The sequence below is a fragment of the Mobula hypostoma genome, chromosome 16, assembly GCF_963921235.1.
Source record: "Mobula hypostoma chromosome 16, sMobHyp1.1, whole genome shotgun sequence".
NCBI classification, from domain to species: domain Eukaryota; kingdom Metazoa; phylum Chordata; class Chondrichthyes; order Myliobatiformes; family Myliobatidae; genus Mobula; species Mobula hypostoma.
The window spans coordinates 14652560-14796738 of NC_086112.1; the positions used below are offsets into that span (position 1 = coordinate 14652560).

General features: G+C 40.4%; 1 protein-coding gene and 1 long non-coding RNA gene across 3 annotated transcripts; one reads left to right on the forward strand and one right to left on the reverse strand.

The window, feature by feature from the left end:
• The first annotated feature begins 3227 nt into the window (after positions 1 to 3227).
• On the forward strand, positions 3228 to 33718 carry LOC134357248 (uncharacterized). Of its 2 annotated transcripts, none has more exons than XR_010020580.1 (3): positions 3228 to 3317; positions 18445 to 18620; positions 33600 to 33718. It is a non-coding gene; the product is annotated as an uncharacterized LOC134357248 (long non-coding RNA). The 2 variants fall into 2 exon arrangements; XR_010020581.1 differs by lacking the exon at positions 33600 to 33718 and adding an exon at positions 25236 to 26743.
• Positions 18627 to 107393, reverse strand: ell2 (elongation factor for RNA polymerase II 2). The gene is made up of 12 exons (XM_063068574.1): positions 107073 to 107393; positions 85310 to 85357; positions 68645 to 68766; positions 68361 to 68524; positions 54912 to 55168; positions 37037 to 37161; positions 34698 to 34791; positions 33474 to 34032; positions 29331 to 29397; positions 26754 to 26925; positions 24454 to 24498; positions 18627 to 23012 (listed from the first exon to the last, which is right to left on the reverse strand). The coding sequence occupies exons 1-12, from the start codon at positions 107205 to 107207 to the stop codon at positions 22893 to 22895; spliced, it is 1908 nt and encodes a 635-aa protein (XP_062924644.1). The 5' UTR covers positions 107208 to 107393; the 3' UTR covers positions 18627 to 22892.
• Positions 107394 to 144179: the final 36786 nt, after the last annotated feature.

Genomic DNA, 144179 nt, shown 5'->3' on the forward strand with positions numbered 1-144179 from the left:
TAAACACAAAATAATCTGCAGATGCTGTTGTCAAAGGAACACTCACAATGCGCTGGAGGAATTCAGCAGGTCAGTCAGCATCAGTTGAAAAGATTAGTCGACGTTTCGGGCCGAAATCCTTTGTCAGGACATTAAAGAAATTCCTCTTCATCTCCATTCTAAATGGACGTCCCTCTATTGTGAAGTTGTGCCTTCTTGACCTAGACTCTACAACTACAGGAAAAATCCTCTCCACATTCACTCTATCTAGGTCTTTTAATATTCAATATGTTTTTAGATTATTAGAACACTCAGTTCTCTTTTACTGTCATTTAGAAATTCATACATGCATTAAGAAATGATACAATGTTTCTCTGGCGTGATATCACAGAAAACAAGACAGACCAAAGACTAACACTGACAGAACCACATAATTATAACATATAGTTACAGCAGTGCAAAGCAATACCATAATTTGATAAAGAACAGTCCATGGGCACAGTAAAAAAAGTCTCAAAGTCCCGAGTCGATCGACCCCCGAGTCCCTGATAGCAGCGGCAAAAGGGAGAAACTCCCTGCCATAAACCTCCAAGCACCGTCAACTTGCCGATACTTTGGAAGCAGCCAACCACAGCCGACCCTGAGTCCATCCGTCCGAAAACTCCGAGCTTCCGACCAGCCTCTCCGATACAGCCTCCCGAGCGCCATCCTCTGCCGAGCGCCTTCGACCTCTCTCCGGCCGCTGAAACACGCAAAGCCGAGGATTTCGAGGCCTTCAGCTCCAGAGATTCCAGTTACTGCTCAGTAGCAGCGGTAGCAAAGCAGACATTTCGGAAGTTTTCCAGATGTTCTGCTGTGCACTCGCGTCTGTCTCCATCAAATCAGGATTGTGCACAGTGCCCTACTTGACAGATAACAGATATTCATCACTGGAGAGGCCGCGCACGCTGTTGTCAATGAGATCCCCCCCCCCCATTCTTCAAAATTCCAGCAATTACAGGCTGAGGGCCTTCACACTCCAAATATAATACATCTCCTCCTTGCTGACAATCAACACTGAACAATCATCTCTCAAGGATGCATTCTTAGCCCACCCCTACCCCACACTAAGGACATTTTCAAAAGGCAATGCCTCAAAAAGGCATTATCCATCATTAAGGGTCTCCATCAGCCAGGACATGCTGTCTTCTCATTGCTACCATCAGGAAGGAGGTACAGGAGTCTGAAGACTCTGTGCCTGGATCTATGGTGAATATGCTGATTGGATTCGGAACTGTCTTGCAATAGAAGACAGAAGATGGTGGTTGAAGGGACTTACTCAAGCTGGAAGTCTGTTGCTAGCTGTAGTCAATGAAAAGGAGCCTTACGTATGCATCTTTATTCTCCAGGTGTTCTAAGGAGGAATGTAGGGCCAGAGAGATGGCATCTGCCGTTGACCTGTTGCTCCGGTAGGCGAATTGCAAAGTGTCGAGGTTGACCAGTAGGCTGTGGTTGATGTGTGCCATAACCAATCTCTCAAAGCACTTCACAGCAATTGATGTCAGAGCCACAGGTTGATAGTCATTCAGGCATGCCACCTTGCTCTTTTTCGGCACTGGGATTATTGTTGCCTTCTTAAAACATGAGGGGATCTGTCTCACTTTCAAAATACAAGGTTAAGTTTATCATCAGATAGGTAGTTTTCAGGTATTGCCAAACACAAATCTTCTTACGAATCTACTTTACAGGTTTAACTTAGTTTCCCTATCAGGGTTCACTATCAGGATCTCAAAAGGAGAGCCCCTGTCTGCTCCCCTCATGAACGTGGGTTTCCTCCCACATTCCAAATGCATACGGTTAGGGTTAGTGAGTTGTGGGCATGCTATGTTGGGACAGGGAAGCGTGACGACACTTTCAGGCTGCCAAGCACAATCCCTGCTGGTTTAATTTGACTGGATGTAAAATGATACATTTCACTGTATGTTTCAATGTACATGTGGCAAATAAAGCTAATCTCGAAACTCAGTGCTCTTCCCATGTCAGGAATATGTTGATTGTACCAGAGGTGGAGATATAAATGTGCATATTTTGACGCTGGATTCAGAATCAGAATCGGATTTAATATCATTGGCACTACATAAAAAACTATAACATGCCATGAGCACCACAATAGCGTAGTACTTAGCATGTGCTATTACATATGAGGACTGGCTCATGGACTTCTGGTTTCCTCCTCCTGAAGTCAATAATCAGATCGTTGGACTTACTGACATTGAGTAAGAAGTTGTTGTTGTGGCATTGCTCAGCCAGATTTTCAATCCCTCTCCTATACGCTGATTCATCACCACCTTTGACTCGGCAAACTTAAATACGACATTGGAGCTGTGCCATAAGTATAAAGTGAGTAGAGCAGGGGGCTAAGCACACAGCCTTTGGTGTACCTGTGCTGATGGAGACGATGGAGGAGATGTTGTTGCCAATCCGAACTGACTGGGGTCTGCAAGTGAGGAAATCCAGGATCCAGTTGCACAAGGAGGTATTGAGGCCAAAGTCTTGGAGCTGATTGATCAGTTTTGAGAAGGTGATAGTATTGATCGCCGGGCTGAGGTCAATGAAGAGCATGTGCGAAACGGACAATGATCGAATTGAAACTATTGGCTCAGAAGCAGGGTAAACAGCTGGGGTATAAGCAAAGGCAGCTGGCTGCCAAATGCAATTCCTTACTGCAGCGTTCCTTCCGTCATCAGCAAAACGGGAATTAGTACTGCCTTGTACACTTTGAGCCTCTCGCTGCACCTTCGGTAATATCTGCTGTTTCCACTGATTTCTTTCCAAAAACTTCCGCTTACTTTATGGTATTGTACGGCAATTATTATAGTCCAGCATAACCTGTTAAAAATTGATGTGGTATCAAAAAAGAATGCAGATGCAGTAATGCACTTGTTAAAACAATGCTTATCTTTTAAAAACATTTTGAAAACCTGAGTAACACTCACAATATGCTGCAGGAACTCAGCAGGTCTGGCCACATCTATGGAGGCGATAAAGAGTTGATGTTTCAGGCTGAAAATGAATGAACAAGCAAATAGCTGGATAGATAAATAGCCAGTGCGATAGATAGATAGACAGTATCATGGTCCGGATCAGGGTCCCTTTAAATTTACTTTGTTTATGTTACGATCCGGACCATGGACTCCCTGTTTCCCTTTGGTTCCCTGTTTTCCCATGTCCCTCGGGCTTGGTGATTGGAGGCAATTGGAGGCTGAACCGGAAGTTTATAGTCTCCGGCTTTCTGCCGTTCGGCGCAGGAGCATTTGCAAAGTCACCAAAGGTACTACGAGCCAATGTCATCTGGCCGGGTAAGCCTAGTCTCCCCCCGAAGCGAGTGCCGGTAATTCGCCTTTCCTCACCGGAGCAATTCTGTCAAGTTACCTTGCCAAAGCGAGCCTGCAAAGTTTCCTCGCCAAGGCGAGTCTGTCAGTTAACCCACCAGAGGGAATCAAGAGCCGTTGTCTACTGTTCCCAGGCCGAGTCTAGAGCTCACCACTACCTGGAGGCTCCAAGTACCAAGTCCTGGCTCCAGGCAGCTCCAAGTACCACGTCAAGTCCTGGCCCTGGCGGTGCGTGATTCCGAGTCCTAGCCCAGACTCTTAGTCCCAGCCTAGTCCAAGGCCTGATTCCTTGTCCAATAAGCTTTTCCTGCTTCTGCTTTGCTCTCCTTGTATCAGTCTGGGTAACACAGCAATGAGGGCAGTTCGGAAAATGAACACATGAAAAGTTAAGCTGTAAAACGCAGGTGTGAGCTACCCGCTCAAATTGTGGAAATGGTGGTGAGGCAAGGGTTAATGTAATATCCAGGCAAGAATAGACAGCAGATACTGTGCAGACAGCCCAGGCAAGAAAGGTCTTTGAAGAACGGAGCTTCCCGCTGCACAGCAGGGGACCGGAGACGTGATGAGCAATCCAAGGCATATACACCAACTAAGGGACAATTGCTTTACTAACTTCAGAGTATCATTGGCTGTGAGCTTGAAGTTTCTGTTGAATCTTAACACCTGTATTCTTGCAAGTGAGCAATTCCGACATAGTTAGTAATATATCCTTACCTGCCAGCCAGTTCCGTATGCAACCCTCTCACCAAAGCTCATTAGCCAACTCTGCTAACAGCAATGTGTCTCAGCGGTGAGAAGGCCACCTTTCATAAGCAATATACGTCTAGGGTCGGTATGATTTGGGGTTCAACCCAACGGGAAAGTTGGGATGTTCCAATTAAATGTGTAAATACTGCTCCATGTAAACATATCGTTCGCCAGAAAATTAACAGATCATACACCAGCATAAAGTCATAAAGGAAATATATCAACCAGATTTTCAAACATTTACAGAAAAATAAAAGGGCCCAGTACAGTTAAACCAGTCCAATGTGTGCATAGACATTGGAGCTCATTTCTGTAGTAGCAGAGTGTATTGTTTTAGTCAATCACTGAACCCACATTCTGTGTGAAGGCACCAGCCAAAGTTCGAACTTCCATCGAAGACCATCTCAAATGGACTGGCTCTCTCAGGAGTATGGGCGTTTCCTCCTTGGAGCCACTCATCTGCAGACATCCTACCCTGCAAAAACTCATTTCTGGGAGGTAGCGCCATCAATTTGTGGGAGACTCTGGGAGAGGTGGGATGTCTGCAATAGAGTAGCTCCTTAGCAGCTGGCCAGTTAGTTTAAATAACGTTAGCTATGCTAATGAACGAATGACACCTGTTAAACTCACCTCAACATGTCTTTTACAGTCTTAATCCACCATGGGCAATAGAAAAGTCACTGTTGCAAACAGTGCAGCGAGCAACACTGTCATTATTTTGACCCCTATTATGCAAGGGTACACTTTAGTGTAGTCTGGGGTGACGTACGTTTTATATTTTCTTTTTTTGGAACATGCTGCCATGGCGCGGGCGCGCTCTCTCTCTCTCTCTCTCGTGGTCGCTCTTGCTCTGCCTCTCTTGCTCACTCTCTCTCTCTCACTTTCTCTCAAAAAAATTGATTTCCGGGACATTGTATATAATTTGCGGGCATCAGGGAGCCACTATTAATATGCGGGAGACTCCCGGAACTTCCGGGAGAGGTGGGATGTCTGCATCTGCACAAAGCTCCTCTTACAACGGGGTCTCCCCTTAAAACGGCATTCTGTGGCATCTTCCCTTGTGTCTGCTCAGCAGCTCCTGCCGAAAGAACCCAAACAGATTACTGTCCTTCAGAAATCTGATCCTGCCCAGCTCTCCCAAATCTTCCACTGGGCAGAGAGTTACAATCGGCTGACACAACATTCCTAAGTTGGACAACATGGTTCTTTATCTTTAACTGAAGCCAAAACACTCTTCCTGGCAGAGCACACAGGAGCTTTTACAGAAAACTGCTAAAATAAAATTCCTCACAGCGTAGTAGTAGAAATCTTAACCAGGGCAATACCTGTATAAAAATGGCATTTCTCTATTCAGAATTTAGAACGGTGTGGGTGACAGGGGCCATGTTGTTCTGCTTGTCAGAATTTAGAACGGTGTTGGTGACAGGGGCCACGCTGTTCTGCTTGTCAGAATTTAGAACGGTGTTGGTGACAGGGGCCATGTTGTTCTGCTTGTCAGAATTTAGAACGGTGTTGGTGACAGGGGCCACGCTGTTCTGCTTGTCAGAATTTAGAACGGTGTTGGTGACAGGGGCCACGTTGTTGTGCTTGTCAGAATTTAGAACGGTGTTGGTGACAGGGGCCATGTTGTTCTGCTTGTCAGAATTTAGAACGGTGTTGGTGACAGGGGCCACGCTGTTCTGCTTGTCAGAATTTAGAACGGTGTTGGTGACAGGGGCCACGTTGTTCTGCTTGTCAGAATTTAGAACGGTGTTGGTGACAGGGGCCACGTTGTTCTGCTTGTCAGAATTTAGAACGGTGTTGGTGACAGGGGCCACGCTGTTCTGCCTGTGCACAAGGAAATAAATTGCGGTTGATGAACAAGTGAGTGTCAAGGTCCAGTTAATCAACAACGACAAAATGTGAAACCGAAGGAAAATACTGGACATGCACAGCAGATCAGACAGTGTGGAGTCGAGAGAAAAACTCAGTAACTATTACAAATGGATCACCTTACAGCAGAACTGACTAGTTCTGTAATAAACAGAGAACTAGACGGGGTATTATGAAAAAGCTAAAGATAATGAAGGGCATCAAGAGAAAACAAAGGTCTCATCAGACAACCTGTGCGTGATGTGCTTGGCGGCACAGTAGTGTAGTGGTTAGCATAACGCTCTTTAGTACTTACTGTAAGACTGGGTTCAATCCCTGCAGCTGTCTGTACGTTCTCCTCGTGACCACATGGTTTCCTCCCACATTCCAAAGCTGCATCATTAGAGTTAGTGAGTTATGGGTAAGCTATGTTGGCACCGGAAGCATGGTGACACTTGTAGGCTGTCCAACAAAACCAACACCATCCTTGCTAATTAGATTTGACACAAGTGGTGCACTTCACTGTATGTTTCGATGCACATGCGATCAATAAACTGATCTTAATGTTTTAGAAATGATTGTACTGGATGGATACTTTATACTTCATTGTCACCAAACAATTGATACTAGAACGTACAATCATCACAGCGATGTTTGATTCTGTGCTTCCCGCTCCCCGGATGACAAATCGATAGTAAATATTAAAAATTTAAATTATAAATCATTAATAGAAAATAGAAAAATGGAAAGTGAGGTAGTGCAAAAAAAAACCGAGAGGCAGGTCCGGATATTTGGAGGGTACAGATCAGATCCGGGTCAGGATCTGTTCAGCAATCTTATCACAGTTGGAAAGAAGCTGTTCCCAAATCTGGCCGTACGAGTCTTCAAGCTCCTGAACCTTCTCCCAGAGGGAAGAGGGACGAAAAGTGTGTCGGCTGGGTGGGTCGTATCCTTGATTATGTTGTCAGCACTGCTCTGACAGCGTGCGGTGTAAATGACACAGATAAGAAAGTATGTAATAAAATTAGCATCACAATTAATTTAATTATTATATAACATTTTTAAAAAAATAGGGGAAGCATGGTGCATAGTGTAACACTAGAGTGTCAACGACCTGGGTTCAATTCCTTCCACTCACTGTAAGGAGTTTGTACGTTCTCCTTGTGACCGTGTGGATTTCCTCTGTCTACTCCAGTGCCCCCCACATTTCAAAGGTACAGAGATGAATAGGTTAGTTGGTCACATGGGTGTAACTGGGCGACTCAGGCTGGTTGGGCAGGAGGGACTGTTCCTGTGCTGTATTCTAAATAATAACATCAAATACATAAGAAATTGGGGTGAGTCAAGGGTAGATAGTGGTTCAGTGATTCCAAATTTAATGGATGTTGTGGGAATAGAATTCATTACAAATGACCCACTGATGGAAATTGGACAGAAAAGAAACCAGGTGAACACGAGTCTATTTTGCTTGCTCATGGAGGGATTGCTAAGATCAAGGATCTTATACAGTAGATAACAGTGCCAATTTAAAATGTTTGAACTGGCACTGTCAGGTCAACAGTTTGTAAAGTTGATGAACAGCCATTTCAGTTCTGTGGTAGGACCAGAGTAGGATACTTCAACAGGATATTGTGGTAAAGGGTGGGCGTGCAGCTGGAAATTCTCACTGTGTTCCTTTACTTTGAAGAGAATTGGAAAGGTTGAAAATGAGACTGGAATTTACAAGTTTTTTGAAGACAGTGCTGCAAACAGGTGGACTTGGACAAACCCAGGGCTTGGGGAGTCCAGGGAAAATTTTTGCTCATTGGGTTAGGATATGGACTAGGGCAGTGGTTCTCAGTGTGAGCCATGTAGCACCTGGGGGGAGGCCATATCGGATCTCGTCGGCACCACAAGTAAAAAACAAGAAACTGAAGGGCCACAGGAGTTTCTGCATGGGCCACAATAAGTTCTAGTGAAAAATCACTAAAATATATAAATAAAAATAAATGCATACACAGATAGGTAGTTTAATTGGAACGCTGAATGAAATGAATGGGAAAATATGCTGGATGAGGCAGCAAACAGCTTAGCGTGTGTGTGTGTGTGTGTGTGTGTGTGTGTGTGTGTATGTGTGTCGGGGGGCTAGGGAGTGCGGCTATTTGCCTTCCACTGACCCCCTGCCTGATATAATACTTATAAAACGTGACATGAAAGCTGTAGTTGCTGCAGCGGGGTCGTCTGCCAAAAATGGCTAAACTGCAGAGTAATACCTGTTGGAATGATTAGTACATTTGACCAAAAACAAACTTTAGCAACAAATAGAGAGTATGGAGGGTGGCGGTGGGGCTACACAGGTAAATGAAAATCTCAAGTGGACCATGAGCCGGAAGAGGTTGAGAACCACTGCACTAGGGCATCCAAACAGCTACCTCCTTGATCCTACAGTTGGTGACCTCCTGGAGTCCTCAGAATGGTTATCACAGATGGTGGTGAGATGGAACAAAGGCATGAAAAAGCAGCAATAAAGGCCAGGGCGCTGAGGTCACTGTCTCCGAAAATGCTCCTCTACTGAGTGATCTGACCTGACTTGGTTCATTGCCGAGCACCAGGTCCAGTATGGCCTCTCCTCTAGTCAGCCTGACTACATATTGTGTCAGGAGTCCTCCCTGGACACACATAACACATTCTGTCCCTTCTGTACGAAGGAGGTGCCAGTAAATATAAGGGAAGTTGAAGTCCCCTGTTGTGTATGGTGTGATGATCTTCATTAGTTGGGAGATTGAGCTCAAGAGCCATGAGGTAATGTTGTATCTCTATAAAACCCTGGTTAGACCACACCTGGAATACTGTGTTCAGTTCTGGTTGCTTCATTATAGGAAGGATGTGGAAGCTTTGAGAAGCTGCAGAAGAGATGTACCAGGACGCCGCTTGGATGAGAGAGCGTGCCTTATGAGGATAGGTTGAGTGAGCTGGGGCTTTTCTCTTTGAAGTGAAGGAGGATGAGAGGTGATTTGATTGAGCTGCAGAAGATGAGAAGAGGCACTGGTCGAGTGGATAGCCAGAGACTTTCTACCTATGTAGATTTGGCAGTGTGTGTACCGAAAACTGAGGAGTGTTACAGAAGGCAGGTGGGGTTCACTGAGACAGACATTATGTGGAGAAGCTGCGATTGCTTATCTGATCGAGTTCACAGGGGTAGCTGAGGAAGAAGTGAGAAGGAAGCAGGGTTAGCAGGTAAACTCCATGGAAGTATATAGGCCAGCGATATCGGCAAGTAAACAGATGTCAATGTTGGGGTTTGTTAATGGTAAGAATGGTGATGGTATTTTGAAGCAACACACACAAAATGCTGGAGGAACTCAGCAGGCCTCGTAGCATCTATGGAAAAGAGTAAACAGTTGATGTTTTGGGCTGAGACTCTTCTTCAGGATTCTGGGTCCAGGTCTCGGCCCGAAATGTCAACTGTTTACTCTTTTCTATAGATGCTGCTTGGCCTACTGAGTTCCTCCAGCGTTTTGGGTGTGTTTCTTTGGATATTCAGCATCTGCAGATTTTCTCATGTTTATGGTATTCTGAAAGGCTCTTCACAGTATCCAAGTCCAGCTGAAAGCTATAAACGGGAGCAAAGCACTTGCGATTGTCCTAATGCTTGGAGTATTGTGAGCAGTTTTGGACTCCATATCAAAGGAAGGATGTGCTGGCATTGGAGAGGATCCAGACAAGGTTTAACAAGAATGATCTGAGGAATGAAAGGGTTAATGTATGAGGAGCGTTTGATAGCTCTGGGCCTTTACTCACTGCAGTTTAGAAGAAGGAGGGATAATCTCATTGAAACCTGCTGAATATTGAAAGGCCTAGAATGAGCGAACATGGAGAGGATGTTTCTAATAGTACGAGTGTCTAGGACTGGAGGGCACACCCTTAGAATACAAGCATATCTCTTTAGAACAGAGATGAGGAGGAATTTATTAAGGCAGAGAGTGGTGAATCTACGGAATTCATGTCCACGGACAAATGTGGAAACTAAGTTATCGGGTATACTCAAAGTGGAGGTTGATAGGTTCTTGATTTGTAAGGTCATCAAAGGTGATGAGGAAAAGGCAGAGAATGGGGCTGAGATGGAAAATAAATGGAAACACCAATGCCCTTGAATGGAAAATCCTACAAAAAGCAGGGAATACGGACCAATCCATCAAGGATAAAGCACTCACCATCACTGAGCACATCTACACGGAGCACATCAACATCCATCGTCGGGGACCCCCACCACCCAAGCCATGCTCTCTTCTCACTGCTGCCATGAAGAAGAAAATACAGGAGCCTCAGGACTCCCACCACCAGGTTCAGGATCAGTTCAACCATCAGGCTCATGAACCAGTGGGGATAACTTCACTTGACCCATCACTGATCTGTTCCTCACAGCCTATGGACTCACTTTCAGGAAATCTTCATCTCATGTTTTCAATATTTACTGACACTTTGTTTATTATTGTTATTTTTTCTGTATTTGCACAATTTGTTGTCTTTCGCACACTGGTCGTTTGTCCTTCCTGTTGCGTGCGGTCTTTCGTTGATTTGGTTGTTTCTTGGATTTACTGAGTATGCCCACAAGGAAATGAATCTCAGACTTGTATCTGGTGACATGTTATGTCCTTTGATGATAAATTTACTTTGAAGTTTGACACCAGCTATGATCAAAAGGTGGAGCAGACTTGATGGACAAAATGTCTTAAATCTGCTCCTATATTTTATCATTAATTTTTTTTAAAAATCAGGCTGTGCTTATTTTCAAAGTGAGATACATTGTATGCTTTTGAATAGATGTAAGTTCTTCAAACAAGTTGAGAAGGCTTTTAATTGTTGGGAGAAATCTTGAATGCCAAATCAGTGACTGCTGATAAATAGAGTGCCAGCAGATGGCACTATGTACCCATTAAATATTGTTCCATGTTGCACAATTGTCTAAAGTTAAACTAGTTATTTAAAATTTCATTCAAACGTGTTGACAGTGAAGTGTTCTAAAGTAGTATCAGAACCAAGATTTTTATTTAGTCGCAGAATTGAAGGCTTCCATGAGTTCTTAGGAAAAAAGCTCAGACTTATGTAATTAATATAAAACAATAAAAAAGGCTGGAATTTTCAGCTTGCCTGAAAATAGAGGGAGAAACAGGGAAAACATTTCAGGTCAATATTCTACATCAAACCCGAAAAGTGTGATGCAGAGAGGAGGAAAGTGAAGAGAGAAGAATCTCTGACAGGGTGCAGACTGAAGTAGCAAGGTAACTATGACATTACATTATGACAGAGACGGAAAAGCAAAACAACAGATTGAAATTGTAATATCCGGCAACACCTGTGAAGAAATCAAAAAGGCAAAGTGGAAAAAGTTGGATTTATTATTGAGTCGTGAGGTCTCCAACATACCTGCAATTTGGGAAGGAGAAGCTAGATGTATCAGTATTACGGTGGAGTAAAGGAAATTATAGAGGCATGAGAGGGAAGCTAGCCAAAATTGATTGGAAGGGAACACTAGCAGGGATAACAGCAGAGCAGCAACAGCTGGAATTTCTGGGAGCAACTTGGAAGGCGCAGGATACATACATCCCAAAGACGAGTATTCTAAAGGCAGGGTGATGCAACCGTGGCTGACAAGGGAAGGCAAAGCCAACATGTAAGCCAAAGAGAGGGCATATAATAGAGCAAAAATTAGTGGGAAGTTGGAGGATTGGGAAGTTTTTAAAATACAATAGAAGACACCTAAAACCATCATAAAGAAGGAAAAGATAAACTAGCCAATATTATTAAAGGGGATACGAAAAGTTTCTTTGGATATATAAAGTGTAAAAGGGAGGGGAGAGTAGATATCAGACCACTGGAAAATGATGGTGGAGACGTAGTACTGGGGGACAAGGAACTAAATAAGTATTTTACATCAGTCTTCACAGATGCTGGAAGTTTGAGAGTGACAGGGCGGAAGTGAGTGAAGTTGCCATTACTAGGGAGCAGGTGCTTGAGAAACTGAAGGCCTGAGGGTAGGTAAGTAAACTGGAACAGATGAAGGGATTGTGGAGGCATTAGTAATTATCTTTCAAGAATAAATTGATTCTGGCATGGTTCCAGGGGACTGGGAAATTGCAAGTGTCACTCTCCTTTTCAAGAAGGGAGAGAGGCAGAAGAAAGGAAATTCAAGCAACACACATAAAAATTGCTGGTGAACGCAGCAGGCCAGGCAGCATCTATAGGAAGAGGCACAGTCGACGTTTCGGGCCAAGACCCTTCGTCAGGACTAACTGAAAGAAGAGTTAGTAAGAGATTTGAAAGTGGGAGGGGGAGGGGAAGATCTGAAATGATAGGAGAAGACAGGAGGGGGAGGGACGGAGCCAAGAGGTGGACAGGTGATTGGCAAAAGGGATATGAGATCATGGGACGAGAGGCCTAGGGAGAAAGAAAAGGGGGAGGGGGGAAAACAACCCAGAGGATGGGCAAGGGGTATAGTGAGAGGGACAGAGTCCACAGCCTCCTCTACTGTAAAGATGAAGCCACGCTCAGGTTGGAGGAACAACACTTTATATTCCGTCTGGGTAGCTTCCAACCTGATGGCATGAACATTGACTTCTCTAACTTCCGCTAATGCCCCACCTCCCCCTCGTACCCCACCTGTTATTTATTTATATACACACATTCTTTTTCTCCCTTTGTCCCTCTCACTATACCCCTTGCCCATCCTCTGGGCTTCCCCCCTCCCCCTTTTCTTTCTCTCCGGGTCTCCCATCCCATGATCTTCTCATATCTCTTTTGCCAATCAACTGTCCAGCTCTTAGCTCCATCCCTCCCCCTCCTGTCTTCTCCTGTCATTTTGGATCTCCCATTCCCCCTCCCACTTTCAAATCTCTTACTAACTCTTCTTTCAGTTAGTCCTGATGAAGGGTCTCGGTCCGAAACTTCGACTGTACCTCTTCCTAGAGATGCTGCCTGGCCTGCTGCGTTCACCAGCAACTTTTATGTGTGTTGCTTGAAATTCCAGCATCTGCAGATTTCCTCGTGTTTGTGAAAGGAAATTATAGACCAGCTAGTCTGACCTCAGTGGTTGGAAGATGTTGGAGTTGATTGTTAAGACTGTGGTTTCAGGGTACTTGGAGGCAGATGATAAAACAGGCCATAGTCAGCATGGTTTCCTTAAAGAAAAGTCTTGCCTGACAAATCTGTTGGAATTCTTTGAAGAAATAACAAGCATGTCAGACAAAGGAGTATCTGTTGATGTTGTGTATTTTGATTTTCAGAAGGCCTTTGACAAGGTGCCACACATGAGACTGCTTAACAAGTTGAGCCCATGGTATTACAGGAAAGATACTAGCATAGATAGAGCATTGGCTATTTGGCAGGAGGCAATGAATGGGAATAAAGGGAGCCTTTTCTGGTTGGCTGCCGGTGACTAGTGATGTTCCACGAGGGTCTGTGTTGGGACCAATTCTTTTTATATTAAATGTCAATAATTTGAATGACCGATATGAAGATATATCGGGCAGGCAGGGTTGAGGAAACAGAGAGGCTGCAAAAGGATAGGCAAAATAGCAGATGGAATATAGTGTCAGGAAGTGTATGGTCATGCACTTTGGTAGAAGAAAGGGTTGATTATTTTCTGAATGGAGAGAACATATGAAAAATTGAGGTGCAAAGGGACTTGGGAGTCCTTGTGCAGGATTCCCTAAAAGTTTAATTTACAAGTTGAGCTGGATGCGAAGATGACAAATGCAATGTTAGCCTTCAGTTTGAGAGACCTAGACTATAAAAGTAAGGATGTAATGTTGAGGCTGTATAAAACTTTGGTGAAGCCTCAAATGTTGACCCACATTCCAGAAAGATTAATGAGCTTTATTTGTCATATGTACGTTGAAACATCTAAACACTGGGAAATGCATTGTTTGCGCCAACACCAAATGAGTCTGAGGATGTGCTGGCACCAACTTACTAACCCGTAGGTCTTTTGAAATGTGGGAGAAAATCAGAGTACCTGGAGGAAACCCACGCGGTCATGAGGAAAACATACAAAACTCCATACAGACAGCAGTGGAATTTGAAACCTGATCACTGGCACTGTAAAGCTAGCCATTGTGCGACTACGTTGTCCCAGAATCAGTTGGTGAATCTTCTTTACGCTCCATCTGTGGCAAGTCACCCTTTATTGAACAAGGAGACTAAATTTGGAAACAATATTGCTGGCACGGTCTCTCCAAGAGCATGTGTAACTGTAGTACGACATCTTTACTCTGTGTAGAAAAACACTTTTCAATGAAGACCAAGATACTATTTGTCCTTTTAACCACTTTCAGAGCTGCCATGTTTGCTTTCAATGACTGAAGTACAAGGACGGCAACTAATTTACACACAGCACTGATCATAATCATTAGTTCTGTTTTACTGATTTCATGCAAGGCATCAAGACCAAAGAGAAACCTCTTTTGCTACCTTAAAATAATGTCATATGATCTTTCTGCTTACCAAAGATGTTTAGAGGCTTATATTTAACAGAATCAGACAAAGGGACACCTTTAGCAACTTGTTCAGAAAGCAATCAAGTTAATTCCACCACCAGCGCTTTATTCCCTTATTTTGCTTTAATTGTTTTACACTTTGGAGAAGAAACCACCACCTCCAACAATCCCATAAAGCTGTACTGGAGTATCAGCTCAAAATTTGTGTTCATTGCTCTGGAACGGGATATGAACTGACCTCCTCTGAAACATACTAGCATGTGACTGGAGACTGCATCTTCGTATCGTGCCACTGAATGCATGGGCGCCTCAGTATCATAGATTATTGTGGTTAGCACGATGCTTGGAATGTTCCGGAGTACAATTCCAATGCCATTCTGTAAAGAGACTCTGCACATCCTCCCCGTGGAATGTGTGGGTTTTCCCCGGGTGCTCCGGTTTCCTCCTACAGTGCAAAGACGTACTGGGGAGGTAAATTACACAGTAACAAGATTAGGTTAGGGTTCATTGGGATGGATTACTGGGGCAGTGCAGCTCAAAGAGCTGGAGGGGCCTTCTCTGCACTGTATCGCTAAATAAATATCAGCTGCAAAATAAATACATCATCAGCACATTTAAACACCATTTATATTGTTTGTTTGCAACATTTGCCTATCAAATTAATTAAGAACAGAAAACAAAATGCAGAATACTGAATATGCTGGAAATTTGGTAAAGTGCTGGCAAAAGCTTACCAGGAATCAGTGCATTCTGATGAAAAAAATCTATTCTGAAATGCCAAGTGTTTTTCCATAATGCTGATTTGCCTGCTATGTCCTCAATTTTATGTTTTTTTAGTTATTATTATAAAGAATGGGTTATAATTTGGAACTCTTGTTGTAGAAATTCTTCCAGTTTAAACATGATCCAAAGTCTTATGTCACTTCAAGTATTTGCACAATCTAGTTGTCCTAATGGAGAGGAAATTGAAAGTGAAAGTAAAATTTGCTACTAAGGTCTTCTCCATGCAGAAGAGACATCCACAAGGAATATAACTTTTAAAATTCGGTGAGCAGTAGTTTTCACCTATGTAAAGATCCACAAATCAAGGTAGAATTTCTTCCAAATATCAACTTTTTGCTCACAGCTCCTCTTAAAATCTTTCACCCACACTTTACATCATTTCACTTGCCCTTTTCATGACTAAGTGTTAAATTTTGTTAGTGAATGGTTTGAAATGTCCCTGAATGTTGTATTACATTAAGTGCAATTCGTTTTGGAGATGGATCCAAGTTCTACTTGTACACCAAATCAAACAAATTAACTACTTTTCTTCTTAACATACAGGATGGACAATATTGTAAAATAGAAATTCTGACCTGGATTTCACCATTTGGCCTTAAGCCTCTAGATCTCTTTGGGCAACACATAAGCTAAGGAGGAGAACTCCAAGAGATGAGTTTGCAACAACTGCCCTTGATATCAATGCAATGACTAAATTGTGTCGTAAAACTGATGTCAGGCATTGTGGGGATAGCCTCATATTTCACAAAAATATTATTTGAGGTTGTTAATCAATTATTCCAACCCCGGGATACTGGTGCTTCCAAGGACAATTTCCTTAGCCCAAACACCTTAAAATGCTTCATCTATAACTTCACTTTCACCAATAAATGAGATGGTGACTGAATGGAATCCATTAATAAGCAGTTATGCTTCTAAACCAGCATGGATTAACTTCACTCGCCTCAACTCTGAACAGATTCCACAACCAAAACACTCCGGCGTGTGGTGAAAACTGCCCAGCGGATTATCGGCACCCAATTGCCCACCATTGAGAACATCTACCATAAACGCTGCCTGGGCAGGGTGAAAAACACTATCGGGGATGCATCTCACCCTAACCATGGATTTTTTACTCTCCTCCCATTCGGTAGGTGCTACAGGAGCCTCCGCTCCCGCACCAGCAGGCACAGGAAGAGCTTCTTCCCTGAGGCTGTGACACTGCTGAACCTCTCATCACAGCGCTAAGCAGTATTGCATCCCTATTGTACTGTCTCAGTACTTTTATATTTGTGCGCTGTAGCACTTTTTTTATTTGCAATTATTTTGTAAATAACACTATTCTTTGCAGTTCTGGTTAGATGCTAAATGCATTTCATTGGCTTTGTATCTGTACTTGGCGCAATGTCAACAAGGTTGAATCTAATCTAATCTATGGACTCACATTCAAGGTCTCTACAACTCATATTCTACATTTATTTATTTACTTTTTCTGTACTTTCATGATTTGTCTACTTTTGCACATTGGTTGCGCCAGCCTGTGTGTAGTTCTTCATTGATTCTATTGCGTTTCATTGTTCTACTGTGAATGCCTGGAACAAAATGAATCGCAGGGTAGCATATAGTGATATATACATACTTTGATAATAAGTTCTTATAGTACTTTGAATTCCTCTTTAAGTAAAAGGATTCTTTTGTCTCTATCAAGATCTAGACATACCCAGAGCGGCTGATAAATACCAGGCATCATCCATTGTCAAGGGTTAACAAAGAACACCTTCCAATGAGTACCCATTTACTCAACACCATTGTCAAGTTTCATATTATCAAGATTTGGGAGGGGTGGGGGTAGGTACTGCTCACTAAAAACTTTAAATTATCTGCACAAGTTCTGTAGCTATTGATGGCTGTCAGAGAAAGGTTATCCAGCAGCTTAATCTTTTCTAGCAGCCACAAGAAACACTGGCTATGTGATGGAGCAATCTCCATTTTTGCTTGACTGTGACTCTAAAAAACATTCAAAAAGTCCTTGTGATTGCTATTCCCTCCATCTGTGGTGCACTGCATTGTTTAAAGGGAAACAATACTGAGTACAAAGGGAAATCTTGCCTGACAAATTTGCTATAACTCTTTGAGGAAGTAACAAGCAGGGTGGACAAAGGAGAGCCAGTAGATGTCATTTACTTAGATTTTCAGAAGGCATTTGATAAGGTGCCTTACATGAGGCTGCTTAACAAGATAAAATCCTATGGTGTTACAGGAAATATACTGGCCTGGATACTGGCTGATAGGCAGGATGCAGTGAATGGGTATAAAGGGGGCCTTTTCTGGTTGGCTGACAATGATTAGTGTTGTTTCTCAGAGGTCAGCATTGGGATTGCTAGTTTCATATTGTCAATGATTTAATAGTGGAATTGATAGCTTTGAGGCAAAGTTTGCAGAAGGTATGGAGATCGGTGGAGGGGTAAGGAGTGCGATTGCAGCAGGAATTGGACAAATTGGAAGACTGGGCAAGAAAGTGGCAGATGGAATACAGTGTAGGGAAATATATGATAATGTGTTTTGGTAAAAGAAACTATTATCCCAATGGGGAGAAAATTCAAACATCAGAGGTGCAAAGGGATTTAAGAGTCCATGTGCAAGACTCCCAGAAGGTTAATTCACAGGTTGAGTCTATGGGAAAGACAGCAAATGCAATCTCGGCATTTATTTCAAGGGGAATATAAAAACAAGGAGATAATGCTGAAGCTTTACAAGAAATTAGTCTAGTCGCACTTGAAGCATTGTCAACAGTTTTGGGCCCCTTATCTCACAAAGGATGTGTCGTCATTGGAAACAGTCCAGAGTGGTTCATGGGGATGATTCAAGGAATTAATGGGTTAACAGATGAGCTGCATTTGGCAGCTTTGGGCCTTTTGAAAGGACTAGATAGGGTGGATGTGGAGAGGTTGTTTCCTCTGGTGGGGGATCCAGAACTAGAGGGCACAGCCTCAAAACTGAGGGGGTGACCTTTTAGCTCGGAAATATGGAGGAATTTTCTTAGCCAAAGAGTGGTGAATCTGCATAACGCTCTGCCACAGACTGCTGTGAAAGCCAAATCCGTGGGGATATTCAAAGCTGATTCCTGACTGGTCAGGGCATCAAGGGATATAGTGAAAGGGCAGGTGTAGGAAGCCATGATGAAATGGAAGAGTGGATTCAATGGGCTGAATGGCCTAATTCTGCTATGTCTTATGGTCTTTTTGTTTATTCATTTATAGCACACAAGGAAGATCAGCACCTGAAATGGAACACCAGTCCAACACTATTTTGACTGTTCTTTCATTGACATTAGATCTACATTCTGGAAGTCCTAATCCAAACACATTGTGGAATATCCATCAGATGGGTCAGCAAGTTACCATGGTTTTTCACTCCCTACCTAACGAACAATGAGGTATGTCCACAGTCTACAGAAAATGCATACGTTCTTTTGCTTGGTTCATAGCACCATTAAAAAGTCTTCCAAGCAGTGAAATTGCTGCTCAAAAATCAAGAATTTTTTTCAAAAAAACTCACGTTTCAAAAAGACTACATAACTGCAGAAAATGTACCAATTTTAATTAAACACCAGACTTCTCACATATGCAAAGTTGACATTTTAATGTAGGTTTTAAATAAACTGCTTACATTACATGTGGAATGGAGGCATTGTGGCTCAAATATATATATTTTTTTTAAAATCAGTATAAACACTCCTGTGGCATTTCCAGTTTCAATGGTCCAAACTAAAGATTTACTGTGCAATTCCAAAATCAAAGACATTCACAACTGCTAAGAGGCTACCGAGAGTCTAATACATCATTAGGCATTCTGTCTATTCATTAAGTGTAGCACGGGTTTCCAAAACAATTTGAACAGTGGGCTTCAACAGCATCCATCAGGGATATGAAGGGAGCCTCAAATTAACAATGAGGACTTAGAAGCATTGAAGCAAAACCTGTATGGACCTAGCACACATTAATAGCAGGATTTGAAGAAAGTTGTACAATAAATAGAAACAATACAAGGTAGGGTGGGGTTGGGGGAAGGAATCTGGGTGAGGAGGAGAGGTGGGGTAGCTATCAATTTCACAAAATATTGTTTTACAAATCCAATAAAAATATTCAACATTGATGATAAATGAGAATGACAACTCAAAATTAAATAATGTGCCATGTTTATACCAAGGTCTTGGTATTTGCATAATACCCATATACAATATGCAGGTAAATAGCATTTGTTCTACTTTACTGAAACTGATAACAATCAAAACAGAAGTTAACATACTTAGATGTTGCATACATTACCACAGTATTGATGAACACAAATTGTCACCCACTACTTTGACTTTAAATTAGCTTTGGGTTATTTTTACATGACTTTGGAACAGTGGTTTTCATTTTCCATTGAAGAATTTTGATTGCAATGCATGAATATATCACTGCATGGTGCATTTTTTTTTAAAAAATACAGTGTCAGCCAATTTCTGAAGTCAGGCCTCTGATAGCTGCAATGTAACACCCCCAATACTGTATAAGCCAAAACCTGCAACAATGTATGTTTCCACAAGGCCTTGAGCACATTATTTTTTATAGCACAATTGACATATTTCCAATAATTTCAGGAATACATTTAAGTGTGACATTTTCATGCTTTAAAGTACCAATTACCAAGTACACAAAACTGAATAAATTAAGACTAACGCTGCCCCTACGCAGTATCAATATGGCAGGTGCTACACAACCCATTTTAAATTGGTGTAGGCAGCTTTGGTGTAAACACTGGTTTGCAAATTTAATTAGCATCAGAACTTGCTACAACTTTAGAATTGTTTCCAAAATATAAATTGCTGGTAGACATGCATGCAGAGCTTTTAAAGCAAATGATCTGTTTTTTTTGCTGAAGTCAAACTTTAGTGTAGCTATTAAGGATTAAGTGCTGAAGTAGTCAGTGGGTTGGGTTTAGCTTTAGACCAAATTTGAATCCTCTAAAATGAAGTCAAAATTTAGAATGAAAACTTAATGAAACAATGAATTTAGTGACTAAACCATCATATTATTAGGATGTATATTTAGTGTTCTAGGGCATGCTACTTAATTTTACTAAAAGTTTTAATTTTTGGGCACTCTAATATGAATGGAACTGATGAACAAAAATGATTACAGACCAAACCTGCAACACTGACCTGTATCGCAGGCAAGACTTTAGACCTGCAAATTCTACAAGGCCACATTTGGATTACTCTATTATTGATAAAAGAGGTGTAAGAGATAAAGTAAACAGCCAACTCGACGGTGTTGTATTTAACATGTTAGGCACCTTCAGACATTATTTTTTTCAACCAAAATGGCTACTAGTGTGATTTGGCACTTATCCCCAATGACATTATAAATACTCATTAATCTGCCAATTATATTTTAGTTTTTATTTTGGACCAGTAGTCAATACTAGAAATAACTAATATTTCAGAGTTTGCACCAGAGTAACTTCACAGATATTAAAGAACTTTAACACTAATAATTACTAACAATCAAAAATTAACATTCAAACACTTGCTTATTGCACAATGGGATGGTTGAAGTAGACACATATGCAACAGTGACTACAAGGGAAATTCCAAATCTCACTGCAGACATTAAAATAAAGATTTTTTTTGTCTTTACAATGATCTTAACTCTAGATCAGTTGGGTTCCAGGCTTCCAGAAAAGCTGGAAGTTTTGATGATGTATTAAGTTAATACTTTGTTGGATCTGTGGTTGTACATATCCGAAGCAAGCAAGCAAGCAACATCACTGAATGAATGCTTAAGACTGCACGAGGCATACGAAGCAACACACCATAAATTTCAGTTTGGTATAACTATTACATTGCTGGTGTCAAATGCTATCCCAAAATCATTGATAACAACTTATCAAATATAGATAGATCCAAAGTGATGATTTGAATAAACCAAAATCAACCCATTCAGGATATGTTTATTTAAGGACACCCAAAAACTTTTGGCAGATAAGGGATCCATAAATTATCAATGCAGATGCATCTAACATAATAGTTCTGGCTATTTAACAATTTTTTTCCCCACGGATTAGAGAACTTGTAAAATGGGAATAACTATTAAAATATCAATACAAAATGATTGTGAAGTTCAGTGTGAATCACTTCAGTGATGAGAACTGCAAATATTCCTACAATAATGCATTGCATTTGAACTTGCTTTTGTTGACACCCAAATTTAGATAAGACACTTAGATATTATAGCTGCAGCATGGCTGAAGATAAGAGAAATTGGAGTGAACTGGGGAGACAATTTATTAAAGATTCAACTAAGCAATTTGGCAAGCTTTCCAATATTCATTTGTAAACAATGCTTCCTCTTTCAATTGGCAGCACTTTGATAAGACAAAAACTACAAATTATGAAGTCTTAATATTTTTTCCAAAACCTCACATCTTCCAACCAAATAACTTAAATGTTCCCACATGATAAATTAACTACATAACTGAAATACAATGCACTGATTTAAGTACAGATTTTACAAATTCAAAGAACTTCTTTGCACTGTTTGATGGTCACAGTGCTATTAAATACATTTCTTTTTAATTATATTCCTGGCACACAGGAGAACACATCTTAAATAAACTAGTACATGCAGGTGACTGGTGCTTTGTACAGTATATATTCTTTTTCTCTCCAAAAATACTTTATAGTCGTATACAAATAAGTCTCCTACTTGAAGATTTGTTTAATTTTCCCAAAACTATAGACCTCTTTCAAATTTTGCTTTGTAGCAATATTTCCATGTTAATAAAGCTGCTAAATCACTTGAAATGGAAAGGCTTCAAATTCTGAGGAGGAAGTGGTACACTTATAGGAAAAACCTACAATAACACATCAGATGTTTTGTCCTGAGCATTTTGGTTACTGAGAGTAGATATTTTCTCTTCCCTCTCAAGATGTAAATTCTCACAAACACATCCAAACAAATACACCCAGAGAGACAGAGAGACAGAGAGACAGCCACAGTTAGTTCCCCAAATGCATGGGAAAATGGGAAGCTATACGTGGCTAATGGTCATTATACCATGTGTAGATAAGCAGACATCTTAAGGCAAGGGGCACAGGGGCTGACAATGTTTTCATTTTAGCATATAGATTGAAACTGTGGCACAGTGTAAAGAATCAGGCAGTTTGTAGTGCTTATCAGTTATTTTCATTCTTTAAACCTTAAACATTTCACTGAATACTTTTGAGAATGTGCAAATTGCCTTGGGAAGCTTCAACCACTTAAGGCAAACATTTAAAATCAGCAGAATACATAGAAACTTCTGCATACCTGCATTTATTCAAATGTTACAGAGTTTGTTAGTGCTATCAATTGTTAATGTATAAATCAGAGGATAAAGGACATTCCAGGTACTTTGTCTAATGTGATGTATTTGGATAAACAAAAAAATGCGCACAAGTAAAAAGGATAGAAGTTCTAAAGCAAACAGCGTCTGATAAGGAGGGTGCGGTGTAGTTTGGGCAGTTCAGGAAGTAACAAACTCAAAATAATGAAACCACTGAAAACATTCAGATATTCTGGACACCATTCCTAGAATAACATTTGCCAAAAATTCAAAATAAATTAGCTTATTACACATCTCCTTCTGATCACGAACCAATATTGCAAATGTCCAGCGAATTCTAATGCCATGATTGTTGTTGCTGTTGCTGGTCATAATCTGCTATTAGTCTCTTAATGTGAGCCAATTTATTATGCAGATATTCACATCTATGTTTCTCCTCATGGTAGTTGGGACTATTCTAAAGACAAAAGAAATAGCATTTAAATTTTAGATGAAGTACTTAATTTAATCCATGTCACCAATTCAAAATAAATATTACCCACATCTAGTATTGTTTTTACAGTATATGGCTGTGCACACATTATGTTTCATTTATACACCCAGTGGCCACTATTAGATACACCTGTGTATTAATGCAATTATCTAATTAACCAGTCACAATGAATAAAAGGATGCAGATGTGATCAAGGAGTTCAGTTGTTCAGACCAAGCATCAGAATGGGGAAATAACAAGAGAAAAGCTGCTGATGCTGGAAATCCGAGCAACACACACAAAATGCTGGTGGAACTCAGCAGGCCAGGCAGCATCTACGGAAAAAAGCAGAGTCGATGTTTTGGCCTGAAACTCTTTGGCGGGACTGGAGGAAAAAAAAAGCAGAATGGGAAAGAAATATGACCTAAGAGACTCTGACTGTGGAGTGATTGCCGGTGCCAGATGAGTTGGTTTTAATAACTCAAACTGCCGATCTGGGATTTTCAACAACAGTTTACACAGGATGGTATGAAAAACAAAAAACATCCAGCGAATGGCAGTTCTGTGGGCATAAGACCATAAATGCCTTTTTAAACGAAATATCAGGAGAATGGAGAAATTCAAGCTGCCAGGAAAGTGACAATAACTTAAATAACTATGTGGTACAATAGTGGTGTGCAGAAGACCACCTCTGAACCTTGAAGTGCATGGACTATTGCAGATCCCACTCCTGTACCTAATAAATAGTGTAAATGCAGAAGGAGAACACAGGCAGGATACGTCAAATCCTGAGGTCTGGCACAATAGTTTCTATAGACATAAATTCCTGTTAAGGAGCTAGATATTCTAACGTATGACTATGTTAATGATTACTGTTGGCCATTTCCCACAGGCTCTGTTATGTTGCCATTTCCTCAGAGATGCTTAGAACAGTAGGAGAAAATGATATGTTGGTATGCAAGTTAAATGCCAAGCATCGGGGGAAAATTGGCTACAGCAAAACACTTTATTGGAGTGAGTGATTAGGATCTGATGTGCATTGCTGGAGGGGTAGTTAAGGCATATTCAACTAAAGGGATATTGAACAGGTAGTTAAAAGACAAAGGTTTCCAGGAAATAGGGGAATGGGACTTGGATTGCTCTTGCACAGAGCCAGTATGAATCACTGGGGGTCAAAGAACTGCTGTAACTCAGAACTTCCAATATACTGGGGGGAAAAAAAATGCTGCGCTGCCTTTGGTCTTCACACCATAAATTAGGGAGAGAGAAAAGCTATTAAATACAAATTGAACCATGAAATGGTTGAGGAAAAAATGCCTAGTATTAAATACAAAAAAAGAATGTGGCACTGGGCTCTGATACCAACAAAATGCAAGCTAATAACGTAGTGGGAAGCTAGAACATTATTTCAAAACTAATCACCAACCTTTGTAATTTTCCAGTATTCTTGCAAGACTTCTTCATCAATAATCTGCAAACAAGTGAAGATTTACTAGAGTCAAAACATTGCCAGAGTTAAGGCCACTACACAGTGTTTTACATTTTAATGCCTCATTGTTTAATAATAATAGCAAATACAAAAGAAACAAGCATTGCCAGGTTTTGCATTTTCTAAGGCACTCTGATTTGCAAGCATGTAAAGTACCAGAATGATCTGCGTAAGAAACACTTAATTGAGTGGATCCTAAAGATCTGCCCTGAAATTTATTAACCTGCATGCATGTAAAGTTTACAAGTTGACATTTACTTAATATTTCAGAAGGGAATTTATGATCTCATCTTGCAAGTGAAACATACCTGGTACTTCCTTAGTGAAGTCACAAAATTTGTCATTTTTACAGATGTTAAGAACTTTCATTAAAAGTGGATAGTTGGTTTCCAGTGCAAAGTTGTATTTCAAGGCCAAAGCTTATTTAAATAATTTGATGGAATTTGAGGTAATGGATAGAGTTGCTGAGGGCAATGAGGTTGATGTGAAAACCTTTGATAAGATGCTACATCACAGGCTTATCAGGGAAGTTGAAGCACATTCATACAGTATGGATACCAAATTGGCTAAGTGACAAAGTGTTTGGTGAATGGTGGCTTTTATGACTGAGGGAGGGAAACAGTGGTGTTCCCAGGGATTGGAGTCAGGGTCATTGCTTTTTTTTTGAAAATTTATCTTAAAGATGCTAGATATGAAGTCATAATTTCTAAATCTTGCAGATGACAAAATGTGGCAGTGAAGATCACAGAAGTTCTAAGCAGGATGGTACGACCAGCTAATCAATGGAGCTTAGAAAAATAGAGAGCTCTCGGTAACCCTAGGTAATTTCTGAAGTACAAAGTACACGCTTGGCACAGCATTGTGGGCTGAAAGGGCTGTATTGTGCTGTAGGTTTTCTATATTTCTAATGGCAGAGAAAGATCAATGTGGAGAAATGAGATCGACGGTAGAATGACGACACACAATATAGAATACAGGACACTGTTCTAAAAGGGGTCCAGCAACAGGAGTAAGGATGCACAAGTTATTTAAAACTAGCAGGGCTGTTAATAAGGCAAAAGATGGGCTGAATAACCTTCCACTACTCTGATTCTAATTAAATCTGGCACCTGTACTATTCCCTCAGATACATCTCATGGTCCTGTGTGATTCAATTGAGTTTGAGGCCTGCGAGGTTCACTATATGAATAGCTTTTGATCCACTTAAATGTCAATGATAGATGAAATTAAAACTGTCAAAATGAGTTAAAAATATATCAATTGAATTATTAAAAATTAACATTAAGATCACAAAAATTTACAGTTTTATAGTTAAAGTCAGCAAGTGCATTCTAATGAGGAGAGCCATGCCTATACAGCAGCCAACCCTGCTATAAATGAGAGGGGTTAGATGCAGGCTAGGACATTGCTCTCTGCTTCTGGATTCATTTCAAAGTCCAGTGATGGAGCAAGCCCTCTGGAAGAGCCAGTATTTGACCGCAAGCCCATTCACGACTTTTGCATTGTAATATGCAGATGTCCAAACTAAGTATGAGCTCACACTGGACCTTTCGTTAAAGAGCAGCACGATAAGACCAGTGTGAGAGAGGTTTTAATGCTTTGAAATATAGGAAGACTGGTCTGAAAAATAGTAACCGAATCTCAAGATGAAGAGAAACTACTTCCAGCATGTTGGATTTTCTACCAGGTGAGGCCAGACAGATTCATTGAATTGGATTTTTTTTTTGTTTGAGGACTAACAAGGTGAAAAGTTGGAGAGAGAAAGCTGGATCAGCAAATTGAATTTGAAAGATTTGCTATGATTAGTGAATTATTTATTGATTAGTGAAGTAGGCTAACAGGGCCAAATGGATTTCTCTTGCTCCTATTTTTCTAATTTTCTGATGACTCTTTGGTTAGGTTAATCAGTGTGAGACAGCTGAAAGAGCGAAAATTAAAAAGATCCAGAAAGATGTGTCGAAGATTAAAATCATACTCAACCAGTTTAGGGTTTCACACCTATGAATATACCATTTTCCCCATAATAAATGCTTTATTCACCACCATCTCATCTTATGTTGTCACGTGAATAAGTAAAATATTGAACTCCATACAAATGGAATACCCAAGGTTAATTCTGTTAAGCTACACTCACAGGAATCAGCCTGTACTTGAAGGATACACATGAAGCAAAATTATTAGCATTGTGAAGTGGACTTTGTTATATTGGAAAAACTGGGAACTGCTTTTGCCAATACCTTATACTCTTCAGTGTTAGGAGACAGACGCTTCCGTTCTGCATCCAATTGCAAAAAACGCTTGGTTACCCCCTCTAACCTGGCGTGCAAACTTCGGTATTCACCATACTCTGCATTAAAGTCATCTTTGTAGTTTTGTCTCTGTTCCTGGGACATAATGGCTGCATATTTGCTGTTGAACAAATAAAAAGATTATGAATTACACATTAAATGCATCCCTGCTTGCTGTCTCAGTTATAACACAAAAGTTTGCTCTTTAGTAACTATGATAGGTGACTTGACAGAAATAAGTCAAGGTGAAAAAAATCATTTTGCACACCAGGTGGCTCCACTATTCTTCTGAAGAACACTCAAGTTGAGATGACAGCACCATCAAAATTCACAAAGAACATGAATAGTCTTGTTCATACTCGTATTTTACTCAGACAAATTGATTATCTAAATGGGTCAATTTGTTGTCAGATTATTTCAATACCAGTAACAAAACTAAAGCATGGATTATGGAATAAAACTATGGACTGAAGAGGAAATTAAAAATGGACTCCACTTTTTTTTAATATAAAGATGTTACCAGAAGCAGGATATTTTTGTTCCAAGTTACTATATAGGTATCAAGGAGCAAATAACTTTAAAAGAATTACATAACCCATTGAAAAGTAGGATTGTAATTAACCTACTAATTTATGCCAAATTCTGCTCATATCTTGGCATATACGTTTGTATTTGGAGGAGTTTATTCCACCATTACTTAACTAAAACCTACTTTAGTTAGATTATAAAGAACTTGTTAACAAATACAATTAGATTTTCCAGCTTTGTATTGTAGCAAACTTACATTATTTCTTTTTTTCTATCCTTTCCTTACCATCTCTGCAACTAGTTTTCCAGCTGAAGGACCTTTGACTTGAATTAAATATTTTTCCTTCCACAGATAAAATTTGAGTTGCTAAATTTATTTCAGCATTTTGATTTTTTATTTATTTCAGATTTTAAGCATTTGCAGTTTTTCTTTGGTTTTATATAGCAGAGAACACTGGAGACACTCAGCAGATCAGGAAGCACCTGCAGTCAAATCTGTAGCAGACCGCGTTAAACAAAAATAGGATGTTTCAAGTCTTGAACCCAAGGGCATAATCTCAGAATAAGGTAGCACCAATTTAAGTACGGAGGATGTTTCTTTTTCCTCTCTGAAAGGGTTGAGACACTCAGAAAGCGCGAAGACTCAGCCTTGACTACATTCAAAGCAGAGATAGGTTTATAACTTGCAATAGAATGGGTAGGAGAGTGGATAATCCATAACATTATCGAGAGGTACAGTAGACTGTAGAGGACAAATGATATACTGAAACATCCATTTCTTCTGGCCTAGATTCACGAGGCTATTTTAAGTGAAGATTCTTTATACAGTACTGTGCACAAGTTTTATTTATATATATATATATATATATACACACACATACACACACACACACACACATTATATATATATACACACACACATATAGCTGGGGTGCCTAAAACTTTTGCACAGTACTGTACTTGTTGGTGTGGAATTGAGAGTGCGTTTGTAAATCTGGTGGGAGCAAAGGATATTAGGAATGGTGAGGGTGGTGGAGGAGAGCCAGGGGAAAGGGACGCAGACAGACACAGCACCAGGACACCAGGTAAGGTCATTTGATTCCGAACAATTAGTGTATTGATCATTACAGAATGTCTCTCTGGTGCTTCCTGCTCCCTCCCTTCCCCTTTTCCCAACCATGATCCCCATCTCCCTACCTCCTTCCCAATCTCAGTCCACAATAGAGACCCACCTCAGAATCATATCTCATGATTTGTTTTTGTGGCAGAACAGTGTAATACATAAAATTACTAGCGTACTGTGCAAAGGTCTTAGGCATAAAGACTTTATATAGCTAGGTAGGGTGCCTAAGAACTTTTGCCCAGTACTGAGTCCAAAGTTCCAAAAATCACCCCTTCAAAATAACTTTTAATTTCATTTATGTTTGAGGTAGCATACTATACCTGCATTATGGTTTCTACAATGACTAGTCTTCAAAAGTACTGAACTGGTCGCGAAATGTTTATATGTTGGGATTGTGAAAGTTACTTTCTTTCTATGCGAATAAATGAGAACAAAGCTTGTTCAGCTAGTCAGTCACATTACAGTTTTTCTGTATCTTTGGAAAGTGGTCAATGAATGAACCATTTCTGCTAAATCTGCATGGGATCACTTCCTTAATCTCCACTGCCCGTTTCATTTTCATGGCAATCACAGATTTTTCACATATGCATTGTTTCTCTAATTTTCACAGCTTCAAATAGAAAATTTTTTGACTGCCTCTGTACATTAAATATGTGAGTCTTTCCTATACTTCACAATAATCAGCATTTTACAAAATGACAAATAAGGCAAAACAAAAAGATGTGGGAAATGGTTTAATGAATGTCAAATAAAATAATAGATATGATTTTAAGAGTAAAGGTTAAATATCAAACAAATCAAGTAATAAATGGCAGTTTACTAGTTTACATAAGGGAAGGGTGCAAAATACAAGTATAGAATGTATAATTACTCACACTAAATAGTCAGGTGTTTTGGTTGGTAACGTAGAATTACTGGAACCAGTGCACTTCATATTCAATCCTGCAAAAAAGGACAGACCCTTGTGTATATCTGTCAAAATACAGCAGAAAGTACAGGGGAAAAAAAAGCAGTAAACCTTTGACCTTTGTCACACTGCAGCTATAGTTTGTGGGAATACTTCTAATACTCCCCCCCCCATGGAAATAATGCACTAGCTTGAAACTCTACAGATTATAAACAGCAGCAGCCATATGGTCAGTTCTGTCACCACCAATAACAGCTCTCAAGCCCGTAACGCCATTAACTGAATTACCTACACAATGGAGGTCAAAGCATTAAGATCTCCACCCATAGCCAGTCTCCCACTGTTTCTAAATCCTGCAGACAAGAGACCATTCAGAGATTAATTTATTAAAAGCAGCAGATGGGACTATAATGAAGAAAGCAATTTTATGACCTTTCCCACCCTATGCATTTTAGCAATCTAAGATAACACATACTAGAACTAGCTTGAAATACATGGGTCTCATGCAGACTCCAAATTTTCTTCTTGTCTCTGCAAAATTCTAATATTAGTTCCAACAACGAGGCAAAGTCTCTTCTTCATCAAAGCCAACTTCAAAAATCACCCAATTCATTAGGCATAATTTTCAGCATTCAAAACACATTATAAAACTTTAAACAGTAAACTACCTATAAAACTGACATTTTGATTACTGACTAATCAATGATTTAGTATTACATCAACTGTACAAGTTCTAACCTTAGAATCATAGAGCACAGTACGGCACAGAAACAAACCCTTTGGCCTATCTAGTTCATGCCAAACTATTATTTTGCCTAGTCCCATCATCCTGCACCCGGACTAATTATTAGTTCAAATAATAATAATACTAAAGCTTGGAGCTTGTAACATCCACACACTTACACAAAATATCATTGAACATCTTGCTTATAGAACGCGAGTAGAAGTATTACAGAAATATGCTGCAGTTATCCTGGATGCAGATAGCTTGCACAGTGGATTTACAAGTTAAAACAAATCACTTTTCATAAATTTCTTTGATTCAGAGAGACTGGTTTCCCCTTTGTTGAGATCACTGTCCAATGACAATTCTGCTATGAATGAGAAAATTCCAGAAAGCTATGCAGGAAGGACAATGAAACAGTGTAGGTAGGTCAATGGAACAAGGGTCATTCTGTCAGTCAGGTAAAGGTGCTGTATCTGAATACACAAAGCATTCACAACAAAATAAATACATTCATAGTGTAAATGTAAAAGAATACAACACAATTAATGCATGGCTGCGAGTTGAATATTCAAACCTATTGGATTCTCAAGAAAAGGGCATAAAAGATAGGAACAGAATTAGGTCATTTGGCCCATTGAGACTGCTCCGAAATTCAATCATGGCTGATTTATTATCCCTTTCAAACCTCCACAGCCGTCTGTTGCAATGAACACTATGAATTCACCAGTCTCTGGCTAAATAAATTCCTCATCTCTGTTCTGAAAGGTTATCTTTCCATTCTGAGGCTGTGCCCTCTAGTCCTAGCTTGTCCCACTATAGGAAACATCCTCACCACACCTTCTACCCAAGCCTTTCAATAGTCACTAGATTTCAATGATAACACCCCATATTCTTCTAGACGCCTGTGAATACAGACCCAGAGCAATCAAGTGCTCCTCATACATTAACCCCTTCATTTCCAGGATCGTTCTCATGAATCTTCTCTGGACTCTCTCCAAAGAAAGCGAGACATTGTTGGAAAGGATGAAGTCAGAGCAAGTCAGGAAAAAAATTGCCTAAAAATAAAGCTTGTAGAATTGGTCAGGGTGGAGCTATGCAGTACCAGTAGGCAGAAACATTAATTAGAACTCATCTACAGCAGGTAATAAGGGAGAGGACCATCCTGGAATGGATATTGCATAATGAGAAGGGTCAATTGTTTGGAGTTCTTGCCAGAAAAATGACCTTGATACTTATAACAAATGTCAACAATGCCATTTCAACAAATAAAAGTGGAATCCTTAGTTGTCATGTGATTTCCAATTGAAAAGCAATTGACTCAGTTAAGTTTTCAAATTACATTTTCCAACTGAAAAAGGTTAATGTCTAAAAAGTTTACCCTTGACAAACTTTGTTTTTGCCAATGTTACAAGCAACACACCCTCGTGCATTCTGGAAAAACTTCAAGGACATTTAACATATCCATTTGTATCCCTTCAAAAAGCCATTGTGAAATACTTTTGATTGCTATATTTATACATTCCACTGACACATTCCTTTTCTCCTCATCCTCAACATCAAAAATGCATTACGGTTGATTTTTGGTTTTTCATTCTCAAACCTTAAGTTTTTTCCCCCCCTCAATTGTAACTAGTGGCCAAATACCAAAATATTTGAGGACACAAGGGGCAGCAGATGCTGGAATCTGGAGCACAAACATTCTACTGGAGGAACTCAGCAGGTCAATCAGCATTTGTGGGAGGAAAGGAATTTTTGATGTTTCTGATCAAATGCAACAGGACTGACCAAGTATGCAGAGGGAAGATGGCCAGATGTCTGAAAGTAGATGGTGAAAAGGCCAGATAAGATGACAGGGAGGGATGAACAGACCAGTGAGTCAAGGAGGGAGTGGTTTCTGCAGAAGGTGGAAAAGGGTAGGGAGAAGATGTGGATGGTGGTCTGATAGTGTTGCAGCTAGCAGAAATGACAAAGAAAGATATGCTGGGTGCAGAGGCTCGTAGGGTGAAAGCTATGGAACTCCCTTTTCAACGGAGTGAGGTGAGAGCAAAAATAAGAGGGGAAAAAAACATTTAACAAGTTCATAAAACTTTTTGGTGAGTACACAGCTGGAATATTATCTGCCACTCTGGTGATTACACTAGAGATGCTGCAAAGGATACAGACTAAGGTGTTGCCTTGAATGAGGATAGACTGGCAATGCACACCTAATGAAAAGTCTCGGCCCAAAACAGTGATTTTTATTCCTCTTCATCGTGCTGCCTGACTTGCTGAGTTCCTTCAGGTGTGTGTGTGTGTGTGTGTGTGTGTGTGTTGGTGGGTTAATTGGTCGTTGTAAATTGTCGCATGATTAGGCTCAGATTAATTCGGGGGATGGTTGGCAAGTGTGGCTCAAAGGGTCAGAAGGGCCTATTCTGTGCTGTCTCTCAAATAAATAAATCTTTTTTAAAGTATCTACTGTAAAACTTTGACACAGAAAGAGACTATTTGGTCCAATAAGTCCATGCTAACTTCCCAGGTGCTAACTTAGTCATTCCATTCCTCCTCTTATTTCTCCATTCCCTTGCAACTTACTGTGTCTCACACGTTCTTAACAGTTCTAGCTGGTTTCCTTTTGCCATTAACCTACACTGAGTAGCAACACACCAGAGCTAAATAGCGTATCAGCATATCTCTGGGATGCCGGAGGAAATCACATCACTCTTGGGAACTCAAGATCACAATATGCAAACTTCACACAAATATTATCCAAGGTGAAGATTGAATCCAGGCCCCTAAGAGGGAGCAGTACTACCAACTGCACTCTCACACCACCAGTAAGACTCTGGTATAATGGGGAAACTAATTTCACAAGGCTGAATTACGTAGATTACAAATGTTCACATTAATACCATCAATTTTAGTTACATTTTCATTATATGGCTTAGCATGCTTTATGTACAATAGTGAGACACAGTCAAATCATCTTTTTGCTAATAAATCAGGGGCCCCCCCGTCGGTTTTATTCCATGGAGCCTTCCCATTAACGGAGAGGTCCATAGACACAAGGAACCCCTATAATAAATCATGTTCATAAGGAAAGCTTGATTCAAATAATTTCTGAGGCACTTGAAAGCATTCAACATTCCTTCAACCTGCAATGATGTTTATAACCAGATCAGGATCACCATGCTCTGTAGAGACAACATAAAAGGGAGAAGACTTAAAAATTACCAAGACTTAGTTACCTGTGAGTATCTTTGGTCTTGCTCTGTATAGCATAATATGCCTCCAAGAACTCATATCTTCTTGTTGTTCAAGATGTAACATCCCACATATATATTGCAGCCATTTACTCTAAGCTTGAGTTTCCCTATTATGTCTCCCTAATATCTGCTGTGTACATACCTGAATCAGAATTGGTATCTTTGATAGGTTTGTGTTCCTCAGTTTTGCTTCTGTATTCTCTGCCATCATCCTCATTTTTCACCTGATTCTTTTCCTTTTCTCTTTCCTTGTCTTTGTGTTTTTTAGCCTTCTTTTTTGATTTTCCACTAGAAGAACAGTCTTTCATGATGAGTTCTGAGCACTCCATTTGGTGTGGCGGACTTTCAACTGTAGTCCTAGAGGTATGCTTTCCTTGCTGGTCCTCATAACCCTCGCCAGCTAGACCAATAGTATCAACTGGCAAGTCTTGAGTTCCCCTTCCTTCTGGTGTGCACGGGGAATTGGAGTTAGAATTCACAGTATGAGCAACAGGAACTGGAAGCGGCACAGGTGGTGGTGCAGGGGGAGAAGATGGTGGAGGTGGAGGATGAAGATGAACAACTGGGGCTGTAATGTTGTTTTTCTCACCGGACGGATTTAAGTCACCATTAAGGGTTGGCTGCACACGATTGGTCAAGTGAGATATTCTAGGCTTCTTGCTTGCGAGTGGATCAATGAAATCTGAAGGTAGTGATCGCTTCTGCAAAAACATTGATGAAATCATTAAGCATGGTTGATTTTTCAAAACCAAATAGCATATGCCATGGATGAGTATAGAGAGCTACTACAATGCTTCCTGACATTTGGGATTTTGATCAGAATCAAACACAATGTTAAGTTTAAAAACTATTCTTTACAAACTGTCATCGAAGTACATTGCTGAAGGAGTGGTTGCCATTTGGCAGAGCAACTATAATTATGACAAAGATCAAGGAGAACAATTTCCATATTTACATTTAATTGAGAAAAAATATGCTCATTGGATAATATACAGCAGCAGGACAAATGAACAGTCAAGAGATGGTAGCAACAGGTATACGTATTCACCAAATAAAATCTGTTAAGTTTGTAGATTCATCACATGGTTTCTTCCTGCTTTTGGAGCAAATGAGAAAACTTGAAAAGCAAAATCATCTGCCAGTGTCAAAAAACCTACTTAAGTGAACATGTATATGCTGAGCATATTTAGAGAGAAAGAAACAGAAGTTTTAGACTGATCACGTTTCAACCTGAAACTTTAACTGATTCCCTCTCCTCCTGGTTACTGCTGACTTGCTTAATAATATAATTTGACAGATGAGGTCAATCGACTTTATAAGTCAAGCCATAGCAAACTTGGCAATTGATTTGTTTTTTTTTACCAACCTCTGATGGGGATGCAGATTCTCTACCTTTAGGGGAACTTGATGGTACAGGATCTGATGAATGGCTGTTGGAATTTTGCATCTGGGATAATTTCCTGTTTTAAACATTGAGAACAAAAAACATTATAAGCAAGGGAAAATGCGCAGATGCTAGAAATCCAAAGCAACACACACACACACAAAATGCTGGAGAAACTCAGCAGGTTAGATAGGATTGATGAAAAAGAGTCGATAGTTGACGTTTTGGGTCCGAAACATTGACAATACTCCTTTCCATAGATGCTGTCTGGCCTGCTGAGTTCCTCCAGCATTTTGTAAGTATTACTAAATTGACTTTGACTTTTGTAAAGTAAAATAGAAATTGTAGGAAATGCTCCTTACTATGAAGTTGAAGCTAAAAGACTGTTAGGGATCATTCTGGAATCAAACCATTATGAACAGCATAAATATAGATCAACTAAAATGAGAACCACAACCAGTCTTCAGGAAATAGAACCTATACACAGTTTAACTTCCAACTGATAACTTGGGGCTGGTGAAACCAGTTATTGGGTGTGAAACAGACTGTCCCATTGAAACTACATACAGAAAGACAATAGATGAATATTCCGCTATTAATGGCTCCGTCTGTCTAAGTAGACAATGGATGCACCCGTTCCAGGGTGCAGATGTGGGCGATGAATATGGAGATCCTGGGCTGCCCAGACATCAAGGTCCCCCTCTCAGCCTCGCGGATGTGGTCCAAAGGAATGCGAAGCAGTACATTTGGCATCAGCTTGGCTGCAGGAGCTGCCGGGAGGTGACATGATACGTCATCCAACTGCCTTAGGGTCTCCACTCCGGATTTGTGTAGGGTTTACTCCTTAGCCTTCTCTTCTCCCGAAGATACCCACAAGGCAGTGGGATCCGTAACCCTCGATAGGGGCCCATATTGGGTACTGTCAGCCAGAGTCAGCTGAGCCCGGGACTCATGTAAGGCAGGGTCGTCACGCCCTGTAGTAGTGACATATGGAGTCACTACCCACAAAAAATATGGAGCGCTTCACGAATTTGCGTGTTCCACTATTAGCACATTATTAAAGGTGTACCCCTGCCACTTAAGGCACAATTCAGGACAGATCTGCTTCCTCCCTTAACATTCTGATTGGTTCTATATTCATGACACCATCCCTCAATATTAACAAAAGGGGAATATTTAGGAAGTCTGGAGTTAGAACACAAAGGCTTTTGGAAAGGACACGGTATTGAATATTCAAAGTGATTTTACTTAGGATGTGCTACAATTGTAAATTTGTAAATGTATTATTTACTTAAAGAAATAGTGCAGAATTGGCCCTCCTGACCCTTTCGAACCGAGGTGTCCTGCAAACCCAAACAATCCTGATCTAACCCTACCCTAACCATGGGACAATTTACACTGACCAACTAACTACTCTGTAGGTCTTTGGACTGTGGGAGGAAATCCAAGCACCTAGAGAAAACCCACATATTCCACAAGGATGAAGTAGAGAGGATACTGGGATTGAACTCCCATGCCTCGGGCTGTAATGGCACTGTGCTAACCGCTATTCTACTGTGGCACCCCTTACAGCCGTTTACGTGATGATATCCAAAATGTTAAATTAGATCATAGCAATTGAAGCTAATTAATCATTTGTTATCTCTGCTCTGAAGTATAAAACATGGTGTCAGGAAAGTTGAGATTCTCTTGCAGTCCCTCTCCTGACGGCTTGCTGTGTGAACAACATCTTATATTTCCCAGTTACAGCTTCTGTGCACCCCAGTTTTAGTCAGTCACAATAGCACCAAGATTAAAAGCCTGGACTGCAATTCCAAGCAAATACATAGATCAATTATTCCAGTTTAAGATGGAGTACTATAATTGGACTCAGATTTATCTGAGAAACAGCAAATACTAGCAATTTTAAAAAACTAGTACCATCACAAATGATAATACACAGCCATAGTACCAAGCAGTCTTATGTTTGGTTGCTGCTCCAAATGATCCCCTATTGCTTCACTATGTAGGATCATGAAATTAAGACCTCTCGGTAAAAGGGCTTTGATCTAGTGTCTGCACCATGTCAATTCTTGCAAACAGAGACAAGAGAGATTCTACAGATGCTGGAAATCTTGACAGACATGCACAAAATGTTGGAGGAACTCAGCAAATTAGGCAGAGATTATTTTGCTCTATAGACACTGCATGACTTGAATTCCTCCAGTGTTTTGTTTGCATCGCTTAAGACTTTTACCTTCCTTTACAGACTTTTCAGATCTCTGCTTGATTTTTTTAAGTAATGAAGGCAAAGGAATTTTTCTAACCCACACTTAATTTACCTGGAAACCACTTTGTCAAATAACTGCCGATCCTCTTCTGAGTAACCCGGCCAGTCCCGCTGGACCTCCTTATACACAAAATCCTTCACAGTATAGGAGTTGTCTTTTGGGTTTATATTAGCCACCTATGTAGAAAGAAAACCTTTTTAAAGCCAAGAGAACAATGATACAGGACTTTCAAACCAAAAGCAGATGACAAGACTATTGCACAAAATATTAAAAACTACAAACAAAACATGCAGTATTGTTTTAAAAAAGTGATAAAAACAGGTACCTCTACAAAATACATTAGCTCAATTCAGAAAACTTCCAAACTAGTACAAAAATTAAACAGCAGTTTGAGGAAGGAAAAATTAAAATTCATTAGACCTTCAATTAAATAAGCAACCTTACAATTAGGAATTTCTGAAAGTAAGGGATAAAAGCACTTTAGCAGAGGCAAGAGGTGCAAGGATGAGTGGTTTAGGTTTATATTAATTATTAAACTAAAAATATTTCTGAAATATGTCCCTTAAAAATACAAAAAAGGATCAAACAGGCAGAGGAGTATTTAGTGGGGATATTCACCCTTCAAGCCTGGTCCATCATTTAATGGATATGGTTGATATTAAAATTCATTCCTGTTCCTTTTCTTGGCCAAATCAGTCAACATCTTTAATCTCTGAAACTATACCAGATTTCTTCAAGATATTTAATGAGGCATCAAGTGCCTTCTGTGTTAGAAAGTTCTACTGGTTTACAATTAACGCTGATACAATTGTATTTCTATGCTATATTGACTGTCCTGTTGTATAATACCATTTATTACAAATTACTATAAATTGAACATTGCACATTTAGATGAAGACGTAAAGATTTTTACTCATGTATGCGAAGGATGTAAGAAATAAAGTCAATTCAATTCTTTAGGCTTAGTCCAATTTTATTCTAGTAGATTCAAATGTTCCATGTAATTCTGCATCCTATGGAATGGCTATGGTTAAGTTTAACATGACAAGAATACAAGTACAAAAAGTCTGTTAAAATAATACCAATGCAAGATGTTACAGATGCTGGGAATCTACGAGACAATTTGTGGGGCTACAAAAGTTACGTGGAAATAAAACTGCTCTCTGACAATTTTTTTTTCCTCCCCAGGAAATGTACATGCTCAAATGCACACCAAGCTCATGAACCTCAAGAGCAAGGGGACATGATGTGGTGTACGCACTCAGCCAGATGTAAAACAGGATTCAGGAAACAGTGGAAAGAATACAAGTGAACATTTCAAGAAACCTTAGTCTCTGGTTTCCATTGCACTTATTTTTGAGCACTCATACAATCTCAAAAATCAAATCTTCAGTTTCATTCAGCTGATAGTGCACCTGCTGTTAAAGGTTATGGGTTTAAGTACTAACCAAGATTACAGCATTTTATCTTTGTGCAACATTTTGGTGAAAAGGGTATCTCATGCCTAAATCAAGCAGATTTAATGAAGGTGTTTGACAAATGTTCTCTATTCCACGCAAGTTTTTTTCCCCCCATCTATGATATTCGTTACTTTGCGAACCAGAACTCTATTCGTGTAACTTCACATTTCAAATGTATATACAAGGTGTGCAACTTCTTAAAATTCTAGAATCAAGTTTATTGTCGTTTAACTATATACAGGTATACCATCAAACTGGATATCTCTGCAAACCAGGTGTAAAGCACAGTAGTATACACAACACATACTGTATAACACAATTTGTGAAAGTAAGGATGAAACCTACAGATGGATTACACAAAAATAAACAGTGCATAAATTAAATATTGTAAAGTGCAGAAGAGATTAACCAATGACACTTCGAATGCGATGTGGCAGGGAAGTCATGGTTTCTTCCCTCAGGCCATTTCCCATTCTAACTTTCTTGACTTCATGCATTGGAGACTCCTGTCTGATGGTAGAAAGTCAAAGAGGATGCTGGATAGATGGGTAGGATCCTCAAGAATAATAAGAGCCCTGCGTATGCAGTGCTCCTGATAAATGTCTCTGATTGGTCTTCTCCACATTTAGACTTGGGTTGTTCTTCTCACACCAGTCCACTAGCTGCTTCACTTCCTCTCTGTACTCCAACTCATCATTGCTGTTGATGAGGCCAACCACTGTTGTGTCATCCGCAAACTATGACATGGTTTGAACTCAATCCCGCGACACAGTCATGTGTCAGCGATGTGAACAGCAGTGGGCTGAGCGCACAGCCTTGGCCAGCACCAGCGCTCAGCGTAATGAGACTAGAGGCCCGCTGCACACATGGACTGACTGTGGCCTTTCTGCTAAGTAGTCCAGAAATTATTGGGTTGCAGAGGGAGGTGTTAAAGCCCACCAAGGACAGTTTCCCACTAGTTTCTGGGGTAAGATGGTGTTAAACTCTGAACTGAAGTCTACAAACAGCAGCCCGGCATTTGAGGCCCAAAGTCATAATGGCGTTTGAGGGAAACAATCAACCCCAAGGAATTTAAGTTAACTCTCTAAAGAGCAATTCAGGCAGCTCCACAATTCTGCTCAATTTGTACTTTCGAAATTGATAGCGTCTCCACTTCCACAATCCTCGCAGGTGGCTTGTTCTACATCATTACTATTTACCGCAGGGAAAAAAATCCCTTGCACAGCAAATGTTGCCCAAAACCTGAAATACTGGCCTCAAACTGGTATGACATTATTTGTTGACATCATTATGTTGTGCACCTCTACCAAATCTTTCTCCACATTATCCTAGCTCTTCCTAAATTTGCCTTGCTTTAATTAAAATCTCAGCATTTCCAGCCTAACACTATAACTGAAATTACTTATCCCTGAAATGACTCTGGTAAATTTCCTTTGCATTCCAGAGACTTCCACATTCTATTAATTGTGCGGAACCAGAAATAATACTCAGGACTTGAAATAAGATTTACTGAAAATAAAATCAAACTGCTACTGTTCAGCTACATGTTCAGATGCAACAAATAGTATCTAGCAATTATAGAACACTACAGCACAGAAACAGCCCCTTCAGCCCATCTAGACAATGCCTGTTATTCTGCCTAGTCCCATCTACCTGCACCAGGACCATAGCCCTCTGTATCCCTCACATCCATGTACTTACCCAAACTTCTAAATGTTTCAATCCACCAATTCCGCTGGTAGCTCATTTCACACTCACCATCCTCCAAGTGAAGATGTCTCCTCCTCAGGTTTCTCCTTAAATATTTCACCTTTCATCCATAAACTCTAGTTCTAGTCTCACCCAACCTTATGGAACAACAAAGTGCTGGAGTAACTCTGCAAGCCAGGCAGCATCTATGGAAAAAAGTAAACAGTCGAAGTTTCAGTCTTGATAAATGTCAACTGTTTACTCTTTTCCATAGATGCTGCCTGACCTGCCGAGTTTCTCCAGCATTTTGTGCATTGCTTTTACATTTCTGGTGTTCGTAGATTTTCTCCTCTTGGTGGAAAAAGCCTGCTTGCATTTGCCCCACCTCTACCCCTCAATTCTGTATACCTCAATCAAATCTCCATCACATATTGTATACAGCAGGGAATAAAGTCCTAACCTATTTAACCTTTCCCCGTAATTCAGATCCTTAATTTCTAGAAACACACTTATAAATTTTCTGTTCTGTTTCAATCTTATTGATATCTTTCTTGAAGGTAGATGACCAAAAAAGAACACAATGCTTCAAATTTGGCCTCTATTTTTTGGCAAGGCCAATGAATTATTTTAACCCATTCAATAAGTGCATGGAAATTTGTGAAGTCTATTAACAAGTGATTGGATAACTTATTGTTCATACGTCTCACCCCTCACTAGCTTTGAAACTACAAATTATTAGGGAAAGGAAAAGCGTCCTTTGCTGCCATTTTTAAAATATAAAAGAAATGAAATGAAATCTAACATGCAAGAGTTTAGTCCTTTATTGGAACAGTATTTTTCAAGTACGCTACATTTTAACCCAAGTTATGGAAAGCTAATTCCAAGGAACAATCAAAGGACAGCAAACAGCTACAAAAACAGGTAACTTTCTTGTAAACTCATTTACTTGGAAAATTGTTTCAATATTGCTTTATTATTGTCTCTGACAATGACAGCCAATTAAAAACCAAAGCATCTTAACAAGATTCAAACTTTCCATGTCTGTGCCATTTATCCAACAGTTGTACAATTCATGTCATATACATACAGTAGCCTAATGCATTCTTATTGTGAAGACGACAAGCTGCAAAATCACATTCATTATATATTCCATATATACATTCATTTTAATACGGAGCATTACAAACAACTGAGTTTGTTCAGCAAATAAAAGTCAAGTTTTCTGATCTACTTCATCACTTTGAGCTAGTAAAAATTTCAAGGAAATGGCTCCCAAAAGAGAAAGACTCAACACAAGGAAACAATTGAACTGATTCTCTCCAGTTAGTGGAAAGTATTCCAGTCAAGTGGCACACTGAGGCATGAGCTCTATAATTATCTTCATATTCAGGACATCTTGCATTACAAGCAGCACTCATGACAACCCAAAATTGCAACTTCATGGGCCCTTGCTCTACTACTTGGTGAAGAAACAGCAAAATGCAAGTAGCAAGGAGTTCCATCAGCATTCTTATCCTCAATTATGACCCTTGCAAACAAGTAAAACAGATGCTTTGGCATTTTTTTTGAATGGATAAAGGACAATCAGCCACAAGCATATTAGTCTTTATTCAATGTGACACAGTGCATCTGTTAAAAAAAATCTAGTGACCTATCCTCACAATTAAAGGATACAACTTGGGGATTAGACGTCACGGTACCATAGCGGTTAGCACAAACTATTAAAGCTCAGGTGGCTGGAGTTCAATTCCAGCATCCTCTGTAAGGAGCCCCTGTATGTCCTCCCCATGGGAGGAGTGATTTTTCTCCGGGTGTTCCGGTTTCCTCTCATAGTCCTAAGGTATACCAGGTAGGTTGATTGGTCATTATAAATTGTCCTGATTAGAGTTAAATCAGGATTGTTGGTGGTTGCTGAGCAGCACGGCTCGAGGGGCCAGAAGAGCCTATTCAGTGCTGTATTTCTAAATTTAAAAAAATTTAAACATGTTAGCACTCCTCATTATAATCTTGAGTTAATGGAGACCAAACAACTGACTTGCAAGTGTGAAGAGAGGCACTGGCCACATTAAAGGGCTTCACAAACATACGATTGCCTCCTTAGTAGATATTGGGCCCTACTCTTTTCCTGGTCATCTTCTTGCTGTTACTAAACACATGAGCAGAGGGACCTAGGAATACAAGAGCACTATGCTCTAAACTGTAGACAAGATAGATAAGTCACACTGTACTTCATCAGGCAGAGCATTGAGTATGTAAGTAGGGATGCTATACTGTAATTGAACAAAACTTTTGAGGCCACATTTAGAATATTGTGTTCGGTTTTGGTCAGCCTACTATGGGGATTATATCATCACCTCTTGGGATGATGACGCCCTGCCACTCACGCCGATCCCCCGGATGACTCTGAAATGAACTGTTTACACAGACTGTTTGCTCCTGTGGGTTTTCGTATATCTGTTTGGGGGGGGGGGGCCCTAATGGATTCCCCCACCACTCCCCTCACCACTACATAACATCTCTTCCAGCGATCTCCGATGGGGTGGGTGCTTCAGGAACTGGTATTTCCCTCCTTACAATTTGACCTCCACCTGAGTCCCGACCCTCAGGGTTATCCCTCAGCCAGTGAGCAGACCCAGGGAATGTTGGTGCAGGCTCCGAAACGAGCGCAGTTCCAACCTTTCAGTCGGCCACAGCGACTGCCAGCGAGACTGGTACCTGGCGCTCTAGTGACCACTGCCGATGGTGCCGCTAAGCTGCGGGCTCCCTGGACGTTGAATGGGACCCACTGGATATGCGGCCACCGCGCCTACCCGTGGATCCCCACGAGTTGGTACAGTTGTTGCTTTCCAGCATATGTGGTGCCCTTCATCCACCCCCTGTTCCGGGAGTCTCCCCCATATTATTAGTAGCTCCCTGATGTCTGCAAATTATATGTCATATCACGGAAATCAAATTTTCTGAGAGCGAGCGAAAGCAAGAGAGTGCGCGACAGCGACCACGAGAGAGTGAGAGAGAAAGCAAGCGAGAGCACGACAGCGACCACGAGAGAGTGCAAGCGCGCCATGGCAGAGTGTTCCAAAAAAAAAATATAAAACATGGGACTTCCGGTAGCGCTCATGGAGTGAAGTCGCGTTCTTGACTCGCTCCATTACCTCTGAGTTTTTTCTCTCTATGGTCAGCTATACTTTAATTAACTATTAAGGCATCAATTTTTACAATACTTTGAATTAAACTGAATTCTCTGACATTTGGATGATACTGAGATCGGCTATGTCTAAGAACGGGAAAGACGGCAAGGATGGTAAACCTCCGGTTAAACCGAAAGCTACGGATCTCCCTCCGACTGAATCACCGGTGACTTTGGAAGCTATATCGGAGTTAATTCAGAGGGAAATTTCAACCTCTGTTAGGGAGATGATTCGTACAGAAATTATGGGCTCTGTTAAAGACCTGATTCATATGGAAATCTCAACTAAGTTCCAGAAAATTGCCGATTTAATTGATAAGATGCAAACATGTATTGCGGAACATCAGTCGGCTATATCTGGTCTTCAAAAATCCGCGCAACAAAGTGAGCTTAAGATGGGGAAAGTCGAAGAAACAATTAATGTAATGAAGAAGAAACTTGACTTTTTGACTTTTAAAAACTCTGACTTGGAATCTAGAATGCGACGGCAGAATTTACGAATGATTGGCGTCAGGGAAGCCGTGGAAGCTAACAACCCTATGAAATATTTCTCCCAACTTTTAAAAGATGCATTCCCTACTGTATTTCCTGACCAACCACCGCTACTGGATCGTGTTCACAGAATTCCATCATACTCGTCTAGGTCAGATAGACCTAGGCATGTTATCTTACGTTTTCATTACTTTCAAGACAAGGAGAGACTGTTTCGATTCGCTCGATCTAAAGGTTTCATTGATTTTTCGGATCTTAAGTTCCGATTCGTGGAAGATTTCAGTAAACCAATCTGGGACCAACGGGTCCGTTACAGATCCGTGATGTCGGAATTCTATAAGATGGATTTAAGACCAGCGCTGCTGTACCCTGCACGTCTAAGGATTCGCATGTTAGATGGAGCTCTTCGTTTTTTTGATTCTCCATCGGATGCCCAGAGTTATCTGGATCAACTTTCATCTTCAACATCTTAATTGCCTTTTTTTAATTTTCTCCGTTGATCGGAGGCTGTGAATTGGTTGGTTTTAACTTTTCTGTGCCCTATTTGGGCAGAAAAGTTTACTTTCGATTTCTTAATATGGCTGCTAAACTTTCTTTTTAACTGCGTCATTTCTTTCTTTTCCCAGGGGATTCTGGGTGGTTACTTCCCTTTTGTCATCTTACGTATTTCCTGTGCGGCCTTAAATTTTGTAGTTTTTTAAAATTTTATTCTGTTTTGCTTTTTATAATCATTTTATGTTAATAATCCTATTTTTTTTGTTGCTGTGTCTATTCATGAGTTTGAGGTTTATTGTGGTTTTTTTTTAATATATACTTTCGGCTTTTGTTCTGTTCTGTGTGTATTTTAATTGAGCTAACTTTTTTTTTTACTTATTTTTTTTACTGTTTTACAATTAGCTGATCCTTTTCATATTTATACCTTTTTTTTAGGGAGCGTATACCGGAAGTCATGGGGGTAGTTTTAGCGCTTGCTTCTTTCTGGCGGGTCTGCTTTAGATTTCGCCTTGGGGTCCTGGGGTGGGGGGCGGTGGGAGGGGCTTCACGTTTTAGTTTGTTTCTCTTTGGGCTATATACATTATTGAAGTATTGGTTACGTCCTTTTCCCCGGTATCTTTTGTATGTTCTGTTTCCTCTCCGGGTCTGTGGGTCGCGCCTATTGTCGATCCTCCTTGTTATGGGTTGACTTTAGGATTTATGGAGTCTATTATTAATTTTGTCTCCTGGAATACTAATGGTCTTAATCATCCTATTAAAAGGAAAAAAGTTTTTAAAGTGTTCCGGAGACTTAAAGCACAAATTTTATTTTTACAAGAGACCCATGTACGGAGGGGGGACAGACTACGTTTTTTCAAATTTTGGAAGGGACAACAATTTCATTCGAACTCCAATGCTAAGATTCGAGGCGTCTCTATTTTTATAGACTCCTCAGTTACTTTTATACAACAGGATATTATCTCTGATCCGAATGGTAGATTTTTATTGGTTAGTGGTTTATTATTTAATAAAAAAGTAGTTTTGGTTAATGTTTATGCTCCTAATATGGATTGTCCGGAATTTTATAAATCATTGTTTGATCAGTTTCCGAATTTGAACGAGTTTTCATTGATTTGGGGCGGAGATCTTAATACCTGTTTATCTCCAGCTTTGGACCGTTCGGCTCCTTTACGGACTTTACCTAATAAATCTGCAAATTTGATTAATTTTTTCCTTTCTGATTCTGGGTCGACGGACATTTGGCGTTTTCTGCATCCTCAGGAAAAAGATTTTTCCTTCTTTTCACATGTTCATCATTCCTATTCAAGAATTGATTATTTTTTCATTGATTCTCGTCTCATTCCTTCAGTGATTAAATGTGATTATGATTCTATAACCATTTCGGATCATGCTCCACTTAAGCTTTCTATTAAAATTATGGCCAATATACCAAACAATAGACAATGGCGTTTTAATTCGCTGTTGCTTCAGGACTCGGACTTTGTTAATTTTATGAATGAACAGATTGAGCTTTTTTTTACAATTAACCATACAGAAGATATTTCGGTTAACACTCTTTGGGACACTTTTAAAGCCTATATTCGGGGTCAGATTATTTCGTATTCCGTTGCTTTGAGGAAGAAACAGAAGCAGGAGGAGATGGTAATTGTGGACAAGATTAAAGAAATTGATAAGAAATATGTTATGGCTCCTTCTGAGGAGCTATACAAACAAAGAACTGAACTTCAAATGGAACACAGTTTACTACTCTCGTCCTCGATTGTAAACCAATTAAAGAAAACAAGAAGTGATTTTTATGTTCACAGTGATAAAATTGGCAAGCTGCTGGCTAATCAATTGAAATCTAATTATGTTAAATCTCAAATCAATCAGATTTATAACCAAAATGATCGATTGATATTGGATCATGTGGGGATTAATCAAACCTTTTGTGATTTTTATTCTTCTTTATACCAATCAGAGTCTCCTCGAGATTCTAAATATATGAATGATTTTTTAGATAAGTTAGACTTCCCTCTGATTTCACAGGATATGTCTTCTTTATTAGATACTTCCATTACAATGGATGAGATTAAGAATGTTATTTTTTCTATGAATCTGGGGAAAGCTCCTGGCCCTGATGGGTTTACCGTTGAATTTTATAAATGTTTTGCTTCTTTATTGATTCCTTGGCTCTATAAGGTTTTTGAGGCTTCTTTGAAACTTGGTAAACTTCCGGAATCTTTTAATAGAGCATCAATTTCTTTAATACTAAAGAAGGATAAAGACCCTGCTCAATGTGCATCTTATAGACCAATATCTTTATTAAATGTTGATTCTAAAGTTTTTTCTAAGTTATTAGCAAATAGACTAGAAAAAGTACTTCCTTCTAGTATTTCGGAAGACCAAACGGGTTTTATTAAAGGTCGTTACTCTTTTTATAATATTCGTACATTGTTAAATATCGTTTATACTCCCTCACAAAATGTTCCTGAGTGTGTTATTTCTTTAGATGCCGAGAAAGCTTTTGATAGAGTAGAATGGCCTTATTTATTTAAGGTGCTTGAAATGTTTAATTTTAGCTTGAAATTTATATCCTGGATTAAACTGTTATATTACTCCCCTGTAGCCTCGGTTCGTACTAACTCCTTAAACTCACCTTTTTTTCCTCTCTTTCGTGGTACTCGACAAGGCTGTCCTCTTAGTCCCCTATTATTTGATATTGCATTAGAACCTCTTGCAATTGCTATTCGAGAATCTTTAAATATTACTGGGATAACTCGGGGATTAAAGTCCCATAAATTATCACTCTATGCTGATGATTTACTTTTATATATTTCTAATCCTGAGAGATCCATTCCTGCTGTTTTAGAGTTATTAGCACAATTTGGTCTTTTCTCAGGTTATAAATTAAATCTTAGTAAGAGTGAACTTTTTCCGATTAATAAACATCTTCCCTTATATTATAAATTTCCATTTAAATTGATTAATAATTACTTTTCATATCTTGGGATTAAAATTACTTGTAAACATAAAGATTTATTTAAGACTAACTTTTTACCATTAATAGACCATATTACTCAACTTTCATCTAAATGGTTTCCCTTATATTTAACTTTGATTGGTCGTATTAATGCAGTTAAGATGTTTTTTTTGCCAAAATTTTTATATGTGTTTCAGGCATTACCAATTTTCGTTCCTAAATCTTTTTTTGATAAAGTTGACTCTAAAATTTCTTCATTTATTTGGCAGAACAAGAATCCGAGACTGGGTAAAATACATTTACAGAAAGCTAAGAGAGATGGAGGTTTAGCATTACCTAACTTTAGATTTTATTATTGGGCTATTAATATTCGACATATGAAATTTTGGTTACTTGACCGGGACATACTATTTATTCCTAAATGGGTAGCATTGGAATTACAATCTGTTCAGGGTTATACACTTGGTTCTATTTTAGGTTCCTCTCTTCCTTTTGATTCGAAACGTCTTAAGCAGGTCTCTAACCCGATAGTTAAATATGCTTTGCGCATTTGGTTTCAATTCAGAAAATTTTTTGATCTTAATCAATTCGGGTTAGCGATTCCTATTTTAGGTAACATATTTTTTCCTCCCTCTTTTACGGATCGCGCTTTTCAAACTTGGAAGACTAAGGGTATTTTACGGTTTTTGGATTTATTTTTAGATGGTTCCCTTATGTCTTTTGAACAATTATCTAATAAATATAACTTATCAAGAATACATTTTTTTAGATATTTACAAGTTAGAAATTTCCTAAGTACTATACTTACTTCCTTTCCAATGCTTCCTCCTATATATATTTTAGATTCGATAATTAACCTTAATCCATGTCAGAAAGGTGCATCGGCTATGATTTATAATATTATTATGAAACTTAGGAAAGCTCCATTTGATAAGATTAGGGTAGATTGGGAACAGGAATTGGGGCTTACCATTTCTGTGGATGATTGGGGGCAGATTTTACAATTAGTTAATACTTCCTCTATTTGTGCTAAACATTCCCTAATTCAATTTAAAGTGGTTCATAGAGCACATATGTCCAAAGATAAGTTAGCGCGTTTTTACTCGCATATTAATCCTTTCTGTGATAGATGTTCGGGGCAGATAGCCTCTTTAACTCATATGTTTTGGTCTTGCCCTACTTTGGAAACTTTTTGGAGAGATATTTTCAATATTATTTCTAAGGTATTAAATATAGATATCTCTCCTCACCCTATTACTGCTATCTTTGGACTACCTAAAATTTCTAGTAATCTTTCCCCTTCAGCCCGTAGAATGATTGCATTTCTTACTTTAATGGCGAAAAGATGTATTTTACAACATTGGAAAGAGCTTAATGCTCCAACTACCTTTTTTTGGTTTTCTCAGACGATTTTATGTTTGAATCTGGAGAAAATTAGAAGTAACCTTTATGATTCTTCATTTAAATTTGAACAGATTTGGGGACCTTTTATTCGATATTTTCATTTAATGTAATATTTACCCTTCTTGTTTTTTCTTCACTGTTTTAATGGAGGTCGGGATTGAGGACGTGATTTTAAGTTTAACTCTGTTTGTTTTCAAGTTAGCCCATTGCTTTGCTTTGCTTTTAGTTAGTTGCACGGTGGGTTTTTTTTTGGGGTTTTTTTTTTTTTTCTTTTTTTTTTCCATTGATATATATAAAATCTAGTATACTATTATGTTATCTTGGTTTCTTATGCTTAAATTACATTGTTTGTAGTATTTTCTTTTTGGTATTGTTATCTTTTGGAATTTTATTATACTTTAACATTGTATTAATGTTTATATGGCTTACCTTTTTTGTATACTTACTCAATAAAAAGATTTAAAAAGAAAGAAAGAAAACATACGTCACCCCAGACTACCCTAAAGTGTACCCTTGCATAATAGGGGTCAAAATAATGACAGTGTTGCTTGATGCGCTGTTTACAACAGTGACTTTTCTATTGCCCATGGTGGGTTAAGTCTGTAAAGACGTGTTGAGGTGAGTTTAACAGGTGTCATTCATTCATTAGCATAGCTAACGTTATTTAAACTAGCTGGCTAGCTGCTAAGGAGCTACTCTATTGTAGACATCCCACCTCTCCCGGAAGTTCCGGGAGTCTCCTGCAAATTGATGATGCTACCTCCCAGAAATGAGCTTTTGCAGGGTGGGATGTCTGGGATTATATCATCAAGCTAGAAAGGATGCAGGGGAGATTTACAAGGATGTTGCTAAGACTCAAGGGTCTGAGTTATGGAAGGGTTGTGCAGGTTGGGACTTGTTTCATTGGAGTGTAGGAGGTTACAAATAAATGTGCATTTGAAAAAGGATTTAGTGCGTTTTGGCTAGGGTTAATAGGTGGGTTGCTGGCAGTGCTGCTTGTTAGGCCGGAAAGGCCTGTTTCATGCTGTATCTTTAAATAAATAAATAACTCTGGCCTTAATAAATGTGCACTTATTTGGAACTTTGTCAAAAGCCTCGAAATGAGAATTATCACAAAAAATATACATAAACGATACCCAAAATATCCTGGAAAAAAACACACCACTGAATGAGGCCAGAGTTTTAAAAATCATTCTGAATCAATTACAACTTGGCCACAATGGTGTGGCAGTTAACACAACAGTATTACAGCGCAGGACGTCAGAGTTCTGAGTTCAATTTTAGCGCCATCCGTGAAGAGTTTGCACTTCCTCCTCAAAAATGAGTGGGTGTCCTCCAGGTGTTCTGGTTTCCTCCCACAGTCCAAAGACTGTTAGTAGGTAAATTGGTCATGATAAATTGTCCTGTGATTTGGTTTGGGTTCATAGGTGGATTGCTGGCAGCGTGGCATGTTAGGCTTTCTATCTCTAAATAAATAAACAACTCTGGCCTTAATATGTGGGTGTGGTAATTCCCCTCAAAAACGCCAAAATAGTGTTTTCAAAATAAAATTTGTTATTTCAGCTAACTGTTGCTTCTTTTTATTCCAATCATTTCGTGTGTAAAATGTTTAAAACTAATATTTTTAAACTTTCCAGTGCACCATGGGAGCTTGTCAATATCACCACAGATTCCTGAGATATGATACAATAACCATAATAAAAAAACATGCAAAATCTATGCTAATAAAACAGATCAATTTTTTGTGGGCCAGCTTCCCAGAGTTCTGTGACACATGCCCATGCTTTGGCACTCAAAATCCACACCAGGGTTTAAAGAGACAATGGACAGCAAGCATAGAAGAATGTGCAGACTGGTTTCTGCTGTTGCAAGTGAGGCAGTCTTTCAAACCAAAGTAACAATTATTCATTTGTCTAACCCCAATTTCGAATTAGTCAGGACTGAGGGGGACATTTTGAAGTCCTGCTACATGCCAAGTGTTTCTATCCAGCAAAATAAAAATTTTATTGATGTAGGTTATTGAAAAAAGAACATTCTCACAATATGATACAGGTGTTCCCTGCTTTTTGAACGTTCGCTTTACGAAACCTCACTGTTACTAAAGACCTACATTAGTTCTCTGTTTTCGCTAACAGAAGGTGTTTTCACTGTTACGAAAAAAAAGCAGCACGCGAAAAAAGGCAGCGCGCCAGAATAAGGAAGTACGCGAAAAAAGGCAGCGCGTGCCCTGAGCAGCTGCCCTCCCCTGGATTCGGAACGGCATTCTCGCTGGCATTGCTTAAACACGTGCCCGCGAGCAGCCATTAGCAAGATGAGTTCTGAGGTATCGGAAAAGCCTAAAAGAGCTCGTAAGGGTGTTACACTTAGCGTAAAACTAGACATAATTAAGCATTTCGATCATGGTGAACGAAGGAGATGAAGTGAGTTTGGCTTGTGGAAGTTGACGAAGATGATGTTGAAGAGGTTTTGGCATCCCTTGCCCAAGAACTGATAGATGAAGAGCTGATGCAATTGGAAGAGGAAAGGATAACAATCGAAACCGAATGAGTAATGATAAAGTACGACTTTAATTTTGAAAGGGTACATCGGTTTAGGGCATATTTGCAAGATGGTTTGAGTCCTTACGAAGAACTGTATGATCTAAAAATGCACGAGACTAAGCAGTCAAGCAAGCCTTCCACATCAGCCACAGCAGACGACGAACCTCGACCTTCGACATCGAGGCAGGCAGAAATAGAAGATGACCTGCCTGCCCTAATGGAAACAGACGACGATGAGATGACACCCCAGTGTCCCACCACCCCAACCCCCAGGCCGCATACAGATACCGATTCGCAGAGAATGCAGCGGTAGCCAGGAGGCACCCAGCACATCTTTAAGAAAAAAGCAGAAATAAACATGCTAATTAATTAGGTGCCACCCAGCACATAAATGTCGGCCCAGATCAGAGGCAACACAATCGGCAATTGCCTCTGATCTGGGCCGAAAATTACATGCCGGGAGGCACCTAATTAATTAGCATGTTTATTTCAGCTTTTTTCTTAACGATGTACTGTGTGCCTCCCGGCTACCGCTGTACCCCTGCATGCTTCGCGGATCGGTATCGGCTCGTTGCCTGGAGGGTGGGGGCTACTGCACCACCCAAACTCTGACGACTCAGCCTAACATGTCAGTGTGCTCGATGTCTTCATGAGTCCCGTAAGTGATACTACACTGTACATACATTATTTCTACTTTATATTGGCTGTGTATTTTTACGTGTTATTTGGTACGATTTGGCAGCTTCTTAGCTTAAAGGTTACTGGAGAGCGCTTGCGCCATGTTTTTGCTGACGGCGCTTGCGTGAGATTTTTGCTATGGAGAACAGTTCAGGCAATGATTGTGGAAAAGTATTTCTACTTTATATAGGCTGTGTATTTAGCATATCATTCCTGCTTTTACTATACATTACTGTTATTTTAGGTTAGGTTTGATGTGTTATTTGGCATGATTTGGTAGGTTATTTTTGGGTCTGCGAACGCTCACAAAATTTTCCCATATAAATAAATGGTAATTGCTTCTTCGCTTTACGACATTCCGGCTTACAAACCGTTTCATAGGAACGCTCTACCTTCAGATGGTGGGGGAAACCTGTAGCTTAAATTGACAGGCCTGTGGGCACATTCCTGCACAAAGAAACCTACATTGGTAAACCCTCACTACTTAAAACACAAAACCCTCACAACTTGCCAGAATTTGTCAATAAAATAAAGGCCACAGTTGAGGACAATTGTAATTGGTCAAATTACAATTTTGCTTCCAATTCTGCAAAGCTAAATTAATGTTTTACCATATTAAAGATCAATATACAAATATGTACAACGTTGAAGCAGACATTTCAGTGCAAGGTGCATTGAAGCTCCTAACTTGGGCCATTTTAGTCAAATTTGAATTTTAAGAAGGGTCAATAGCTGCCAGTAATAAACAATTGTAATACGACCATATGAAAGTATAGATGCAATATTGAAGTAAATACTTAGGCTATAAATAAACCACATAAATACTTGACCATAAATTGACCCATGGCAGTAGTAGCAGCACATGGGACAGTTGTTAAGTCAGAAAAGACTGCACTTTCCAAATCCTCTCTCCTCCGACACTTCCAAACATAGCAAAAACCAGGCCCATTGGCAATGTAGGTTAATATAATATATAGTTACACGATGACAGCCATGACTCTGCAAATATTGTGTACGATTTATACATCTCTAGTATAGAAGGTATAACTTGTGTTACTTAAGCAAATTATGACAGATCTTTTTAGCTGCACTCAACTTAGAAATATCAGAGAAAACTATGCAGTGAATTCAGAGATTTTTGTAACTTAGTAGAAACAATTGTAATAAAGAAAAATCCCAGTAACAAGTCCTTTACAAACATTCTAAATTATCTTTGATTGCATGATAGAGGAGCATCATGCTGAACAAGTGCATGATTTAAATTTTACACAATGCAGCAAAACAGAATATAGCAAACATCCCATCAGCTGTCAAGGTTGTAAATTTCAAATGTCCATGAATAATTGTGTCAACTGAGGCAAAGAGCTCAAAGACAATTATATCATGGGCTGACATTTAGTGGCTATTTTGAATGTTCAAAATAATTTTAGTTTCCATTCAGATAGCTAATCTAGACAATTCAACACAGCTATCACACTATCATTGAGTAAATATTGGAAGGAATAAATCTGTTTATGTGGGCAAGAATGTCTAGTCCATTATCCTTCAGCTTCACTTAGTAAAAATAGAATTGTATCTATTTTGTTCCTATTAAGAAGTAGATTTCTACAAGGTAAAACTGAAAGGTTAAGCAAACAGAACCCTGACCATTTGTTGATTTCTAAAAGTCTCCACATATTAATTAAGCTAATCTTCCTTTTTAATGACAGCTACACTTCAGCCAAATTTCATTCCTCCTAGCCCTTTCAGGTCATCCACTTTCATGAAAACAGCATCTGGTAGTGTATTTTTGATTTTGAACAGAAAGCAATCAGAGCACAGTGGAAATATTTACAATTTAGAATCTATGACTAAGATCAAGATTTTAAGTGCAGAAAAGAAAATGTAATCAAGAGTAATATTTGAGCCTTGAATTAGTCTACAGCATTTAAAATGATTAAGACAGTTTTTTAAAAATCTAACTACCTAGTGGGAAAGAGCTGCACCAAAAGGAGTATTTTTTTTTTTAAGATAGCCCATGCAGAAATAAATTCAGGAAACAATTCTGCTATACCTACACCTAGTGGAAATCTGTAACACTGTCTGAAGTAGTTATAACTGCTGGAACTCGGTCAAGTGGTATTTTCACAGAGATCAACTTTAAAAAAAAAAGTTCAGAAGAGTTTTGTAGAATATAGACCTAAAGCAAGTAATTGAGTTTCATACAACTATCAGATATTATGTGACAGAATAACCAAGTAAGCTAAAAGGTTAGCTGGCCTTAACTTGAAAATAATGTTGCAAATTTCAAATGGACTGATTGAAAAGACAGAATTTATATTGACGATTGTTTGCACTGATTCAGGAAACCACAGTGCCGAGGTTCCCAAGCTCTTGTATGCCATGGACCCTCACCATTAACTGAGGCGGCCGTGTACCCCAGCTTGGGAACTCCTGCTCTCGTGTTTATTATTTGAAATACTCAAAAATTTTGCAATTATACTAAATTCTGACATAGCAAAACATGAGTTCATAGTATATACATAAAAGCAAATGACTTCAGGTTATGACTTTTCTGGTTACTGCTGAAAACCACAGTGTATAGTTATGAGAGCATAATCTGCCTTACTCAGTATTAATTACGTAAAAAGGTTTGCAACATCCAGAAAGCTGCAATGAAAAGGGGTTAAAGTCTTCATTCCTTTCCTCCTAAATACTGAACTTTTCAGGTTGATTTGAATGATTGTCTTTGTTAGACATTATTCAAATCAGCAAAAGGATCAAAATTTGAAAGTGCAGAAGTTAGATAGAAAAATGCATATTGTTTGCGAGGCTACTGTTGTAACTAAACCCACTTTGCTAGCTCGAAAATTCACATGCAGGTTTCAAACTTCTGCAACATACATAGTATTAGATAACATTTTTAAAAAGCTGGCAAAATTAAAGACAGTAAGTTAGTTAAATTAAGAGTTCAATTATTCCTACCATCAACAACTAGCTTGAAGAGTGATGTATGAAAACTGCATCTGCCACTACTGACCTGTTGTAGAATTGGTCCAAGGGAATTCTTGTCTTTCTGACTAACACCATCTTTCTGTAATCGAGCCAGAAGCTCTGGTTTCTTGAAAGGTTTTAGTACCAATAAGTGGATCGCCCTATCCCTATATGATCGCTGGCAAACACTGTTTGTATTGCACTTCCTTATTGTACTTGCAGGATTAATAGGGGTTGATCGTTTCCGTTCAGGTACAGCATCTGGGATGCCTGGTGCTGGTTTACGAATCTGCACTCGCTTACCTAGAAATAGTACAAAAACAACTTCTAAATTAAAAGAAAACCAAATCGCAAGAAACTCAAATTGTATAATTGTTAAATTAAAATTTTTTCCATTTCAAAGTGAGTGTGTAGGTAAAATAATAATCCTTTCCCAAAGCTATTTCAGCAATACTTTTGATGACCAGTTTATTTTACAAAGTGAGCAAACCTGGAAACTTTCATGCAAATAATGAACTATGAATTCACTTTGGTACATCAGAAACAAATGAATTTTCTCATTTGCCATCTTCCAAGGTATAGAAATTAGTAAGGAATTGAAAATAGAGTTTATTGAAAAATAATTATTATTGTAATGGCTTAGCCTACTAAATTGTTAAACAAAGCTTTAAAATACAAAATGCACATTAGTATCCATTAAGTACTATCATACACATTAAATGCAAAATTCCTGGTGAACATCATGATATCAATGAACTAAGATCATGAATTGATTTCAGTGTTAGCACTATACATCTGATTGACATCAATGGAAAAAAATGGATAGGTCAAAAGTCCAATGGTATAATCTGGACTAGGACTGTTCTGGAAATAAAAGGTGCAAATTTTCATTAACATAAGAGAAACTTTTCCAGAGCTTATTTGAGGCAGGACAAATCAGACAAGTATTAAAAAGGGGTATGGCCTGGTTGTGATTAAAAATTGAACAAAAAAGTTGACAAATGTTATGGGCGCTGTACAGAATGGCCTAATAACTTTGTAGGATGTCCTACAGTACCAAAAGAATGTGAACCTCCGTAGGAGTAAGCCACCAAGAGTACAATATTAATGTGCTCCTTTCCTTTTCAATGTAGCAAAAAGAATCTACAAGGCATGCCAAAAATGCCAAACCAAACAAAATTTGTCAGCTAGCCAAAGATGAAACAAAGGAAAATATACAAAATTATGTAGGAGTGGAAAGATAGAGTGAAATTTTCCAAATGAGCCTCAACACATGGCTATGAATTGTTAGCGGGAAAGGAGGATCAGGGTTAACAAGGATGGTGAATTTATTGGGGAGAATAGTGGAATAGGTCTTGAAGGAATTTAAAAGAGTAACTTGGGTATAAGCCGAATGACGGAGAGTATTTGGTATCAATTGAAATTTATTAAGGGTTGAGATTGTGCATCAGGTAGCAAGTATTACAGAAATTAACTCCAGAGGTAATAGCAGCATAAAATAGATGGCTTTACAAAGTTGAGAGCACGGATAAAGAATTTTGGTAATAAATTCAGTTGAGAATACAGACATTGAGTTCAAACCCTAGCTGAGGTTCACCTGAGGAACATGCTTACATGATAAAATCCTCAACACTGAAAACCTGAGGAACTCTCCTAAACTAATACCAATTTTCTTATCAAGTGTGAAAGAATAGTTCTTCCTTTGCAAAAATGACTTGTCACTTGGTAAATGTTTTCCACTGAACTGCCCAATGCTGCAGATATTCCCTGAACAATTTGGATAGTTACACTACTTCCCATTAAGGATGACCCTGCATAATGCAGATGCCCTTGAGAAATAGTTGAGAAAAGAAAAAGAACAACACAATTGTAGTGGCACGCACAAGGACATGGAAGTCTTTTAAAATTCTGAGATAATGACAAGTGTAGATACCAAATGTCATTGTAATATAATTAGCTCTTCTCAAATTCCTCCAATTTAATCTTGCATCACAATGGCATCTCAAAAAAATAGAGTACAATTTGTGTTCCAATGCAACAAGTTTTTAAAATTCCAGTTCAGGTAGAGAAAGTGGCACCACCAATAAAGTCAATCGACTAGAAAATGTGGAGGTTACCATAGTACAGGGAAAAACTGAAGTCTCCACATATTGAATCTGATGAGAGCCCAGAGATTTGAAACCTTACATTTCGCTATTCACACATGCTGCCTAGCTTGAATATTTTCGGCATTTTCTTTTAATAGAATTTAAGACAGAGTAAACATACCATAAAAATGTAAGAATGGAGAAATGCCCAGTACTAACAGAAGAAAGAATTTTTGTTTTTCTAGAACAAAAACACTCAAGTCGAATAACAGATTAACTTCACCAAAGCATAGATCATTTGAGACAGATTTCCACATTCTAACTATATTCTGCATATTCCATACAGGACATGGCTATACTAAGCAAGATCAAGTTATAGTCTGAGCAAATAATTTAACTTAATTTAGGAATACAGGAATACTGCAATTATTCAGCTATAATCCTTACAAAAAAAACTGAAAGAACACCGTTAACAGCAAAACAGCAAGTGTTTGATATATCTGTACAAGGAATGGTCATTATATACAAATAGTTAAATTTCTTCTAATTTTTCCTCACCTACTCACCATTTTCCTTTAGATCCTCACTCCCACAAGAAACAGGCATTTAATTGCCTCATACCACAGGGCTAAATATTGATTACAGCCCATATGAAAATCAATAACTCATTATTTTAGTGCTAGTTGGCAGACAGATCAAGATCAAAAACAATGTTTTAACAATCTTATTCAAGTGAAGCTCTTTAAGAATCTTTTCAGCTGAAGCAGCCTTCCCACTTGGAGAATTTCTGGTGTTCGAAGTAAAATACCCAGCTTTCTGAATATTCCAAACATGCCATAACTATACTAAGCAAGGTCAAGTATGCATCATGTGATCAAAATGCAATTGAATAAAACGAACTTTAAACTCTGCAGATGACGTTCTAAAGAGAATAACCTGCGAGATTTTACAGCTTCAATAAAAATAAGGGCTAGTTTGCTGCTTTCAGTATTTCTGACTATTTTTCCAAAATTATAGTAACACTGAGAACCCTTCAGGAGTTCAGTAGCGTATTATTTTTCCCCAAATCATCGAGATAAATGTGATAGAACAAAAAATTCAAGATGAATACAAAGATAAAAATCAAAACTCAAGAAAAGTAAATGTTGGTTCAATCACACCAGTAAATATTCTAAAAGAATATAGAAATCCGTTCCTGACTTGGTACAAGTTAAATAGCTGAAGATTGAGGTAGTAAGAATTTAATCACACAAAAAAAGAAAATTTAAAAGGTTAGTAAAAATATCAACCATAATTTTATTTCATTAAAATTTACTGTGCTATCAATTCATGAATAAATTGGACACAATCACTTAAATCTAATTTAACACAGTACTAAAGTGAGATTTAAAAAAAATCATTGTGAATGGCATATTCCTGCCAGAGTACAATTCAAATTGCAAGGATGCATCATAGAGCGCTCAACCTAACTTGACAAATTCTCATCACTGCTACCTGCAGAGAACATGACAACTATTATTCAAAACATATTGAAAACCAAGGAGAGGTGAAAAATGAAAATACTACACCTTTAAATTCTGCAAGATTTAGATAATTGAAAGCTCTGCAGTTAATGATTTATGGCAGGTCTCAGCTTTTGTTAGAAAATTAAGGGAGGGTAGATGAGGGGAAATTGAACCCGTCCTGGATATGATGCCAGTAGATATTAGGCATAATAACCTATCCTCAGCTCGCAACTTTGGTTTGGGAAAATACCAGATTGGAGTAATTACCCTACCATTGAGACTTGCTTGAACTTTCCTCCATATTTGCCTGCATCTGATGCATTATCATATATCCAGAGCATTTCCAGAATTGTCAAGTTCACCACAAGACCAAAAAAATGAGATCAGAAAGAGGTTATCACACATTCAAGTTTGCTGCACCATATAGCATGATCATAGCTGACTATGCTGCCCTTAAATACTGTGTAATTTCGACACACCCCTCCATGACTCAAATATTTATCCACCTCCACTTTAAATACTTCTAATGATGCAGCTTCCACCGCATGTTGGGACAGAGGACTCCATACATTCACCACCCTCTGAACCACCAGAGAGCGAACAGCTATTAAATACAGACTCGACCAAACCAGACCAGATTGAGTCGGCATCCATCAACCTGAACTCCTGGTTCTTCTCCCCAGGCAATTTCTCCTCCTATAGAAACTTGTAAGCCTAGCAGCAAATACATTTGACGATGAACAGTGCCACCACTGAAACATAGATGCAGAGAAGGGCAGAATGGCAGAAACAGGGGGCGCAGCATAAGCTGCTAACATAACACTATTATAGTGTTAGTGACCTGGGTTCAAATCCTACCACTATCTGTAAGGAGTCTATACTGTACACTCTCCCTATGACTGCATGCGTTTCTTCAGGCACTCTGGTTTTCTCTCAAATTCCAAAGATGTACAGGTCACATGGGTGTAATTGGGTGGTGCAAGCTCATGGCCCAGAAGGACCTGTTACCCATGATGTTTCTCTGAATATATACAGGTTTGAATGCAAGCTCAAAGAAATTTCAACATGAAAATTTTAAATAAGGATAAGGATATGAGAAAGGGTAAAACCTATGGCTTCTTGAAGCTGTTTGGCTGAAGGCAATGTCGGTTTGAAGTCAACAGCAAAGTGCTTCATTTAACCACAGATTACAGGACAACTATACAATCAAAAATTAGTTGCTAGAAAGTGCAAACAGGAAAACTTAATCATGTGATAACCTTGCTCCTTCAAATTTTCCAGGATGAAATATTCTAAAACATTTTGAAAAGTAGAAAAATTTGTGCCTTTTACTACAGATTTCAGCCATTTCTAAATGGACATCCTTCAATCCTGAAGTAATTCCCTCTTGTCCTGGACCCCCCTACCATGGGAAATAACTTTGCCATATCTAATCTGTTCGGGTCTTTTAACATTTGGAATGTTTCTATGAGATCCCCCCTCATTATCCTGAACTCCAGGGATTACAGCCCAAGAGCTGCCAGACGTTCCTCATTTGGTAACCCTTTCATTCCTGGAATCATTCTCGTGAATCTTCTCTGAACCCTCACCAATGTCAGTATATCCTTTCTAAAATAAGGAGCCCAAAACTGCACACAATACTCCAAGTGTGGTCTCACGAGTGCCTTATAGAGCCTCAACATCACATCCCTGCTCTTATATTCTATACCTCTAGAAATGAATGGCAACATTGCATTCACCTTCTTCACCACCTACTCCACCTGAATGTTAACCTTTAGGGTATCCTGCAAAAGGACTCCAGAGTCCCTTTGCATCTCTGCGTTTTGAATTCTCTCTCCATCTAAATAATAGTCTGCCTGTTTACTTCTTCCACCAAAGTGCATGACCATACACTTTCCAACATTGTATTTCATATGCCACTTCTTTGCCCATTACCTGCTCCTCCACCTATCTTTATATCATCAGCAAATTTAGCCACAAATCCATTAATCCCATAGTCCAAATCATTGACATACATCATAAAAAGCAGTAGTCCTAACATTGACCCCTGTGGAACTCCACTGATAACCGGCAGCCAGCCAGAATAGGGTCCCTTTATTCCCACTCTCTGCTTTCTGCCGACCAGCCAATGCTTTACCCATGCTAGTAACTACCCTGTAATTCCATGGGCTCTGATTTTGCTAAACAGCCTCCTGTGCGGCACCTCGTCAAAGCCCTTCTGAAAATCCAAGTACATTACATCTACTGCATCTCCTTTTTCTACCCTGCTTGTAATTTCCTCAAAGAATTGCAGTAGGTTTGTCAGGCAGGATTTTCATTTCAGGAAATCATGCTGGCTTTGGCCTATCTTGTCATGCGCCTCCAGGTACTCCATAATCTTATCCCTAACTATCGATTCCAACAACTTTCCAACCACTGATATCAGGCTAACACGTCTATAGTTTCCTTTCTGCTGCCTCCCACCCTTCTTAAATAGTGGAGTAACATTTGCAAATTTTCAAGTCATCCGGTACAATGCCAGAATCTATTGATTTTTGAAAGATCATCGTTAATGCCTCCGCAATCGCTCCAACTACTTCCTCAGAACCCAAGGGTGCATTCCATCAGATCCAGGAGATTTATCCACCCTCAGACCATTAAGCTTCCTAAGCACCTTCTCAGTCATAATTTTCACTGCACATACTTCACTTCCCTGACACTCTTGAATGTCTGGTATACTACAGGTGTCTTCCACTGTGAAGACTGATGCAAAATACACATTCAGTTCCTCTGCCATCTCTGATTACAATATCTCCAGTGTCATTTTCTATTGGTCCTATATCTACCCTCAACTCTCTTTTACTCTTTATATACTTAAAAAAAGCTTACAGAAATATAAAAGATGCCGTCAGCAATTTCGCCCGATGTTTGATTCTACATGCAGTTTGGGATTGGAGGAGATTGTGTCAAATGGCCCACCTTTACAGTTAGAATTCAGTACCATTTAGTTTAAATGAGAGTATTGTAGCATAAGCTTCAGGTAAATACATTCTTCAATGACCAGTTTTGAAGAAAATAATTTAAAATAATTTTAACATCTCAAGAAATGACTCGCTGTTTTAAAAAGGTGCTCGTGCATGAGTTTTCAAAACAAGTAGTATCAAGTTCTCGCTTTTGCTTGCCAAGTCCTTCAAAGCTTGAATGACTTTGAATGTGTACTTTCAAAGGAATTGACAGAACTGGCTAAGCCTGTAGGTGAGACTGTCTAGCTGTCAACATTTTGATTTACAACAGCTCATTTGAAATGGCTTGCTCTGACTGCCTCATATGATCCTCTTGTTGCAGAATTCCCCTTAGCAGTTTCCACCATTATCCCCAAGTGTACTGTCTCAGGAAAATTCACATTCTTGAAATCAAGATTGGGAGACACTCTTGCCCCTGACTAAAATCTGTCCCAGTCTTAAGTACTCTAAACAAATCAAATGCTATGGTATACTTGTGATCAAGCACGCAATTCCTTACTCACCATCAGATTCTCTGTTATCTACATAACTTATCACAAACTTTTTGCTCAGAGAGACCAAAGCAAGTCTCAAGCAGAAAACAGATAAAGCATCCTTGCAAACTGGTCTCTTAAAAAAACACCTTGCACCTGAGTTTTATATGTTACTTGCACTCAAGTACATAAAACTTCAAGATACCTTTAGTAACAAAAGCTACAACACTGTACTATAAAAGGAAACAGGGGGAAAGGAAACATTTGCCACATATAACCAAAAACTTGGTTAAACAGGTAGGTTTTAAGAAAATTTACATAAGATACTGTGTAGCATAAGATTACAGACTACAGTTTGTTATACAACTGATCAGATAAATTCCAAGAAATTGCATAACACTGCCTCTAAATATAGTGCTGGCCTGTCATCATATAGCAAGTCTAGGATCATAAAGAGTCAGAGCTATGGAGCACTACAGCATAGAAACAGGCTCTTTGGTCCATCTAGTCCATGATGAAAGAGCTGTCCCCCCTTTGTGGAAGCTGCTGAAATAAACATTGCTGTTAGACGTTGGGACATCGTGCTTTCCACCTGATCACAGATTTCTCATTTATTGAGAGCAAAACCCAGACAGAAATAAACTAGGTATAACATTGTAAACATATATGGACTATTGGAAGTACGAATGAAAACCCCTACATGGCACGTTGCCAAGATAAAATGAGCACAGGGGGCAAGCAGATCTAGTTGCTACAGATCACGATGGTCCTTACAAAATAAATAAAAGACTTCTCTAGGGAATGCCAAGAGCTAACAGAAGAACAGATCCTGAAGGATTTGAATCCCCGTATTTCTAATCTGTTAGCATGCTGGGAAAAAAATATTTGAAAATGGTTCCACTTAGACGGGGGCAGGAAGGAGCTGTGCTATTGGGATGGGGCCCATCCTAACAACTGGATGTTGAGATATTTGCATTCATGGAAATGTTTCATGCTGAGGACACAGTGAATTAAAACCAAAGTGCAATGAAATTTCTTCTTGCAGAGAATGGTGAATCTTGAATTCTCTGCACTGGAGCATTGCAGTGGATAAATCACTGGAGTCTTTTAAAATGGTGATTAAAAAATTGAAATATTGGGGAATTGAGGGTTATGGGTAGCTGAGATCCATTGCACTGTCATCTGTGAAGATGGCACCATCAAACCAACGGTGATATCCTCCAGACAGATCACAAAACTACTTTCACTACTAAGCTGCATGTGATTGGAACCTGTGATTTACATTCTGATGGTGCGTTTATGGGCTGATCGAGTGATCTGCACTTTGCAGTTTTTGAGAGAACTTGGTGAGGTTTGGGGCGGAGTGAACTGCCTGGAGGCCAAGAAGCCTGGAGATAGCACAGGAGGCAATGATCGACTCCATTTCTCACTGATTAAAGTGTCGAGCAAGATTGAAATCCACAAGTACAAGAGCAGAATGCGAGTGGGTGTTCAGTGCTGTCTCTTCCTGCATTGGATTGGTGTCTTTCTCTTTCTCCCCCTCTCTCGTGCTCACTGCTCCCAGAGAAAGGTGCCAGAGTCTTGGGCAAAGTTTGATTAGTGCGGTTTGAGAGGACTCTGCAGTTCATGTGTGTTTCAAGTTAATTTTTTTTGCTATTTTGAGCGATTTTGATTGGGGCGGAATGGTCTACAACAAAAGAGACAGCGTTAAATTGAACTGAACTAAGCAGAACATTCCTAGACAGTTTCAACGACTCTGGTTTGATGTTTTCTTCCCCCGTTTTTTTGCCCTTTGCATGATTTGTTTTGTTTTTTTGCATGTTGGATGTTTGATTTTTTTTGAACAGGTTCCAAGGCCGTCTGTAGGAAGACAAATCTCAGGATTGTATATTGCTTATATACTTTAATTATAAATGTACTTTGAATCTTTGACCTCACTGAGGCCTCTTAATAACCACAGCAATTCAAAGGATCACAAACTCAAAGGATCTTTGTGCTCAAACCCACTTAGTGCTTTAAGGAACTTCAGTTTTAACCTGCAAGATATAAAACATTACCAGCTGTTGCCCAGGAAAAGAGTTTCCCCTCATATTTCTACCTCCCGTCCATTTCATGTCAATAACCTGCATTTCCATCCTTTAATCTGCTGATGGAAACACTATCACAGTCCTTCATCTTTACATTTCTATCAAATTTCCTCATTTCCTCCTCTGTTCCAAGGATAAACCCAGATTCTTGTAGCTTATACCCCTCCTCCCCAGAGGAATTCAAATAGGTCCTACTCTCGAAGCTTCACTTCCTTCCCATAGTATAACAATCAGAGGTGGATGCAAAACTCCTGTTTCACTTCAGATGCCTAAAAGATTCTACACAACCACTCTGCACTTACTTACAAAATCCAGGATCCCATGTGCTTTCTTACCACATTCAACATGCATTGGCACATTCAAGGATTCATACACATTTACACACAGAACTAGATCCCTCATTAGGAAAGCGGCAGTCAACTATGCATTTTAACATAAAAATTAAGCATCGCCACACTAAGTATGTTCTTCTAGTTTACCAACTCCACTACTGATCAAACCACAGCAAATGCAATAATTGCACACCCACCTCCAAATCACTCACTATACTTTATATTTTATTGCCACCAAACAATTGGTACTAGAATGTACAATCACAGCGATATTTGATTCTGCGGTTCCCACTCCCTGGATTACAAATATTAAATATTAAAATATTAAAAATAGTTAAAATTAGTAAATATTTTATATACGTTATACCTCTAATGTGACGCAGCATAACCCAAGGTAGAGATTCTAAATTGGAGAAAGGATTGAAGGATAGCTAATGTTGTTCCATTGTTTAAGAAAGGCTCTACAAATAAGCCAGAAAATTATAGGCATCAGTAGTGGAAAAATTTTGGAAGATATTTGAAGGGACTAAGTATTTGGATAGACATGGACTGACTAGAGATAGTCAGCATGGGTTTGTGTGAGCTTAGTCAAGAAGGCTCAGTCACTGGGCATTTAAGAGGAAGTAAATTGGATTAGACATTGGCAGTGGTAGTAAAGGGCTGCCTCTCTGACTGGAGGCCTGTAGCTAGTTGTGTACCACAGGGATCGGTTCTGTGTCTGCTACTGTTTGTCATTTATATCAATGATCTAGATATTGTGGTAAACTGGATCAGCAAATTTGCAGATGACACCAAAATTGGGGTAGTGGACAGAGACGAAGACTTAAAAGCTTGCAATGGGATCTGAACCAGCTGAAAAATGGGCTAAAAATAGCAGACAGAACTTATTGCACATAAGTGTGAGATGTTGCATGTTGGGAGGACCTACTGAGGAATGCAGTAGAACAGAGGTACCTGGGAATACAGATCTATAATTCCTTGAACATGATGTCACAGGTAGATAGGGCGTAAAGAAAGCTTTTGGCACACTGACCTTCAGAATATTGTGTACAAGAGTTGGGATGTTATGTTGAAATTGTACAAGATGTTGGGGAGGCCTAATGTGGAGTATTGTATGCAGTTCTGGTCACCGTCCTACAGGAAAGATAAAGAAGATTGAAAGAGTGCAAAGAAAATTTACAAGGAGGTTGCTGTAACTTGGATGACCTGAGTTATAGGGAAAGGTTGAATGGGTTAGAACTTCATTTCCTAGGACATAGAATATGGAGGGGAGATTTGATAAAGGTATACAAAATTATGAGGGGTAGAGATCAGGCAAGTGCAAGCAAGCTTTTTCCACGAAGGTTGGGCGAGACAAAGGTCATGGGCTAAGAGTGAAAGGTAGAGTGTTTAAGGAGAACATTATAAGGGTGGTGAGAGTGAGGAACAAGCTGCCAATGCAATTGGTGATGCAGGTTTGATTTCAACATCAAGAAAAATTTGCATAGGTAATTCAAATTGAGCAGTATGAGGGCTATGGTCTGGGTGCAAGTCAAGGGGACTAGCCAGATTAATGGTTTGGCATGGACAAGATAGACTGAAGGGTCTGTTCTGTGCCATTCTATGGCTCTAATAGCAATTCTACTCAGAACAAAGGATGCATGAAGATAGGTAGTATTGTGGAAGCAGGGAGTCTGCAAAAGGACTGAGATTAGGAGAGTGGGCAAGAAGTGGCAGATGGAATACAGTGTAGGGAAGTGCATGGTCATGCACTTCGGTAGAAGGTGTAAAACAAACTATTTTCTAATCAGGGAGAAAATACAGAAATCAGAGGTGGGAAGGGACTTAAGAGTCCTCGTGCAGAGTACCCTAAAAAGGGAACTTACAGGTTTAAGTCAGTGATAAAGGAGGCAAATGCAAAATTAGCATTCATTTTGGGAGGATGAGAATATAGAAGTGAGATTATAATTCTGAGTATTTTTAAAGGTACCGGCGAGGCCTCACCTGGAGCACTGTGAGCAGTTCTGGGCCCCTTGTGCAAGAAAGGATGTTCTGGCATTGGAGAGGGTCCAGAGGAGATTCACGAGAATCTCAGGAATGACAGGGTTAATGTAAGAATAGTGTTTGTTAGCTCTGAGCTTACACTCACTGGAGCTTAGAAGAATGAGGGGAAACCCATTAAAAACTATCAAATACAGAAAGGCATAGATAGAAGTAAAGAGGATGTTTCCTATACATAAAGAGAAAATCTGCCAACGTTGGAAATTCAGAGCAACACAAACAAAATGCCGGATGAACTGAGCAGTCCACCAGCATCTATGGAAAAGAGTAAATAGTCGATGTTTCTGGCCAAAACCCTTCAGAAGGTCCTGATGAAAGGCTTCAGCCCAAAGTGTTGACTGTTTAGTCTTTTCCATAGATGCTGCCTGGCCTGCTGAGCTCCTCCAGCATTTTGTGTGTGTTGCTCAGGATGTTTCTGATAGTGCAGGTGGGGTGGGGGGCAGTGAATCTGTGGAATTCATTGCCAGAGCACTGGAGACTAAGTCATGGAGGATATTTAAAAAAGGTCATAGGATCTAATTGGTAAGGGTATCAAAGGTTACAGGGAGAAGGCAGAAGAATCTGTTTGAGAGATAAAAAAAATCAACCATGATGGAATGGCAGAACGGACTTGGTAGGCTGAATGGCCTAATACTGCTGCTGCTGCTGTTACGTTTCATGTCTCTCATGTAATATGACTCACTCTTTTCTTAGACTACCTCCATTATTTCATGCTATCCTCTGTTTATGGGTGTCAATTCTGGCAAGAAGCTTTTCATTTGGGACTGATAGCTCTGCAGATCCATACAGACGACAATCTAACACACAAGAATAGCAAGGAGTAACAGGGGCACTTTAAGAACTGACATCAGTCATAACCTGACTGGTACATTGGGAACACTGAGAATCTATAATTAAAATTCAGGTAGGAGTCAACCACCATGGATTTATGATGGACAGGCTTGACAAGCTTGAAACAAAAAACTTAATGTTTTGGGGGAACCAAAAGCTGTGGATAGAGGAATATCCAGGAGAGCTGAAGAACTAAATGACATGGATTTGAAGCCAAAATTATGGAAGTGGTTAAGAACTTCGTTGAGTGACAGTAATAACTATCAAGTACTTGAGTTGGTAGGATGGAATTAGCGGCATCCAGCAAAGCAACTGCAACTATTCACCTGTAAATGACAGAACTGGAAGTTACATATCTAAATCTCCCAATGGCACAATGCTGGAGATCACTGCCATTTAATTCCGTGTTCCTCTCAAAGTTGTTCATAGATAATGAAATGGCAAAATAGATTATAATGTTGACAAATGAGGAATCATCTATTTTAAACAAGGCCATTATAATACACTTATTGATGAAAAGCGTGAGGCAATGGTAGCTAAGGAGGCTTGGAGATGAACAAACAAATACTACAATGGCACAGACAGATGGAGAAGGATGTTAAAGATTCTAATTGAATGCTGCCCTTTCATTCAAATGTTAAAATACAATAAACGATAGAAATTATGCACAGCCGTATAAAGAACCCAATTAAACCATATATGTCAATACTGAGGAACTAAACAGAAAATGCTAGAAACATTCAGCAGTTGAGCCAGCACTTGTGGAAATAAGTAGAGTTACAGATGTTGCTGACCATTTTCTGTTCCCATTTCAAATTTCAAACAAGTTTTTTTTTAATTATTGTCATATACTGTGGAGCCCCTTTTAAGAGAAATTTGATGGGCTTGGGAATGTGTAATGCAGTCTTCCCAGAATGTTAGCTACATTTGATCTTAAATGAAGAGATTACATATAAAGGGCATTTTGTTTTCAAAGTTATTAAGGGACACAGGAAAAAGGCAGATACAATGGAAGCTAGTAATAGACTATCCACTATCATACTCAATGGTGGAACAGGTTCAAGGAGCTTATTAGCATTCATATATTATCTCGAAAGTTCTTATTCTTGTCAAATGAAATAATTAAATTTGTTCTTACCTACATAGCGCCCGCCAGGTTTAATAACTTTGGTACTTCGACTGCGGGTTTCTTCCTCTGCTTGCGTCATGCGCTCTCGAGTGATCAGATAAGAATCGTTTGTTGCACATATTGTAATTTTATCCTGTATGCTTCCAAAACAATCCAGTTCTGCAACACCATCACTAAAGGCAGAGTTTGAAATGTTAAATTAAACATGGTAGAAGCTACAGTGAATCATAGAAGCTAGGATTAAACTACATTTGTCATTCAATGTGTGATCTGAGAAGGCTTATTTAGAATACCTGGAGATATACTGCTGAACACAGTCAAAGCTTCCCTGAGGGTTATCTTTTCCAACATTGGATACATAAAAGTCAAAATTTCGTCCTTCATTATGGTTATCTGTTTTTGGAATCTTTATCAACTGTGGAGAAAAGAAAATAATTAGCATTTTTTGACGTGAAACAGGCTTCCCCTGGATAAATGAAAACACCTTTACTGCATAATGCCCACCAAGAGTAATGAAAAAACTAAAAAATTCAGAGCCATTTACACAAAAACTAAACTGGCTGTCACCGATGGCTGAGATAAATATTCAACCAAATGGAATTAAGTTGCTTACTGGAACTCCAGCACCCATTCACATGGAAATACACATCTCCACTGATTATACTAATGTATACATGCAATACCCCTGGTTTAAGACCATGCTTTATTTTACTGCTATGCTGTTGGGCATTTCATTTTCTGCAGATTTCCTCAAAATGCAATGTGATCCTTTAATTACAATATACAATCAAGTAATTCAGTTGATTGACAAGTTAGGATTGATGAATTCTCCAATAAGATTTGTCTTGTTAACATTTGGCCAATAAGATTGCCTGGAACATACTAGAAGGAACCAGGGTAGCCATTTTCTGGAGAGAGCTGATGGAAGGAGAAAGAGGAATATATGTAGATGGATGACAAATATAGCAGAAGAGCATAGTGAAATGCTCATAGAACCCATTTGGAAGGAGAGATACTGCTGCTGGAAAACCCTCATGCAGACAACGATCTCATGGACAATGTACAGATTACTTTTAATTAGCTAAAAAGGATCTAATGCTTCCCAGCATGTACAACCAATAAACTCTTCTTGGGCTTCCAGCTGGATACAAGCATCAATTATAACTGACACTTCGATGACAAACTCATCAGGAATGAAAATGGCCGAGGTGATGAAGATGGCAGAATTTGTCATCAAAATGTCTATTACAATCATGCCTATACCTGGCTGGAAGCCTGAGAGCTTACTTGTTTTAATTAGCTAGTTATCTCAAGACCTTGGAAAAAGTTTTACACCTTATCCTTGGATGTTGCACGGACATTTATGCTTTGCTTGGACTGTGTTTTCAGGCAGAATTGTTTGGTATCATGAGTAAACGAAGTGAAGCAAATGGAATTAAATGTGCAACAATGAGCTCCAACGATTAAGCACACACTGTAGGGCAATATATGTGGAATGGGTCCTTTCATTTATTGTGTTTGTTAATAGTTTAAAGTATCTTGTCAATACAATTTCAAACTAAATTTATACTGGTGCGAGTTAAATTATTGCTTCCTGGTGAACAGTAAATTCACATGGGTGTAGCAGTCCTATTTCCCTGAAAGGAACATCCAGACCATATTTACTCTAACACTAATTCTGGAGGAACTCGGCAGGCCAGGCAGCACCTAGGAAAAGAGTACAGTAAACATTTTGGGCCAAAAGTACTCTTTTCCTAGATGCTGCCTGGTGCCTGGTCTGCTGGGTTCCTCCAGCATTTTGTGTGTTGCTTGGATTTCCAGCATCTGTAGATTTTTTCTTTGTGATCCTATTTACTGTAGTCGTATTTATTGGAAATGGGATTTGCATCATTATAACCCATGCATTGTTGAGTTAAGTTGCTGTTAGCTTTTATTCACAGTAATTGCTAACCCAGTACAAGCCTATGGTGAGAGGGTTACAGATCCATATAGATGACATTTAACACACAAGAATAGCAAGGAGTAATAAGGGCACTTTAAGAACTGACATCAGTTATAACCTGACTGGTACATTGGGAACACTGAGAATCTATAATTAAAATTCAGGTAGGAGTCAACCACCATGGATTTATGATGGCTTGAAACAAAAGACAAGCTTTTGACAAGCTTGAAACAAAAGACTTAATGTTTGGTAGCCATGTCCAGCATGTTATTTTACCCGTTTTATCAGGTTGAAACTGCCTCAAAGACCAAAACTAATTTCATCGTCTAATATTATTACATTTTATCATTACATTTTCAGTTTAATATTATTTCTTTTAATCACTATATCCATGTCTACCACTTACTCTGTAGGGAATTGTTAATAGGGGATTTCTGCCACACAGACAATGTAGCAATTAATACTGAGATAGAGATAAATTGTTGTCCAGAATAAGTTTCAATGCAAGACACTTGAACCAAATTGTTTTGTGATACTTCTTGCACACTTACTGATGCTCATTCTTGTAACCAGATATTACAGGAACTTTTCAAAGGAATAAAAAGTGCATATAGCAAACACCAATGTGAGAGTGAAACGATACACAGCAGAAAACAGACCCTTTAACCTGCTAAGGCAATACCAACAATTATTTAACATTTTATAGCAATTTCATACCAACCCCATTTTATTCTCTTCCACCCTTAAATTCCTTAAATCAATCCTTAAATTCCAACAGTTGCCTACATGTTAGAAGGAATTTAGTGCACAATTAACCTATGAATTTGCACATCTTCACAATGAGAGGGAAGACCTGAACATGGAGAGGAAAACCACACAATCCAATAATGTGTAAATTTCACACAAAATTATATGCTCATCACTGGAACAAAGACACAGCAGCTCTAATAGGTGTTCCACTCCACAGTATAGGGAGAGATTAAATGAAAGTATAAAAATAAGATTCAAATGGAGAACTACAAATAATATGCATTGATATTTAAAATACAAAGGAAACACAGTGGATAGATTACCAAGTTCAACTGGCAAATAAAGCCAGTTGGCCTAATTGCACTTAAATCATGTTACCTACAAGCATTGGGAAACACTATGCATAATCACATGCATCCATCAAACTATTATTTAGAAATAAATTTAGTGGATAATGGTATGAAGTTTGAATAACAACTAAAGCAATTTAAAACATTCTATTATTCATAAAATTCTATCATTCAGAAGGGACACAATTTCACATTTATTTGAGAAAGCTTGGCCTTCTTTTCCATCAAATTACATTGCACCTGAACTTTGGTTGTTCAAATGTTTTGTTGAATATTTCAGGTAACACCCCAAGATGTTTTTGCCCCCATGTGGAGTTGAGCAATCAGTACAGAATGAAAGGGATGAATGGAATTACACAATATCTTATCTGATTCTACCCGCCATCCCCCCCACCACTCCCATTAACGATCTGTTGGAATTTACCAAGAGGAAATTTGTTGCAAAACAGGAACAATTTCAAATAAAAATATCTTCCTGGAAATTGAATACCGAAATTTAACTATTCATTTAAAACAATTACAGAAGGTCTGTAGTAATAACATTTATAACAAACAAGCTACAGCTATGCTTTTATAGACATCTCTAGTTTCATGAATACTGTACACCCATTGTAATTGAGATTGTAAACAAAACAGAGCAAGATAAGGCTACCACACAGCAAATGGGACAAGGTTCAGCAGAATTCACATAATGGAATAAGAGATCTCTTAAACTGTCACCATAAATTGTATAAGAATATGTTAATCCCCTCACACTGTTGATAGTAAACAGACGGATTATCATTAATACCACCTACTGAGGTGTAAATTGTTTTCTGCTCTGTCGCAAATGCAATTAAGGAGCAATTTTAAGGTGAGTATGAGTACAGTTCAGCAAGCCTTCAATACACATTGTAAGGGTTTTCGTCTATTCCAGTGATTCAAGTGCATCAAAATCACATGGCAGTTTAATACTCAACTTTCCAAATCGTAGAGTGTGGCGTGATAGTATTATTTCCGTATGTTTATAAGTAATGTGATTTAAGTGTAATCTGGCCAAAATCAAGCTGTATTTTCCAATTGCACTTGGTAATCCATCTCAAGATATATTTCAAATATTCATGCATCTCATTTGTAACTTTCCATTTGAACACTTTCCATTTAAAATCTTTCCCTTTGCCACTTGGCCAACATTCCTACCAAAAGGGGAAGCATAAGTCCACAAGACATAGGAGCAGAATTAGGCCATCTGGCCCAACAAGTCTGCTCTGCCATTCAATCATGGCTGATCCTTTTCCCCCCTCCTCCTCAACCCCAGTTCCCAGCATTCTCCCTGTAACCTTTGATGCCATGTCCTATCAAGAACCCATCAATCTCTGCCTTAAATACACCCAACGACCTGGACACAGCTACACGTGGCAACAAATTCCACAAATTCACCACCCTTTGGCTAAAGATCGGTTTCCACATCTGTTTTGAAAGGGTGCCCCTCTATCTTGAGGCTGTGTCCTAGACTCTCCCACCATGGGAAACATCCTTTCCACATCTAGTACGTCTACACCTTTCAACATTCGAAAGGTTTCAATGGGATCCCCCCTCATCCTTCTGAATTCCAACGAGTACAGACCCAGATACATCAAATGTTCCTCATATGATAACCCTTTCATTCCTGGAATCATCCTTGTGAACCTCCTCTGGACCCTCCCCAATGCCAGCACATCTTTTCTAAGATGAGGGGACTAAAACTGTTCACAATACTCAAGGTGAGGCGTCACCAGTACCTTATAAATTCTCATCATCACATCCTTGCTCTTGTATTCTAGACCTCTTGAAATGAATGCCAACATGGCATTTGCCTTCCTCACCACCAACTCAACCAGCAAGTTAACCTTTAGGGTGTTCTGTACAAGGACTTCCAAGTCCCTTTGCATCCCAGATTTTTGTATTTTCTCTCCCTTTAGAAAATAGTTTGCACATTTATTTCTACCACATAACCATGCATTTTCCAACATTGTATTTCACTTACCACTTTCTCGCCCACTAGAACACTAGTCACTGGCAGCCAACCAGAAAAGGATCCTTTTATTCCCACTCTCTGCCTCCTGCCAATCAGCAATGCTCTAACCATGTTAGTAACTTTCCTGTAATATGATGGGCTCTTAACTTGGTAAGCAGCCTCAAATGTGGCACTTTGTCAAAGGCCTTCTGAAAGTCCAAATTATAAACATCCACTGCATCCCCTTTATCTATCCAACTTGTAATCTCCTCAAAGAATTCCAACAGGTTTGTCAGGCAGGATTTTCCCTGGAAGAAACCATGCTGACTTTGTACCATCTTGCCCTGTGTCACCAAGTACTCCATCACCTCATCCTTAACAATTGACTCTAACATCTTCCCAACCACTCAGGTCAGGCTAACTGGTCTACAATTTCCTTTCTGCTGCCTTCCTCCTTTCTTAAAGAGTGGAGTGACATTTGTGAGCAACCAAGACAGTGTTAGTATTTTGAAATCCATCCCCAAGTATTTACTTTTGTATAGTTCTTTACTGAAGAGATGCACTGTTGATGCCGAGTTGAAAGATCCCACCCAAATACATAATAAATGGCAGTACAATGTGATTATAAATTTGAAACAATGTGGCAGGAAAAGTGACAAAGGAAAATGCAGTTAATTATTTATATTACTGCCAACAGCATGGTTTAAAAACACAAATAATGAAATTACTGGCATTTCAGATAAAGATCAACCTGCAATTTAACAATAGGTTGTTGTGTACTATTTTCCCATGTGTTTTTTTCTTTGCGCTTACAGACAGTTTATATTAAAGCTGCACAAAGTTTTTGTAACCTTCTGCAGATGTGGCAGGGACAAAAGGCAATCTTGAATACATTTTTGGCCAGCACTCCACAATGTAACTCTTGGCTTAACCAGAAACATCTGGCCCTTCATACTCAAGAACTGCTTGCCATTCACAAGTGTCCAAGCTTTCATCAAGTCTTCTCATGGCGCACAGAAATTTAATAGACATTCAGGAAAAATAGCAAATTCTAATTAGGCTTCTTGCACAAAAAATCTTCACTTAACAGAAGAACAAATACTTTTGTCAATTTACCAAATATCAAAATGTGCTCAAATATTTACGTCTGCCCTGAACTGCTTTTATGCTAAGATAGTGTTAGGGAGTTGTTCAAATTGCAGTTTTACATAAAAGTAGCCCAACAAACAACACTTCCAATTTTAACAGGAGGAGGTCCATATCAGATGTGTTCAAGTGCTTTTGTTTGGCCAGGACAGAAACAGGAAAATAAATATAGAAATAATACCATAAACCAATGCCATGTTCTACTGCAAGTCTATCATTATCAAAGTTGAAACAATACACAATTATCAGGAAATTTAAGCAACACACACACAGAAAATGCTGATGGAATGCAGCAGGCCAGGCAGCATCTATAGGAAGTAGTACAGTCGACGTCTCTAGCATCTGCAGACTTCTTCGTGTTTGCATATCAGGAATTTTAGCTTACTTTGGTTGATATTATATATACACATGTATATACATTGTACATTCACTATTTCTATATACATTTCTACAAGACATCAAATTAACCAGGAAAAAAAATCAGCTCCAGACACTGCTTGTTGAACACCTCAAATTAACCAAAATTCAAGTTAACTGTCATTCAACTATACACGAATGGCCATGAATACAGCCAAACAAAAAACCTCTGCTTTCAATGTAAATCAATTTTGCACAGACTATTAGTATCAGAAGGAAATACAGTGCACTGCAACCATGCTGGCCATCAAGCATTTTTCCATCAATCAAACCATAACCCATTTTATCCTACCACATTGTTAACTGACCCCAGAATCAGCCAATCATCTATACACTAGAGGCAATTTACCCTGGTTAGCTGACCTATTAACCCATAGTTTTTTTTGGGGGGGGGAAAGAAATGGCATCTTGGAGTAAACCCACAAAGTCACAGAGAGAATGTGCAAATCCCATACCGTCAGCGCCAAAGGTCAAGACTGAATGCAGGTCAATATAGGTATGAGGCAGCAATTCCACTAGCCCTGCTATTATCCCATCTTGAGTTTTTTTTTGATATGTGGTATTACCTTTCACTTAAATATTAAAAAAAACAATTTATTTTTCTTTAAAATTCTTTTTCCAGGCAACTTCCCACTAAATATTTAAGAAAAAAAAACACCCCTTTGTCCTAACCATTTCTTCCCTAGCCTCTCTACAGCTTAAAACTAATTTTACTCTACAAAGAACCTAATCAAAATGGGGTGATAAAAAGTATTTATTCAGGACATGGACTTGCAGCAAAAAAAATCATTTAATTCCTTAAAATACCCATTTCCATTAAAATTGACTAAAATCAAGAAATATCTTAGTTTTTTAAGCATCACTTAAAAAAATATGCACTTCACCTTCCTAATTTCTGTTCCAATTTCAACATCGATTCCTCGGCATTTACCATAAGCTTCCTTTTGACATTTTCTATTTATATTATGTTTTCTATTTATGTTAGGCAAGATCCAAGGAGAGCTAGATATGGGAACTGTTATGTATGTGGCCTGGTGACACAACAATGCTATTAATAAAAGTGCTGGAGACGGGAGCTAAGGTTCACGGTTCTTTACTGGCAGAAACCGAACTCGGCACACACGTACGGACCAATACGCGCCTAATAGCATATGCAACGACGTGTCACTACAACATAAAGTAGTCCCCTATTATACTGTAGGCTATACAGTACACTCCTCCCTTTTTATTTTAATAGTGTATCTACTTTTTTTTTGCTGGGGCACTATGCTAAACAAATAGATTACCCTTAACATACAAACTCCTAACATTTATTTACTTAGTAACTTAATAATATCAAATTATAACAAGCTTTTTTTTAAAAAACTTTTGGTCTAAGACTCATTTATAATCAAGTTTCGGGGGGTGGGGCTCTTCTCTGCCACTCTGGGTAACATCTGTCAATAAACTTGTTTGTTTTAATACAGATTTCCATATAAAAGTCATGAAAAGTTGACCTCTGAGCGTAGGGAGTTAAAAAGATGTGCACCTCCAACTTGCTAAGAGTTCTAGGCAGCAGATCACCTCCGTATAATGAATAGTCCTCTGTGCAGCTGCCCTAGATATATACGCATCTTTGTGCTATCACTTGCCTTCCTTACCCATATCTCATTTGTTCTAACTGAGCTAATTACACAGCCAATCTTCATATTCTCCTTAGGTTCCAAATAGATAGCCTGACCTTTATGATCCCATCTCTTATCGTAATATTACTTTCCATCTTCTATTCGTGTTTCATATCTTTGTGCTGGTGATTCAGCAGGAGTACTGGGAAGATGCTCAGGAGAAGACAGATGCTGGTCTTTTCGGAGATTTAAGCTGATTGAGAGTTCGCAGATCTTCCATTATCTGTTCAGCTGTTAACAATTAATTTAACTGCGCAGGTGCAGGTTTTCGTCTTTTGTCTGTAATTGGAGCAGGGTCAGTAGGTCTCTTCCTTAGTTTCCTAGTCATTATTGGCTTTACCTCCATAGAATCTCCTTTGTTAGAAGTTCCGTTGTTAGCCTCTCATTCTCAAACATCTTTTTCTTTTCTTCTAACTCAATCTTTTTATCTTCAAATTCCTTCACTGCTGCTTTCTTCTCTTTAATATAATTCCTTTCCACTTGTTCTATCTCCAGTTGCAGAAAAAGCCCTGCATTTCGTATTCTTTCCTTGTATTGTTGATCTAGTTTCTTCATCCTTTTCTGATACTCCTGCAAAGTGCCTTCCTGTAACTGCCTGTTGAGAGGTGTTCCTTTCTCCTGGTACATCTGCTTTTACTTCCAGATAGTCTTCACCATCCTGCTTATTGGCGATATCTGTCTCCCTTGCATCTTCTGTATCTTCATCCGAGTCGCAGCCACGGATACTGCGTTCGTCCTCATCATCGACACTGCCTAGCTCCTCCTCGTCGTTGTAATAGTCGACAATGGGTGAGAGGAGAGCTGCGGACATCTTCCCCCTCGAGCGCCCCTCCTTTGTTGACACATCTAGTGCCTTGATGGTGAGCCAATCCAACTGGATTTTCCTGAGCCATTCATGTCCCAGGTGGCCCTCCATTTTTCAGTACATAGAGGTTCAGCTGCTGTGTTTTGTCTCTGTAGGTCACTGTCACTTTGATTTTACCTTTGGGACGCACTTTCTGTCCGGTGTAAGTCTTTAGCAGTAGTTTAGTTCATTTCAGAAGTATGTGAGAAAACAGTCATTTGTAGTTGTGTACAGAGATCACTGTTAAAGCTGAGCCTGTGTCCAACTCCATTTTCAGTCTCACGCCTGCCACTTGTGAAGTGATCCTTATTACTCTTCGATCATCTGTCTCTTTCACGCTGTGAAGTTGCAGACAAGACAATTCACTTCCGTCTGAGTTGTTTTCATCAGAACTGCTTTCTTCCATTTTGTGTACATTGTTGTGTTTTCCTTTCTGGGGTTTCTTGTTTCTGTATTTTGTCCTTTTTCTGCTGTTTACTAGCTTTGCATACTCTGTCAGTGTGGCCCAGTTTGCCACAGTTTGTGCATTCTTTGTCTTTAAACCAACAGTCATCAGGGTCATGTGACATGTTCCCACAACAGTAACATTTCTTTCCTTCATTTCTGTTCAGTGACATTTTATTCATAGCATATTCCAGAGATTTTTGTTGTATTTCTGAAGCACCCCGTGCTGCTGTTTTCATTGATATTGCAATGTTTAGTGCTTTCTCGAATGCAAGGTCTCTTTCACACTGAAGCTTCTTCTGTGTAGTTTCACAGTGCATGCCACACACTAACCTGTCCCTCAATGCCTCCAAAAGACCAGCTCCAAATTGACAATGTTCTGATAACTTGCGCAATTCAGCACAATATTCAGAAATGCTTTCATTTTTGCTCTGATCCCGATCGTGAAATTTAAATCTTTCAGCAATGACCAGTGGTTTGGGGTTTAAATGCTGTTGGAGAGTGTCTACTATTTGCTTGAACGTTTTGTCAGCTGGCTTTTCAGGGGTTAACAAGCTCCGTAGCAAGCCGTATGTTTTTGCTCCCATAATACTGAGTAAGACGCTGGCTTTCTTTTCATCCTTAACACTGTTAGCCTCACAATATAACTCCACTCTTGCAATGTAAATTGCCCAGTCTTCAATGCCACTATCAAATACTGTAATGGTTCCAATCATCGCCATCTTTGTTATGTTAATTAAGCCCCATTCTCCCTTATTTTCCTTTTTGACTAACGTGTTCTTTTTGATAGCGCCATGAGCACATTTTGTCTAGATGTGTGTGTTGCTCCTTTTTATCTCCCTTCTGGGGCAGGCAGACCCTCAGCCCCTGGGGGTCAGCGCCAGTTGTGGTCTCTGCTGGACGTGCTGCGGATCCCACTGCTTCTCTTGGTCTCCCGACCCCAGCTGTGCTTCCGCTTCCTTTCAGACTTGTGGCCTCGCTCTGCCTCCTTCTCTCACTCCTTGCGCTCTTCTTCCGAGTGTCGGTATCAATTAAAACACGGCGTTCCGATACAATGTAGGTTCATTAACCTCGTCGCCAATTTGTTGTGTATGTGGCCTGGTTACACAACAATGCTAGTAATAAAAATACTGGCGACTGGAGCTAAGGTTCATGGTTCTTTACTGGCAGAAACTGAACTCGGCACACAAGTACAGATCAATACGTGTCTAATAGCGCATGCAACGATGAGTTACAACATAAAGTAGTCCCCAATTATGCTGTAGGCTATACGGTACAGGAACATATTTCCTGGTTCTCATACTGATTTGTCTTCAAATATCCAGTCCACATTTACCAACTAATAACAGCCTGGTAAAATGTTCCTAAAACATGGCCCTTACACTTGCATTTATACCTTTTGCAAATCTGTGCTAAATCTAACTAAATTATGATAGCACATTCCTGTCACATTTCTGTTTTACCTGGTTCAGTTCTTAAGATTAAATCCAGCAAACCTGCTCTCGTGGATTTATTTATTTATTTTTTAAAATGGCATGCAAAAAGTTCGGAAGCATTTAAGCATTATTACCCTAGTTTTCAAGATGGTGCCAGTATCTGGCAACTTGGCGCGTGCTCTCCTGAGCAAACTGCTGGTCAGATTGAAGCTGAGGGGCTTCAGGGTCCCTACACCCACCATCCTACAAGCTAATGTGCAAGCCATATAGAACAAGGTGGATGATCTTAAAGGGAGACTCACCTACTGCAGGGAGATGCAGAACTGCTGTGCGTTCTGTTTCACTGAGACCTGGCTCTCCCCTGCCACCCCCGACTGTGCCATCCGACCGGAGAGATTTTCCATCCATCAGATGGACCGCACGGCGTCTTCAGGCAAGACGAGGGGAGATGGTGTCTGCCTACTGATCAACACTGCGTGGTGCTCGGACACAGTGGCACCGACAAGCTCCTGCTAGAGCTGCGGCATTTAGGTCCAGGGATACCAGTCGCTACACGGAATCCAGGTGTGAACTCCAGAAAGCCATTAAGGGCGCCAAGAGGCAATATCGAGCCAAGTTGGAAGCCCAGGCTCAGAGGGATGCCGGTAGACTATACAGGGTCTAAATGAGATCACTGGGCGCAAAGAAAAGGCTGGGAATATCTGGCAGTATCTGGCGCTTCTCTTCCTGATGAACTTAACGTATCCTGCGCAAGATTCGAACAGAAGAGGAGCGTCTCGCTGCCTCCAGATTAACCAGACCTGATGGCATCGAGATTCATCGTCACCGAGGAGGACATTAGAAGGGTCTTCCTGAAGATAAATCCAAGGAAGGCGACAGGCCCAGACGGTATCCCGGGACGGGTTCTCCAGGCCTGTGCAAGTGAGCTAGCTGGAGTGTTTGCTGACATCTTCAACTTCTCCTTGCTTCAGTCTAAGATCCCCTCGTGTTTTAAGAAGGCAACGATAATCCCAGTGCCGAAGAAGAGCAAGGTGGCATGCCTGAATGACTATCGACCTGTGGCTCTGACATCAATTGCTATGAAGTGCTTTGAGAGATTGGTTATGGCACACATCAACCACAGCCTACCACTCAACCTCGACATTTTGTAATTCGCCTACCGGAGCAACAGGTCAACAGCAGATGCCATCTCTCTGGCCCTACATTCCTCCTTAGAACACCTGGAGAATAAAGATGCATAGGGAAGGCTCCTTTTCATTGACCACAGCTCTGCCTTTAATACCATCATTCCAAATAAACTGATTCCTAAGCTCCGGAACCTGGGCCTTAGCACTCAGATCTGCAGCTGGATCTTCAACTTCCTCACAGACAGGACCCAGACTGTAAAAATAGGGCACAAGCTCTCCTCTACAATCACTCTGAGCACCGGCACCCCACAAGGCTGTGTACTCAGCCACCTGCTGTACTCACTATACACCCATGATTGTGTAGCCAAGTTTCCATCGAACTCAATATACAAGTTTGCTGGTAACACCACAATTGTAGGCCGTATCTTGGGTAATGATGGGTTTGAGTACAGAGAGGAAATTAAGAACCTGGTGGCATGGTGCAAAGACAATAACCTATCCCTGAACGTCAGCAAGACGAAGGAATTGGTTGCTGACTTCAGAAAGAGTAGTGGATCGCACGACCCACTTTACATCGGTGGTGCGCAAGTGGAACAGGTCAAAAGTTTTAAGTTCCTCAGGGTCAATATCACAAATGACCTGACTTGGTCCAACCAAGCAGAGTCCACTGCCAAGAAGGCCCACCAGCACCTTTACTTCCTGAGAAAGCTAAAGAAATTTGGCCTGTCCCCTAAAATGCTCACTAATTTTTATAGATGCACGGTAGAAAGCATTCTTCTAGGGTGCATCACAACCTGTTATGGAAGTTGTCCTGCCCAAGACTGAAAGAAGCTGCAGAAGATTGTGAACACAGCCCAGCACATCACACAAACCAATCTTCTGTCCTTGGACTCACTTTACACTGCGCGCTGTTGCAGCAGTGCTGTCAGGATAATCAAGGACACGACCAACCCAGCCAACACACTTTTCGTCCCTCTTCCCTCCAGGAGAAGGCTCAGGAGCTTGAAGACTCATACGGCCAGATTTGGGAACAGCCTCTTTCCAACTGTGATAAGACTGCTGAACGGATCCTGACCCGGATCTGGGCCGTACCCTCCAAATATCCAGGCCTGTCTCTCGGTTTTTTTTGCACTACCTTACTTTCCATTTTTCTATTTTCTATTTATGATTTATAATTTAAATTTTTAATATTTACTATTGATTTGTAATCCAGGGAGCGGGAAGCGCAGAATCAAACATCGCTGTGATGATTGTATGTTCTAGTATCAATTGTTTGGCAACAATAAAGTATAAAGTATAATACTGGTCAAAAATTTTCAGCTTTAATTCCCTCATCCATTGACGCTTCTCAGAATCCTGCGTATATATTTGCTCCTGCCAACACTATTTGGAGCCTTATAGTACACTCTCTGAAATGTGAATGTCTTTTTTTTGGTTCCACATTTAACCCATGTGGTTTCAGTGGTTAATATTTCCATAAACTTGTATCCAGCATCTGCAGATTTTCTCATTTGCAATTTATATCACCTCACTGTTTCCTTGCCAATGCAACTCCTACCTTGATACTTTTATCTCCTCAAACCAATTTTGCTGAAAATCCTGTTTAATGGGGAATGTTGAACTGTCCTTTTGTATTCAATAATGACCGTGATAGTCTGATATCTATAAGTAACTTCAGCTCATCCACGTTCACAAGCTGTCTGCATAAAAGCACTGTCGGTCTACTTGATCAATGTTTTCTTCTCCTTTCCCTTTCCTAGCCACTCTCCAATACTATTCCTCCCCCAATCTTTATCATTAGCTTCGCGTCCCCCGCCTTCTTTCCATTTAATAAATCCCACCTTTCACAGCCTTGCTCCCTTCTGAAACTGATGTTCCCATAACTGTCAAAATGGCACAAATATACTTCTCCCTAAGGATTCTGGTCCCAACCACATGACATGCAATGATCTGCCTTACATAAATGCTCCCCTCTCTGTACAGGGTTCAATGACCTTGGAGATTAAAAGATGGTAAGATGGTCATAATTTTGTCAACCATAACTTCATGTGCATTTTCCTATATCAGTATTCAATGGCATGTGGCAAAGGCAATAATCTAAAGATTTTAATGCAGAACTCCTTTTTTTAAGATCACAGTTTACAATCTGCAATTCATCTGGAGGGTATCATATCATAATTCACTCTACACACATACCACCTGGACTCCAGCCTATGATAATCCACAATCCCACTTTAATGTCAGCAATATCTTCAGTCCTAGCACCACAAAGACAATTTGCCATTTGGGAGTCAAATCCGACCACAATTGTTTTGTTTCACACCTTCCACACCTAGTGAATCAATCTCTCACTCACTCACTGCAGATACTTCATCTGTGGCATGACCAGCTCTAGAAACATGAATTCCAAGTAACACTCAGCTTTATGTATTCCAAATGGTTGTACTTAATAATACAGAGTGCATCTAACAAAAAGGTGACATACACTGTGCAACGAGGAAAATAGCCTTCTGAATTTTCCACACCCAAGGACTTTGCCATGGCTTCATTTGCTGAAATAACTAAAAATTCCACAGTTCTAGGTCACAATTAAACCACATACTTTTCTGAATTTAAATAATCTCAATTTACAAATAAAACAAATACTACTTTTTTTTTTAAGATTATGAGAACACTCAGTCCTCTTTTATTGTCATTTAGAAATGCATACATGCATTAAGAAATGATACAATGTTTCTCCGGAGTGATATCACAGAAAACAGGACAAACCAAAGACTAACACTGATAGAACCACATAATTATAACATATAGTTACAGCAGTGCAAAGCAATACCATAATTTGAGGAACAAACCATGGGCATGGTAAAAAGTCTCAAAAAATCCCCGAGTCGATCGACTCCTGAGTCCCCAATAGCAGGCGTCAAAAGGGACAAACTCCCTGCCATAAACCTCCAGGCACCGTCAACTTGCCGATGCCTTGGAAGCAGCCGACCACAGCCGACACTGAGTCCATCCATCCGAAAACTTCGAGCTTCTGACCAGCCTCTCTGATACAGCCTCCCGAGCGCCTTCAACCTCGCCCTGGCCATTAAAACACGCAAAGCCAAGGATTTCAGGGCCTTCTGCTCCGGAGATTGCAGTTACCACACAGTAGCAGCGGCAGCGAAGCGGGCATTTCAGAAGTTTTCCAGATGTTCCTCTGTACTCTCACGTCCGTCTCCATCAAATCAGAATTGTGCATGGTCCCCTACTTGACAGATAACAGATATCACCACCAAAGTGGCCACATGCGCTGTCATCTTTTCCTCCGAAGGAGAAGGTTTTTTTTAAAAAAAAGCAGATAACCAGTCTAGCTAAACAGCAGACCATGGTAAAGTTTTCTAACAGTACTCATTTAACTATACTCTGTGACCTTTCCTAGTGGGGTTTTGTGACTAAGGCAGAGCCAGTAGTTGCATAAGGTTTAGAAGATCTATTTGGGATTAAAAGAGAAGAAAAAAAATGCGAGTTAGTTAAGATGAGAAACTCAATTGTAATGACAAAGGCATGTGAAACCCAAGTGCTCAGAGATAGCTGGAATAGTCCAGGGGATTTAATTCTTGCATTTGAAAACGTCAAGCAGATTTTGTACTAGTACTCCTCAAAGACCCCTAACTAGAAAAAACAAAAATCACCAAACTGCAAGTCCAATAGAAGAACCAAAGGCAAAACAAGCACAATGAAATATTGTCAGGACATCAATTCTAGTTTTATTAGGTTGGGAAGATCAAGGCAATAACTTAAAAGCTACAGTTCTGGTTTACAGGTACTTCAGTAATCCTGACAACTGACTCAATTGGAAAAAGTGTCCAATTGTTACTTTTTATAGTAGAGCTACTAGGACTTGATGTTTCGATCCCTATGGTAAGTTGGCACTCTCGATGTTGGCAGTGGGTTTGGAGTGGTGACAAGGAGGGAGGGTAGGTACGTCATTGGGGCCCGTACATAACAAAGCAAAATGTTCACATTTAGGATGCAAACTATGATGAAGTGTCTTGGCCCAAAATATTGACTGTTTATTCTTCTCCATAGATGCTACCTGATTTGCTGAGTTCCTACAGCATTCAGTGTGTTGCTATGCAAAATATATAGTTCCTTGTTATTTACTTACCAGTTCTCCTTTCTGATTGGCAATTTCATTTTTAACATAAATGCTTGTAGCAATTGGAAATGACTATTTCAAGGAGGAGTTGACACACAAACTGCAAACCCATTTTTGCAAACATTTTTAAAAAATTGATTAACATATTTATAACTAAATCAAGTCAGCAATCTTTGCAGTTAAAAACTTGGCAACCCCATTTTACACTAGATGTGCAAAACAATCCTTTCTAACTTGCTATTGTGTTTTTACAAAAGCAACTGATTTAGGTTCCTGAGGAGGAGATATCCTGTTATCTAACTAACTCACTTAGATAATTAATTCAAAATGAAAACCATTTTGAAGTGGATAGAATTAAATCGACGAGTTTTTTGTTTTAAATCATTTGATAAAATACAATATAAACTCTGTTAATGTTTAAACCATTAAATTTTGGTGCATGTGAACTTACTGGAACATATAGTGCCAAATCTTACTGGCTATAACAACAGATGCATTGGAACCTGTGCTCAGCTACTCAAACTAATAGTCATAAACTTGCATACATCTGCTTAGTTAGGGATGGGGCAGGGGGGAGTGGGAAAATGGGAGAAGATCAGCCACCATATTCACTTGATTCAAAAGTACTTGACAATTATATCTAATATCACAATCAAAACAACCAATGACTCAAATAGTGGGAAACACTATTTTGTATATAACAAAATTCAAGTTTATCTTACCCCTTGAAGTCCTTGGAATTGTATTGTTGGCTGAGAAATAGATGAATTCTGAAAAGAAACAAGAAACAAGAATGAGTTTCAAGAATTAAGCTAATACAAAATGCAAGAAATGCTGCCTGATCCAGTATTTCTAGCATTGTTTTATTTTCACATTTGCTTTTGAGAGTAGTTAACTATTCAAAGTTCTATTTGCAAGATATTTTCTAAGTAATTGCTATTTCAAGGTCGTACTTTACAATGACAACATGCATAGCAAATACGGTACACAAGAGACAGAAAATTTAACACCATACTACGCATTGTGCCAGAAGACTTATGCAACTGAGAATCAGAGCAGGCAAAATTAATTCGGGAAGGTAGAAGGTATTGGGGCTGACACTAAACAAATTATCTAGCTGACAAAAATACCCTATGCAATCCTATCTTTGCACAATAGTGGAATTTCAGTTTTGGATTATGAAATGTACGTATGGAACAGTTTAGCACAGGGACAGACTAGTCAGGTCAGAATGTTGTGCCAAACTAATTAGATTAATCAATGCCCCAATAAACTAGTCCTTCCTGCCTATACAACGTCCATATCCTTCCATTTCCTTTAGACCATAAGACATAGCAGAATTAGGACATTTGGCCCATTGAATCTGCTCTGCCATTCCATCATGGCTGATTTATTATCCCTCTCAACCCCATTCTCCTGCCTTCTCCCCGTAACCTTTCATGCCTCGACTAATCTAGAACCCATCAACCTCCACCTTAAATATACCAAATGACTTGCCCTGCACAGCTGGTTGTAGCAATGAGTTCCACAGCTCCACCACCCTCTGGCAAAGGAAATTTTTTTCTCATCACACTTCTATAGGGACGTCACTCAATTCTGAGTCTGTGCCCTCTGGTCCTAGACTTCCCTATTATAGGAAACATTCAATAAGTTGCAATGAGATCCTCCCTCATTCTTTTAGGCTCCAGCAAGTATACGCCCAGAGCTATTAAATGCTCCTCATACATTAACCCTTTCATTCTTGGACTAATTCTCGTGAACCTCTTCCAGACCCACTCCAATGCCAGCACATCTTTTCTTAGAAAGGGGCCCAAAACTGCTCACAGTACTCAAAGTGCAGTCTGACCAAAGTTTCGTAAAACCTCAACATTACATCTTGCTTATGTGTTCTATTCCTTGTACTAACATTACATTTGTCTTCCTTACCACAGATTCAACCTGCAAGTTAACCTTTGGGGAATTCCGCACAAGGACTCCCAAGTCCCTCTGCATCTCTTCTTTACATTCCTTTGCCTATCTAGAAGCCTCTTGAATGTCTACCATATTTGCCTTGCCCAACACCCCAGGCAGCACATTCCTTGTACTCACCTCTATGTAAAAAGAAAATGCCCTGCACATCTCCTTCGATCTTGTCCTTTTGCATCTTAATGCATGCTTTGTGATACTAGACAATGCAACTCTGATAAAGGTACTCTATCAATACCCCTCAATCTTATAACCCTCTGTTAGACCTCATTTCAATCTCTGCAGCTTTATAGAAAGAAATCTAGTTGTCTAACCTCTCTTTATAGCACATGCCCTGTGCTCCAGGTAGCATCGCTTTCTGTGTCCTCTCCAAAGTCTTGATATCTTTCCTATAATGAGGAACTAGAACTGGATGCAAAATTCTAGATGGAGTCTAACTCAAGTTTTATGAAGTTGCAACAGAGCTTCCAACTCTTGCCTCTATTCCTCAATCAATAACAGCAAGCATGTCATACACCTTCTTTCACCCACCATCAATCTGTGTATAGAGCTTTTAGGAAGCCATAGATTTTGACCCAAGGTGTCTCTCCCCATCACTGTTAAGGGCCTTGCCACTGCTCCACACTAATCTCTTTATCCTACACTTCCTCCTTCTTTGTATATACTGATGCCAAGTATTCATTTAGGACTTCACCCACATCCTCCATCTCCAAGCACATGTTCCCTGCATTCTTCTTGAGTGGTTCTACCTGCTCCCTACTTATCCTACTGCTCTTGATGGATGCATAAAATTGCATGGGATTCTCTTTAATCCTACTTGCCAAGGACTTTTCATAGCCCCTCCTGGCTTTTTCAATTCCCTTCTTGAGCTCTTTTCTAGCTTCTTTATAATCCTGAAATGATTTGATTTTAGCTTCTTTACATGCATCTCATTTTTCTTAACTAAATTCACTATCTCTTGATGTCCCTTACATTGTCTTTCCTTAACTGAACACACCCGTCTTGTTTGTGCAATTGATCTTTAAACACCCTCCATGCCAGATGTGGATTTGCCCATAACCTGAAGTTCCCAATTAACTATCCCTAGTTCCTGCCTAATAATCTTGTAATTTGCCTAGCTTCAAGTTAATGTTAGTAACCTGGCCAGGCTCATTACCCAACACCAGGTCCAGTATGGCCCCTCCTCTGGTGGACTATCTGCATATTGATTTAACAAACCCTCCTGGATGCACCCAAGTTATGCCCTGTTTAAATTTTCCACAAGGAACCCCCAATCCATTAGCTGAATTCACTCACAACAACTGGTTTTTACTTCCGCAAAATATAGTAAGCAGCAGCCAACCCAAGTCTAAGGAATTTTTATCCATAAACTAATTTAAATGAATACAGGGAATGTCCTGTGCCAAAAGAACAACATTGCTTCCATACCATTAACTTGGAAGTAAAGCTGACTGGGATTCCCTTTTCCCAAAACATTAACTTCTTGCTGGGCTATAGAGCATGAAAGTGTCACATACACTCCTGTGCCTGATCCAAACAGCCAGTGTGCATGTATACGGGTCCTCAGCAAGATATAAATAGTTTGCAAGTCAGAACCGTGATGGTGAACCAAGTTCCCACATAGAGACTATCCTTGCAGTCCCACAGCCACTAGCAAATTCATCCAGTTTGACTTGCAAATGATGGTTTTTACATGCAGGCTATATAAAAGTCAAGCATTCTTAAACCTAAAAGCATCCTGTGTTGAAATACTCAATGATGAAACCTAACAGAGCAAACCCTATGGTAACTGGAAACCTGAATAAAACCAAACACACCAAGATTTGCAATCAGGATACTTGTACAAGTATAGAATTTCACCTTGATGACTTTGCAACAGAATTTATGTGCAAGGTCATCAACCACAAAACATTCTCCCTGCATAGAGGCTACCTTTCAGATTATATTATAGCTATCTTGCATGTTCATGCATGATGTACAAGTAATCCTAGCAGGTATTACAAGAGCAATAAATGAGAATGACAACATCAAAATAGCAATCAGCAAGGCACTTTATGTGGCCCTACATGGTGGACTGGCCCATAGTCTAGAAGTTTCAAGCACATGGGATGCAAGCATACTGCCTAATTAGCTTCAAAACTGGCTTGGTTATGAGAGACAATAAGCAGTGGTGGAAAGGTGCTTTCCTTATTGGAAATCTGTGACCAGTAATATACTGCTGGAATAGCAACTAGGATGTAAATGCAGGCACTGTGTTTATTAAGTTTACAGATGGTACAAAAGTTGATGATGGTGTGGACAGACAGGATTACAGCAGGATAAGGAGGAAAGTTGAACAGTGGTTGAAGATGGAATTTATTACAAATGTGATGTAATGCATTTTGGAGTGTTAAACAGTAAATAGCAAGGCGCGAAGGGAAGTTGAGGGACCTTGGGTTCAGGACAGGAGGGCTAGTGATGATTTGATAGAAGTACATTAAAATTATGAGGTACAGCCAGGTAGGTATTTTTTCTCACCATGGCAAAGGAATAAAAACAAGTAGTGATGGGTATAAGGACATTTTATAAGGATTTGAGGCGAAGGCTTGATACCTGAGCTTACTACCAGAGGTGGTAGTGTAATCACATACAATCACTGTCTAAGACACACTTATACAGACAAGATACAGGATACAGACCTAACATGGGAAAATGGGATTTTTACAGACAGGCAAAAAAAGGTTGTCATGGACATGGTGAGCTGAAGAGCAGATTTTGCGCTGCACAACTCTTCTTCCAAGACCAGATAACACTTGCTAATAGACTTGGAAGCACTGAGGCAAATACAGAGCTTCTGCAACCCAAGATCACCTCAAAAGATCATGCACAACTTTAAGACTGCCATGCTACCTTTGTTCTTCACTGGATTTAGTTATTACTTTCCATTTTCTTTGGAATCCAACATAAAAATTGAGAAATTGTAAACTCCCACAAATGTGGAACTTTTTCTTAAATTTTTACTACATAGATGTCATTTTTTTCTATCTTAAAACTATATTGATTCTTGAGCATATCTGAATAGTGTGCTAAAAGTTGCTTAATGAACGGAAGCTACTTGAAACCATCACCATAGCTCAGCAGAATGCAATGATCAGACCGTTTGACATCACATATTTTCTAAATAATGACTTTCTGTACTGTATTGATTCTGCAAGCTGCCAAGTATTTCTAATATTTTTCTATGAAATGAATAAAATTATGACAGGGAAGGAGACTTTTTTTAATTAGTTAAGAACAAGCAATAATGGGATAATAAAAAAAGGAAAATTCCCCTTAACCAGCTCATCCAACTGTATATCCCACCTCTAAAATGTTGAGCTCAGTGATCCATTCCAAATATTAGTAGCTTGACTAGGGTCTATTTTAAACACAGTGCTCATGACTTTTAAATTTGCAGCCTTCTGTCCTCAACATTGTAGCCATGGCTTTTAATACTCATATGCATATTTAAATTACATTGCAATGAAGTCACCAGTAAAACTTATTCCACATATCAAGGAAAGTTTCTCATATCTTTCCTCATAATTCATGCTCTTTTAGACTTGAAATAGTTCTTGCTTGCTACTTGCGTTCTTCCAACAATTAGAGCATCTTTTTATAAATTATTTTTATAAATTATCCATTGTTTAAATATCAAAAACGCAGCTTTTATATGCATCTCCCATTTTAAGTATCAATAGTCATTCCTAGTATTGAAGTTGTATTCTTTCCTGTACATTGTATGCTAGAAATATATTTAATTAAATTTCATTAGTCATTCATTCTCAATTACTCAAATCTCAAGCTTGCTGGATAAGTTTAAACTTGAAGATGGCCAAGTTTACTGTTGGTTAACAAAGATTCGCATAAAATCAGAATTTGGAGCAGGCTGTATTTACTTTCACACGACAATAAAGCCTATGGAAATGTTTCCCATTAATTGTGCATGAAAGAGACTCACCATCTTAAACCAGCCTACAATAATTGCGTTGATTTATTCAACTGTTGCGATAATTGCAGTCTACAAGTGTATTTGCCTAGACAGTGGATTCTGGTTAATTGGGCAGCTGCTCAACCGGGACAACTATTAAAGAACAAAAATAATGAAGGAAATAGCCGGGATTCTTTTTGCTTGTTTGGGGCACCATGTCGCTTAATTGGGACAGGAGACTGCTGCCGAATAGTTTCTATCTAGCAGCAGTAGTGTGACAATGGAACAAATTCACTACTTCAACATGTTAGAAACTACAATGAATTTGAAGCTATCAACAATTATGTTGAATATTACAATGAATATGAAGAAATGGAGGATATAATTGTCAAAAGCATTGTATGAAAGCAGTCCATTATCTGCACTAGGCGTCTGCCCTAATTTTGTCCACTTAGTCAATTAAAAAACCACAGCAGTGTGTTGGTTGTTGCCATATCTGAAAATGATAGCGAGATCTGAACAGCAGTTTTTAAAAGTGGAAAAGCTGATGCATTGGGACAGTTTTATTTTCTCGACCTTGGATGTCCAGGTCCAGTGCTGATCTCATCTGCCCAGTCTGCCATAGTTGACTTCACATGCTAGGACAGAAAAGTCCATATTTCACCAAGGTATGTGGCCTGCTGGGCATCCTCACCTATTTTAGCCCACCTGTTAAAAGCGATGTACCCCAGGGTGTGACCGCTGTTGCATACAAACAGCTACCTGGAGTGACAAATGAGAGTTAAGTGTCCAGTGGGGACCAAAGGGGAATGAGCTGCCCCGGAGTGGACATGACAAGCCCCTTCACCAGAGATGCTACCCCTCCCTGGACACTCCAGACACAGCAGTGTACATTGGATGAATTCCTCTGTCAATAACTTTAGTAACTTTAGCTTTATAGTACTGTAGTAAATTGGTAACGTAATCTGCTCTTATTTCATTTACATACATAATTTATTACTCTTAATCAGTAGTTTGTCTTTTAAAAAAAAATACTTTTAACTATTTCCATGAAACTTCAGCTAAATGGGCAGCCGCTTAATTGGGTCAAAATGTACTAGTCTCAATTCTAGTATCCACCAGTTCAAACAGGAAAGACACATTATGCTTGAGACTATCTGCCATATACACAGTACCTTAAAAATTGTGCATGGAAAAAAATTAGACTAGCCTCCAAAACGCTAACATTTTGTAACATTTTGCATCTGTAACATTAACTCAAGTTTGCCTAATCAATAACCAAATGGGGATCTTATGGACAAAGATCAATCCACAAACTGTTAGCCATTCCTATGTGCTCACTGAGAAACACATCCCCAACTTTGTTACAGTACTGCCCCAAAAATAACAAACCATTTGTACATTTATTTCCACCCCCCCGCCCCCATCTGAGAGTGAGTATTAAAGTTTTACATTCCTTGACTAGCCTCTAAAAATATTACTAAGTTCGTTTTGTTTAGTTTTCAATCCACCTGATGAGAAAAGCAAAAAGTCAGAATATTTTCTGCAAATTTTGCCAATTCCATTCTTTCTCCTTGCCCCACCTAAAATGTGGAAAACAATTAGGCCACCTCAACTTGTAATAGACTGAACATGGCAAATATCTTTCCGTCTATAGTGGACAAAAGCAAAGGGGTACCATTATTAAGTTTATGGCACATACTGTGCATCAAGTCAGAATTCTACAGGATTCCTCATTCCTTCCATTCTACCCTCCATATAACTTTGCTCAATCTATTCAGTTTTGCCCTTTATTCAAATCCCCATTCAGCTGTTCAGCGATTCCTCTACCTTTATCAGAAAAGGTCACAGAAAGCCAAATTAAAGACAAAATAATCTGTAGATGCTGGGGGTCAAAGCAACATTCACAACACGCTGGAGGAACTCAGCAGGTCGGGCAGCATCCGTAGAAAAGATCGGTTGACGTTTCGGGCCGGAACCCTTCGTCAGGACTGTAGGGGGAAGGGGCAGAGGCCCTATAAAGAAGGTGGGAAGGAGAAGGCTGGTAGGTTCCAGGTGAAAAACCAGTAAAGGGAAAGATAAAGGGGTCGGGGAGAGGAAGCAGGGAGGTGATAGGCAGGAAAGGTGAAGAAGGAATAGGGGAAAACACAATGGGTAGTAGAAGGAGGCGGAACCAAGAGGGAGGTGATAGGCAGCTGGGGGAGGGGGCAGAGTGACATAGGGATAGAGGAAGGGAGGGGGAGGGAATTACCAGAAGTTGGAGAATTCTATGTTCATACCAAGGGGCTAGAGACTACCTAGACGGTATATGAGGTGTTGCTCCTCCAACCTGAGTTTAGCCTCATTATGGCAGTAGAGGAGGCCATGTATGGACATATCTGAATGGGAGTGGGAAGCAGAGTTGAAGTGGGTGGCTACTGGGAGATCCTGTTTTGGCGGATGGAGCGGAGGTGCTCGACGAAGCGGTCCCCCAATCTGTATTGGGTCTCACCGACATAGAGGAGGCCACACCGAGAGCACCGGATGCAATTAAAGAGTCTTTAATTGCCAAATTAGAGAGTCTTTAGTCAAGAAATTGAATTCTGAAACAAAGTATCATACTTCACAATTTTGAGCAAATGAAAATACTGGAACTATTTATTAGGTCGGGTAAGACCTGGTGGAGAAACAGCTAGTACTTTACAGCAATGCCATTGAAGGTGAACGGGTGTGCAATGCAAAACTACTTTTGTACTGCAAAACCAGATTTAATGTTTATAAAAAGCCTCAAGTGGAGAGAAAACATTCTTTGATAATAAATGCACTTTGAATCATACAGTGCACACAAATTATACAACCTTGAGATTTGTTTGCTTACAGGCAGTCGCAAGTAAGGAACCTGAAATAACCCAATTTAAAAAAATAATACCAGCCCACAGAGAAAGAAAAGCAGATCATGCAAATAGAAGTGAGCAACAACCACAGCATTCTGAACCAAACTGAGCCCTTAGATCCAAATCCCCAGAGCAGGCCCAAAGCCTCAGTATTCAGTTCATCATATTAGCAAGACAACAAATTACTGCAGAGTTTGCAGACATGAAGCACAGTAGCTGGGGGCAGTCTCACAGCTTTAGCATCGTGGAGAGAGGCGCCCCCAGACTACCTGGGCAAGAGTTTAAATTGCCTGAACCTCACACTAGGACCTGGACCCCGCAGCTTTGAATTGTTCTGGACCTAGATTTTGCTGGCAGAGAAGCCGTTCTCGACCTCTCCAAATAGGCTTGGTGCTTAGAGAGTGATCCAACTACGCCTGACTTTCGACACCCTGCCTTTCCAGTCTAAGCTACTAAATTAAATCTTACTTCAAAAGCACCCTGAAGCAAGGAAATAGGTCGTGGGTTCCCAATCTTTGTCTTGGACCCCTACCATTAACCAAGGGGTTTGTGGACCCCAGGTTGGGGTCATTGGTTAAAACCTGTTTCAGTATGAATGACTTGACTTAATGTTTAACCCACAGACAGAGACTTGCACGTCAGTATGCAGTGCTTTGCAAAAATGTAAACAAGACATTTTTCCTAATAGCTTGAGTGGAAAAACTTCATCCAATTATTAAAATAAAGTTTCCATTAACCCTGTTAGATAATTTACTCAGAATTAATATTCCATGTGTAACAATGGGAAGTGGTTACAGGAAACTATTCAAATATGTCTGCAACACAGAAATATTAGCATCTGAACTTTAGATATTTAAAAATTAAATTTAGGAGTGTGACAGTTCAGTGGCAAGTTTAAGGAAAAAAATAGAAGAAGCCAGCCTCAAAAAGCTGGTCCAACTGCCATTTAGAAACTAGGATATCCAAGGAGAACGCTGTGTTCTTACAGAATTACATGAATGGTGAAGTTCAGCAAATAATTTGCATTGGTGATCTTTACATAAGGTAAGAAACAACATTTAATAGCAATACACATTGAAAAAAAATCAATTTTATACATGGCTAGTACACACTAATACAACCGAAATAACACTTTCCAAAGCTCTATTTTCTTTTGAAAAAAAAACAACTGCTCCTATTTAAATACTTCTGCTTAAACTAATACATGTTCCAGCTTCCTCATTATAAGGCACTTTAAATCACTGCCATGCCTAATGGCTTGAGGGATGCTGGAGTAGACATCCAGTGCACATTTCAGCAAGATAGCTTCATGATTTATGCATAATGAGAAATAATAAAATCTTTCAAAATTCCAGCTCCACACATTTTGAAAAAAATTAAATCAGATTACAAATGTGTAGGGGAAGGACAACAAAAGCCAAAGCATGTTAAAATTTTAAATCATCATTTACACTATAATTCAAATATCTATTTCAGCCCAACAAATAGATAAACTTGCTCATTCCCCATGTGGTGATGAGCTATAACTCAACACAGGGACAGAAAAGTATATAGTTAGTTTCCAAGCATTTTGGGAGATGTATTTCAGTCTATTAAAAATTGATATGAATTAGCAAGCTGCTATTTTCATCAGTTGCTCTACAAAATTTCACATCAAGTTCCTTTGAGTCCACGTTTCTCAAAACATGTAATTTGCAGTTCCTAGGTCTTTGGTCTTTAAGACTCTTCTCATTTAAATAAATAGGAAATACTTTTGTTTAGCAGTGTGGTGTTGACAGTGAAGACCGAAAAAAACAGGTATCTAAAGAAATGGGTATAAAGGCAGAAGTTACAAACACAATTCTGCTTGGCTACAACTAAAATGCAGGTACAGGACTTATTTTACTGAATATTCCTCAAAAATTTATAATAGCTATATAAATGCAATCCAAAAACCATCTGTGAAAAACATATACTCATCCCTTTATTGTTTTCTCTGTCCATTTAACATTCTAACATCTAAAATAAGTGACACAAGGCAACAAACCAAAGTAACACAAAAAATTCTGGAGGAATGCAGATAGACAGGCAGCACCTAGGCAAGAGAATAAACAGACGATGTTTTCAGCCAAGACCCTTCATCTGGATTGGAAAGGAAGGGGAAAGAAGCCATAGGTAGGTGGGACGAGGGGAAGGAGTACAGGCTGGCAAGTGATAGGTGAAATCAAGTGACAGAAGGTGTGTCTGTGGGTAGGGGTATGAAATGAAAAGCTGGGAGGTAATAGGAGGAAAAAGGCAAAGGGTGGAGGAAAAAGGCAAAGGGTTGAGGAAGAAGGAATCCGACAGCAGAGGGAAGTGGACCTTGGGAAGACGAGGGCAGCAGAGAGAGGTGATGGGCAGGAGAGGAGAAGAGAAAGGGTAAAAGTGTAGCCAGAATGCGCAATGGAAAAAGAGAAAGTGGCAGGGGTGAAATCGATATTCATGATCTCAGGTTGGAATGACAAAATCCCACAATATAACCGAAGCCCTTTTATCAAGCAAATCACAGATTTAGATGCCATTTCATTCAACAATTGGCTGGGACACCCAGATGAAGCAAGGAAAACAGACTACCAACTTCTGATTTCAGCACAATTATCTTCTATTTCAATTGTGGAGACCAGGTTTAAAAAATAGGGCAGGACAATGCTGAATAATAATCACTTTTTTGAAATACTGGATTTCAATTTGAGTCATATAAAAACTACTCTATTTTTATACAGCCCTAAAAGAGATTTCCTAACCAACTATAATAGGCTTTTCAATTTACTCATCATGTAGCTGTAGATCCAGATTATGCAGGTCCACCAATTCCATTTGAAGCCTGAAATCAACATTAAATATTAAAAAATATTGCAGTCAACTATAAATCCATTAGGGATACAATTGATAACTGGCTAATTTAATGACTAAGCAGAGAAGAAAATTTTATGAGGGGTCAATTTTACAGACGAGTTGTAATGTGGAGTGGGGGGGGGAAGAGTTGGAGTGATAGAGTGTGATAAATGGGAAGATCAGGATGTAATATCAAAAGATCTTTAGGAAATTTAGGTAAAGCTTATTATACATAATAGGACATTGGATGCAAGTAATGCATCAACTAATGGGAGAATTGATTAAGGGGCAAAAAAATACTAAGGTGAACTAATACTAAAGCTTTTATCAAACTTGTTAATGACTTATGAACTAGAGACTTGCTGATGGCACAAAACTGGATGAGACAGAAAGATGTGTAAAGAATATGAAGTCCACAAAGGGATATTGGTTAAACGTGTGGACAAACAAAAATAGATGAAGCACAATGGTCTACACTACATAAAAAGCTAATTATTAATTCAGGTAGTAAAACACTGGCAATTCAGTCTGGTAGCAAAACTTTTAACATGGAGAGTTACAAGCAATTGTTGATTGATCAAGAAATCTGGGAATACAATTTCATGAAGGATAATCAAGGACAGAAACAAAATATTGTCTATTTTTTGATCACCTCTGTTCTTTGTAACTATCAAGTTTCATAAAATGTCATTAAATTTCCAAGTTTCGTCATGCCAGAGGTATTCTATAAATCCGACATTATCGAAGGTTCAAAATGAGGCAAAATAATTGCCATTCTAATACAATTGATCAGTTACGTACTATAAAGACTAGAGATTCTGTAAATGTTGGAAATCCAGATTAACACACAAAATGAAGGAACTCAGGTCAGACACATCCATGGAAAGGAATAAACAGTCAAAGTTATGGGCTAAGCCCCTTCATCAGGACAGCAGTTACATACTGCTCTTTTGTCACATCGACCAATAGTTTCACATACACTCATGACATCCTGTTTCTCTATAGCCTGCATTAACCTTCCATTACCTTCCATCAAGGGCACTCAGCATGCATTTACTCAGGAAAAGATTGGTTCTGGTCAATTTTTAATACTTTTGTGGGAAATATACCTTGTTAGCAAGGTCAGCAGCATTTCACACACATCTACAATTAGTTATCAAAAGTGGCGACATGAATTACTGTCCTTATGGTGAAGTCAGCCCTAAAGGATGGCTAAGAAACATTGCACGTTGTGGCAGTAAGAAAACATTTTTCTAAATCAGGATGGTGTGGAAATTGCAAGTTAGCACTACAGGCCTTAGTCTTCCAGCAGTTCCAGTTTTGAACTGCTGAGGAAGTCTTGCCAAGGAGCATTTCAGGTTAGTGGTGCCTACATTGCAGAAAGTGCATCAAGAATTTAGTAAATATTTAAGGTGGTGGGTAGGTAAGGTACTGGTTCCTCTCTCCTGGATGCTGTCCAACATCAAGTGTTGGGGGGATGAGTAGCTTCAACCAGCAAATATTTCACATTGTCAAATTACACCAAATAACTATGAAAATACCAAGAACACCCAGTCTCTGACTCGTTCACAGCCTAAAGTGTATATGAATGAAGCAATTAACTTTCTGATCAATTATCAGTCAGGTTATTGATGACAAGACTGCTTACTAACTCATGTTGGAGATGGCAAATTGCCCAGTGCTCAAGACATGAATGTTACGTGCCACCCATCAGCAGCACCTCTCCCACCTTAGGATCTTGTGGGTTTTTAAAAAAAAATACATGTATGCAGGCACTGACTACGTTATCCAAGGACAGAATGAAACTGAGCACCCAGCAATTAATGACTAATATGCTCACTAAACTTCATGATTATAAAAGGTCACCGTCAAAGCAGATATGTATTGAGATACGAGGAACAGGTCCTTCTGGCCCTTTGAGCCACACCACCAAGCAATCTCCCGATTTAACAGCTGCCTAATCATGGGACAATTTACAATGACAAATTGATCTATCAACCGGTAGGTGTCTGGACTGTGGGAGGAGACCCACATGGTCATGGGGAGAACGTATAAACTGCTTACAGTCAGTGACAGGAGTTCAATCCTAGTCACCTATACTGTAAAGCAGTGTGCTAACCACTACACTATTATGCCACCCCTTGTGTATAAATTTGTTATACATGAGGCACCAAGCTGAAGAATTTTTGCAGTAATCTCGAGGGCTGAAATAACTGACTTCCAACAAGCACAATGACTTTCCCTTGTGAAAAGCACAACTTAAACCAGTGTAAAGTTTTCCTTTTGATGTTATACCATCACTAGAATCTGCTTCTGGAATGCAGTTCATTTGCCCATGTTCAGACTCTCAGTACAAGATAGAGCAATCTTAATAGAATTCAATCAGTAAGTCAGTCATTGTCAATACTCTTTCATATCAATTTCTATCATTTAACTAATAATTAAAAATACACAAAGTTGAAGGGTGAAAGCAGATCTGAGTGTATCAAATGACCTGATTACAAACATACTTATCATTTAGCAAAAAAAAAATCTGACGATTGCTCAATGAGACCAACTAGAAGCACGGCTGATTTGTGAGTGTTGGTCTTGGGCAAGGAAGCTGGACTGCCATTAGGTTTAATTGTCTTAACTGTTTTTGTAGTTATTTCTTGATATTCATGGGGCAAATTAATTTGGCCACGTTTATTTGTAATAAAACAATTCAGCATGGTAGTATGTATTGGAAACTCTACTTACCATTTCTGGCTGATGGTACTTGCAAACACATCAGCTTTGCTTTCTACACTCCTCTGCTGGGTTCTGTCATCATTAAGGATGGGGATATTGAAGCTGCCTTCTCTCCAAGCAACATATTGTCTAGCACCAGTTCACAATTGGATGGGGCAAGACTGCAGAATTTCAATTTGATCCATTTGTTGAGGGATTATTAATCCTCGTCTGTACCATGGAGCCTGTATGCAGTGTCACCCAGCCCTTTAGAAGGAAGGTGCAAGTGAGAGACAAGATTTCATTTCCTTCTCAAATAATACCTGGAGGTCATTCTTACCAATACATTCATGGTCAGATGCAGAAACTTGCAGAATTCTTTATGTGGTCCTTTCATTACCAGCCAAGAACCGGTTGACAGCAGTTTCCCCTCAGAACTCAGACAGCGATGGTGCTACTGTACCAATACCTGATGGACACTGTTCTCTAAATTTCATGACATATACTGGTATAGATATTAAACCCGATTCTGATATTCTGATTTACTGCTTCACCTAGGTGATGATCATTGTAAAATAAAATAGCAAGTTCGTCACCAAAGAGAAGGCAGTAGGGCGCCATCAGGAGGTTCCTTGCCTTTATGAAACTTCATACAACCATGAGTCAATGTTGGCACACCCAGTGACACTTTTCACCATTATATATTATTACAAAACCACTGTTAGAGGATATGCTCTGTTAATGGGGCGGGGATTGTGAAGTCTGAAATACTGGATGAATGATACTTCTGTGAGCATCATTTTAAGTACACTGCTGTGGGGAAGTTTGACCAATTCAGGCATAGATAATTGAAAATGTAATTAAAAGCTTTAATTTCTTTAAATTATTTTTAGCAAGTCTTTTTACTAAGTAAATATTAAGCCCAAGATCCAAGGGAAAGTGGTGTCAGGTTAAAACTGGTTCAGTGGTAGGAAAAACAATGGCTGATAAAATTTTTAATGCCTGGAGACACATTTGCATGGAGTACTGCAGAGTTTGGTGCTATATTGCTCCCACTCTGTGTTTAATCAAGTACAGGTTAACTGTGAGGAAAGAAAACTGGATGGGAGATACAGGTGTCCCCTGCTTCACGAAAGTTCACTTTATGCCACTTCGCTTTTACCAAAGACCTACATTAGTACCTGTTTTCACTAACCGAAAGAAATCTGAAGAGGATTTTCGCTTTTACGGAAAAAGGCACCCGCTTTAAACGTGTTTATCCGGAGAAAGACTACCATGACCGTGAAGCCTTGTGCGGGCAGGTGTGTGAGGATGTGTGACGTGCACATACATGATGTGCGCATGCGTGTACATGCCAATTTTTTTTTCTACAGATCGGTTTTGGCTAAATCTTCCCAATTCTGGTAAGTGAAACTACACTGTACATACATTATTTCTACTTTATATAGGCTGTGTATTTATCATATTATTCCTGCTTTTACTATGTGTTAGTGTTATTTTAGGTTTTATGTGCTATTTGGTAGGTTATTTTTTGGGTCTGGGAACACTCAAAAATTTTTCCCATATAAATTAACGGTAATTGCTTCTTCGCTTTATGCCACTTTGGCTTATGAAAGGTTTCATAGGAATGCTCTACTTTCGGACAGCGGGGGAATTCTGTATTATGAACAGAATAGTATTGGATGGACTTCCATGCGCAGAGCATGAGGCAGTGCATTCAAAAAGCAAAGAGATGCACAACAAATTGTGCAATTCTGTTCATTCAGCCAGACAAACAGTTTTAAGGATAACTGCTTTTATTGAGCAGGAAAGGATGACAAACTAAAACTGAATAAAACTTGAGGCCACAGGTACCGTCTTGTATTCGGTCCAGTCAAGACATTACAGGATGCTGCCAGGACTGAGAGATTTCAGTTATGAAGAATGGATAGGTCAAAGTAGTTTTATTTGAACAAGGCTTCACGAGATGAACAAAATTTGTACAAAAAATTATCCAGACTTCACTGACTTAAAGATATTTGAGACAAAAGCTCTGTTCAAAAGACACTTGATGTACTTTACCAAGGTACAAACCAAGAAATGGCTAGTAAAATAGGTGGGATATTGTTACCTGGTACAGATATAAAGTTCAAAGTTCAAAGATTTGAAGTACATTTATTATCAAAGTACGCATGTAGTATACCACCTTGAAAAGAGTCTTCCTGCAGGCAGCTCCGAAACAAAGGAACCCAGTGAAGGAAAACAAACATCCAATGCACAAAAAGAACATATTACGCATATGGCACAATTGAGAGAATCACACAGAATCTTGAACACCAAACTGCAGAGTCCTGGAAATAGTCTAGGAACATTCAGTTTGGTTCAACTTAGCTGTATCATTCAATGACTGCAGGCCGCAGAACCAGTGCACTAAAAGCTCCACAATCAAAATTGCACAAAGTAGCCATAAAAAGTAACCAGGAACCAAAAAGATATGTAACATGAATGGCATAGTCCTCTAAAAACAAGTCCAACCAACAAGCTGTGCAGATCAAACATTGCCCAAGACTCCTGCACCTTCCTCTGGAAGGGAGAGGGAGATGGAGACCAGTCAAATGCAGGCAGGCTGCGTTGAACACCCACTCGCTGCTTTAATTGGTGAGTAATGGAGTCTATCATGGGCTCCTGCTCTATCATTAGGTGGGGCACTCTGTTCTTAACCCCTCTCTCAACCACACCAAATTCCCTTGGAGACAGCAAAAAGTACCAGATTGCACAGTGGGCCCAAAAACACATGACCAAAATGTAAATTACAGGCTCCGATTACATGCAGACTAGTAGATGCATATTTAAGTGAAGCACTAGTTCCCTGAACTGCCTGCAGGACATTGTTATGTTGCTGGTATGATCACGCCCATCATCACACAACTTCCCTTATCTGCCACAACTTTAATGATTCTATTTAGTAAATCAAACCTAACATACCAAGATTATCATACTATTAAAAAAAAACAAAAACAACTAATACAAAATGATTTTTGCCATGGCCGACAGGGAAGAATATCATAGAATCTCTGCACAAAACAGGGATACTTTTTGACATCCATGTTGAAATTGAAACTTGGTATTGAAATAATGGAGTTACACTTAACTTTCTATTGTGAAGTCAAGCACTTATCACAATATTGTACAGGAGAGTAAAAACTTTGAATACATCCTCCAGAAGTCCCACTCCTTCATTTCACTGTCAGATTTATGGTGTAGCAAGGAAAGAGCCAAAATATCTGATCAATATTACAATTACATTATATTGCAAATATGCCTAAACTTTAACCATCATTTTATAAAAATAATAAACTTTGCTTGCCCTACTCCAAAGTGGATGAAATTGGGAAAGCCAAATTAGCTAAAGGGCTAAATTTAGGACTGTTCCTAAAATTGCTCCAATACCTCCATGTTTGAAACCATATCACATATTAACACACTTTGTAAACAGGGTGCTAAAGAACAATTTCCAATGATGGGTATCCAGTTTAACCAATTATAACTGATCAATTCATATGAATGAAGCCGCCAATTTTTCCCCCAATAATCAAACACTTGTTCTCTCTATTATCTAACTACAGTCTAGAACCTCACATGAACACTGTACTATATCAATTATTCTCATGCATCTGATTCCCAAAAAAGCATTTAAAAAGGATTTATTTATATACTTAAAGCAAGCCTTTATATAGCAGCAATCACCAACCTATTTTTAGGTAGGTACATGGGACATCAGTGTACCAACAGTTACCATACGAAATGCGTCAGGTTGGTGTTTGAAGCCGGACTGAAATCACATGAAATTAGCTCCAGGATTCCAACATTTCCCATTTTGTATAATCCTTAATAATTATTCCTTCACTAATCTTTCTTAGATTTAAAGAAAACTATCTTCTGGGGCAAAAACAGCCTAATACAGAGATTCAATAAATGCCTAAACAATTGCTGACTAAATGGGTTGTACTTCCAATTCCCTATTCTGAACTTTTGCAACACTGAATTTGAACATCCTGCTCACCTACCCCCACATCAAATTAGCATTTTTTCACTGACTTATTCAGTGTACACATGACTTTTTTCAATAAAAAGGTCATATTGGTAATAATGGTTAGTTTTACCAATTTACAGGTAAGTTTTAAAACTAACATTTTTACATTTCGATGTCAGTAACATTGACAGTGAATAGTAAAGGGAATGAAAATACCAATTAAGCCAGAACTATTCTCCAGATTGCATTTTTTCAAATTTCTATTTTAATATATTTTTTATCAAAATGCAAATACCTTGTTCAAAGCTACATTTGCTAAAATTGAAAACATCTCCAACCAGATTTGGTTTGGAAGATTTGGTTAAACTAACTAGCCATATTGACTTGCAAGGGATCAATTCCATGACTTGCTAAATATAAAACTAATTGGGATACTCTGCACAACATCCATGAAGTTTAACAACCTGAAAAGTTAAAAGGCATAAATATTTGTTGCAGCGTTAGCTGCAAGGAACTTCTCCTATTTGTATTATGTTAATTGGTTCAAAAGACATCTTGAATCTAGTTCTCATCCTTGTACTAACAGTAGTTACCTCCTGTAACTCCCCATTAGTCACAAGGCAAGATACAGGATCCATCTCATTTTTAAATTGTGAATTGAAGAGTTATCAGATTCTTCACCCAATTACTCAATTGCGTGCTTAATGTCAGCAAGATACATAACTAATCGCCAAAAACAAACCCATACGGTTGTGCACTATTATCTGGAATTAATAATAACTAGATCGAAAGAGATCAGTAGTACTGGATTACATTCTATTAAATGAAAACTCCCAAGCGGAGGGCAAGTAAAAAAAAATCAGCATCTTCTGCAGTGAATAAGAATTGTCTAATTTTATTATTAGGGTTTATAACTTTGTTAAAAGCATCAAGTAAAATCTGGCACAGGACATGAACAGGTGAACATCTTAAGGAAAATAAGACTAAAGTGAATTGAACACTATTCAAGGGCCTGGGGGCTAAGTAATGTTAAGGGGAACAACATTAAAAGGTTTTAAACACACCTTTGAATACACACAGGGGGTGGTGGGGGATTCAAATATCACCATGAAACTACCTGTTACCATATCATCTTTTGGGACGAAGTCCACCATTCCTACTCAGACTGTTCTGTTTGTGGCCCACAGCAATGCAGTCCTCTAAAATGCACTAGGTAACCCACTCTGTTCATTGACAATAAAGGGTCAGCCTGACACTCCTAGGAATGAATTGGAAATAAAAGCACTCATTGAGCAAGGGGAAATAAAAATCATGCCAAGAGACCAGAACAGAGATCTTGGAAGGTTAAACAAATTAAAGACTTGAACATAGATTGAAAGTACAATGAACGCAAATCAGCGAATGCTAGGGTGAGGTGGGGGGGGGGAAGGGGTCATTAAATGAATTGGGATACAGAAAGAACAGACTAGCTCAAGAACAGTGGGAAAGTCAGGCATGGCAGCACCGGAAAGCTCATATTTAGAATGTTGCGAGGACAACAATTAAGAGTTTAAGTAGATTTAAAGACAGTGAATGCAATTAACAATTCAATCGCTGGAATTAAATAGTAAATCTTAACCTATCAGGAAGATGTTGCAATTAGCTTCAAAATCCTGTGTATGTGGTCAGAGAAGCAAGGGCTGAGAAGGAAAACAAAACTCAGGACTTCATCATGATAGACTGAGCTCAGTGAAAACTAGTCCCTCAGAATTGTATCTTGCCAGAGAAAAGCTGGAAATGACCTTAACTTGCCTCTACAATAAAAATCATTTAACAGCAGATTAGTTACAGCCAAACTACTATCCTCAGGATATCCAAAGCAAACTGCACACTATCAATCAGAACTGGAAACCTAAAATGATTTCTCCCATTGAGCACGAGAACCCTTCAACCCCCCCCCCCATAGGTCAGATTAATTAACAGGCTGCACTTGAACCTGGGCTTCCTGGTCCGCAAGATAGTTCAACTACAAATCCGGGTTAACACTAACTAGAAATCAAAATTCATTAGTTATGAATTGCATGGGAACGCGAGTGCAAGTTTTTGCATAGAAAAAAATCCGTTGTCCACACAAACATTCAAGACAAAATATTATTATTTTCTCTGCAAAAACATAATAGCTAGCAAGTTCGTCTGGGATTACAACTTTTGCTTGGATTTTCCATACTCATGGTTTTAAAAAAAATACTCCTTGAAAACTTTAAAATGGACAACTTCCAAAGATTTTCTTTTGCAAAAGGGTCAGGCAAGTACTGCATTGTTCGGTACTTGATGCACTGATTGCTCTAGCTTAAAGCGAAAAACATCTAGCTAGAGTGCCGTGTCAATGAGAAGACTGTCACTGAACGGAATAGGTTCTGCTGCAGTACTTTAAACAACATGCTCAGATCAACTCTGCTGACACGGCAGGTAGAGCAAACTCTATACCAACCCAACTACCCCCCCCCCCCAAAAAAGGAGGCCAAAAGATACCTACGCCTACAATATTTACGATAAATCGTAGTACTTGGATTTGAAATAACCTATAACAGGTAGTTCACCATAAATGTAATATTTTTTCCCCCTCTTCAGCTTTAAATCTCAATTTTAAAAGCTAAGTTCCAATCAAAACTCGGGAACCCTTTGAAAATATACATAAGAACATTTGCGCTCGAACCAAAGGACGCCCTTATGAACTGAAGGTAGACCGGAGGATTTGACGTAGACGGTTTTTAAATGGACGGCACTTCAATTCTAGGTCAGCCAGGCGTCTGGTCAGGTTAAGCAGTCAACGCAATGATAGACGACTTCTTCATAAATTATTCATGAAATTAGACACGATAGCAAATATTAATTTAATGAATATAACATTACGTGACGATCAGCAACTAAAAGATACGACGTTCTACACTTTTGCAACAAGATTCACCCAACGACGAGGCCACGTTTGCTGTACCAATACTACCTACGCAAATTAATCTGCAAAATGACCGCCTGCAAGAGGAAAAAAAATGTTCGACTAAAGCAGAGGAACAGGGCAAGGGAGAATAAAGCTCGTTCATCTCCCAACACAAATCACCAAATGCAAGAGCATTCGGGTAAAATGTGGGCGCAGTATTTTTTTAGTTAAGTTGGTGTGTATTCAATTAGGTTTAATCGCCCTGCTGGGCTAAACCGGTGCCAGACCACCCCCATCCCCCTCACGACCACCACCATCTCTTAAAACAGTTTAGCAACTTCGTCTAAGATTAATCATCTCCGGCAGATACCCCGAAAGACTCGGAGCAATTCACGATTTGAATTTTTAATTCACTGAATTTGACGGTCGTTAATCATTGCGATTTGGAACATACCTAAGCTGTTATGCAAATACGGTATATCGCGATTGAAATGGCTACTGCAGAGGTTAATCAGCCTCGCCTAATCGCTTCCCAACACACATCACGTAGTCAGTGTCTCCATTTAATAACGCTGTTAGAGAATCGTCTACAGTCACGCAAAACTATTTTAAACAACGAAGTTTATTATTTCAGTTACAAAACATTTCAATATCATATCCAAACTTTACCCTCTATCTGCTGTAGAATACTAAAATGTGCATGACATATAATGTTTGAGATTAAATGTCAATTAACATCTGTTAACGAAATAGCAGCAGCAGTAGTGGGCGACAGAGACACCGAAGACCGATTCCAGTCAGTTGAGTCTTGTTTTAAGGGAACAATCCAGCTGGTCAAGTTTTACTAAGGCTATGTATGGCAAGTTATCGGCTCAGGAGGAAAAACATATTAGACATAAATCATGTTAACAAGACTGTCGTTGTTTTTTGCGTTTGGTTTCTGACCCAGAGAAAAAGAAACTTGGGGATCAGACGTGTGTGTTTTCAGCCAAAACGCGATGGTTTAATTGAAATATATAATGAATCAATGAATAGCTGATAGTATAAGTTTTTTTCTCTTTTAAAAATTCTTTTCTCCGTCCTCCCCCCCCCCCCCAACTCGCCCCACTTTTCTACTGTCGGCATCCGAACTGTCAGTCATTACCGGTCCCGTTAATGAAAAGTTGGAATACCGTTTAAAGAAATGATAAACCTTCCCCACCCGCACCTTTGCATTTTGAAAGGCCTCCAGCGCTCGGAAGGCTGTCTCTGTCAGTTTAACATGAAAGACGGTGAGTTTGCCGGGATTCGCTTTCCCACACGACAGCCCGTAACGTTGATCCTCAGCAAGCGCTGCCGCCATCTTGGACTCGGCCCTCCAGCATCAGTGTGATGTCCCTCTCATCGTCCACGTTCCCCACTTTCCTTCCCCGGGCTCTGGAGGAACCATCCAGCAGAGCAACCGAGGAGGTAACTGTGGGGCAAATGCCTGCCGCCCAACTTCTTTGGACAAGCACATCCCGCCCAGCTCGCCGCCTCTTCGACCCTCTCATTGGCTCACTCCATCCCAACCGCTGGCTGGCATCCCTGCTTCGTGATTGGTCCGCCGGAACATCCATCTTCCTCGCTCGGCCCAATAAGCGAATGGGCAAACAGGATCCTTGGTGCGGCGATGAGCAGAATTTTGGCCGGGTGGGTGGGGGCGGGAGTTAACCGCCGGCGGGTCTGACGTCACGACGTCGGTCGAAATCTGGGCACGGGTGTGTGACCGCCCTCTGGTCCTCGCGGCGTTGATTGGCAAGTGTACGTCACGGGCATCGGATCTCAGACCAGTTGTAATCGGATGACATACGATGGGTCATTTATATATGTAAATTAGGTGACGTTGCAGCCATGCCGAGAACCGTCAGCAGGGAAGTTGCGAATTCGCAGTGACGTTTATTGAGATGAGTTATCACAGGGTCAGATTGCTCATGTCCTATATTGCCACAGTGACAGCACTTCAGTGGTACTCCAGAGCCGTCGTGTGAGTTCAATGTATATCTGTCTTCCTCTGATTAACTGAGCCAAGAAAGAGGAATCCCATAACTTTTATTGTAGCCACATCCCGTCAGTCCAGCAATCGACACTCAGCTCGAACGGCTGCATCTACCAGCACATCGACTGGAGGGCCTGGGATCTGAAACACTGTCAGGGTGGCAGTGAGGGTCTCCCCTTCAACAGGAACGGCTTCATTCGGAAGGCTGTCCTTGACTGCTGCAAGTTTGGGACAAAGGAGAATGGACTTAGACTTAAGCTTAAACAGACTTCAACAGCTTTTTCAAACGTAATCTTCAAGTACGTGGAGGGATGGCAGAAGTTCCTGCAGGCTTTTCGAGAGAAGGAGAACGCTGTCATTGGTGAAGGTGCAGTCACGTTTCACCATCCCCAACCAGAAGGAGCATGTGGTCACATTCCACATGTTGAACTCACACGTATCCGTTCTGGACTTCCTCACCCCCCCCCGCCCCCGCCTTTGATGGTGAGGGTGCAGGAAACTGTGCCGACATTAAGGATATGTTCAGGATCTGGACAAACAAGCACCAGGTGAAGGTCAAGTAGAAGATGGATTCGAATGTCTCCATCGTCCACCTCCTCTCAGTCTTCACCGTTGGACGGAACCGCGGTTACACGGTGTGTACTGGTCAACCCAGGCTGTGCCGTAACTGCAACAAGTCAGGACACATTGCAGCCCAATGCAGTGCAGTGATCTGCAAGAACTGCAAACAGGAAGGCCACCAGACAAAGGATTGCCAGGAGAGGCTGGTCACCTCTACGAAGACTGCCCAAAACTTGCCGGCTCCTATGCACAGGCAACATAAGGGGGAGCTGGGCGATGATAATGCTGGGGCAAACGGCGACAGAGGCCCTGGCCATTACTAAAATGCAGACTGTGACTGGGAAAGGCAGGTCACCTCGAGCTCCACAACATGAGGAGGAGTCCATGGAGGATGGGAGGGCTGAGGGCCAGGAAGAATGATGCATGATGAAGAGGAGGAAGTCTCAGAAGATACCACCCAAGAAGCAAAAATAAAAGGAATTGGGAAGGAAAAGCAGGGCAGCGAACAAACGCCGCCAACCTATCCTCTTCGGAGGATGAAGCAGGTACAGGAAACTGGTGACCCAGGCAGAGGAAGCCCCAACCAGGAGAGGAAAAGGTAGAAAGGGAAAATACCAATGAGGGAGTTCTGCTGACCACCCACAGCCCGAGGAGTCTGGGGCAGCATGGTACCCAGTCCACATCAACTCCGGAAAGCCGGCAGTTGTACTGAGGCCTCGGTCCCCCAGCTGCGGGAGTTCAGGAGCAGACCCGCATCCGGTGCCCCCCAGCCCAGAGAGGTGGAGGGTGCATGTAAGACCACTGCGGGATGTTAGAACTTGCCCCCAGTCACCACACCCAGGAGAGGATCATCCCTAGTACCTGAGCCAGTGACCAACCACCCAAGTCAAGTCACTTTTTATTGTCATTTCGACCATAACTGCTGGTACAGTACACAGTAAAAACAAGATGTATTTCAGGACCATGGTGCTGCACGAACAATACAAAAACGACACTGAACTACGTAAAACAACACAAAACTACACTAGACTACAGACCTACCCAAGACTACATAAAGTGCACAAAACAGTACAGGCATTACAATAAATAATAAACAAGACAATAGGCACAGTAGAGGGCAGTAGGTTGGTGTCAATCCAGGCGCTGGGTATTGAGGAGTCTGATGGCTTGGGGGAAGAAACTGTTACACAGTCTGGTTGTGAGAGCCTGAATATTTCAGTGTCTTTTGCCAGATGGCAGGAGGGAGAAGAGTTTGTATGAGGGGTGTGTGGAGTCCTTCATAATGCTGTTTGCTTTGTGGATGCAGAGTGTGGTGTATCCCCCACTCCATTCACATCAACACACCCAGGAGAGGATTATCCCCATACCTGAGCCAGTGACCAACCTTTCCCCCTTCTCCAGTCACATCAATATACCCAGGGGAGGATTATCTTCAGTGCCTGAGCCAGTGACCAACCTCCCCCAGTCACACCACCGGTGTCACCACATCCGGAGGAGGATCTTCCCCAGTACCTGAACTCACAGAAAGTGCAGCCGCCATGGCTGAGTGACCAGCATAAGAACTGTGTCTCAAGAACTAACCATGGACTTAAAACTGGCATCTTTGAATATGCACAGTGTAAAGAGAACAGTACAATAAGTCTTTGCCTTACAGTGCCTGGTCAAGGTCAAGGCAGATGTGACTGGGAGTGCAGGTTACTACTGTTGGAGGTGGTCTTAATGGTGGCTCCATGGTTTGTCAGTGTAGTCGGGGGGCTTCCAGCCTGGGGACTTTGCTGTGGGGAGTCAACTTCACAGTCACCCAAGTCAAAGAGGTGGTTGGGTTGAGGGGGAGCCCCCTAATAACAGATGTAAAGTACCAAAATACTCCGCTTTAGCTATCAATTTTCTCTTTGTGTCAGAGCTCATCATGGTCATATCCACTGATGTTCTTTTCTGACCTTTGCCTTTTCTGAGCCACCTGTCACCTACAGGAGGACCAGAAAGCAGATAGGGGGACGTGGAAGCTGAATGTTAAGCTGCTGACCCCAGAGAACATTAAGGAACTAGAGAGGGAGTACACAGGTTGGAGAACCTTGAAACCCCTCTTTGATTCCCCTGTTAGTTGGTGGAAAGCAACCAAGGAGAACATTGGGAGGTTCTTCATCCGCAAGGGGATCCAGAAAGTAAGGCAGGGTCAGAGGGAACTGCGTAAGCTCCAGACAGAGTTGCAGCAATTTCTCCTGCAGCTTAAGGGAGTGGGTGTGAGGGAGGAACCATAGGAGGTGAAAATCCATCAATCTCAGCACTTCACTGCCAAATCTTCCAAGATCATCTTCCAACCCATGGAACAGGAAATGACGTGCTCACATTTCTTTTTACAAAAGGTTCACAGGGGGAGCTCTGCAACTCACAGCCTTAAGGAAGAGGATGGCTCAGTGGCTTAGTAGCATCCTCATAGATGGACATCTTGAGGATCTGTAGATCCTTCTATGCCAGTCTGTATGACACCACAGTCTCCCAGAACTTCCTGTCATCTCTCACAGAGCTGTTAGACAACAGTAAGCGGACGAGTCTGGACCAGCCCCTGATCCTGGAGGAGCTAACTGGCTCCATCCGTTCCTTTACTTAAATAAAACTCCCAGAATCCACGGCTTACTGGCTGAGTTGTAGTAGGCACTGTGGGCCCAGATCTGCTGGAACTGTACAATGCTAGCTGGCAGCATGTCGGACTGTATGAGGAAGTGCATCGTTACCCTGGTCTACAAGCAGAAGGGGGAAAGGGATGACATCAAAAATTGGAGACCCAATTCGCTCTTGAATGTAGACGATAAGATCCTGTCCAAACCATTGCCGACAGGGTCAAGTCTGTTCTGGGTCAGGTGACCCACCTGAACCAAACATGAGATGTATGTAGCAGGAACATCTTTGACAGCCTTGAACTGCTGAGGAACACCATTTCCTATGTGCAGGACATGGGTGTGTGTGTTTACCAGGCCTAGGAGAAAGCCTTTTATAGAGTATCACACACATACATGGTGGAAGTACTCTCCAAAATGGGATTTGTGAAGGGAATCAGGAATTGGATCCAATTGCTCTACACTGATACCTGTAGAGCAGTCCAAATCAAGGGGTGGGAAGCAGATAGCTTCCCCATCAAGTCTGGGGTCAGGCAGGGTTGCCCCACTCTCCCCTGTCTTGTTTGCGTGCTGTAGAAAACCCTTTGCTGAAGCCATCAGGAAGGACAAGAGCATAAGAGGGGTGATGCTGCCAGGCAGTGGGGGCACCCAGGGAAAACCTCCCTGTATATGGACGATGTCATCACCTCCTGTTCAGATCTGTAGTCAGATCGCAGATTAATCAGCATCTGTGACCAGCCTGAATTGGCATCAGGGGCCAGGGTTAACCGCACAAAGAGCGAGGCCATGCTCTTTGGCAAATGGCCTGAAAGATCCAGTGTCCCCTTCGCCATCAGGTCCGTTTACGTGAAGGTGCTGGGGATGCAGTTTGGAGCGGACAAGGTGTGCGAGAAAAATTGACTGGAGCGGTTTAGGACGGTAAAGCAGAAACAGGGCGCAGGAGGGGGAGGGCCACTGTTAATGTCAGTCCACTGTTACGAGGGAGGGAGAGAGGGAGCCAGGCAGAAGAATGGAAATTATAGGCCAATTAGTCTGATCTCAGTGGTTGGGAAAACGTTGGAGTCAATTGTTAAAGATGAGGTCTCAGTTTACTTGGAGGCATATGATCAAATAGGCCAAAGTCAGCATGGTTTCCTTATGAGAGAAATCTGCTGGAAATAACCAGCAGGATAGACAAAGGAGAATTATTGGAAATTGTGTCCTTGGATTTTTAGAAGGCCTTTGACAAGGTGCTGCACATGAGGCTGCTTAATAATACCCCATTGTATTACAGGAAAAATACTGGCGTGTATAGCAGATTGGCTGACTAGCAGGAGGCAAAGAGTGGGAATAAACAACACCGACTGTGGTCGGAAACGCCCACGTAGGACACCTCGGAGGAAGCACAGGTATAGGTCGGGGTTACAAGTGTGTTTAAGGAAACAGGGTTTTAAACTCCCTATACCAACTGCCTTGCTGACGAACGTGCAGTCTTTGGTGAATAAAATCAATTATCGCAGAGTTAGGGCGTTGAATCAGAGGGACATTAGGACCACGTGTGTCCTTTGTTTCACGGAATCCTGGTTAACTCCTTCAATACCGGATGCAGCGATTCAGTTCGGCGGGTGTACTATACACCATCAGGATAGGTCTATAGAGTTTCTCAAAAGCAGAGGTGGAGGAATATGCCTCATGATCAACTCCCCTTGGTGCACAAATACATCAGTGCTGTCCCAATTCTGCTCACCAGACCTGGAATGTGCCACACACAAAATGCTGGTAGAACACAGCAGGCCAGGTAGCATCTATAGGAAGAGGTACAGTCGACGTTTTGGGCTGAGACCCTTCGTCAGGACTAACTGAAAGAAGAGATAGTGAGAGATTTGAAAGAAGGAGGGGGAGGGGGAGATCCAAAATGATAGGAGAAGACAGGAGGGGGAGGGATGAAGCTAAGAGCTGGAAAGTTGATTGGCTAAAGGGATACAAAGCTGGAGACATGGGAGAAAGAAAGGAGCACCAGAGGAAGATGGAGAGCAGGCAAGGAGTGATTGTGAGAGGGAAAGAGAGAGAGAAAAAATGGGGGAGGGGAATAATAAATGAATAAATAAAATAGGGGATGGGGTAAGAAGGGGAGCAAGGGCGTTAGTGGAAGTTAGAGAAATCAATGTTCATGCCATCAGGTTGGAGGCTACCCAGAAGGAATATAAGGTGTTGTTCCTCCAACTTGAGTGTGGCTTCATCTTTACAGTAGAGGAGGCCATGGATTGACATATCTGAATGGGAATGGGACGTGGAATTAAAATGTGTGGCGAGATGGATTTGGCCCTGTTGCCATGCAATGTCTGAGTCAGCTGGATGGTGCTACATTACCTCTCCTTTGTTGGTCCTACTTCCGGATCAACACCTCAGGCCACAAGGCCATTAGGCTCCGAATGTCCTGAATACTCTGCAGGAGAAGAAGAGTGGGGTGGTTTCCTGAGCAGACTGTGCAGACCATCTAGCAGAATGCCTCATCGCCAGGCTACAGCAACGTGCACTAAGAACTTGTCTGGCTGGCAGTAAGAGGGACCGTCCCACTCAGATCCTTCCTGCACGCCTGGAGCATCACCCCTACAACCTGCTGCCTGCAGGATGACTCTACCGGGGAAGAGACAGTAGCAGACCGTATGCTTGCACAGAGGGTGTGGAGGAAGACGAAAGGGCCTGTGTCGTGTTTCATTCTGAGCAGCCAGCGACAGTGGACTCCCTGATCTACGGGCTGCTCCCAGGGATACGTAAGGGGACAAACATCAGGTGCTGCTGGCGGATCATCAACTGGACGCTCTTCGGTTTGCCTGAAACCTGTTGGTCAACCAGCAAACAACAGGAATTCTGCAGATGCTGGAAATTCAAGCAACACACATAACAGTTGCTGGTGAACGCAACAGGCCAGGCAGCATCTCTAGGAAGAGGTGCAGTCGATGTTTCAGGCCGATACCCTTCGTCAGGACTAACTGAAGGAAGAGTGAGTAAGGGATTTGAAAGTTGGAGGGGGAGGGGGAGATCCATAATGATAGGAGAAGACAGGAGAGGGAGGGATGGAGCCAAGAGCTGGACAGGTGATTGGCAAAAGGGATACGAGAGGATCATGGGACAGGAGGTCCGGGAAGAAAGACGGGGGTGGGGGGGGAACCCAGGGGATGGCCAAGGGGTATATTCAGAGGGACAGAGGGAGAAAAAGGAGAGTGAGAGAAAGAATGTGTGTATAAAAATAAGTAACAGATGGGGTACGAGGGGGAGGTGGGGCATTAGCGGAAGTTAGAGAAGTCGATATTCATGCCATGTCAACCAGCACATCGGGATATCCGTGGAGGAATGTTACTGACTGGCACAGTCCAGTCTGCAGGAGTGCATGCTGAGGGGACGCACTGAAGCTCGGTGCAGCCACCGCAAGGACTCGGTGGGCAAGGGCCACAGTGTGGGGTCCTTTCACTGCTGCAGAGGGAGAGGCCGCATTGGGGGTGGGAGAAGCCCCTCAATTATTGTCAGAGTTAGTACACTACTCCAGAGCACCACACAAGCAACAGCTGTGCTGCCAATGTGTATGAATATAATAAAACGGTATGGAAAGCATTAACAATGTACGTAAAGAATTGGAAAGTTTATTGATGTAAATAATTTTTGTTATGAATAAGGTTTATTTTGTTAATAAAACATGTCATCGTATGCTTGAATAGTTACATCTGTGTCTCTTTGCACAGATATCTCGATGGCCTGCCGCTTGTTTCCAGTGTTCCATTCATATCCCATGGCCACGTCTCACTGATAAAAACTGGGGACTGTCTGCTTTTTATATTGTGAAAACAATAAGATAATAAAAGTCTAAAAAAATAGGAGCATTTGGCTGTTCAAGCTTGTCCTGTTATTCATGAAGATCTTAGGCCAGGTTGGAAACATTGGGTACAGGCTGAATCGAGAGGGCAGGGCCCAGGCCTGAGTGCTTTTTGAAGTGGCAGGGCCCGGTTCGGGTCCAACCCACTGTTTGGCTGATTTAAGCGCTAGGCCCAATTGTAAAGGTGAGGGTGTTGAGGCCGGAGGAGAGAGATCCACCAGTGTTCAGCTCGCTTCTTGTGAGGTTTACTCGTCTCTGCGCTGAACTGAGGTTGTGGGTTGCAAATAATGGACTTCTGGATTGTCTGTGGACTCACTTTCGTGAACTTCAGTTCTGAATGTTACTTACTTATTTTTATTGTTTGCACGATTTTTTTTCTGCACATTGAGTGTTTGGCAGTCTTTTTTTAATGGATTCTATTTTTTCTTGTTTTGTGACTGCCTATAAGGAGATGAATCTCAAGGTTGTATACAGCATACATACTTTCTTAATAAATGAACTTTGAACTTTGAACCAATCAATTTCCACTGTCAATAACTGAGCCTCCATAGCACTCTTGGGGGTAAAGAATTCCAAAGATTCATCACTTTTTTATAGGAAGGAAGTTCTCCTCATTTCAGTTTTAAATAGTAATTTCTTTATTTTGAGACCGCACTAGATTCCTCAGCCAGCAGAAATATCCACCCTACAACCAATACTTTAAGAATATTATAACTTTGAATGATATTTCTCTTTTAAACTCAAGAGAATACTGGTCTTGTCTGTTCAATCACGCTATAAGCTGTCCAGTGAAACTTTATTGCACTCCCTCAAAGAAGATATTTCCTTTATTAGGTAAGGAGGCTAAAACTCTAGGTACAATCTCAGCAAGATCCTCATAAATGTAATACAATATCTATTGTCAACATTATCATCATCATTATGTGCCATGTCATATGACATCATCATAATGTGCCATGTCGTATGACATCATCATAATGTACCGTGTTGTGTGACGTGGGCGATCATGGTCTCCATGACCATGATTGTTCTTGGCAAATTTTTCTACAGATGTTGTTTGCCATTGCCTCCTTCTGGGCTGTGTCTGTCCAAGACAGGTGACCCCAGCCATTTTATCAAACTCTTTTTTGCCTGGATTTGCCTGAAAAGAGATTTTCTGCCTGGAGTCAGTGGCCGCACTTGCTCATCCACCACCTGCTCCCATGGCTTCACATGACCCTGATCTTGTGCAAAACAGGTACCACACCTTGACCTGCAGGCTAGTGGAGGGAAGGAGTGCCTTACACCTCCTTTGCTGGAGACGTATCTCTGTCCCGCCACCCTTTCAAGAACACAGCAGAAGAAAATAGGCATAGTGGTAGGCCAGCTGGCTTCTGAAAGCTTGACCCGTTATTCAATAGGATCAAACCTAATCTGCTCCAGGCCCTAATTCCTGTTCCAGTTCTTTATAACTCTCAACTTCCAAATCTTTCAACAATTATTTATCTCCTCTTTAAAACCCTACAATCCTCCAACACAGAGAATTCCAGAGGTTCATCACCCTCTATTCGAAGAATTTATGCATAGCTCAGTTTTAAGTAACTACCACTTTACCTTATACAATTGTCCCTTCGTCTGAGATTCTTTTTCTAGAGGAAGCATTTCAGAATCAGAATTACATTTAATATCACTAACATATGTTGAGAAATTTGTTGTTTTGCAGCAGCAGTACAGTGCAATACATTAAAGAACTATAAATTACAATAAGAAATATATATTTAAAGAAATTAAGTAAGTAGTGCAAAAAGAAAGTAAAAGTAATGAGCTTGTGTTTATGAGTTGGGTATATTCAGAAATCTCCAGTTCACATCCAAGTTCACTTTATTGTCATTCAATGACACGCCTACAGTAAATACTGCCAAATGAAACCACATTCCTCCGGACCAAGGTGCACAGCACAGTATATATAACTCACATACACAACACATAAATTAATATTATCATAAATAAGTTAACAAATACTAAGGTGTATGTGGGCACGTGGCCAAGTGGTTAAGGCATTGGACTAGTGACCTGAAGGTCGTGAGTTCGAGCCCCAGCCGAGGGAATGTGTTGTGTCCTTGAGCAAGGCACTTAATCACACATTGCTCTGCGACGACGCTGGTGCCAAGCTGTATGGGTCCTAATGCCCTTCCCTTGGACAACATTGGTGTCGTGGAGAGAGGAGACTTGTAGCATGGGCAACTGCTGGTCTTCCATACAACCTTGCCCAGGCCTGTGCCCTGGAGAGTGAAGACTTTCCAGGCGCAGATCCATGGTCTCGCAAGACTAACGGATGCCTTTACTTACTAAGGTGTATATATGATACAAGTTAAAAAGTAAATGTATAACATCACTGGTGTTTCATAAGTGAGAGACTGGGCAGTGGCGGGGATTTCAGCAGTCTTACAGCCTGAGGGAAGAAGCTGTTTCCCATCCTAACTGTTCTTGTCCTAATGCTATCGTACGTCTGGTGTTGGAGAGGAAGAAGCTTCCCTTAAAAGATTGAGTGGATGCCTTTAGGCTCCTGTACCTCCTCCCTGATGGTAACAATGAAAAAAGGACACGCTCTAAGTGATAAGGGTCCTTCATTACAGATGCCAACTTTTTGCACTGTTTGCACTGTTCTGAAGACACAGGCGGGAACATGCTCAGGGATCTGGCTACTTGAGATCATCACATTAACATCGATGAATGTGTGAGATCTGTGACTGGCTATGTAGAGAAGTGCACTGAGGAAGTCACCATTAATTGACACATCTATGTGAGGGCAAATCAGAAGTCATGGCTGACAGCAGAGGGCTGGTCACGGCTGAGAAATCTGGGTACTGTCTTCAGATCAGGGACAAGACAGCTCTCAGGTCAGCAAGAGCTGTGCTTTCCCGCACCGTCAAGAAAGCAGAACGGGATTATTTGTAGAGAATATACGGTCTGATTTCACACTGTGTTTCTAATTATAGCTGTCAAAAAAGTATCCTTATTATATTGGATGTTTCCCTTCACTTTCTCCCAAATGCATTTCTTTCCCAACTTCCAAGTCCAAAAATCTAACAACCTATATTTTAAGTTTGCATTATGTTCACTCCTTATCATTCTGTCTCTAACTATCACTGACACCCTGACTCTGAATGCATCAAAATATTGCTATTTAGTTATAAATCCTTCCACAGACATATTGGCCTCTTCTCTTCAACCATTTTCAATTCTACCAATTGCTTTGGAGTCTTCTAATTCTGGCTCCAGTGCAATCATAATGTCCACGTTCCCAAATTGGACACCAGATATCTTTGCAGTTTCACATTTTGTCACACATTGTAGAAGATACTGGAGGAAGTCCATCTGCATTTCTAAATGTGGTTTATAAACTAGATCCAATAAAATTCTGGTGGTAGGACAGAAGTAATTTAATGGAAATGCCTAGCTTTCACATCAGAATTTTAAGCTATCTTGACACCACTCTTGAAACTTCATCGGAAACCTTATTATTTCTCTCTCTGCCTGTTTAAATCTCCTGACAATCTTGTACTTGAAATGTACATTTGCTGGATCATCTGTGAAAAGCACGTCAGGATATTCTATCATGTTATGCACTATATTCAAATTAAGCAGTTCATAAGATATTGAGTATGCGTCTTGAGCCTGGCGTACCTCCTCCCTAATGTTAGTAGTGGGAAGAGGGCAGGACCTGGATAGTTAAGGTCCAATTCAAGGAAGAATTGATTTCCTCAGTTTCCTTATTTGCAGACCTCAGTCAGTTACGATTGGCAACCTTCAGGATCACCACCAGCACAGGGTGCATCTGTGTGCTTAGCCCCTGCTCTACTCACTTTATACTTATGACTGTGAGGCTAAGTCCAGCCCCAATGCCATACTTAAGTTTGCTGATAACATCACTGTTGTTGGCAGAATCAAAGATGATGATGAATTAGCATGTAGGAGGGAGATTAAAGATCTGGCTGAATGGTGTCGCAACAACAACTCGATGTCAGCAAACCAAAGAACTGATTATTGATTAAAGGGGGAGGAAACCAGAGATACACAAGTCAGTCATCATCAGGCAATCAGGTGGAGAGAGTCAGTAACTTTAAATTCCTCAGCGTTATCATTTCAGATGATCTTTTCTGCGTCTAGCATGTAAGTGCCATTACAAAGAAGGCACAATACTTTCTTACAAGTTTGTGAAGATTTACTATGTTAACTACAACTTTGAAAAACTTCTAAAATGCATGGTGGAAAGTATACTGACTGGTTGCATCATAACCTGGTATGCAAGCATCAGTGATGTACAGGTAAAGCCTTCCCCACTATTGAGCACATCTACAATGAGTGCTGTCGCAGGAAAGCAGCAAACATCATCAGGGACCCCTGCCATCCATGCTGTCTTTTCGCTGTTGCCATCAGAATGGAGGGACAGGTGCCTGAGGATCCACACCACCAAGTTCAGGAACAGTTCTTAGTCCTCAACCATCAGGCTCTTGAACCAGAGGGAATAATCTCACCCAGCCCAACAATGAACTGATTCCACAAACTATGGACTCACTTTACAACTTGTGTTCTCAATATTTATTTATTTGTTTGTTTGGGTGTTTTTTTTGTATTTGCCCAATTAGAGTACTTTGCACTTTGGTTGTTTGTCTGTCTCTACTGTGTGCAGTTTTTCATTGATTCTATTTTGTTTCTTTGTGTTTGTAGTGAATGCCTGCTAGAAAATGAATCTCAGGGTTGTGTATCGTGACATATATATACTTTGATAATAAATTTACTTTGAACTTTGAACGAACTTTAATGATGTATACTTCCTCCTCAGGCACTTCCTTTTGAAGATGTCCTTGATAGTGACAAGGGTAGTGCTAGCTGAGTCTACAACACTTTGCAACTTCCTCCCATCCTGTGAGTTGACGCCTCCATACCAGATGTTGATGTAACCAGTCAGAATGTTCTCCTCTGTACATTTGCAGAAATCTGGAGTCTCTGGTGACATACCGAATCTCTTCAAACTCTTTTTGCTTTGTTGGAATAAAACTTATTGTATAGTTACTATATTCTTATATATTTCTGTCTCTATAAACATTGATTGACTTATTGACTACTTCCATCATTTTTGTTCAGATTTTCAGTATCTGAATTACTTTGATTCCTTTATGTTTTATTTTCTCGAATGGCAAACAGAAATGTGATGCAAAGATATTGAAGCTCTTCGTTCCCATTCATGTATATCATACAAAGTGGGATTCCTACTGAGAAGTTCACTCCTCCTATCCCTCATCTCAGTAACTGTGTTTGCCAATGCAAACTATTCCGTTTTCATTAATACTTCCTGAGTAGACCCACATATTTGCTTCTCTAACATCCGCAATCTCAAGATACAGCAAAGTCTCAACTAATAGTATCAGTTGTACATTAATCCAATTTGCTAATTTTTGTCAATCAAAATGGATCTTTTAAACAGCATATTATAAAGCTAGATGGGAAGTTTTCAGTTAGGTTAGGTGTTGTCATCAGTTGTACGTGACTGCTAGTTTTTTGGCGAACATTTCTTTCATGGACTGTGACAGTGAATGAGATTTTATGATGAGTGGGTAAAGAAGATTTGCTAATGTATAGAGCCATAGAGCAATACAGCATAGAAACAGGTCCTTCATCCCATCTAGTCTGTGCTGAACTTTTAGTCAAATCCCTTCCACCTGTACCTGGACCATAGCTATCCATACCCCTCTCATCCATATACTTATCCAAGCTTCTCCTAAATGTTGTAATTAATCCCACATCCACCACTTCCACTAGCAGTTTGTCCTTCACTCTCACCACCCTCTGAGTGAAAAAGTTCCCCCTCAGGTTCCTCTTTAATATTTCACTTTTCACCCCTGACCTATGACCTTTAGTTGTAGTATTGTCCAACCTGAATGGAAAGAGCCACCCTGTCTATACCCTCCATATGATTTTCCTCAACCCATGCACGATTAATGAATTATGCTTCTGTCTGCAGTCACGAAAAAAATCTTTCATTATGTCGGCATCTGCTAAATTGTTTTGGTTGAACTCTCAATAAAATTAAGCTAACTATACACTCAACAGCCACTTTATTAGACAATCCTGTACATCTCATTAATGCAAATATCTAATCAAGCAATCATGTGGCAGCAACTCAAAAAATAAATAGATGCAGAGATGGTCAAGAGGTTGAGTTCTCATACAGATCAGAATGGGGAAGAAATATGATCTGAATGACTCTGACTGGGGGAGGATTGTGGTGCCAGGCAGGGTGGTTTGAGTATCTCAAAAACTGCTGATCTCCTGGGATTTTCATACACAACAGTCTCTAGAATTTACCGAGAATGTTTTACATTGAAAAACAATCAAAAAAAAATCTATTGAGCAGCAGTTCTGCGGGTGAAAATATTTTGTTAATGAAAGTGGTCAGAGGACAATGGCCAGACTGGTTCAAGCTGACAGGAAGATGACAGTAACCAGGTGTTACAACGGAGGTGTGCAGAAGAGCATCCCTGATTGCATGACATGCCAGACCTTGAAGTGGAAGGGCTACAGCAGCAGAAGACCATGAACCTACACTCAGAGGCCACTCCACAGGAGGTTCCTAATAAAGTGGCCACTGGGTGCACATCCGAGAACTTTTCAGATTCTCCCTGTGTTACTCACTGCAAATATCAAGATCTACCATCGTATGCTTGAACAAATGCAAGGGTGACTAGAATTCTTTATTCTTTGCTTTTGCTCTGCATGAGAACGAATTATTCAAATTTTCTGTTAACATCTTCATGCTGTAGCAAATACGTGTGCCTGGTAATTAGATGTTTAAAGCAGTGTTTTGTTTTCACAGTGTTATGTGATTAAAATTGAGCTTAACCAGTGTAATTTGTGTTTGTGTCAATTTCTGTGTGAAATCAGGCCAATTGTGACATTCAGTCTGCTGTTGCTGCTTGGCATCCACGTGAGTGTATCTTACATTTTCCCAGCATCTAGTATGCATTCCAAGATAGGACACTGTACAACAGGATTTTCTCGCACTGTCAACAGAAACTGGAGCTCAAAAATGCAGAAGATGACTGAAGCCAAAAAGCATTTTCCAATTAACTATCGTTGTCAGGGCCACTCTGCTAACAACGGGGGACTTTGTAAAGGATGCTGCAAATCCCACTAGAGAACACTACCAGTGTTCAAAACAGAAATGTAATGTTTTTTGGCTGGATAATCTTCCGATTAACTAAATGGCTGATCATATGGTTTTACTACTGATTTGTTCCTTTTGGCACGGTAGCATAGTGGTTAGCACAATGCTTTACAGTACAGGTGACCTGGGTTCAATTCCCATTGTTGTCTGTAAGGAGTTTGTACATTCTCCCCATGAACTGTGTGGGTTTCCTCCAGGTGCTCTGGTTTCCTCCCACAGTCCCAAGACGTACCAGTTAGGAGATTAAATGGTCATTGTAAATTGTCCTGTGATTAGGCTGAGATGAAATTGGGGGAATTGCTGGACGGCATGGCTCAAACGGCCTATTCTGCATCGTATCTCAATAAAGAAGCAATAAATAAGTACTGTAAGTGGGAGATTTAGTTAAATGACAGGAAGGGAATAGAGTTCTGTCGTTGAATTGTTGAGTCACAGAGCAATACAGCAAGGATACAGACCATTTGGCCCAATGAGTACATGTGCATCATGTTGTCCATCTGGCTAGTCCTAATTGCCTGCATTTGGCCCTTATCCCTATAGGCCCCCCACCCACCAGGTAATATCCAAGTGCTTTGTAAATGATGCCATTGTACCTGCTTCATCCACTTCCTCTGGCAGCTCATCCCATGCACTCTCCACCCTTTGCCTGAAAGGGCTGCTCCTCAGTTCCCTTTTAGATATTTCCCCTCTCACCCTAAACCGATGCACCCTAGTTTTGAGCTGCCCTGCATTGGGGAATCCAAAACCAAAAGTCCTATCCACTTATCTATGGCTTCCATAACTTTAAAGACTTTAAAAACTTTTGCTAGATTGTCTGTCATTCTCCGACATTCCAAGGAGTAAAAATCTAGCCTAGCCAACTCTCCCTATAACTCAGGCCCTCTAATCCTGACAACATCCTTGTAAATCCTTGCTGTCATAAGAGTTGAACATTAAAAAAAAACACATTTCAGTCATGACATTACCTGCCAAGAAATATGATGATCAACTGATGATGCAGAGTCTAGACCGGGATGGAATGAGGAGGTATTTCTTTAGCCAAATGATTGTGAATCCATGGAATTCATTGCCACAGATGGCTGTGGAGGCCAAGTTGTTGGGTGTACTTAAAGCAGACGTTGATAGGTTCTTGATTATTAATGGCATCAAAGGTCATGGGGAGAAGGCAGAAGAATGGGGTTGAGAGAGATAATAAATCTGCCGTGATCGTATGGAAGAGCACATTCGATGGGCTGAATAGCTGAGTTCTGCTCCTGTGTCCTATGGTCTTAAGGATAATGAGTTTTCATGCACCTTACACCATTGCTCACTTAACAAGGATGTGAATCCCTTTATGCATAGCGGAGCCATCAAACAAAATTACTTATTTTTTTAGAAATATCTTTCATCAGGAAGGCAAATCCATGGGCAGTGGTGTTCTGCCTCTAAAGGGTCTGTTTGTCTTGTATGCAGACTGTTTCGTACACACATCACTTGGGGATCATAAGCTGCTTCTTACATAATTTCCTGTGTGGGTTAATTTGGATTTTGACTTGGAGCAAACATGGAAGAAGAACATCCGTCTCCATCCACTCTTCATTTGCCCTTGAAACAGCAATATCTTTGAGTATTGAGCATTCATAATACTGGTAAACATTTAGTAGATGTCCTTTGAAGGAACTATTACATTTATCGTTCATCGCTATTAACTTTTGCCGTGCTGCAAGTTCACTCTAGTCCACGGCATAGCTGTAGAATGTTTCATGTGAGTAATACCCTGTTTAAGACTGATTATGGGAATAATTGATAATATTAGTATATCCAGGCATCAATGAATCTAACATTGGTTTTACTTTATGAGGTTCAAATGCTCATTTTAATATCAATGTATACAGTATACAACCTGAAATTTGTACTCTGCACAGACATCCACAAAACAAGAGGCCTCATAGAATGAATGATGGAAACATCGAAGCACAGCTACATACATATTTAATAAAAGCATGCACTTGGGAGATGGCTTTAACTGGTGTATTCACATTGCAGTGAGAGAGAGAGAGAGAGAGAGAGAGAGAGAGAGAGAGAGAGAGAGAGAGAGAGAGAGAGAGAAAGCAATATGCGTGCGTAGACAACAGCACATGCACAGACAACAGATCAATACATAGTGCTGGGTGGTGGGGGGTCATGCTTTAAAAGAAATAGATCCATATATTACACTTCCTCCCCATTTAGATGAATGCAACATAAAACTGTATATGAACAAAACATTCAATTTCCCTTTCCTAAATCCATATTCCAAATGAACATGCTTTCACAATAACAGCCCATAACTAACTTCACAGTTCTAAAGGTTCAGTCTTTTGGGTAGTGCTGTATTTCTTTCAGGATAGCTCCTCTGGACCTGCAGAGTGGCATCAGGATTGGCAGTGTCTTGTCTAAGATAATGTTCTTGTCACTCCTCTGGGCCTGTGAGGTGGCATCATGATTGGTAGGGGTCTTGTTTAAGACAATGTTCTGGGTTTTTGTTGTCATGTTGCTGTCAGTGACATGATCATCACTGTAATGTGTCCATCTTGATGGATGCATTCTACTCAGGTGTGTCCTTTAGTTGAGCATCCAGTACCTGGTCCATGTGATGTCTCCATGTCTGATCTCCAACATTCCCTGTGTATATCAGTGGTCCAGTTCTTGTAGCTATTCTATCAGGTGTCTACTTGTCTTCTCAGTAATCATGCATTAGGTCTTCCTGTCCAATCTCGAAGCTCGTTGCTGTTTCACTTGGCAACTGGCTGAACTGTTTATTCTGATCTTCCCTCTATATCCAATTTCAGGAGGTCTATGTGAGATTTCAGATTCCTGTTCATGAACAGCATTGCAGGTGTTTGATTTGGTGTCGCACGAACAAGTTCCAATGCACAAAAAGGAAGTTGTCCACCTTGTGCTGTACAGAAATGTCCTCCTTGACCATCATTTTAATGGACCTTGAAGGTTTGGATAAACCTTTCAGTTGACCCATTCATTGCTGGATGATGAGGAGCTGACTTAAAATGTCTGACGCCATTTTTCTTCATGAACAGTGGGAATTCTTCTGACGTGTATTGCGGTCCGTTGTCACTCACAATTTGTTCTGGTAAGCTGTTTCTGGCGAAGATGGTCATCAGTGTGAGACAGAATTTGCTGAGGTGGTTGACTTCATTGGTATAACCTCCAGCCACTTTGAATGAGCATCCACAGCAATCAGGAACATGGAGTCCATGAATGGCCCAGCACAGTCAATATGTACTCTTTGCCATGGTGAAGACAGCCACTCCCGTGGGTGTAATGCTGCCTGTGGGCCTGGATTTTGAACTTTCTGGCATCCCAAACAGCTTTTGGCCAAGTCTGCGATCAGTTTATCTATTCCCTTCTCAAACTTCTTCTCATAGCATTAAGCAGCTGTGACAGCCTCTGGTTAGTGCTACCATTTGGGCTGTAGTTGCTTGTTGATGCCACACTGAGAGCTTTGATTGAATGCCAGTCTAGTTGAATTTTCCTCCACCATTCACATCTGAAAAGTGCTGGCCCACTACTATTCAATACATAAAGCTTTAACTGCTGTGCTTGGCCTCCATACGTCACATTGCCTTCACTTTGCCTTTGGGAGACATTTTTCCATCTGTGTAGGTCTTTAGCATTACTGAGGTCTTCTCTAGTGGTATCGTAGGCAGTAGACTGTTGTAGTCAGCCTCTGGAATTATGGACAAAGTTGACACTGTATCCAGCTCCATTTTCAGTTTTACACCAGACACATTTATTGTGATCCAGATTACATTGTGATCTGTTTCAGTTATACTGTGCTGTTCTGGGCATGAGAGCTCACCTTTGTCAGACCCTATGTTGTCTGATTCTGTTTTATATTCAGTAACTTTATGGATTTGCTTAGTTCTGTGTTTGAGACTTTTCACTCAGTTGTGCTTTTTGTCTGCCTTGCACATTCTCTCCAGGTGACCTTGTCTGTGACACGTTCTGCACGCCTTTTCCTTGAACACTTGCATCATGGGAGGGTTTGCCACATTGATAACATCTTCGGCTTTTTGCACCATTCAGGGATATTTTTATTTTACATTTCATATTCTAACCCCCTTTTCTGTAGTTCTGCTGTGTCCTTTGCTGCAGTCTAACAATATTGCAGTGGCCAATGCCCGTTCTAAGGTTCCGTCTCTTTTGGATAGCAGCCTCGTTTGAGTGCTTTGACTATGCCTGCCACATACAAGCCTTTCCCTTAATGCATCAGGAAGTCCCTCTCTAAAGCTACAGTTATGAGAAAGTATGCACAGTTCTGCAATGTATTTAGAAATGCTTTCATCTTTTGAGTGGTTCCGTTTGTAAAATCTAAACACCTCAGCTATTGTCAGTGGTTTGGGGCTCAAGGGATATTGTAAAATTGTAACAATTTCATCAAATATCTTGCTCGCTGGCTTTTCGGGGGTTACTAAGTTGCATAAGAGATTGTACGTTCTTGGGCCCATTAAGCTAAGTGTAGGGGCTTTCTTTTGGTCCTTCACCTTGTTCATGTTACAATACAGTTCCACCCTCTCGATACATGACACCCAGTCTTCATTAACACCATTAATCAATTTTCCCGACTGAAGCCATCGCCAGGTCATTTTCACTTTAAATTCAGCACATCTGTCCCTGTTACTCAAGCGTTTTGTTGGCGTCTGTGACGGCCTTTTCGTGCTGTTTGGTCCCATAACTGTCGGTGCAGTTCACGATATTTTCTGACATTCAGGTTCGTGTTCGTCGCCAATATGTTGTGTTTGTGCACAGCTACATATCAATTAAATAAAAGAACGCTCGCAGGAGAGGGCTTTAACTGGTGTCTTCACATTGTAGCGAGAGAGAGAGAGAGAGAGAGGGAAGGCAATGTGCATGCGTAGACAACAACGCACCCTCCCTTCTTTCGCACAGGCAGCAGCAAATGCAACCCCTCTCCCACACCTACGCCAGCAAAAGCACCAACCCCATGTCCCCCCGCCCCCGCATCAATCAAGCAGCGACAGAAGCCCCAAAACCCCAAAGAAACCTTGATCCAGTGTCTATCAAAACTAATCCACAAACCAGCACTTCAGTATCTCAGACAGGCTCTCTCTCTCCCGGTGAGGTTGATCCCACAATGACAGTTTCACAAAGTCTTTTTGTTAAAAATCATGAAAAAGCTTTGGGCTCAGGTGATCTTTGAGAACGTGTTTAACTCCCAGCCTGGCTTTGTGCACAGTGCACTGTGAGGACAGTTGAAGGGGTCCATCGTGAACTATACCATAAGACCATAAGATATAGGAGCAGAATTAGACCATTTGGCCCATCGAGTCCGCTCCACCATTTCGTCACAGCTGATCCAATTTTCCTCTCAGCCCCAGTCTCCTGCCTTCTCCCTGTATCCTTTCATGCCCTGACCAATCAAGAATCTATCAACCTCTGACTTAAATATACTTAGCCTTCACAGCCCCCTGTGGCAAAGAATTCCACAGATTCACCACTCTCTTGCTAAAGAAATTCCTCCAAATCTCTGTTCTAAAAGGACACCCCTCTATTCTGAGGCTGTGTCCTCTGGAATTAGACACCCCTGCCAAATGACGTCACTCCTCATTCTTCTAAATTACAGTGAATACAGGCCCAGAGCCATCAAATGTTCTTCATATGACAAGCCATTCAATCCTGGTTTCATTTTCCTGAACCTCCTTTGAAACCCCCTCCAGTTAAGGGGCTCAAACCTGCTCACAATATTCCAAATGAGGCCTCACCAGTGCTTTATAAAGTTTCAACATTATATCCTTGTTTTTATATTCTAGTCGTCTTGAAATGAATGCTAACGTTGCATTTGCCTTCTTCACCACAGACTCAATCTGTAAATTAACCTTTAGGGAATTCTGCACAAGGATTCCCAAGTCCCCTTGCACCTCAGTTTTTTGTATGTTCTCCCCCTTTAGAAAATAGCCAACCCTTTCATTTCTTCTAGAAAGTGCATGGCCATACACTTCCTGACACTGTATTCCATCTGCCATTGCATTGCCCATTCTCCTAAATTGTCTATCCTTCTGTAGCCTCTCCATCCTTCTGAAAACTACTGGCACCTCCAAATATCTTCATTTGCAAACTTTACTACAAATCCATCAATTCCATCATCCAAATCATTGACATAAAACATAAACGGGATCAGACCCCTGTGAAACACCACTAGTCATCAGCAACCAGCCAGAAAAAGCTCCCTTCATTCTCACTCTTTGCCTCCTACCAATCAGCCACTGCTTTATCCATACTAGAATCTTTCCTGTAATACCATGGGCTCGTAGCTTGTTAAGCAGCCTCAGGTGTGTCACCTTGTCTAAGGCTTTCTTAAAATCCAAGTACACAATATCAACTGCTTCTCGTTTGTATATCCTGTATATCTCGTTTGCATTTCTTCAAAGAATTCCAACAGATTTGTCAGGCAAGATTTTCCCTTGCTGAAACCATGCTAACTATGGCCTACTTTATCATGTACCTCCAAGTACCCTGAAACTCTATCCTTAATAATCAACTCCAACATTTTCCGAATCACTGAGGTCTGACTAACTGGCCTATAGTTTCCTTTCTTCTGCCTCTCTCCCTTCTTGAAGAGTGGAATGACATTTGCATTTTTTCCAGTTTTCCAGAATCATTCTGGAATCTAGTCATTCTTGAAGGATCATTACTAATGCTTCCATGATCTCTTCAACCACCTCTTTCAGAACTCTGGGGTGTACACCAACTGGTCCAGGTGACTTTTCTGCCTTCAGATCTTTCACTTTCCCAAGAACCTTCTCTCTAGTTCTGGTAACTTCACACACTTCATTCCCCCGATACCTGGAACTTCCTCCATACTACTAGTGTCTTCCACAGTGGAGACTGATGCAAAATACTTTTTCAGTTCATCTGCCATTTCGTTTACCCATATCACTACCCCTCCAGCATTATTTTCCAGGGCTCCGACATTGACTCCTGCCTCTCTTCTACGCGTTCTTTGATAGAATTGGCTAGCTTACTTTCATAACTACCGGCACATGGATTCAAATACTTTCTGGTTGCTATCATAGCCAATGACAGATGAGAAAATGTTGAGTAATGTCCCCTATTTTAGCTGCTCGGTTTGACTTAGGAAAGCCTGTATCCCATAGTCTGTGGTTCATGTCATGATTACTATTGCCTCTGTGTGGGCTTGGTGAAGAAGTGATCCTTTATCAAGAAGTGAAGAAGTGTTTTCTTCATAATGGTGGCAGTTCCTGTACATTACTCACATACAGAAGATAAAAGCATCTGGACATTTGTCACTGAAGATCTGTTAATATGCTGTGAATGCAGAATCCTGATATCGCAGTTAATCTCTGTCACTGCGACATAACTCTCAGACCATACCTTCAACTGAACTCTCAAGGCCAGTGTGACTTGGTCCACAATTTGGAACATCAAAATGGATATTTCATTTACAGTATGTAGATGTGAAGCATTATGAAGGGTAAACTGTGAATTCTATGTACTGCAAAATAGTTTTATTAAGCATGTCCCTGTGACCGCTTTGTAACTGGGCTTCACTGGCCCAGAACTACAGTATGGTCAAGTTGATAGTAGCTTATTTTCTCAGTGTGTCCTCACTGACAGTGCTTGTGATTTAAATGTCTTCTTCATAACAGTGGCTGTTCCTGTATAGTAATTCAACACTATATAAACAAATTGTTCTTAAATTCTCTCATTCACCAATCTGCTAAATCGTTCAAAGCCTGATATAAAAAAAATCTGGAAATTACTCTAGGGTGGTCACATGTACATCAGCTATTTCCTCTACTCTCTGGATGAAGTTGTAAAATCTGCAACTCTCTGAAATCACTGGTCTTTCTTCAAGACTGTGACTATGTCCTTGCATGTGACCTCATCCAAAATTTATGGCACTAGCAGACTTGTCTCAAATCTCCAAACCTACTGATAGCAACTGTATCATCTTCCTCTGCTTGCGCATCACATTTGTCTGTTTTTTTTTGTCCCCACCTGAGTCCTTGAAAATCTTATCCAAGTATTTCCGCTTGTTCCATATGAATGGAAGATGGCTGAAGATGCCTTACTCAAATGCCAATATAGGTCACTGCAATAGCCAGTGCAGTGACTGCCATCATCACTTTTCTTACCAGAGAATTCTGTTCTCTATTCCCTTTGCACTAAGGGCAGGGGGAGTATGCTTCATGATGTACTCTTCGTGGTGCATAGACATGATGGTTCTGTCTTCACCCGATCTTGATTACCAAACAGTCAAATTTCATCCATCTTAACTGCCGAGGGAGGTTTCTGCCACCATCCTGGTAGCAGTGTACATTCCACCTCAGGTCAATGTCAGGCAGGCCCTTAGAAGCTGAGTACTGTAACTGGCTGGCACCTGGATGGATTCCCTTTCATTGCGGGAGATTTCAACCAGGCCAGCTTAGAAGAAGTTGGGTCCATAGGATTATGGTAGCCTGAACAGCGACCATCAACCTGTGGAACCGAAGGAGCCAACACACTTGACCACTGTTATACCACCATCAACAATGCTTACTGTGCCATCCCTCACCCACGCTTTAGAAAGTCTGATCACCCTGCTGTACTTCTACTCCCAGCACATAGGCAGAGACTAAATTCTGTAGCATCCGTGTTGAGGACCAAGAAGGTATGGCCAGGGGAGGTGGTGGGGCGTTTATAGGACTACTTTGAGTTGATTGACTGGACGATATTCAGGGATTCATCACCGAATCCGAATGAATACACCACAGTTGTCACAAACTTCATCAAGACCTGTGTGGACGAGTGTGTGCCTTTGAGAATACACTGGATATACCCAAACCAGAAGCTGTGGATGAACCAGGGCATTTACAGTCGACTGAAGGCCAGGTCTGTGGCACTCCTGAATGGGAAGCACATCAGCTCTAACAGGATTTGAAGGCCATTGCTTCCTCAAAGTGAAATCTAACATAATAAATGGCTGTGATACTTCACTCCCAGATGAGCTCAATGTCTTTCATGCACGCGTTGATAGGGAGAATAAAACTACATCTGTGTGAATCCCTGAAGCATCTGGTCACCCTGTGATCTCTGTCTCAAATTTCAACATCAGAACATCTTTCAAGACATCAGGCCCTGATGGTGTACCCGGCAGGGCCCTGAAGACCTGTGCCAACCAACTGGCAGGTGTGTTCAAGGACATCTTCAATCTCTCACTGCTGTAGTTTGAGGTTCCCACCTGGTTCAAAAGGGGGACAATAATACAAGAGTCCAAGAAGAGTAGCGTGAGCTGCCACAACGATTATCTACTCGTTGGCACTCGTATCTACAGTGATGAAGTACTTTGAGAGGTTGTTCATAGCTATATTCAACTCCTGCCTAAGCAAGGACTTGAAGCACTGCATTTTGCCTATTACCATCATAGATCTACAGCGGATGCAATCTCACTGGCTCTCCATTCTGCTTTGGATCACCTGGACAATAGTAATACCTACATCAGACTGCTACTTATTGATTACAGCTCAGGTGTTCAACATAATCATACCCTTGGTCCTAATCAACAAGTTTCAAAACCTGGGCCTCTGTACCTTCCTCTGCAACGGGATCCTTGATTTCCTCACCAGGAGAGCACAGTCTGTGTGGATTGGAAATAATTTCTCTTCCTTGCCGACAATCAACACCGGCACACCTCAGGGATGCGAGCTTAGCCCAATGCTCCTCTTTCTCTGATGAGGAGGCATACAGGAGTGAGATAGATCAGCTGGTTAAGTGGTGTTGCAACTACAACATTACACTCAATGGCAGTAAGACCAAGGAATCGATTGTGGACTGCAGGAAGGGGAAGTCCAGGGAACACACACCGGTCCTCATTGAGGGATCTGCAGTGAGCAGCTTCAAGTTCCTGAATGTCAACATTTCTGAAGATCTATCCTGAGCTCAACATATTGATTTAATTATGAAGAAGGCACAACAGTGACTCCATTTCATTAGGAGTTTGAGGAGACATGGTATGTCACCAGAGTCTCTGTCAATTATCTGCCAATTTTGGCGTTATTTACAAAGTTCTTAATCATGCCATATTCCTTTAAGTCCAAGTCTTCATACATACCACTTCACCCATCAGACTCCTGAACCAACATGGGTAACTTTACACCTCAGCACTGAACTGATTCCACAACCTATAGACTCACTTTCAAGGAGTCCACAAGTCATGTTCTCTATATTATTTATTTGCTTAATTATTATTATTATTAGTTTTTTATTTGCACAGTTTGCCTTCTTTTGTACATGGGTTGCTTGTCAGTCTTATAATGTGCAGTTTATTATTGATTTTATTGTAATTCTTTGTTCAACTGTAAACGTTCACAAGAAAATGAATCTCAGGGTAGTATATGGTGACATATATGTACTTTAATAATAAATTTACTTTAAACTTTTGACTTTAGTAGTGAGGGGTTCAGTACAGAACCTTATGAAACCCTAGTGTACATTATCTCACTGAAGCTCCAGTCCACTATTACTCTACTTTCTCTCACTAAGCCAGCTATTTTATCCAGCTTGCCTCTTTTCATCGGGTCTTGGCAGTATCTTACTGTCTGCCTGCTTGCCAACCACACTTTCAATCTTGTGACATTAGTATTATCTTATTTCCTAAGGGTTCTCGAGCCTCCAACCACATGATTTGCCTTCATTTTGCCATTCCAGCTCCATCAACCTCCAATTTTCAGATTGCATTTGACACAGCCACACTGTTTTCCCAATTGCTGCTGTGGACCCATTTGTATCTCTCTTTCCCCTTCCCTGACACAGCTTCAACCTCACAATGCAATACATCTTAAGACTGACAAAGGCTTCTCTATTTTGAAAGCATTAAGATAGTATGTTATAATTATCATTCAGTACTCTACCTCCAGGCTGAATGTGGATTGCTTCCATTAATAAATCCTTATTATTGCAGCTTTTCTGTGATTTTTCGAAAAGGGTAAAAGCAACAAATTTAACTTCATTTTTTGGTATAGTTCCTTAAAGTGAGGTTTATCACTAAAAGTGAAAGAGACCAGAGAAAATTTTTAAAGGATTTTGCCAGGACTTGAGGACCTGAGTTATAGGGAAAGGTTGGATACGTTGGTGAGCAGGAGATTGAAGGGGATATTTAATAGAGGTTTACAAAATTATGACGGGTACAGATAGGGTACAAGTAAGTAGGCTTTTTCCACTGAGCAACACACACACACAATGCTGGAGGAACTCAGCAGGTCAGGCGGCGTATATGGAAAAGAATACAGTCGATGTTTCGGGCTGAGACCCTTCATCAGGACTGGAGGAAAAAAGATGAGCGAGTCAGGGTGAGAAGGTGGGGGGAGGGGGGAAGCAACATGGGTGATGGGTGAAACCAGGAGGGGGGAGGGGTGAAATAAAGTGTGGGGAAATTGATGGGTGAAAGAGATAAAAGGACGGAGAAGGGGGAATTTGATAGGAGAGGACAGAAAAGGGGGAGGAGCACCAGAGGGAAGTGATGGGCTGGTAAGGAGATAAGGTGAGAGAAGGAAGTTGGAATGGGGAATGGTGTAGGATGGGGGGGGGCAATACCAGAAATTCAAGAAAGCACTGATCATCTTATTTTCACTGTGGACGTCCAGTCCCTATACACCTCCATTCCCCACCAATTGACTTCCCAGCTCTTTACTTCACCCCTCCCCCCTCCCAGTTTCACCTATCAGCTGAGTTTCTTCCTCCCCTCCCCCACCTTCTTACTCTGACACCTCATCTTTTTCCCCCCAGCCCTGATGAAGGGTCTCGGCCTGATACGTCGACTGTACTCTTTTCCATAGGTGCTGCCTGGCCTGCTGAGGTCCCTCCAGCATTTTGTGTGTGTTGTGTGGATTTCCAGCATCTGCAGACTTTCTCATGTTTGTCATTTTTCCACTGAGGTTGGGTGAGACTAGAACTAGGGGTCATTGGTTAAGGATGAAAGGTGAAAGGGAAACTTGAAGGGAAATGTCTTCACTCAGAGAGTGGTGCGAGTGTGGAATGAGCTGCAGTGGGAGTTGTGGACAAAGGTTTGATAGCAGCACCGAAGAGAAATTTGAATAACTACATGGATGGGAAGGGTAAGGAGGACTATGGGCCAGGTGGAACTAGGCAGAATAATGGTTCCGCACAGACTAGGTAGGCTGAAGGATGTTTTTCTATGTTGTAGTGCTCTGTGACTCTGTTTTTTATGATTGACTCATAACTGCCTTGCTCAGGTAGATTAATTCATTAGTGCCTATTTTTCCTCTTCAAATTATGAAATAATTTGCTGGTGTGACGACAACCTTAGTAATATTTTGCTAGTACTTACTATGTATTTACTTAGCTCATTAGTGACTGCTGCTCCATGAATTGTATATCTGAACTAAACAAAGTTATTAATTGGCTAGCTCCATTGTTTTATGGATTTGCTGCTTCAGCCACTTCCAGTAAATTCATTTATTGTCACAAGTGGGTACTTATACACATGGGTCCTAAGGGTGAGTTCATGGTTGAATTGTAAAATTGTATATTATTTTTATTCAATTGATTTTAAATTTCCCTGTCATTGTGGGTTTCTGCTGTGTACTGACTTTGAATTCATTGTGAAATGACTTCAGCTACAAAACTATTATTTGAGGACTTTCCATGTAATGATCCACCTAGTACATTGTATTAAAGATGAACTACTTATTCAATTTGCAACTTCCCTTCTGAGATCTCCCAATATTCTAATAAAGCTTCAGGGCTGTCTGGAAATCGAAAGCATTTTCCTTAGTGGGATTGTCTTTCTCACATTACCAATCCAAGATGTCATAACGGAAGAAAGCTATCACTTCTAATGAATGGAAAAGAAGTCAGTTCCTCTGGAGTATCCATTGTTCTTGTTGCTTCATAACGAGGAATTTTGGCTCTGTCCCTCTTGTGGCCTTGGGAATTATACAAAACCAGGCCAAAAATACAGAGAAATCTATTAGGTACTGAGTCTGTGCCACATCTCTGCTCATCCCATTTTGTCCACTCCCAGACTGCCCTAATGCACCTCACCTGTCACATCCTTGCAACAAGCATACAGGGAACAGTCACATTTGTGGTTACTAGAAAGTCTTATGCACCACGCTATACACTTTCCATCAATTCCTTCCACATTTTTGCAACCCAACCATTTTAAAATCGACTTTTACTTTTATTGGCTCCAAGATGACCGCAACCCTTTTGTGGTTTGAAGGCTCAATGACCCAGAGAGTTATGTTGGCCAGAGTCAGGTCTTTATGCTTTGGGTCTTGGTAGGGTCACCCATGCCAAACAGGTCAAAAGGCAGAGGCCAGACTATGAGTGGTCCACCGATCCTCCAGATTCAGCTAACAACCCTGATTGGTAAAACAAATTTGTTACGGAAACAGCAATGAAGAATCTTTCTACATCTGAGTGCAGTAGTATTCCTGAGTCTCCGCCTGGGACTTGTATGACTGATAGTAGTGAAAACTGAGAGGAAGCTACTGACGTGATGAAGAAAACCCTGAACACTGCCAGGGATGAAGAACTTTTATTACTGCCCTAAGCACCAGCGGTGTAACAGGCATGAAATAAGTTTTATTTTTATTAAGAAGTTTCCTTTAACTTTATGTTTTTTTGTATCCACATCCATTCAGAATGGGTAAGACAAAAGAACACACACCAGTCCTCATAGGGATATCAGAAGTGTTGAGAATGAGCAATTTCAAGTTTCTGGATGTCCACATCTCAGAGGACTACCCTAGGCCCAACATATCAATGCAGCTAAAAAGAAGGCACAACAGTGGTTATATTTCATTAGGAGTTTGAGGAGATTTTGAATATCACAAAAGGCACTTGCAAATTTCTACAGATATGCCATGGAGAGCATTCTAACTGGCTGCGTCACTGTCTGGTATAGGAGGAGGGGTCTACTGCACAGGGTCAAAATAAGCTGTGGAGAGTTGTAAACCTTCTTCCATCTTGGCCATTAGCCTCCCCAGTAACCAGGGCATCTTCAACGAGTGATGCATCAAAAAGGCCGCATCCATCATTAAAGAACCCCCCACCACCCAGGACATGCCCTCTTCTCATTGCTACCATCAGGAAGGAGGCACAGGAGCCCGAAAGCCCACACATAATGATTCAGGAACAGTTTCTTCCTCTCTGCCATCTGATTTCTAAATGGACATTGAACCTGTGAACACCACCTCACTACTTTTTAAATTTTTTATTTTTGCACTACTTATTTATTTTAACTATTTAAAGTATATATATACTTACTGTAATTCACAAATCTTTTCCTATATTTATCATGTATTGCATTGTACTGCTGCTGCAAGGATATCAGATTTCACAACATATGCCGATGATATTAAATCTGATTCTGATTCTGATCATATACCTTCAGTGATTTCACACTAAGACTTTGCAATACCGTTGTGCCAGTATGGAAAATATTTTCCAGGTTAACACAGGATATCATTGAAAAATAGAATTCAGACTGCAAGAAAGCTGATTTTCACTTTTCTTCCATCAGTCCACGGCCTTCTCTACTGCCACGATGAGGCCTCACTCAGGTTAGAGGAGCAACAGCTTATTTTCCGTCTGGGTAGTCTCCAACCTGATGGCATGAACATCGATTTCTCAAACTTCCAGTAATTGCCTCCCCCCACTCCCCACCATTCCCCATTCCCGTTTCCCTCTCTCACATTATCTGTTTACTTGCCCATCACCTTCTTCTGGTGCTCCTTCCCCTTCCCTTTCTTCCACGGTCTTCTACCCTCTCCTGTCTGATTCCCCCTTCGCCAGCCCTTTATCTCTTCCACCAATCAACTTCCCAGCTCTTTATTTCACCTCTCCCCCTCACCCATCACCTACCACCTTGTACTTCTTCCTCCCCTCTTACTCTGACCTCATCTTTTTCTTCCGATTCTGATGAAGGGTCTCAGTCCAAAACATCAACTGGCTACTCTTTTCACGGCCTGCTGAGTTCCTCCATCATTTTGTGAGTGTTGCTTGGATTTCCAGCATCTGCAGATTTCCTTGTGTTTATAAATTTTAATTATTTCTCCAAGGCCCTTCCAAGCTGTTGCAGGCAATATTTCCTGTATTTGGCAGTTAGCAGGTCATATGTATGTCCGTCAGACTGCCAGCACCCTCATTGTCAAGGCAATCAATTACTTAACCTTCTCAGAGGATGTCAGCAATCAAAGTGAAATCGCTCTATATTCTGCTGCATGGACTGGCAGGACTCATAGACTGTGCACTGGTGTCCATCAAAACCACCCAGAACATCTGTTAGAGGTAAAAGATTTAATTTAATCAGTATGCAACTATTCCAGGATCACCAGTGCAGAATAATGTAAGTTAGTGCCAGATTTACAGGTTACTATGATGATTGCTTCATTGTGCATTGTCAGCTAACCATTTCATCGGTTTAAGGATGTTAGTGAGTGGCTGCTAGGAGACCAACACTTCTGAAGTATCAGCCAAGAGTCATCGAATGACAAGGATACAATACTTGTCCCGGCAGCAGTAGTAACTGAGAGTACCAGACGGGTGTGAATATCCTGATGAAGGGTCTCGGCCTGAAACGTCGACCGCACCTCTTCCTACAGATGCTGCTTGGCCTGCTGCGTTCACCAGCAACTTTGATGTGTGTTGCTTGAATTTCCAGCATCTGCAGAATTCCTGTTGTTTGGGTGTGAATACTGTTTGGTTTGCTGCAGCGCTGTCTCACAACATATGTGTGGAGATTTTTAATCTGTGCTAGAACTTTTCGTCCATTCCCAATTGCCCCTGAATCGATGGAGCTGTTAAAAATCAACTACCCTGGTGAGTCCGATCGCTAAACAAGGACCAATAATCAGAATCAGGTTTAATATCATTGACATACTGTAAGTTGGGAATTTGTTGTTCTGCAGCAGCAGTACAGTGCAATACATAAATATGCCATAAATTACAATAAGATATACAGTATAGACACGTGTAGTGCAAAAAGACAGCAAAATAGTTGTGTAGTATTCATGGGTTGGTTCATTGCCCATTGTCATTGTCCATTCAGAAATTTGATGGCAGAGGGAAAGTAGCAGGAGATGGGATATTATGTTGAAGACATAAGACATTGATGAGGTCTAGTTTGGAGTATTGTGTGCAGTTTTTGTCACCTACCTACATGAAAGAAGTAAATAAGTTTTGAAAGAGTACAGAGAAAACTTACAAGGATGTTGCTGGGTCTGGAAGACCTGAGTTATATGGAAAGATTGAATAGGTTAGGACTTTATTCCCTAGAATGGAGAAGATTGAGAGGAGTTTTGATAGAGTATACAAAATTATGAGGGGTATAGATAGGGTAAATGCAAGCAGGCTTTTTCCACTGAGGTTGGGTGGGACTGTATGTGTCTTCAGGATCCTGTACCTCCTTTCTGATGGTAGTAATGAGAAGAGGGCACGTCCTGGTCAATGGGGATCCTTAGTGATGGACGCCACCTTTCTGAGGCATCACCTTCTGAAGGTGTTCTTGATGATGGGGAGGCTAGTGCCCATGATGGAGCTGGCTGAGTTTACAACTCTCTGCAGCTTTTTCCGATCCTGTGCGGTGGCCCCCTCAATAGCAGATGATGCAAGCAGTTAGAATCCTCCAGTTCATCAGTAGGGTCTTCTCCTAGATGTCATCTACCACTGGATTCCTCAATCATCATGCTCTTCTGAAACTACAAAGTGATTAATATTAACATCAGAGGAAGTCGTACAACAGTCTTGGAACAATAAGGTAAATATAATGTCAGAATAGACATTTATAATCAATAATCAAGGGCACTGAGTAAATAAGATTTGTTATTTAAAGAGGTAAACATAACAAGGATTGTCTTTGAAGAGTTATTATCCAGCTTTGCTCAAGCAGTTTTTCAAATCACTCTCTGAAACATTTCTGTTTACTGGGAATGAATCCTAACAGAAAATCCACAGGCAAGCTGAAGCACTTTGCAAAGGGGATCTTATGAAATTAAATATTTGAAGAGTAATACTTTCAACACTGGAATGCCTCTTAATGTAGTGAGCAACAATTTAATAGGACATTTTTGTTAGGAACATAGAGTAGAGCCCTTGTTTCAATTTAGCAACAATGAGAGATCTCACAAGCTAGGGGTGAGCGAATTGGAGGGTGAGGTGAGGGTGCTCCAAGGGTCTTCCCTTTGTCCTTGGTTGTACAAGTTGTGGATTTGTTGGGCGTAGTTAGAGAAGCATGGACAAGTTAACGATGGCGCATTTTGCAGATGGTATCCTCTGCAGCCACTGTGCACTAGCGATGGTTGGGGAGTGGAATTCAATTAATCAAGATGTCCGCGTTGAATTATTTAATTTTAGTTAGTGATACAGCATGGTACAAGGCCCTTCTGCCCCATCGAAACCATGCCACTCAATTAAACCCATGTTACCAATGACCTACTGACCCGTATGTCTTGGACCGTGGCAGGAAACAGGAGTGCTTGAAGGAGCACTATGTGGTTACAGGAGAACATACAAACTCCTTACAGACAGCGGCAGGAATTGAACCTCACTCGCTGGTGCTGTAATAGCATTATGCCAACCAGTACGCTACTGTGCCTTATTTAATATTGATCCTCATGGGTGCTTTTGGAGCAGTGCACATGGAGTCTATTCTGTCACAATCTTGGACTTTATCATGTAGATGGTGAAATTACTTTGGGAACTGAATTATTCACCTCAGTATATTCAGCCTTTGAGCCTTGATATTTAGCTGGCTAGTAGGTTAAGGGTGAAAGGTGAAAAGTTTAAGGGGAACATGAAGGGAAACTTCTTCACTTGGAGGGTCATGAGAGTGTGAAATGAGCTGCCAGCACAATTGAGCGTGCGAGCTCGATGTCAACGTTTAAGAGAAGTTTGGAGAGGTATTTGGCTGGCAGGAGTATGGTCCCGGTACAGGTCAATGAGAATAGGCAGGTTAAATTGTTCGGTACGGACTAGATGGGCCCAAGGGCATGTTTCTGCGCTGTGTTTTTCTATGATTGCATGACTAACTCAATAACAGCCACTATCTGCTCAGACATCTTGAGATAAGAAACAAGAGCAGGTGAGGAATGTGAAAAGAAACTGAAAGAATAAAAAAAACACAAAGTCAAAAAATGAAAAAAGACGTAAATTATGCTTTTCTAGGGGAGCCATAAACGATGAATAAAAATTAATGATTTTATTCAAGATATTTGTTACCATTACAGCAATAATCTGGTAGTTTCATAACTATTATTACTGAGATAAGCTTTTTAAAAATATGTTCAAGATTTATCTAATCGCTTGAATATTAATTCCTGCTTGCCACATTGAGATATAAACTCATGTCTCTGAATTCACCATCAAAAACTGCAGCTGGGCTCATTGATAACCATTATGTAACTATGGGTGTGCTGATAAATGGTTCCTGAGGGAAACCATGTTGGCCCTTTTATAGAATAGTTTTAATTCCTTGTCCCTCTTTACCTTCATCAGCTCCACTTTATCTGAAATAATGTGTTACTTCTCCGGGCACCAGAACTTGTAAAGGATTCCCATGGAAATGAACACATGAATAGTAACTTGCAAGGTTGAGCAAGGATACAAAGTTCAAAGGAATTTTACAACAGCTTTTAATTTCTTTTATTTTTTTAGAGATACAGCACAGTAACACGCCCTCCTGGCTCAATGAGCCTGCGCCATCCAAATACATCATGCGACCAATTAACATACTAACCTGTACATGTGGGAGGAAACTCCTGTGGTCACAGGGGATGGAACTGGACTCTCTCACGGTGGTGTCTGAAAAGAGGATGCTGTCTAAGTTGCATGCCATCTTGGTCAATGTCTCCCATCCACTACATAATGTACTGGGTGGGCACAGGAGTACATTCAGCCAGAGACTCATTCCACCGAGATGCAGCACTGAGTGTCATAGGATGTCATTCCTGCCTGTGGCCATCAAACTTTACAACTCTTCCCTTGGAGGGTCAGACACCCTGAGCCAATAGGCTGGTCCTGGACTTATTTCATAATTTCCTGGCGTAATTTACATATTACTATCTAACTATTTATGGTTCTATTACTATTTATTATTTATGGAGCAACTGTAACGAAAACCAATTTTCCCCGGGATTAATAAAGTATGACTATGACTATGACTATGACTACCAGAGCACCTGGAGGAAATCCATGTGGTCACAGGGGAATGTACAAACTCCTTACAGACAGTGGTGGGAATTGAACCTGGGTCGCTGTAACTGTAGTGGCATTACGCTAACCGCTATACTACCATGCCACTTTATGGAATATGACAGTAAGTTTAGAGGTAAAAAACTATCACAAGTCAATTCATGGAAACATCAGCAGACAAAAATCAGTGCCAGGCTTTATAGAATAATATTAGTTATGTTTTCTAAAGCTTGGTCAAAGGTAGCCTTTAATGACCATCTTGTAGGAAAGAGAGTTAGAGAGATGTCAAGGTTGAGACAATTAATTAAAGAATTTAGAGCCTTAGTTTACGAAAGCAGGACCCCCAGATGGCACAATAATTAAATGTCACAATGATTAAGAGTTAAAATTGGGGGAAGTCAGAGATCTTGATGGATTATTCAATTCTGAGTGTTCTGTTACAGAAAGGACATTGAATCTATTGGAATTTTTCAGGGCAGACTTACCAACTTGCTGCCAGAAAAAGGAGAAGTTGAATTCTGGAGAAAACAAAGCTATTCATGATACAGAAAAGAAAGCCAAGAAGATAGCAAGGCACTTGCCCACACATTGCTCTGCGACGACACCAGTGCCAAGTTGTATCAGCCCTAATGCCCTTCCCTTGGACAACGTCGGTGGCGTGGAGAGGGGAGACTTGCAGCATGGGCAACTGCTGGTCTTCCATACAACTTTGCCCAGGCCCGCGCCCTGGAAACCTTCCAAGGCGCAAATCCATGGTCTCATTATTATTATTATTATTAAGCAGAAGGTATTACAATTATGATGTGTTTTCATGTAGACAGTAGAGGAAAGTTATTTGTTAGAGATTTGGTGATGATCAGCCATTAAGTTAAAATCCTTAGGAGGATGAGAACTTTGGAGAAATTATTTACATTTAAAATGATATGCGTTACCAAAGGAAATACTTGAGACTGAGAGCATTGCGTTGAAGAATAACCAATTGACGTTCTGCGCCGAGACTGACGAAGGGTCTTAGCCTATAGTGTCAACTGTGTATTCGTCTCTGTAGATGCTGCCTGACCTGCTGAGTTCCTCCAGCATTTTGTGTGTGTTGCTCTAAAGAAGTATTTGATGTCTCTTTAGAGATGATCTCTCTGGAGCTTTTTATAAACATCATTTCAACTTAGAAAGCATTTATTCACATGATACAACACTTGAAGAAGTAGCAGCCTTAAAACAGCAGTTTATTTTTTTAAAATTACATCATATTCCAGTTGATGCTTAGCCTTTAATTTGCATTGAGAATGCACAGTTGGAGGAAACAGACCAATGATCAATGACTTTGTATAGGTTTAGTTTTTAGTTGATTAACAGCATATTTTATAGTGATCCTGGCCTATGCAGCTGCTAGAATGTGTTTGATCCAGGCAAAACCATTGCTCATGCTGATATCATTTTGTATGCAGTGCATGTTTGGACTCATAGGTCATTGTATGTAAGCATTGAAGAGCAAAGATGGAAATAAAATTCCCAAGATTAGGTTATTCAAATTTGAATACCAGCTCTGTTCTTTATTGTGAGTTCACTGCATCTGGATCATGTGGACCAGCTAAGGGTTTCTCATCATGGCAAGGGACTCAAGAGACACAGTAGGAGCAGCAATGTTATAACTTGGTCAAACTATCACCATGCATAAGGCTAAGTTAACTGAGGGAGGCTTGCTCTACTCTTGTAGACATAATGAATCGGTATGTTAGCTTCAACGTGAGAGTATACGCTAATTGAAAGAACGAAGATAGAAGGCACAAAATCATAAACACAAGAGATTCTGCAGATGCTGGAAATCTAGAGCAATGCACACAAACTGCCAGAGAAGTTTAGCAAGTCAGGCAGCTATGTAGAGGAGTAAACAGTCGACATTTCCACTGAGACTGTAATAAGGACTGGAAAAGAAGGGAGTTGTGATGAGAGGCGTAGGCGAGGATGGTAAGGACCCAAGTGCTGGAGTATCTGAGACTGTGATGAGAACAGGGTTCTTCACTAAATGCTAGATGAGAACAGACAAGAATCCAAACAGGACAAACCCTAATCGAAGTCGCAGACTGAACCCCCAAAATTGAGCTGAACCAAACCTGAGCTCAGGTGCTCCTTAAATATCCAAATCTTGACACCAAAACATGGTCACTAATTAGCAGAGCGGCCCAGAATCTTTAAAGGGACCACTGCAGCTATCCATACTCTGAGAAATGGAGGGGCTGAACTCCGCTAGCACAGTCGGATGTGCACCGCAGAAGGAGCAGAAGACACAAAAATTATGCTTTAGATTGCCAACTCTACTGACCTACATTACTGTTGCTGAAGTTACAGGGCATTATTTGCAGGGATGTAAAAGACCAGTTTTCAATCTTGATAGACTTCAGTTTCTCATTGGATCTAATTACTGTTGGTTCTATGATCCAATTTACGACCTGATTTGGCTTGTGGTTGTTGAAATTTTCCTCTAGTGTACTGAAGTGCTGGGATAATAAATAAGAAGTGTAATTAGAAGGGCAGCACCATTAGCACAACACTCCACAGCGCCAATAATCACCTATTGGTGTTAAACTCCCACCTTTCACTGTAGACCGTATGTACGTTCTTCCCCGTGACCGTGTGGGATTCTTCCCGCATTCCAAAGACGTACTGTATGGTTGGGGTTGGTGAGTTGTGGGCATGCCATGTTGGCTCCAGAGGCTGTGCGACACTTGTGGGCTGCCCCCAGCCCAGTCCTCAGCCTTGGACGCAAAGTGGCGCACTTCACCGTATGCTTCAATGTTTTGAAGTACAAACAACAAATAAAGCTAATCTGATATGAAGTTTGCAAGTGT

Excerpts from the sequence above, each read along its gene's own strand:
- ell2 (XM_063068574.1), bottom strand. The coding sequence starts at position 107,207 with ATGGCGGCAGCGCTTGCTGAGGATCAACGTTACGGGCTGTCGTGTGGG. Across the intron at positions 34,792-37,036 it reads TTTGACAAAGTGGTTTCCAG|GAAATTATCCCAGATGCAAA; the intron begins GTAAATTAAGTG and ends TGTTTAAAACAG. Across the intron at positions 24,499-26,753 it reads CTAACACTGAAGAGTATAAG|ATTATTGATGAAGAAGTCTT; the intron begins GTATTGGCAAAA and ends ACTTGTTTGCAG.